A 129,141-nucleotide genomic window follows, 5' to 3' on the forward strand; every position below is an offset into this window, starting at 1 on the left:
GTTCCACATAAACCACATTGTTTGTATAAGCAGCTTAGCACAGTGAGCCACTCTTCATTTTGGGAATGGTTCCCAAATGCCAGCCAAGGGATGGTGGTTCCCTCCCTAAATCCATGTTCCCAAATGCCAGCCAAGGGCCACACTTGCGAGCAGGTCTTTCTAAAAATGGCAGTCTCAGGCCTGCTGTGTTCACTCTGCTGCACTCTCCACCCCCTGTGCTCTTGGCCAAGGCATCTTCACAGCAAAATTATTATCGGCAGGAGCCCATGCAGCAGAGTGAGACCACCCTGCAGTCCTGATCTCAGAAATGCCCTTTCCGAGTCCTGTTAAAACAAAACCCAGGAGCCATAAAGGTCTGTCTAGAAAGCTCTCCTTGTGCGTTAGCTTGAGCCTTTTTTACTGGCTGGAGGCATCCGCTGACCTGAAGGCTTTCCAGGACTGAGGTGGTGATGGGAGGGACACACCCGAGAAGCACAACCCGGAGGGCACACGCTGTACCCCTGGAAACAGAGCTGACAAGGACTGGGGCACGCCGCCAAGCAGGACGTGCGCTAGTCAGGCAGTGCGGGTTAACAGGGCCCCCAGCGTAGTCTCCCACCGTGGGAACTCCCGCCACAGGCTTCCAGTTCCATCTGATTAATTCGGTTCAGTCCTTGGATTCAGAGGGACTGCCTGAGGCTGTCAGGTACAAACGGTTTGCTTGTGCGTGACACCGGTTGATCGCCCACAAGCGTGGGCGGCATCTGGAGGTGTTCTGCGTGGGCAGTGCAGGAGCTGGGCCACCCCTGCTGTCCCGCAGTCACAGCTGTCAGTGTGATCAGAGGCTCTGCAGTCCGTCTGAGTTGAAAGCTTCCCAGCGTCTTGGACAGACAGCTAAGGGAGTTTTCCTTTGGGAAGGGTGGAAGCTTCCAGGGACAGTGCTGCAAAACAGCATCAGTGCTCCCCCGCACCTCCCTAGGTGCTGGGGGTTTTGTTTTTTCTCTGCTGTTTCAAACTCCGTGTGTCCCATTTAGCAGTCATAATTTTGCATTGTAAAAAATCCCCTACTGTCATCCAAACCTTTCACCTGGAAGGGTCGTATGCAAGAGAGACAAAAGCGTTCTCACAGAAAAACGTTTTTAGACAACTGAACCAGAAAGATAATCCTGTTCAGAAATTAGCCAGGATGAAATCCTGAATTTTCAACAGCTTTCAAAATGGGTTTCCATAACCTCCGATCCCTGTCATCCTGATCTTTTATCCAGAGAGCAGCCTTTTCTGGAGCTTGTTGTGTTTAAAAATCAAACTGCTCGCAAGGTGTGTACAGCAGCAGGAGGGGGGGAGTCAGGACATCGGGGCATTGTAGCAAGCTGCAGCTAACCCGGGAAGCTGAGCGCAAGGAGCAATAGCCGTAGGGCATCTCCGGGAGGTGGTCAAGAGTCCGATCAGTCAGGAGAGGGTGAAAGGGTCACAGGCCAGTGAGGTGCCCTGCCCCAGTTTGCAGCTTCCAGCAGTAATCTCAAGTTAGAATGCAAGTGGCCTCCCTATTGGAAATAGAGAGCCTATCAATAGCTCCATTTCAGACGGTCCCATCAGAGCCCCTCCCCGTGGACATTTGTATGTGACCTAGACAGTCCAGCTAGAATCCATGACTTCTCATAGTTCAGGCCCCCAAAGGAATGCCCTATATCTGCACTGGTCCCAGAGTTGAGGTCCTGCTCTTTGGGCCAGTGCCAGCTTTTATTTAGTTCAGCATGGCTGGAGCTGAGGCTGAAACAGCCATAGCAGATAGTATCAGGTTTCAGCTCAGGGTCAGGCCCAGGCAATTAGGATCAGTGAATTCACGACTCCAAAAAAGCCATTGGCAGCAAAAAAAGGCTGACTCTAGAGGGTCAATGAGCTGGTTTCCAAGCCCCAGGGACAAGCAAGGCTTTCCTAAGCCCTTTCTGTCTCGTCATTCTTAGAGTCTAGGTTGACACACTCAAAAAATATGCACAGCAGGCAAGAAAATCATCAGCCTGTAAGGGTTAGCTTTTACAAGATCTGATATGATTTACAAGAGGTCATTAGCTACTAAAAATTTTTAAAAACTCCAAAGTGTGTTTTCAGCTGGTGAGTGCCTCTCTTTTCGTGTCAATTTCCTTTTCCCAGAGGCTCCAATAAGCAAAAATCATAGTAAATATCATCCATATGGAGACTTACTCTGTTTTAATATCCAAAGAGTTTAAATTCTAGTTTGCTCATCACTGGCAAAAAAGGAGGGAAGTCAGATCTCACTATTACTTTTTCTTTTTTTGCAGTTTCCCTGATTGGGATGATCTTTCTAGTGTTTATGAAATTACAAGCCTATAACACTTTTCCTCAATTTTTACCATATATCTGATGCCATAGCCACAAAATACAAAGTCATTTTAAAAATTCCCCCTCTCCTTTTTTTTCTCATTGCAAATTTACTCAAATCCCAAGCAGTAAATTCAGCAGTTACAGGGTTAACATTACAGCTGCTAGGAGATCTTGGCTGGAATGCAAGGGGAATGTGGGCCTGAAGAAATGGCTGCATTGCCCCATCCGTTCGTTTTTCCCTCTGGTTTAAAGTTTTGCTCTGTCAAAACTGACAATAGTGGAGCCAATTTAAAATGGAGTCAGAGCTGCCTTTCCAGAGAAACTGCCTTGCTGTCTTGAACTTTGGACTGGGCCAAACCTTTGAGCTGGGCCAAAATGGCAACTATTTTACAAGCAATTGTTTGAGAAGTCAGCAGGAGAACGGACATCCTGATCACAAAGACTGAGGATTGTAGACTTTCTGAAGACAGAATCAGTAGTCATTCAGTGTTTAGCCACAACTAGCTCTCTGCCTCCATCTCCAATTAAAATTCTTTGTAATACAACCTCCCTTCTTTGCCTTTAAAAGCCTGGACTTTTACTCCCTAGTGGGACACTATTTGGGTTTCTACCTAACTGTGCTCTCTGAATTGCAATTCTTTGATCCCAAATAAATGCCTCTCTGCCTCTCATTTTGCCTCTTTATTTTTAGGTTAATTTTAGGTTAGTTCAGCATGGCTGAACATGGTGTCAGAAAGCAGGAGCTGAAGCGATCTCACCTTTGTGGACCCGCCTCCCCTGGAAACAGCTGGGTACCAACACCCCCGTGTGTTCAGCCGCTTCCACAGACAGCCGACTCCTCTGATTGTGGGACCTCTCAGACTTGAACCCCCTCCCTTTGGTTGAGGTCAGTGCCTTTCTTTGGGATAGGTGTGCTGGCTTTTGTCACAGCAGGAGAGAAGCAAGTGGCAGATTCCCTGGTTATTGCACGTATGTGGCTCTTGCTGAGGGAGGGGATTCCCTCTGTTGAGTGCGCCCAATTTGGAGGGGATTCCCTTAGGTAGAAATTTCTGCTTAGACAAACTTTGCTGTGGGTTAATATGCACATGAGATAAAAGCTATTGCTAAGGGACATCTTGGAAGCCAAAGCCACAAACTTGGTGGGCACGGGTCTAGCACTTAAGAGCCATTAGGACACCAGCCATCTCCAGAAGTCTCCCATGATAGGATAAGTTGGTCATGGAATGGGTTAGGTTGACACTAGGTCACTCACTAACTTCAAGAAAACTTCTGTGCAATGAGCTACGCTGTAAAAACTTCACATAATCCCCAATGGCATGACAGATCCCTCTTAGGTATTAGTTTGGCTCCAAAAGACCCAGGGCTTAGCTAACCCTTTAATGTGCGTATAAAGAAAAGCCTATTGTCATTCTAGGTCATGTGCTTTTCTTTACCATGGGATTTTCATTATCTAAGTTTCCCCAGGATTTCCTCCCTCGGGAACTCCAGCTGGTTTTATGTTTAAGAATTACGGTCCTGTAAAATCTTGACCCAGTGGACCGATACAAAAGATGATTTAAAATTATAGTGGCCACTTTGGGGCTCTTTTGAGCTTCCAAAACTTGTCTTTTTATATAATCAATTTGAAAACTGCGGATTTAAAACCAGGCTGGCAGGCTGGAATGCATTTTTCAATTGGCTTTTAGAAACATCCAGACAGCAAGAGGCATCTAAAACTGCTGCCAGCCTGAGGAAAATTACACTAACAATTAGAAAGAACATTCCAATTAGATAAGATCATCTAAGAAATGCACTTAAGAGCAAAGCTTCAAAATTCCAAAATAGCCTTCTTGAAAGTTTCGTTGCAAAAAAGCTATTAAAAAATTAAGATATAAGAGGTACCTAGAAGAAAATATAGTGAACTATACAAAAGTTCATTAAATTAGTGCCTAAACAGACACCCCTATATTTACCTTTGAAGGAGGGCCCCATATGGGCCCCTCCCAGAGTTAATAAGACTGAGAGATTTTCTGATAAACTGCTATGTTATTTAAACTGCCAAGGGGAAACTAAAATTAATAGAGTTGTTTGGTACTGCCAGAAATATTTACTGTTTGTCCCAGATGAGTCCTGACAAGATGTTAGAAAGTATTTCATAACATGATCAGAAATTTGGCCAAATTGGAAGCTGATAGTCACAGCCTGATGGGAATTTTTTTTCTAGGCTTTTCCCGCACTAAGCTAAAATAAAACTATGTACCCAAAGGGAAAGAAACAAATTAAGGAAAATGCAATGGGATGGGTATGTCAGTCCTCGATAAGCAACTAACCTCCCCTGTTTATCTCAAAAGCCTTGTAACCTCTCTGGGAACTGTTATCTAAACTATCCCGGATTCCCAAGACTAAAGGAATAAAAAAAGGGAAAAAGAAGTTTTGGAGATGCAGACTGCTGTGGAAACACCCTTGCCCAAAAATGTAAAGAAAATTTTTAAAAATGGAGGCTAAAAGATCTTTTCTGCATCTGTCTGTGTGTTTATGTGTGTCTCCATATATGTATGTTATAAATGTGAGATATTTTTCCACCTCCACGTGGTTTTGCCGAACTTAAGAGCTCTATTTAATTGCATTTAAGGTCAAGCATTTGTAAGATTTGGGCATTTTAAAGTTCTCAGAAATATAACAGAAACTAACCCAAATGGTTTTCAAGCTAAGAAGATAAAAAGCTTATTTAAAAGCTTATTTAAGTTTGTTTGTCTGATTGAAATAGGTATGTCCTCAGAGTTATCGGCACTGGGTACGATGCGACACGCAGCCTTTATTCTACCTGTATTTGTTAGTCAAATAAGCTCATGGTAGCTCTGTTACAGAATTCGCCAGCTATGGAAATAATAGCTTAGACTGACAGCTGATTTTGTCTAATGTCTCATGAAGTTTTTGTAGCCAATCTAAACATAATTATTAGGAACAAATAAATTAGGTGTTGGTAAGGTAAGAAGGCTTTGGGCGAGCGTTTTATCAATGATGACGTGTCATGGTGTGTGTGCCTAAAAATAACCTGAAAGCCTTTTTGCTAACTTGAAATCTTAGAGTTTTGCCAAATTAAGTTAAATGATAGAAATTTATTGAGTATCTAGATCTTTTCCAAATAAGATAAAATATTAGACATTGGTTACTAAACATTGGTTTATCTACTTTTGGCTTCTTATTACAGAAAAAAAAAAGAACCTTAAAAGATGTTTGGATTTATTAATAAACAAGCTTTATGCCACACAGAGAAATTTTCTATGAGAAAGCACCTGTTTCTAGAAAGTATTTATAAATCTGCCAATCCACAGAATGCTAATGTAAAAGACAGTTCACAATTGCTTACTTCTTAGTTTTCACTAAAAATTTAGGTTTCTAAGGGTTAAGAATTCTAATTAATATACGTGATAAAAATACGTGATTTTAATACGTAAATATACGTATTAAAAATTAATAAGAGAAACATCTCTGTATACAAGGAAAGTGAGATGTATGTTTTCAGTAAAGGAAGATGTGAGGAATAGAGATACGTTCTTTGTGAAAGAGAGGGTAAGTAATTTTTGTCCTACGGAGAGGCGAGGAAGGAGGGAAGGCATGGGACAAATTCTGAAGGTAAAAAAGAAAGTCATAAAAGGTTTATGGAAGAAGAACCCTGAGAAAAGAGTTTTGTGCATGGTCAAGTTGGCTAAGATTGAAGTGAATTTAAATAAATAAATGAGTTTTAATATCAAAAGTAAGCTGGTGCAAAATTAGAATTTGGTTTTCTCTCTCTTAAAAGAACAGTTTCCTTAGATTTTTAGTCTGATCTTGATAAAGAGATTATGAAAGGTTTTTCTTTGCCTTTGAGTAAGTCTACCTAAAAAGCAGGGATTCCATGTTTTGTCAAAATTATTTCCTATGTTCAAAAAAGCTTAGGCCTCTCTATGGAGAGAGCTAAGGTTTTTTCGTTTTGTTTTGTTTTCCACCTGTTTAACTCTCTCTGTTTGCCTTTAACATCTTCTGTTGTGCCTTTGTTAAATGGATAACTAAGCATTATTCTACAGTGACTTATGATCCTATTTGACCAAGTGTTTTATATAGCATGAGTGAATGTTATTAATATGTCTTCTAAAAATTATATGAAATTCCTAAAAATCTGATATGTTCTTGTATAATGTTATCAGTCATAATTCTAGTTATTATCAGAAATAAACAAATTTCCTTGTGAATTGCATTGTAATCAGATCCTTAACCATGGCACTTTAAGTCTTTTGTCATTTATAGACAGTTATTGTTTTACTCTAATGCTTTTGCAAATACGTTTCATCTTCAGAGAGATTCACGGAAGGGACTCTGACACTTACTCTAGAATACAGTTTTCTGATAGACTTTCAGATTGTAGAACTGACCTGGGTAAGAAATCACAGAACTTGAACAGAGAGACTGAGGGCTTCATAAAACTGCTAACAAAAGATCAAGGACAAATATTAATTACATGGGGCTTCATGAATTGAGGAGGATGCTCTAATTTTTTGTTTTTCCAGTTTTAAAGAAATGTTTTCTCTTAAGCTATCAACAATTTGGTAAGATATACCTTTGTGAACAAAGATGAAACATTTACTTTGCCTCCCTCCCTGATCCCTCCAGAATTCAGAAACTCCCAATGAGTATTATTATTATTTTCATCTAATCAGGCCAAGTTTATAATATAAACAAATCAGTTTTACTGTGATTATCTTTGGTAAAAAAAATTAGGGTAATTGTAGAGAGGAAAATGATCTTTGCACCTTTGTAGAGATTAGATTCTAGTCCTGTTAATTGTCTTTGAGGTTTTGTTACATACCTGTGCACTGGACTCACCAATTGTTCGCAGCACCCTCTTTGAAAAACATAAACTCACTCCTCATGAGATGGTCACCAGATCAGTGTCTGTTGGTATACAACCTTCTGCTGATCCCTTGTTGTCTCATGCTAGTATGACCAGCTACTGTAACTTTCTAATGTCTTATGCTCAAACCTATCGACAGGTTAAAGAAGTTTTCCCAGATTCCAATTTAAAGGATCCCGTTGGTCACAGTCTAGAGCCTGGTGACTTAGTATTCGGGAAGCATCATCAGAGGAAGAGACCCCTCAAGCCCCACTGGAAGGATCTTACCAAACTCTCCTAACCACCGACACTGGTGCAGAACTAGAAGGCATTGAACCTTGGAGATACATCTCACAGCTCAAGAAGGCTCCACCCAACATCTGGTCCTGTACAAATGCTGGAGGCCTCCAAATCAAATTGACTAGGAAGAGAAGCAACCAACATCTGAGGCAGCCAGCTTTCCCCAGGTGGCCAGACCAGGCCTGCAAGCCTTTTACTCGCTGTTGCTTCTTACCTTATTTTCTCCCTCTCTTTCTTGGAAAGACAATAGTCTTATTTGCATCTCCCAATCTATCACAAAAGGGAGAAATCTTTCTCACTATTGGGTTTGTCATCAGAAGCCTCGTTCTGTACACAAATCTTTAGTACATTTAATTACCAATCTGTTTGCCATTCCTTCCCTAATTCCTTGTGCTGAGTGTTTAGAACTCCTTGCCTAAACAATCAAATCTTTGGTTTAGTCGATTTCATTATAATGACTCTATGATTTGTGCTCCCTTAGTGTATGTTTTCACTTGTATAGAAAGACCTATGGGGAACACACTGTTTAAATCTCTATCAAACTAGAGGTCATTATGCAGTTGGGTTATTGGTTACACCTATTTCATTATATGATCGATCAAAAACTCAGCATTGGGCATCACTTTTGAATCTACTTCACAGACTAAAACGTGAAACTAGTTGCACGCATAGGCAAGGGTGTTCAATGCCTGGTCGTATCAACCCTAGCAAAGCTACCAGTTTTGGAAAATTACTTTTTCCTTGGGTAGGCACTGCCGTGAGTGAATATATGATCAGAAATTTATCTAAACCCTGGGGGATGTTGCTAAATCTGCCACTAAAGCAATAGCTGCCCAAGAAAAGTCTTTGGATCCCCTTTGGAGTTGTATTAGATAATGGAATTGTTCTTGATTATGTCCTAGCTGAACAAAGTGGGGTTGTCCTGTGATAAACACCTCTTGTTGTGCTTGGGTGAACACCTCTGGTGAAGTCAAAACTGAATTAGGCAAAATCTGGGCACAAGCCTAATGGTTAAATGCTGTGCGCACTGACACCCCATGGTTCTTTGATCTCTTTAGCTGGCTTCCCTTAGGAACTACCTCCTGGTTCAGACCTATTCTCCAATTTGGACTTAGCATTTTGTTTATTATTATGGGAATTCTCACTGTTGTAAAACTTTGTCTCTTCTGAATATCTTGATATTATAAAAACACCACTTGGATCGCTCAGCACTTTGAAATGATCGCTGAGGCTTATGAGCCTTCACCTGAGAAAATTTGAGGAACTACGGACAGGATTTGCCCTTAAAGGAACTTGACAGTAAGGCTTTCCTCTCCCCTGGCACTCTTGTTGCTCAAATGTGGCCTAAGGCTCCTAAGGAAACCACTTTCCCTCCTATGTGGGACATGACAAACCAGGAATGAGCCTTCCTGGTGACAAGGGACCAATGATGCTTTGATGGCTGATCAGCAAAGCTTTCCAACAATCAATCAGCAATGCTTTCAAATAGTTGATCAGTGATGCTTTCAAAGAAAGATCTCAATCAAAAGGAGGAAATGTCAAAATTGACAATAGTGGAGCCATTTTAAAATGGAGTCAGAGCTGCCTTTCCAGAGAAACTGCCATGCTGTCTTGAACCTTGGACTGGGCCAAACCTTTGGACTGGGCCAAAACAGCAATTGTTGTACAAGCAACTGTTTGAGAAGTCAGCAGGAGAACGGACATCCTGAACACAAAGACTGAGGACTGTAGACCTTCTGAAGAGAGAATCAATAGTCAATCAGTGTTTAGCCAAGACTAGCTTCTGCCTCCAACTGCAATTAAAATTCTTTGTGATACAACCTTTTCTTTGCCTTTAAAAGCCCTGGACTTTTACTCCCTAGTGAGATGCTATTTGAATCTGTGCTCCCCAAATTGCATTTCTTTGATCCCCAAATAAAGGCCTCTCTGCCTCTCCTTTTGGCTCTTTTTAAGTTTAACAGCTCCTGGGAACTAATTTTTCCCTTCCACTTGAAGGAAAGAACAATGCAAATTTTTTAACCTCTTTGGCCCACCCAAAGCTCACTTTTTGGAAGAGTTAGGCCCCTTTCCTCTTCTCTAGTGGAGAGAACAAAACCAAAGGTGTCACCCAGGCTGGACTTTTTCCTCCTCACTTTAGCCAGCACTGCAAAAAGCAGTCAGGGGAGCCTGCAAGCCAGTTCCTCTGGAGTAGGAGCTCTCATTTTCAAATTCCACAGGTGACTTTTCCCTCTCACGAGAGGCACAGCTCAGCTGCTGTTTCATTCCAGCTGTATCTCCACAGCTCCTGACACCTAACGTTCGTCATCTCCTGTCCCTCCATCCTTCCTTTCCCAAACAGTGCTTTCATTGTATTTCAGAGTCAGGATCGTTCTAGTGAAGCCCACTTCTGACACCCTGTGTCGGGAGTCCCCAAGACCACCCCAGGTTCAGTGATTCACTAGCAGGACTCACAGGTTGCAGCAGATAGTCATAGTCACAGCTGTGATTTATTACAGTGAAAGGACACAAAGCAAAATCAGTGAAGGGAAAAGCTGCAGGGAGCAAAATCCAGAGGAGACCGCATGCAAGCTTCTGAGTCCTCTCCCAGTGAAGTCATGCAGGACACGCTGAATTCCCCCAGCAATGCATAGTGACAGCAGATGTGGAATGTTGTCTACCAAGGAAGGTTGGCTGAGCCCAGGAGCCCAAGGTATTTATTGAAGGCCAGTCACATGGGCACGCTCTGCCTTGCATGTTCCAAAATTCCAGACTCCCAGGGGAAAGCATAAACCACATAGTTTGTACAGTTTAGCACAGTGAGCCACGCTTTTCATTTAGGGAACAGTGGGAACCCTGCCAAAATCTAAGTTCCCAGACTCATTGTTATATAATAATGTGAATAAAAATAAATACATTAAATCACTAAATGAATGTCCTGAATACATACTTTGAGGAGATCGTTCAAGGCGCAGATTCTGAAAGCAGGGCAATGCCACCGATTTATTTAATGAGCCCTATATTTTAACTGTTTAAAGTAGCACAACCCTTTATTCAAATGAAGCCCAATCAAGACACAAAGTAGAGGCGAGGCGCTGTGGGTACAATGGGTATGGGGGTACAATGTGGGTACAATCTGCTCCCTCTTACTCCTGAAGTTCCATGAAGCACAAGTGAAATCCACCAATTTAGGACAATCTCATTTATTTTTCAGATGATGAAACCAAGGCCCAGATAAGGCCTTGCAATCTTAGGGATAGAACCCATTCACTTGGAGTCCCAGCTCACTTGGTTATTGTTATTATTATTTTCAGTAAATTCTACTAAGTGCCTCTTGAAGAAAATAGATTCAAGCCAACATTTCCTAGTAATGTCTCCAGATAAGCTCACTCATTCTCAAGACAGATAAAAAAATAAGTAAACAAATGGTCTGGCTTTTGGAACATTCTCCAAAGTATGCCGTGCTGCTGCATCTTGTCACAGACCATTAGCCTGTCCCTTAGGGTCCAGCGTAAGCAGCCCATCCTCCTTCAAGCCTTAACTTCTCTTCTCTTCTCGTGGGAGTTTGTGCTTTCCTTCCATTACAGCATCCTGGGCTGGCCTGGGGTGGTGCATATGCATGTTTGACTTTGAAGGCAGGGCCCATAGCCCTTTCGTGTCGCATCCTGTGCAGTGCTTAGCTGAGCACCTTGCAGGCCCAGCTAATGTTCACGGGATTATACTGAACTGGGTGGGGTTCACCAAGTCCACTGTGTTAACTGGAGAGGAGGGGTTAGTGTCTTTTCAAGTGCTGAGAAGTTGCCTTGAAAAACACCTCTTTCTCCTTAATTTCACAGCCTGGAAGTTGTGCATAAAATTGATGAAGAAACGAATGCAGACTCATTGTCTTCTAAGTGTTTCACATGCTTTTGTTGCCTTCCAACAAACTTCTCTAGTCGTGAGTTAGATCCTCCCCCAGTAGCTGGAGTTCCTAGTCTTGCTGTGAAATGGATGCTTTGGCAAATGTAGTTTTTCACTTTATCCTACCTCATGTTAAAATGTTTGTGATTTGCTTTCAAGCCCTGTTAGCAGTAATGGGATATTAGATTTGGAGTAGCCATTGGAAGCCATTGAGTGCAGTTTCCTGCCCAGATCCTCTCTCTGACACCTGGATGGCTAGCCATCTTCCTTTCTCTTTGTCCCCTCTGGACGGGGAGCTGTCTTGCTTTGGTTCAGCACATTCCAGGGTTAGATAAACTCCAACTTTGGAAAAATCTTCCTTCTATTAAGCTACTGATGGCCTCCCATGCCCCTGCCCCCTGGGTCTTGGCTCCGTCCTCTGGAGCTACATGGGGTACACCTCATCTCTCACATCATCCTTCTTTGGGTTTAGAGTGTGCAGTTTTCAACCAGCCAATTTCATCTTAACATAGAACACTCATGAAGGATCCTGTGCATTTGTCAGGGTAAATAGAGAGGTATTAGGGGACAAATGCAGTGTGACACATTCAGTTCAACCTAATTGAACATTGTTATGTTTAAAGGAAATCATTTTAAAGAGGATATCCTATGACTTCATTTATATGAAATTCTAGAAGAGACAAAACTATAGTGAAGTTTTGAAAGCAGATCCGTGGTGGCCAGGGGTAGGGAGTGGGGATTGGCTGTAGAGAACATGGGAACCCTTTGGGCTAATGCAAATATTCTAAGTCATCCTTGTGGTGGGTACACTACTGTACATTTTTCAAAACTCATCAAATTCTACACTTAAAATTAAATTTTATTGTTATGTAAATTATAACTCAATAAATAAGATTTGTCTCTAAAAAAAGAGAGAGAACTAGAACATCCCCTTCTCTATCTTTTTTTTGTGTGTGTGTGAGGAAGATCAGCCCTGAGCTAACATCCATGCTAATCCTCCTCTTTTTGCTGAGGAAGACTGCCTCTGAGCTAACATCTATTGCAAATCCTCCTCCTTTTTTTCCCCAAAGCCCCAGTAGATAGTTCTGTGTCATAGTTGCATATCCTTCTAGTTGCTGTATGTGGGACGCCGCCTCAGCATGGCCGGACAAGCGGTGCGACAGTGCGCGCCCAGGATCTGAACCCGGGCCGCCAGTAGCAGAGTGCGCACACTTAACAGCTAAGCCATGGGGCCGGCTTCTCTATCCTTCTCTATCTTCTGTCATAAATTGTTTTCTATTGTCTGAAATGTAGATATAGAGCCAAAGCAGGTTCTGATCTGCTTTTTTTTAATGAAAATTTTATTGAAGTATAATACACATCCAGTAAAGTGCATAATCATTAGTGTACAGCTCAGTGAATTTTCACAAAGTGAACACATCTGTGTAACCACCACCTAGATCAAGAAAAACAATTACCAGAGGCAGGCCCCCTGGCGTAGCGGTTAAGTGCGCACACTCCGCTGCTGGTGGCCCGGGTTTGGATCCCGGGTGCGCACCGACGCACCGCTTGTCAGGCCACGCTGTGGCGGCGTCCCATATAAAGTGGAGGAGGATCGGCACAGATGTTAGCGCAGGGCCAGTCTTCCTCAGCAAAAAAAAAAAACAGGAAGATTGGCATGGATGTTAGCTCAGGGCTGATCTTCACAAAAAAAAGAAAAAGAAAAAAAATTACCAGAATCCCAAAAGCCCCTCTTGTGTACCCTTCTAGTCGTTAATCCATCTCCCCAAGAGTAACCACTATTGTGACTTCTAACACCATAATTTGTTTTGCTTGTTCTTGAACCTCATATGAATGGAATCAGATCCATGTTCTCTTTTGTATCTGGCTTCTTTTGTTCATCGTGATGTATGTGAGATTCATCCATGACTTTGTGCATAGTTTGCTCATTTTTATTGTTGTATATTATTCTAGTTGTGTAAATAAACAATTTGTTTATCCATTCTGATGTTGATGGAAATCTGGATTGTTTCCAGTCTTTGGCTATTATCATTAAAATGTTTCAGTCAACGACTGACTGCACATAGGACGGTGGTCCCACAAGCTTTGTACCATATAGCCTAGGTGTGTAGTAAGCTATACCGTGTGGTTTGTGTAAGTATTGTAGGGGAGGAAGAAATTTTCCTCTACCCTTTCAGGTTCTTCTGGCTGGTCTAACAACTAAATTGACTTGAGACAGATAACCAGGAAAAAAGCAAAAAAAGTTTAGTAACATGTATACATGAGAAAAACTCAGGAAAACTGAGTAACTCCCCAAAATAGCCAAAGCCCTCACCTTAGATACCATCCTCAGCTAAAGACAAAAGATGTTGGGGATGGGGAAAGTCAAGGACTTCAAAGAGAAGGAAGGAAATTCACAGGTAGGTGAAAATGAGCAAACATTTGGAAAACAAATGTTTGTCCACACAGAAACAGAAGAACACAGATGCGGCCCAACAAACAGGCTTTTCTAGGTTCCTTCCTGTCTACCACCTAATTCATGTTGTGCTACGGTGATAGCTCACTCCCTGAGCCAGATTTTTTTTATCTGAATTTTTTTAGGCAGTTAAGAGAGAGGTAACAAGAAAAACTTTCTGAATCTTTTGTGTCTTAAAAATAATCAGCCTAAAACAATCCTCATGTTCAAGAGACACATTTTGGGGTAGCAAATTCTGTTCCCCTTCAGTACACTCTGTCATGTTCACACAATGAAATCACCTAACGACGCATTTCTCAGAACGTATCCCCATCGTTAAGTGACGTGTTACTGTAGACATCTTTTGGTGACATAGGTATGTAATTCTGTTGGGTATACATCTGGGAGTGGAGTTGCTGAGTCATCGGGTATGCATATGTTCATTTTACTAGACGCCGCCAACCATTATTCCGAAGTAGTTGTTCTGTTTTACACACCCAGAAGCAATGTAAGAAACTTTCAGTAGCTGCACATCCTTGTTAACATTTGCTGTTGTCTGTCCTTTTCATTTTAGCCATTCTGGTGGGTGGGGTGGTATTACATTGTGGTTTTAATTTGTATTTCCTGATGACTAATGAAACTGAGCACCTTTTTCTATGCTTATTTGCTACTTGGATATTCTCTTTCATGAAGGGCTTGTTCAAGTCTTTTCCCCATTTTTCTGTTGGGTTGTCTACCTTTTTGGTCTGCTGGGTTTTTTTGGGTTTTTTTTGTTTTTTTTTTTTTTGGTGAGGAAGATCAGCCCTGAGCTAACATCTGCCAATCCTCCTCTTTTTGCTGAGGAAGATTGGCCCTGGGCTAACATCCATGCCCATCTTCCTCCACTGTATATGGGACGCCGCCACAGCATGGCTTGACAAGCGGTGTGTCAGTGCACGCCCAGAATCCAAACCCCGGGCCCCAGCAGCGGAGCGCGAGCACTTGACCGCGACGCCACTGGGCCAGCCCTTTGGTCTGCTTTTAAAATAGTAATTTTCTCCAACATGATAATGTAGTAGTGATTTTTATAACAAACTTTCTTCAGGTACAAATCCACAGCTTCTTGATTATTGCTTTTTTTTTTTTTTTTAAGAAAAATGTATTGAAGTCCTAGGAGATGATGAAATATTAATCCTAGAATGAACCTAACACCTCAATTATAAATTCTGTTGAGAAGACTTTAGTGGGGCACAGACTGTGTCTCCAGCCTTGTGTTGGGTTTCTGCCTCCAATGAGGACAAAAGGTAGGGAAAGAGGCGCTGGGCCCACAGCTTACGTCAATCTTACAAACTAAGAGGAGGCAACTGAGGCCCAGAGAGATAAGGCGACTGTCCGAAGTGACACAGCACACCAGTCCTTCTACTACAGTACCTAAAACAGCAGTAGAGATGAGGAAGACACTTTACTGGAACCCGAAGAGTATTTTCCAAGTCAAGCTAACCCAACCTTACTCAACAGAGCCAATGAGAAAGTCTTTGTTCATCAAAATTCTACTCTTCCTTCAAGGTCTAGCTCAGATGTGGTCCCTTTGTGAAACCTTTCTGATCTTTCCAGCTGGAATCAATCTTTTCCCATGATCTCTGTCCTAAGTTAGGTTGTAGCACTTACCCGGTTCTCTCTTGAACTCTTTGTATATCTGTCTTGTTCCCTGTGCTAGGTGATAAGCTCCTGGAAAGGCAGGCTTGGCTTGTTTCTTTTTGTTGGGGCTGGGGGGGAAGAGGTTTGCATAAATCAGTTGCTCAGTAAAAGTCTGAATGGAATTGTAGCGCCTCTAAGGAGAAAGGACCTCGGGGACCGTGTGTTCCATGCAGCAATTGGCAGGCATATTCATATGGAATTGACAGATATCTTTATTTTGTAGTATTGACTCTTGCACTTTTAAGAATAGGATCATGGGCACCAGAGTCATCGTAGACAGAAGAGGAGACCCCAGAATGGACTTTCCTTGGTAGGATGCCCAGGGGTGTAAGAGCTGTGCTGCAGGTCCCTGCCAGTCCAGAGTTGATGGCTACCTGTCTCCTGCTCCTGCACCAGCTTGTGGGCTCGTGTGGAATCCAGAGCTGCTGTGAGGGCAGGATTGTAGAAGAGAGCCTTGGAACTCTTAAGTTACGCAAAGGCAGGTAAGCGAAGGTTAGGTTAACTGGGAGAATAAGGACGCCGGGACTAGGGGAGGCTAAGTCCCTCTTCTATATCCTCCTTCCTTCCTGCTTCTTGCCTGAGGGCCCCAGGCCCCTGGTTGGCAGCCACAGTAGCATGACAGTAGCTGCAAGGGCGTTTGCAAGCACCTTTCTTCAGCTTCCCTTGCAGTCTGAGCTTCCCGGCCCACTCTCTACCCCCCACCCTCCCAGCACTCAGGGTGACTGCATAGTGGGGAGGCACAGGGTGTGGGGAAACTTGTCCTGTCATCACTCAGGCAGGGCTCAGCCCCGGAGTCCCCAGGACTGCCATGTGCCAATATCCTGGAGTTGTGCATCATACACCTATTAAGGGAGGAGGCCTGACCTCAGAAGGAATTTCTTTGGACTTGAGAGAATAAAACCTTTTTTTTTTTTTTGTGAGGAAGATCAGCCCTGAGGTAACATCGGTTGCCAATCCTCCTCTTTTTGCTGAGGAAGATCGGCCCTGAACTAACATCCACGCCCATCTTCCTCTACTTTTTATGGGACGCCACCACGGCATGGCTTGATAAGTGGTGCGTCAAGTGCGCGCCCAGGATCCGAACCTGTGAACCCCAGGCCACCAAAGCAGAGTGCGTGCACTTAACTGCTTGTGCCACCGGGACGGCCCCTAAAATCTTTTCTAATAGCCTGATCAGTGGTCCCTGCAACAGACATGGAAGGGCTGGGGAGACGCTATGGACTGTGCCCTTCCTGATTCCTGATTCTTAGCGGGAGAGGAGGTGGGCCAAGAAGGAGGAAGGGAAGAGGGCTCACAGACTCCTAGAATTTTGTTTTTTCATTTGTTTGTTTTTTAGCTCATTAGGGCCATATAATCAAATTAAAGGAAAGGAAACAGAGAACCAGAGAAGCCAAGTAACTGGTTAGAGGCAAAACTTGGACTAGAACCCAGAACATGACATAAAAACTGGACGGGAAACCGAGATGGGGAGAAACTGATTCTTGATCACGGCTGCGTGTCGGACACTGTGCAGGCCGTGCAAGTGTTTCCTCATTTACTCAGTGTGACAATCCTGTTCAGTCACTATCACATCATCCTACAGATCCATTCACATTTCAAAAAGACATGAAGTGCCTGCTGTGTTGCCCGGCACAGTCCTCGGCACTGGGAACGCAACGAGGCTGGAGAGAGACAGTCTCTGCCTCTGCACTTGTTGTGGAGGATGGTCAGGGAAAGGGGCAGTTAGGATGCATTTTGTGCTTATAACGGGAGGAGTTCAGAGGCTATGGGAGCGCTCAGATGGGTCCTAACTCACACCTGGGGAGTCAGGGAGGGCTTCCGGAAGGAACTGAAAGGACCTGGAATGACTGGGCATGGGATATGAGGATGGAGATGGGTGGGTCGGGAGGATGAGAAATGAGGCCAGAGAGGAAGCAGACACCAGCCTCTGGAGGGCCTGGTAAGAAGATGGGATTTATCCTAAGATCCGTGGACAGGTTTTTGTTTTTTGTGTGTGTGTGAGGGAGATCAGCCCTGAGCTAACATCCGTACTAATCCTCCTCTATTTGCTGAGGAAGACCGGCTCTGAGCTAACATCTGTTGCCAATCCTCCTCCTTTTTTTCCCCCCAAATCCCCAGTAGATAGTTGTGTGTCATAGTTGCACATCCTTCTAGTTGCTGTATGTGGGACGCGGCCTCAGCATGGCCGGAGAAGCGGTGTGTCGGTGCGCGCCCGGGATGCGAACCCAGGCCACCGGTAGTGGAATGCGTGCACTTAACTGCTAAGCCGCGGGGCTGGCCCTTGTGGAAAGGTTTAAGTGATGGGATGACAGCATCAGATGTGTCTGTCCTACAGAAGACTTGGCTTCAGTGAGGAGGGTGCACTGGAGGAGTTGAGACTAGAAGTGGGGAGATCAGCTAGGGAATCATAGTGTGACCCACAGAAACAAGAATAGTAGCCTGAACTAGGATAGTGTTGGGGGGATGGAGAGAAATGGGTGAATTAAAGAATTTGACTGAGGAATCACCAGAACTTGATGACTGGTGGGCTGTGAGGGGTGGGGAGTTAGGGGAATCCGCATAACTCTCAGGTTTTGTCCTGGCCAGCACTGTCATCACAGTGCCACCATCTACTCAGTTGCCCAGATGTGAGAACTGAAGCTCACAGAAGTAGCTTGTCCAGGATCAACCAAGTCATAAATCGCAGGGCTGGGGCTCAAACCCATCCCTGTTTCCAGTGATTCAGAATTTTCCTGTTCATGATTGTCTGGACAACAGCCACAAACAGCTTTGGCCAAAGCACACGGGAGGTGTGGGCTTCTACAGTGGTTAGTGTAGACTTATTTTGAGCCTTAGCAGTTAACTTTAAAGAAATGTTAAGGACCTCACCACTCAATCCCCTGATGCAGAGAGCTATTCACCATCCCAAAGGGCAGCCTGGCTTAATGGAAGCAGCATCAACCTGGGTTAGGAGACCTGGGCTTGAGTCCTGCTCCTGCTGCACCACATACCTTCTCTGGGCCTCGGTTTCCCAATCTGAGAATTAGGGGGCTGGGCTGGTTGACCTCTAATAGCCATTTCAGCATCAACTTCTAAGATTCTACATGTCTGGGGAGCTGGCAAGTTGCTTAAACATGTAGGATTATAGGGCCATAGGCTTCTGGGGGCCATTTGGCTCAACTTTCTAAATGATATGTTAGTCTCCTCTAAAGCAGCCCAGCTGTGGCCCATGTAAGCTGGGACCCACACAGGCCCCATGGCCCGTTGATCAAATCAGAATCTATGGAGTGGGCTGTAGAGGAGTCTTGAACGTTCTCTAATGATCCCAGTGTGTAATAAAGATTGAGACCTGCTGTCTTAGAGGACACTGGGAAATCACCAAGGTGTGTGTCACCCCCAGGAAGCCAGTGGCTTCCACAGAAGAGAAATCACCCTGCAAAGAGGCATTCCAGAGCAGGGAGGGAAGTGAACGCATGGCTGAGAGTTAATCCTGACTCAGTCCCTAAAATGTGCTCCTTGTGCCACAGGAAAAGGAGAGGTAGGAAAAATGAGTCAGGAATTCCAGCCTTTCCCCATGGTAGCTCCCCTCCCTTAATCCCTTCAAAGCACCTTCCCATCTCTCTGCTCCTTATAGCTTCAGCAGGGGTACTGTTGCTCTCATCAGGACCAGAGTGGGAGGTGACTTGCTACAAGTCCCATGAAAGAAGACAGAAAATACTCTGGGTGGTTCTGAATAAAGCCAGATTATGTCCTGTCAAGAGATGGGGGAAGACTTTGTGAAAGCAGTACTTCATGAGATAGAAGTTCTCTGCTCTTAATAATGCCTTAAATTACATCAGTTAAGAATCTGTCAACAAGCACTTCTGCATGCCCACTCTGCCAGGCACCATACTTCTCGTGAGAAGCAAACAGGAAAGATGCAGACTTGGAGCTTTAGCCTTCAGATCAGAGGAGGTGACAGACAAGCAACATGCAATTACGGCGCAGGGTGAGAGGCTCTGGGAGTCTAGAGGAGGGTCATTAAAGCTCAGGCTGGGCAGTCAGGGAAGGCTTCCTGGAGGAGTTGGTGCTTGAGCTGAGTTTTGAAGGACAGGTTTGAACTATCCAGGTAGAAAGGTGTGTGTGGATATGTAAGGGAGATGGTGATGCCGTTACAGTGTTTTATAAGATCCAAAGCCCTTATCCATCCATTATGTCATTTGGTGTCACTATGATGCTGGTTGGGAAGTTCATAGATTGATATTTCCATTTGGGCCTCAGGACCCAGGACTAGGATGGAAAGCTATTCTCCTTGTTACAGAAGGAGAATCAGAGGCTCTCATTAGACAAACACAGTGTTTACTGAAGGAATCTTCCTGTGATCTGACATCTCTATCCATTATCTCCCTCAGTCTCTCTTGTAACTTCTGAAATGGATGGAAATTTCTCCATTTTATAAAGGAGGAGGCCAAGGCTTTGAGAGATTGACTTCTCCATCAACACTCGTGTACTTCGTGGCTAAGCAAGGACTCAGCATCTTCAAGTACTTTCTGGATTACGATGAAGAATACGTTAATAAATAGTCCCCCTGAGGTTGGGTTTTCTTTTAGCACATCTGCCTGCTATATGCAGACTCAAGGGAGGGATGAAGATGACTATTATGATGATGTACCTCATCCACTCCCTGTTTAATCTCATTTGTGGCTATCACAACCCAGAAATACTCATGACAATGAGATTGTTTTAGCTTGGGTACGGATGATTATAACCATGCCATCCTAGCAAGCTTCTCTAACTTGACTCTAACCTAGAAGATGTCACAGCAGAGCCGATGATGTCCAGGTTTTAACCACAGTGTCCGCTTGATCTTTTCACCTGGATTTCAAGCAGTGACCCAGAAAGGTGGACGCTGAACTTCACTGGAGCTCCCTAAGCTTTCCAGGCAGTGCTGGGAGATTCTAACAGGCACAGTAACTAGCAGGTATATGGGTACGTCTGTTCAAGATAATTTATTCCCAGTGAATCACAATAGAATGTGGAGATTTGTGAAGGATACGTCCTCGTTCAGAATATTGTTCTGCACGTCAGCTTTGAGAAAAACTAGATGGTTCTACACATTTCCTTGTACCTAAAATAGAGGTTACTCTAGTATGAGGAGAAAAACCATGGCTGCAAATTTTAGATGAACGGGAAAACTGCCATTAGAGCTCTGGAGAGGGGTGGGAGATTTTAATTTTCTTAAATTAAGGTATAATTTACATAAAGTGCAATTCATCCTTGTTACTAGACATTTCTCCAAATTTTGACACGCACATACAGCCATGTGACCACCATTACAGTGCAGGTATAGAACATCCATCACCCCCCAATTTTCTCTTGTCCCTTTACACCCCTCCCACCACCCTCAGCCCCTGACAACCGCTGGTTGTCAAAAAAAAAAAAAAACCATGGATGCAACAAAAGTGATACTTGGAGGAAAATTCATAACCTTCAGTGCATTTATGAGAAAACAAAGTTTTTTTCTTTTTTTTTTTTCAGGTGAGGAAGATTGGCCCTGAGCTAACATCTGTTGCCAATCTTCCTCTTTTGGCTGAGGAAGATTGGCTCTGAGCTAACATCTGTGCTTATCTGCTTCTATTTTGTATGTGGGACACCACCACAGCATGGCTTGATAAGCGGTGTGTATGTCCACACTCGGAATTTGAACCTGCGGGCCCTGGGCTGCCAAAGTGGAGCATGTGAACTTAACCACTACGTCACTGGGCTGGCCCTTTTTCTTTTTTACAATTTCTTTTTAATTAATTTTTTTTTTTTTTGTGAGGAAGATCAGCCCTGAGCTAACATCCATGCTAATCCTCCTCTTTTTTTGCTAAGGAAGACTGGCTCTGAGATAACATCTATTGCCAATCCTCCTCCTTTTTTTTTCCCCCCAAAGCCCCAGTGGATAGTTGTATGTCATAGTTGCACAACCTTCTAGTTGCTGTATGTGGGACGTGGCCTCAGCATGGCCGGAGAGGCCGTGTGCCGGTGCACACCCGGGATCCAAACTCAGGCTGCCAGTAGCGGAGCACGTGCACTTAACCGCTAAGCCACGGGGCCAGCCCCCTTTTTTCTTTTTTGGTGAGGAAGAGTGACCCTGAGCTAACATCTGTTGCCAATCTCCCCCCTTCTGCTGAGGAAGATTGGCTCCGAGCTAACATCCATGTCCATCATCCTTTATTTTTGTATGTGGAACACCTGTCATAGCATGGCTTGACAAGAGGTATGTCAGTCCGTGCCCGGGATTCGAATTTTCGAACCCGGGCTGCCAAAACAGAGCATGCGAACTTAACCACTACGCCACTGGGCTGGCTTCCAAAGATTTTTTTTTTAAGAACCTAAAGAGTCCTATTTTAAAAACCAGACCAAGGAAAAAAAGTAAACCCAACGAAACTAGGATATAAATAATCAAGATAATTATTGAATAATTAATGAATAAAGACAAAAAATAAATGGCAGTAATAAAAATATGTATGATTTGTATATTGATGGACAAACCAACTTAGGGTGGTGGAATGAACATTGGACTTAATACCTTTGAGCCTCAGTTTCCTCAGACGGAGAAAATAATACTCACCTCTGCCCAGCAGTAGGTAGGACTTCTGCCAGTAAGGATTTGGCCAGGACAGCACTTCCTTTTCTGTGAGCATCAGCAGACAGGATAATTACAGTGGGGATTATGGTGCGCCATTAGGGAGGTTTCTCTTCAAGATATTATGTATGTACTCCCTTGACTGGATTTCTCTCTTCTCTCCTGCTTTTTCAGCTTTCCTTTCCTTCTGCACTGTTGATCTGTGCTAGACAGGCAGTGCAGAAAAGGAATCGGGGCCACGGAGCCCTCGGCCAGCGGGAGCTCACACGCTGGACTCTGGAGTGCCCTGAGACGGGAGCTGCAGCCCTGAATTAGGAGGCCAGGGTTCAAAACCACGTCTACCACTTCCTAGCTGTGTGATCAGGAACAAGCCTCTAAACCTCTGAGTTTTATGTCTTTATCTGTCAAACAGAAGCATAAAAATGCCCATATTACAGAGCTGCTATGAGAATCAAATGAGATGATATATTGAAAGTATTTTATAATTTGCAAAATGCTATAAGAATGTCAGTTAGTACGGCAATTAATTTTTTTAAACCTTGTCCACTGAGAGTATATTCTAAAAATACGTCCCCGGTTCACCGCATGACTTCCACACCTGTGGCAGTCAGGATTGGGTTGGTGGCTCTTCTGACAGCTGCCCAACCAGCTACCAATACCTCAGTGGATGTCCTAGCTTTTCAGGTGTGTGGTTAAGGAGAGTGCAGTTGAAACTTTAGGGAAAGGATTAAGGTAGAGCAAAGAGGGAGGAATGTTTCTTTTTTGTTGCAAAGAAAGTTAGTTTCCCTTAAGTTTGTTTCCTAGGTTCTTGGCTAGCCTGAAGAATTTTTACTGAAAGATTAACAATTCATATATAATTCTTTGTTTTTTTTGCTGAGGAAGACCTGCCCTGAGCTAACATCCATGCCCATCTTCCCCCACTTTATGTGGGACGCCGCCACAGCATGGCTCGCCAAGCGGTGCGTTGGTGTGCGCCCAGGATCCGAGCCGGCGAACCCCGGGCCGCCGCAGTGGAGCGCCCGCACTTAACTGCTTGTGCCACCGGGCCGGCCCCTATAATTCTTTTTCTAAAACGTCTATAGACTAGATTACAGTGCTGTGCAATAGAACTATAACGCAAGCCACAAATACAAGCCATAAATAGAATTTAAAATTTTCTAGTAGCCACATTAAAAAAGAAAGTGTAATTGATTTTAATATTTTATTTAACCCAGTATATCCAAACTATCATCATTTGAACATGTAGTCAATATAAAAAATTAGTAATGAGATATTTTACAATATTTTTTCACACTAATCCTTCAAAATTTGAGATTCACTTATAGCCCATCTCAATTTGGACCCGTCACATTTCAAGTGCTCAGTAGCCACTTATGTGGCTTGTGGAGTTGCGTTGGATGGTACAGAACTAGAACTTAGGCTTAGGGAAGGTCACTTCATTTCTGAAGAGTAGAAAACATGGCATGAATCTAAATAGCTTTTTGTAGAGTATAGTGGGGAGAGAAAAACGTGTACCAGATTTGGGTTCATTCAGGCATTCATTCATTAAGCATTTATGGATGACCTACTTTATGCCAAGTGCTGAGGTCTCAGCTCTGCAGCCAACTCTCTCAATGACTTTGGGCAAGTCACTTCTCTTCTCGAGGCCTCAGGCTCCCTGTCCCACCTTTGAGAAAATCAAGATGGCCATATGGGAAGGAGAGAAAGGTTTACGGCAGCTGGAGGAAAATGCTCCTGGAAATCATTAGCTTTCCGGTGGAGTTTTGAAGGGGGATCATTGCCAATCACTTTCATTGATTGCGTTGTTGGAGCTCTCACAATCCCTTTATTTAATGTCAATAGTCAATCAACCCCGCAGGATTTTACTGGAGGAACTAATCACACAAGTCTTATCCATGGAAATGGTGATTTGTCATGACAATAGTGTCACCCAGGACACTGATTTCTTTACCAGTGTCTTATTGACCATCATTTTAAGGAGGGCCTAAGGGAGAGCTAATAAAGCAAGTCATAAATTCCTTGGTGACACCAAGTACTTTATAAATGCTAAGTAATCATTGCCGTCTATGAGGAGATTTAACTGTGGGAAGATGTCCAGGAGGTGTTGCAAGGGGTGGTGCCGGAACAGTTTTGGTAATATCATTAAGGCTTGGAAACAAAGTCACATGCATTAACTTGTAAGTGTCCATGACTTAGGAATGACTACGGCTTACACAGAAAATGGAAATCGAGTTACACTTTACTGTAATGGGGTGGCATTAGCCATACAGCTGGGCCGTTAGGTGAAATCAGATTTCAACTTCTGCGTTGGGAGAATGATTGAACACAGGTATTTAGACAGAGATAGAATGACTTAGAAAATAAAGTGTTGGAAATTTATTAAGTAGATAAGGATCACTTGTGGTTGCTGCCCAAGCCGGCATTGGTAATCACGGAGCATGGGGCCAGGCAGACATCACAATTGGCAATGCAAGGTCAGAGCTTAAGCACTGAAAAATAATCCCTGACATTGGTACGTGGCCTTTTAACTTTGCAAAGCGCTTTCACAACATTGTCTCATTGGAGCATCATAGCAGCTCTGCGTGGTAAGTAGGCTGTAAATTATAATCCTTGCTTTACAGATAAGAGGACAGAGGCTATACGAATGGCAAAGATGTCTGTTAGAGTGATGGTTTTTTGTTTTGTTTAGTTTATCATCACTTCGTCTTACTGCCTTCCTAAGCTTCCCCAGAATAGAATAGTGGCCCTGATGCTTTATTTAACAATGTGTAGAGGGGCCAGTCTGGTGGCGCAGCGGTTAAGTGCGCACGCTCCACTTCGGTGGCCCAAGGTTCCAGGTTCAGATCCCAGGCACGCACCAACGCACTGCTTGTCAAGCCATGCTGTGACAGCGTCCCAGATAAAGTAGAGGAAGATGGACACGGATGTTAGCCCAGGACCAATCTTCCTCAGCAAAAAAAAAGAGGAGGATTGGCATCAGATATTAGCTCAAGGCTGATCTTCCTCACAAAAAAAGAAAAAAAAAACAATGTGTAGAGCTTCTTAGAAGAGCGTGTGTCTAGAGAGGTCCTAGCAGTCAAGCAGACTCACAGGTAACTGAAGAGAACTCAAGCATAGAAGGAAGTTGGCCTCCATTCTCTCATGAACGCATAGACTTTTCACTTTGGAGAAGATGGAAGGAAAGGAAAAGAGCTGTTCTCAGCTAGTATGTTTCCAGTGGCACCAGCCACAAAAGAGGTGGGCTCCTTGCTAAGAGACACTTCCCTAGAACTGGACTTAAGGGGCTTCATTAGAAAGGAAAAAATATTCTAGATCCCATCTTATATATAACAATCCCTTCTCTTCACAATGCACCTTATAATTTACGAAACTTTTTCAGACATATCTCAACCAATTCACACATACAGTAATTCCACAAGTAGAGAAGCTCTTGCATACAGTGCTCTGTTGAGTGAATAAATGAAAGAATGAATCTCCATTTTACAGATGAGAAAACTGAGGTCCAAAGAGGTCGAATGGTTTGTCCCAATGAGGGAACCATGACTGACACCTATATTTTCTGAGTTCAAGCCTGATCGTGTTCCTATATGAGTTCTACCTGCAGATCTGGTTTCTGAACATGCACAATGAAATATCCCTAGGGGAAATAGTCACACTGTACGTGAAGTAAGGATTTGGGAGTATCTCAGATCTCTCCAATCATTCCTAATCACTTACATTTCTATAAATTAAATCATTATTCACTCTGTCTGGAAGAGTAGTAAAAACACCAAATTGGCATTCCGCTTCCCAAATAGCCCAAGGCAGAATGAAGAAGGCAGTAAATAGTAGTCAAATTCCTAATCATCTCATCAAGAAACCAAAGCAGAAAGATTAATCCCTGAGCCATCAATCACAGGGGTAAAATAATGCCAGCTTGGCAAAGAAAGTGGGAAAAAATATATATATACACACGCACATTCTAGAAAAACCCCAAACAGCACCTGGTACCAAAATCCCAGTTTATGGCACAGATGTCTCAGCAGAGAAGAGAATGCTTGTTTATTCTCCAGAAATTTCAAGGTTGAAGAGGGAAATCTTAGAAGAATTTTAGATCCAGGTGTTTATTACTAAGCCCAAAAGGAAGAATGACAGTGTTGGTGGTGAGGGAAGTCCAGAGGTGGTTTCCATAAGTCCAGAGGTGTTTGGAGAGATGTACAAACTGTGTTCTTTCAGGAAGGATTCAGGCGCCACTGGACAACCTCTGCCAAGAAGGGCAAGCATCTTCTTATCAGGAATTTTATAGAATTGAAGTCTCCAAATCGAGAGGCACCTTAAATTGACGGTTTGGTGCAACCCCGTTGACCCTGCCCAGTCTCCCAACTGTCTCCAAAATATTTCTGTCACGGTCATCAAGCCTCCGTTTGTCCTTCAGTGGCGGACAAATCCACCATCACTTGAAGTATGATCTCTCTTTATCTGAGTTCTGGGAAGAGTTGCCCTTATGTTGAACCCAAACCTGCCACCCAGGTACTTCTACGTTGCAGCCCATTCCAAACAAAGCTAATCCCTCTTCAATGTGACAGCCCATCCCTCAACTACTGAAGCCTGTAACCCTGTTGCTTCTGTTCCATGCAGCTAAACATCTCTAAGCTAAATATCTTCAGTCAGAGGGTAGTCCCTTAAAACATTCCAGGGGGGCCGGCCCCGTGGCATAGCGGTTAAGTGTGCACGCTCCGCTGCTGGCGGCCCGGGTTCAGATCCCGGGAGCACACCGATGCACCGCTTGTCAGGCCATGCTGTGGCGGCGTCCCATATAAAATGGATGAAGATCGGCATGGATGTTAGCTCGGGGCCAGTCTTCCTCAGCAAAAAGAGGAGGATTGGCATGGGTGTTAGCTCAGTGCTGATCTTCCTCACATACACACACACACAAAAAAAAATTCCAGAAAGAATTGGGTTTCCAGACCCATTATCATCGTGGCCATTCTCCTGGCCAAATTTCAGGATTGAAAGCTGGACTCCAGAGATAGTCTGAACTACAGAGGGCACTTCCTCTAGGATGGTTACTTGACACCTACCTCTGACCTCAGAAAAATGCCCACTAAGTGGGGAGAGAGTGCAGGATGGAGGATGGTCTCTGATCTCAGGGCTGGAAACTTTAGAACTGGTTGGGTCCACAGCCTGGGACTGTTCTGGGTTGTCAAGGCAACAGGCAGCACCACGTCAATACCTCAGCACTGTAGTATCAAAGCCTGGCCCCGGCCCACGCTTGTGACTGTGGGCCCAGCAGAGGGCAAGGGACCACATTTTCCAGAGGATCCCCCAGGGGCAGGCAGCAGCCCCATCAGGCCCACTCTTGCCCCAGCAAGTTAGCTGTCATTTACCCTCTGCCAGCAGCACAGCCTGCGCATCCTGGGCCTTGAGTCTCTCGAACGCAGGTTCTGTGTACTCAAGAGAGAAGATGTGCCCAGTAAATGGCCAGGGGCATTTGGTCAGCGGTAGGGCAGGGGCATTGAGAGGCAGCCAGCCGTCAGCCGTGCTCTGACCTTTGACATGAAGCTGCCTCCCATGGAGCATCCACAGAACGTCAGAGCTAAAAGATACATCCCAAAGCCACTCCCTCCTTCAAGCAGCCAGTCCTGTTTTTTTCTAGGATCTACCATGAAGTCTCCATTGCAGGAGGGCGCTTGATATGGGCCCTTCCCATCCTTCACCCATTTCCCACAGATGGGATGAAAGCTCAAGAACTCAAATAGCTTAAGTGTCACATTGAACCTGAACTGTGAGCGAACAGAGTGGGCGCCCATGCCAGGTCTCAATGACTGTGCCATCCCAGCTTCCAGGCTTCACTTTCCCCATCTGTAGCGGGGTTTGGATTAGTCAGTCACCAAGACCTTGTCCCGCTCTGCCTTTCTGTGATCGCTCTGCCATCAGGCACCCCGGGAATTTGTTGAGCTTACACTGTACAGGGATTTCAACCATCATAGCAGAATTAGTAAGGAATCTATATCTCTGCCAATAGCTTCTTTTACTGTCATAGAGAAGAGTTTTGAGGATGCGATTGGAGGTGGAGACCTAAAATGTCCCTGCTATTTATAATGGATGTGTGGGTAAGGGGGCAGGTGCTCCAGGGTCTCAGGAGACGTGCTGGCACCTAGCAGGGGTGGAGTCCTCTGACCTGCTCAGTCTCTAAGGAAGCCTTCCCAGCCCCCCAAGCCTGGTTCAAGGGCCTCCCATGTGCTGCCACAGTTTCATCAACACCAGCACCACACTGCTTTGTGGCTGCCTTTCCACTGTGTCTCGTTTACTCCAGTGCCTGGCATGTGGTGGGTACTTACCTTGTTCCAAACGACCGATGAAAAGGGCAGAGCCTCTCTACCGAGACAGGAAGGCAGGGCAGGACAGAGGTTGTGGGGTGTTTTGAATTACCCTGATGCAGCTTGTATTACTTGGGCAAATCTCCTACCTTCCTTTTTATACTTAAAATAAAGGAGTCTGATTAGATGAATATTTTCCAGACTATTCCGTAAAACACTGGTTTCTCAGATATTTTACAGGAGAATAAATAGTCTTCCTGGGTAATTTGGATGATGTAGCACACTACAGATCCCTCTTGGCGATTCCTGTGCATGTTAAATATTAAAGGCTCTGAGAAGTGCTGCAGTCAAGACATCTACTGGATTTTATTTAAACCAACTTTCTCCAAAAGCTTCTGGCCTTCTCCTCCTCCTATCTGAGGAACTGGTGTTGTGAAGCAGAGAGCCTGGAAAATCCTGATGATTTCTCTAGCCTGGTATAGTGAAAAGACTCTGGACTTTGGAGTTAGACAGACCTGGGTTCAAATCTTGGCTCTGCCTTTTAGTAGCTGTGTGGCCTTAAGTAAGTTAACTTTCCAGACTTGGATTCCTCATCTGTAAAATGAGCATGATAACACCAATTCCTTAAGGCTGGAGGTTGTTGAGAGTATTAAATGAGACAACAGCTATCAACTACCTAGTACAGTGTTTGACACAGAGTAGGCCTGTAATAAGTATCAGTTCCTTTGGCCCATTACCCCTGACCTTCTTCTTCTACCTCTCATCCCCATGCCCCCAAAACCCAGAGCCAGCCACTGGCAGGGCAGAGAATGTAGCAGAGGGGTGTGCCAAGTCCATGTCCTCACATGACCCTGACTGTGTTCTCTCAGCTTCACGGAAGGACCACACCCCAGCAGGATGCAGGTGAAGGGCCAAGGGGGAGGCAGCAGAGAATCCTGCCCTTCTTTGCCAAGTCCATGTGTCCCCTCTGTGCTAGGCAACTAGATGCTGCTGATGAAAAGAGAAGAGGAAAGAATGCTTTCAAGTTGTTCCAGAATGAATGCCCACTGTCATAAATCCACTACCTAAAACAGCAAACGCTTCTCAAGCCCCGACTTGAGGGCAAAGCCTTAGCCTGTTTCCCCAGGCAAGAAGCTGAAACAAAGGCGGTGGTCCAAGTGATGGTGAGCAAAAAGGGCAGGGTTCAGGATGGCTTCTAGAGGGATTGCCACCAGGACAGCCGTTACAGGATCTGCCCTTGGAGCAAAGCCACCACCTGCCAAACACAAATCAAGCACCAGATTTGTGCCAGACATGGGGCTTGATTGTACAGGAGCCTTCCAGGGAGGCAAGAATGGACAGCGGGGCTTGGCTCTTTGTAGGGACTGAACAAGCTGGTTGGATCAAAGGCATTGGAATCTTTGTGGACTGATCTGGGTTTTGTACAGCTCTTTTCCTCTTCCCATCCCACTGTAGGGCAGTGTTAGGAGAAAGAGCACGGGCCTGAGAGACATAAGTGGCTTCAAGTCTTACTCCGCCTTTGCTAGTTTCATGACCAAGTGACTTAACCCCTCTGAACACTAGTTTCCTCACGTGTAGGATAAGGACAATCATCCTTGCCTCACCGAGTGGTTGCAAAGACCGAATGAGCCAATCTAGGTGTATCCCGAAGTGTGGCGCACGCAACTCTGATATGGGAACAAAGATTTTGTAATTCTAAGAGTTATATTTATTTAAAAATTCATTAGAAAAATAATTAACATATAAAACTTTTGTTATTAATTGGTACAAGGCTGAAGTAGGTATGTAAGTTGAAGGAAGAAAAGAAAAGAGAGTTGATTTAAAGACAAATATAAAGTAAATAATGCTCTAGCTGGTGTGTAGATATGCTGCGTGAATGACTGAAGTAATGGGAGGCTCTGTACAGAACCAAATGGTGGTGGTGGCTGGCATGTGGCATACACTGAAGGTTGTTTCTCCTTCCTTCTCTTCCACTCCCAAGAAAGGAGAGAGAGAAGAAAGGAAGAGAGGAATGAGGGAGGCAGCAAACCTACTTACTACGTACCCAGTTAACTTGTAAGTCTACTCTGGCCTTCCTCTTCTTGTTCCAAAGTTTCCCTTGATGTATGAACTGCCTCCTCACCTCTGCTTCCTCCCAGACATAGCTCTTAATTCTCCCATTAGGACCTGAATTTTGTCTTAAGTCTTCTGAGATAATCAGGTGTTGGAAGTTCTAAGCACCTCTATAAATCCATTGCCAAGACAGTTCAATACGTCTTCCAGAGCCTTCCAGGAGATATACATTTTAATGGACATGAGAGAGAAAGAGACAAAGAGAAACAGAGACAGAGAGTCAGAGACAGAGAGTCAGAGACAGAGAGCATGAGAGTTACTTATGGGAGGAGAGCAGAACAGAACTTGGCAGTGGAAGGTTGTGGGGACAGTAGAGTCAGGTTATGACTCTTGAGTCTGGGACAGTCTTGAGTGTCTTCCTGTTTCCTAAATGGGCTTTTTTTCCTCTCTTTCTCGAGGAAGTGGACACCTAAAGAGGGGGAGTGACTTGCCCAAGAAAACAGTAAGTCCTGTTACTTACTAAGCCAGGGACCTAAGCCTGGATAGCTCAATTCCTGGTCCTGTTTCTTTGCTTTCTGTCATAATGAGGAATCTGGGAATTTAGAAGAGCCAAAGCAGTTCCCCTTAAAAATAGGCTCTGCTGTTAAAAACAAAACAAAAACAAAAGCCATGGGACTAAATATCTCCAAAATCCAGAGTCTCAGGTCAGGGCCCAGCCCTTACAAGACACAGGTGAGTGGGCCCCAGAGGAAGAATCACCTAGAGCAGAGCTGTCCTCACACGAGCCAGGGGAGAAGGGGAGAGGGACGTGACTCAAATGTCACGGAGGCTCGCTGTTCCTACTGAATTTTAGTAGATTTTCTTAAATAAGTGTTTTTCCATTTGCTGTATGGCTTTAGAACAATTTCCAGAGACTTTAAATGGTTTTTTATAATTCTCAGCTAGTTAAATGGTTGTTTTGCTCTTGGAACTCAATGAGTCCGTTGAGTTCCCCACTCCACCGTTCACACAGTCGCGTCTCACACTGTGACTTTTTTCTCCCCTATTTCAAGGCTTTTTTGTTTTCCATATGTATATATATTTTTTTTTTCTTTTTTGAAAAGACAATACATGACCACTTCACACCTATTAGAATGACCAAAATCCAGAACACTGACAACACCAAATACTGGCGAGGATGTGGAGCAACAGGAACTCTCATCTATTGCTGGTGGGGATGCAAAATGGTGCAGCCACATTGGAAGACAGTCTAGCAGTTTCTTACAAAACTAAACATACTCTTACCACATGATCCAGCAATCAGGCTCCCTGGTATTTACCCAAAGGAGTTAAAAACTTATGTTCACACAAAAACCTGCACATGGATGTTTATAGCAGCTTTCTTAATAATTGCTAAAAACTTGCCAGCAACCAAGATGTCCTTCGGTAGGTTAATGGATAAACAAACTGTGGTACATCCAGACAATGGAATATTATTCAGCGCTAAAAAGAAATGAGTTATCAAGCTATAAAGAGACATGCAGGGACTTTAAATGCATATTAGTAAGTGAAAGAAGCCAAGCTGAAAAGGCTACATTCTGTATGATTCCAACTATATGATATTCTGGAAAAGGCAAAACTATGGAGACAGTAAGATCAGTGTTTGCCAGGTGTTAGAGGAGAAGGAGAGATGAGTGGGGAGAGGACACAGGATTTTTAGGGAAGTGCAAATACTCTGTATGATACCATAATAGTGGATACATGTCGTTATGCATTTATCCAAACCCATCGAAAGTACACCACCAAGAGTGAACCCTAAAGTAAACTATGGACTAAGGGTGATTATGATGTGTCAGTGCAGGTTCATCAACTGTAACAAATGTACCCTCTGGGGGTGTTGATAATGGAGGAGGCTATGCATATGTGGGTGCAGAGGGCATATGGGAAATCTCTGTACCTTCCCCTCCATTTTGCTGTGAACCTAAAAGTGCTCTAAAAAGATAAAGTCTTAATAAACAACAAAAAAAAGACAATACATGTATGACAGACACTACTAATGACCAAGCACATATCCATTCTTTCCATTCTTACTAACAGAACCCCAATTTTACACGGGATGGCAACACATCTAGTAAGAAAACTCTATTTCCCAGCCTCTCTTGCAGCCAGCAGTAGCAGCGCCCCACAGTTCTAGCAATGAGATGTAAGCAGAAGCTGCTGAGGTGAACTTCCAGAAAAGCTCTTTAAAAGCGTCATAATCAGCAGGCAATGCTCTTTGCCCTTCCACCTTCACACTTGAAACACAGAGGTCATGCCTGGAGGTAGAGCAGCTATCTGTGAGCTTGTGACCTGATGTGGGCCACAATATCAGGATGGCGGGACAGAGAGCTGGAAGGAGTCTGGGTCCCTAATAACGTTGTACCAGCTCTAGACAGTCTGCCCCAGACTTTTCATTTAGTAAGAAAAATAAAATCCCTGTTTGCTTAAGTCACCCTTCCTCAGATCTCTGTTACATGCCGTCAGTTGAAATTCCTAACATCCTATGTATTTAGCAAAAAAAAAAAAAAAAATCAGTGAGCATACAGTGAAAAGTCAGTCTCTTTGTTTCCTTAACCATCACGCTCATAGGTCCTTTCCCCAGAGAAAAATCACTGTTAGCTTCTTCTTTTAAATCTTTCCAGATATTATCTAAATACATACAAGTATATGCAAGCATAATTGAGAACGTATCTATTTTTTTTAAGCTCTTTTGTTGATAATTTAGAACTAGAATCCTAACATTTAAGAGTTGGGGGGTGTGAAACCTGAGAAGATCGTTTTGTTCAGAGATTCTCAGGGAGGGTCAGAGAATGGGTGCAGGCGACCACACTAGTTGACAATCACTGTGTCTCATGAGAGATGTTTTTGATGCGTGTGAGTAGAGCATGTGATGGTGTGGGGGCTGAAGAGAAGTTTGAGACCTACTGATTTAGACCAAACTCCTCATTTCCCAAAGTTTCCAAGTGAGTTAGTGACAGAGCCAAGACTAGAACCGAAGTCTCTAGGTATCTAATTTAGTGCTCCAATTTCACCCAAATGTAATCATCAAGGACAAAGGCTCAGAGCCTGAAGAAGTCCTCCTAGCCGTTTCGCTGCGGGCAGAAGGTAAAGAGAGGCCAAGTGTTTGGGGCCTGTTGGAAGCAGACGGTGGCTAGGAAATTCTTCATTTGGTCCTGTGTTGTAAGTGACTTGAAATTCCATTTCTTCTCATGTTCCCTGTGTACAAGTCCTATGAATATTGCCACATCTCTAAGAGCATTTGGACTTTCCAGACCTTTACATTCCAGAGACGTGAACAGAAGCATTATAGAACATCCTCCCTTCATATCGTCCTGACTTTTCCAGGACAGAGTGTTCTGGCATCATTTGCAAGTCACTCTTCCAGTTCAAATTTATTAACTTCCTTGCTGTGAAGGCCCATGTTATGCCAGGACAAGCCTTGGCCTTCTGCATTTTAAAGCTTTTTTTATGGATGCATGAAACTAAGAGCTAAATCTGTTGCATGGGAAATTACTACTCATCCTTGAGAATTAAAGAAACTTGAGTGTTGGATAAACTTGGTGAAGACCAAAATTGCTGGTCAAATCCAGCCAAGAGCCAACACTCAAGCTATAAAATAATTCCCTAATAAGTCGTCTAGCGCTGACTCCATTTTTATTTACATTCAATCAGTATGTAACAAGATCAAATCAGAATGGAAAGTGTATGGGGCCAGCCCGGTGGCGCAAGTGGTTAAGTGCGCGTGCTCTGCTTCTGTGGCCCAGGGTTCGCAGGTTCGGATCCTGGGTGCACACCAATGCACTGCTTGTCAAGCCATGCTGTGGCAGAGCCCCAAATAAAGTAGAGGAAGATGGGCACAGATGTTAGTCCAGGGCCAATCTTCCTCGGTAAAAAGAGGAGGATTGGCACTGGATGTTAGCTCAGAGCTGATCTTCCTCACAAAAATAAATAAATAAATAAATAAATAAATAAATAAATAAATAAATAAATAAAATAAAAAGAATGGAAAGTGTACCCTTTGTACGCATTCATAGCTGCCTCATTTGGGAAGATACTGACGTGTTTGATGACTAAGCATGATGGGTAAGCATGATGGTTGGGTGGAAATGGTGGGCAACTCATAGGGAAGAGTTGATCATGTCTGACCAAGCCTCTTCAAAGTGCTGTTCCTCTGCCTTTTCTCTGCTGAAAATGCCCTTTCCTCCAATTTTTGTTTGTTCATACATACCTTTGAAGGCATGGAACAAATGCTCTCTCTTCCATGAATCTTTTCTGGAAGACCTATCCCATTTTGATTGCTCACCTCTTACAGAAGGTGAACCCACAGAGCCCTGTTGCGTATTTTAGTTAGTGTATTCTCTCTCATCTCCTCTGAGAGATTGTCAGCTCTTTAAAGGCAGGGATTCTATTTTATTAATACTTTTTTAGAAAAACTAACAGAAAACTTATTTTTCTTTCTTGTTACATAATTTATGTATATTCATTATAGACACCTGACAGTGCAGCAAAACAAAATCAGGGAAGACAAACCATTTATATTCTGTTGTACAACATTTTAGGCTTTTAAAATTCCTACTTTCGCTAGCAGGATGTATCAAAATTGGATCATCCTATACATAAAGTTTTAAAATCTACTTTTATATTACTACATATCATTAACATCTTTATGTGACAATATGGTCATTTTTTAAAAACTGAAATATGTTGTCCGATTATAAAATATGTGCTCATTGTAAAAAATTGAGAAAATATAGAATTGCATAAAGAACTGAGACTATCTTTTAATCACACCGTGTAGACCACTGTTTACATTCTAGAATATAGCCATCTGTATACTAGATATACTAGATTTTTTTTTCTGTGAGAGCAAAAGTGTGCATATATGTATCATATTGATATATATTTATTTAATTCATTCATACATACAATTTTGGTTTTTACTTACTATGTTATGAACATCTTTCAATGTCAAATACTTAAGATATTTACATCAGCATTTTTTTTTTTAAGATTTTATTTATTTATTTTTCCCCCAAAGCCCCAGTAGATAGTTGTCTGTCATAGCTGCACATCCTTCTAGTTGCTGTATGTGGGACGCGGCCTCAGCATGGCTGGAGAAGCGGTGTGTCGGTGCGCGCCCGGGATCCCAACCCCGGGCCGCCAGCAGCAGAGTGTGCGCACTTAACTGCTAAGCCACGGGGCTGGCCCTACATCAACATTTTTAATATCTACATAGATAATATGTGGATCTGCCACAATTTAGTAAATTTCCTATTATTGAACATTGACATTTTTTCCAAAACACTGCCTTTTATTAAAAAATGTTATGGATCATCGTGTTCTATGCATTTGTATATGTACGCTTTTACAGGTTTTGGTACAAATTGCCCTCCATAAAAAGTGCTCATTTTTTAATTTCCCAAAATGTCTGAAGAAAGCCTTGCACATGGTGGACGTCATGAATGTTGGGTGGATGGACGAATGGATTCAGAAGAAATTCTTTGCCCCTCGCTCTAATCTTTCTTCTTTTCTTTAAAGAGTTCCATGGAAGAGCTATTCATTCTTCAGACACCATGGGAAGGGCCCAGATTAGAGGCAGGGCCTGTGTAAACTAACCACCGCAGTTCTGTTATCACTTAATGGCTGGGAAGTGAGTCCTGAGAGGGAGTGCCTTGTTCTGAGTCTGCCTGTGGGTGAGCCACAGGGTGGGGTGAGCCGCAGGGTGGGGGCAGAGAGCGCTCCCTGAGGATGCCAGACTCCCAGCCCAGCCCCTGCCTTCTCCCACTTACCACACTCCCGCAGAAAGCCCATCGCCCCTTCCCAAACCTTTAGGTTTCTTCATAAATCACATCTATATTCAAGTGGCTTATGCTATGTCAGGTGACAAAAATAAAGCAAAGCATTGTACTTACAGTTACCATAGAGCATCTAGCACACATGTGAATTTGGACATACTTTTTTCTGAAACTCATGTATTATTAGCACCTAACATGAGGTGGAGGAAAAGGAACATGAAATTTGGAATCTAAAGTTTTAGGTTTTTTTTTCTGTGTGTGTGAGGGAGGTCAGCCCTGAGCTAACATCCGTGCTAATCTTCCTCCTTTTGCTGAGGAAGACCAGCTCTGAGCTAACATCTATTGCCAATCTTCCTTCTATTTTTCTTCCCCAAAGCCCCAGTAGATAGTTGTATGTCATAGTTGCACATCCTTCTAGTTGCTGTATGTGGGACGCGGCCTCAGCATGGCCGGAGAAGCGGTGCCTCAGTGCGCGCCCGGGATCCGAACCCGGGCCACCAGTAGTGGAGCGCGCACACTTAACCGCTAAGCCACCGGCCCGGCCCTAAAGTTTTAGTTTTGAGTCTGGCTTCTGCTAAGACACATAGCCTACCCGGGCATCCATTTTCTCCTTGGTAAGGTGGCAGTGATACCAAGCAATGGGCTCACTCTGCTGGCCGCAATCTGAGCCAATTAATCACAACGAGTTAGAGATGGAAAAACGAAATTTAATCAGATTAGCCAGCAAATTGGAAGACAGGTGACTAACGTGTCAAAGACCCATCTTCAAAGATTACAGAATCTTGAGGCAGTTATATAGGGGAAATGAGCAGTGAGGAGGGGGTCCAGGGATGTTGGTATCCAGGCATGATGCGCTCCAGGCATCACATTGTTCCATTCTTCTGTCAGCTGTGATGGATACCTTGTAGGTGTGTTTCCCACCTGTGGTCAGCTTGTTCCTGGAGAGAAACTCATAGAAAAAAGTTATTAATTTATCAAGCTATTGGGGAGTACATATGTAAGTGGAGGCCATAAATCAGGAGAGCATGTGAACTTTTTGGAGTACGTGCAGCGTAGCGAGTAGTCACGCAGAGGAGGGGCTGGGGCCATTTAGCGTAACAAGATGGCCTCACTTATGCTCACTTATAGCAGTTGTACTAAAATCTGCTTCCTGGGAACTGGATAAGGATCAGGGCAGATGGTGAATATAAAAGCACATTTAGTGATAATTGTACAAATGTTTAATGATGTTAATAATATTTGCTGCTATTGTTAACACTGAACAATATTTCCCTAATCTTGCATGCCTGACCACTTAGGCTTTGCTAGGATGGGTTTCTCAACTGAAAGACAGGAAAGGACTAAAATGGAGTAGCAAGAAGAGAGGAGTGCAGAGCAAGAGAGCCTGCAATCTAGTTGCAGATGATCTGGGCCTCAGTGTTCTCAAGGGTAAAAGGACATAGGTCAGTTACTCTGTGACCTTACGCAAGTCATTTCTCTGAAAACCTCAGTTTCCTCATCTATAAAACAAAACAGTTTGGGCTGATAGCCTCTCTGGTCGTTTCCTTTCTGGGAATTTACACAACCCTGGTGACCTGCCCTGGCTTCCCTGTTCTTGAGCGTGCTCTTAGTGCCAGTGCTCTGGTGCAAACCGCCACTCGGCCTCCAGGTTGTGGCATTGTAGCCCACATTGTAGCCCACAGGTGGTGGGCTGTGGCTTCTTCTCTTCTCCCTGGATTTTCTACTGCATGCTCACAAATGGTTGAGTGACAGCTTGGCAGAATAAGCCAACCCTTCCCTCAAAATGCCCCAGACATGTGATGAGCCAGGGCTGCCCCTCAGTTACCTTCCCCATGCCCCAGGATTAAGCGTCCTCATTCTGTTTCAGGGTGGAACCGGCCTCTCTGGTCCTTTCCCACTGTCCTCGGGCGCTGTGCGCTCCAGATGAACTCATCTGCAGTCTTGTCCTGGGATGGGCTGCACGCTCTGCCCCACTCTTCCTCTACCTGCCTGGAAGGCTCTATGATCTTTTCCTTCTGGGTATAGCTGAAACACCTCCTCCTCAATAAATAACTCTTCTTTATCTCCGTAATCAGTATCAACACTCCTTCTGAACTCTTCCCACAGTGGTATGCACCTCTTTTTAGGTCTTATCAGTTTCTGTCTTTTAAGAAAAGTGCCATTGCTCCCTATCTTCTCAAAGGCTGGGTGTCTCCCAATGTTGACCACCCGCCCATACAACCAGGCATTCGATGAAATGAGCACTGACATGAACTGTGAGGGACTTTTACATGTCTCCTCTTTCTTCAAGGTTTTGCTTTGTTTTATTTGTTTGGGTGGGAGTGCAAACTTTGGGCATAAACACATTAAAGTCAAGGCTTTTCTGTTAGTCCTGGAGGGGCTCTGCCTTCCTGTTCCGCTCTGAGTTACTAACACCATCATCACCAGCATCAGTAACAAGTCTCCTGATCGACAGACCCGGAAAGACCCAGGTTCACTGACCTGGAGGATTTGTCAGAGACAGGGTGACATAGATGGGGCCTCCACAGTCAGGTCGACCTGGGCTCAGATCCTGATGTTGCTACTTGTTAGTTATGTGACATTGTCATATTACCTAGCTTCTCTAAGCCTCTGGTTTCTTACCTATGAAATGGATTAGTAATATCTCCCTTGTAGGGTTGTCATGAGGCTTAAAAGTCAACCGATGTGAAACTCTTAACACAGAGCCTGGCATCAGGAAATGGTGGCCAGCCATGTAGATTTGCATACTCCCCTCCTGAAGAAACGTCCCTAAGAGATTTAGATCATGTATTGTTAGGTGCCTGTTGAATGACAAGGTGTGTTCGAGAGGCTCAGAGGTGGGGAAGTCATTACATCTTGTCACTAACAAAGGGCTTTCACAGATGTCATCTCATGATTCCTCAGAATGCTCTAGAGAGTGAGTGGTGCAGGTATCATTATACCCATTTTTCAGAGGAGAAACCTTAGGCTCAGAGAGGTTGAGTGATTTGCCCAAGGTCTGATTATAAAAATATGTGCTCATGGTAAGTTAGAATGTGTCTCTGGACTTAAACCTGGGTTTGCTTGTTTCATTGCAAACCCTCTTTCCACAGCACACTGGAGGAGCACAGGAGAGGAGAGACTTGCTTTGGCCCTTGGTCATGATGAGACCTGGATACAAAAGGAATAGGAAGGTATTCCAGGGAGGGGCGTTTTATAAAAAGGTGTAGAGACAGGGACAATCAGGTTGGGTTCCAGGAAAAATGACTAGATATGTTTTGCTGAATAGAAGAGTTCATGTAGGAGTGGTAGAAAATAATGGAATTAAGGTTAAACATACACTGGAGGGCGTTGAATGCCAGACTGAGAACTCTGGGCTGTAATAGGCCATGGGGAGCCATTGAAGGCCTCAGAGGAGGGGAATAACATGATCTCACCAAGATGGTGAGAGGTCTCTGAATCGTGACTCATCAGGAATAGTCGAAGAAACTGCTGTTTAACCTAGAAAAGAAGACTTGTCGGGAAGGAGGGGACGTTTGCCAGACTTGGGAAGAACATGATCATTGTTGGGTGATGGAAGACAGACTCGTTTCACGTGGGCTCAACGAGGGGTCGGGTGAGAAGCAGAGACGGTCAGTGGACAGAAGATCTAGGGAGACCAATTCTCAGTTAAAATGAGGAAGAACTTTCTGGTTCTTTCAATGCACTTTAACCCCAGTTTACTGAGAGCCCACCACACAGGCACAGTGATGCACTGGGGATGAGGCAGTGACAGATATGGACAAACTTCCTGCCCTCGAGGACCTCCTATGAAACGGGTGAAGATACGCCTTAAACAGAGTTTTCAAGAGAAACATGTCAAGAAAGAGATTCTTGTGCTAGGAGAAAGGCTGGGTCCATGACTTCTATGAGATTCTGCGCCTCTCCACATGTTGAGAAATCTTCAGTCACCCTAAATCCCTTAATTATAGGAAGGAAAAGGCTAATGATCAACTAGAGTCTCCTTTTTTAAAAAGCGCATGTTTGCATGTTACATCTTAACTGGAGTCGGCGGTGCAGAGAGTGTGGCCAAGCAGGAATTTCATCCTGCCTGCAGCTGGGTGACTCCACCTATGAAGTGAAAATCATTTAGCTGAAATTGTGGCATAGCATGCAAATTATGGCCCGCCTGCAGGTCGGGGCTCCGGCTGCGGCTGCGGAGGCCATGGAGCAATCCTCCAGCAGCTAACATTAAGTTGACTCAGGGCAAACTCCTGTCGGGGTGGTGGAGGCAGGCCCTGCTGCTAGGCAGTTAGCAGGCAACAGGGGAGCCAGCTGGAGCAGCAGAGGGGGACAGAGGGAAGCTGGCCCCCGACGTTTGTGCAACACCACCCTCTGCAGAAGAGTGTCATAGCCACAGTTCTGTGGTTCTGAGCCTCACTACAGGAGGTGTGTGGGTAGGCTGATGAGGAAACTGAGGCTCAGAGAAGTGAAAGGATTCCCCCATGGTCACACAGTGGGCAAGCCATGGAGGCCAGCTGTCAGTCGGGGTCTTCTGCATCCAACTAGGGCGTCCTTCTCTCACACCACTCTGGGGCCAAGATTGATCAGCTACAGACCCTTCCAAGGGAAGACCAGTGGTCAGCGGTCAGGCACCACTGTCCGCATTTGTGGGTCCCATTGCAAAATCTGCAACACTCGGGACTGTGGGGTTCTTGAAGGATAATAATACCAGATATCAGGGCCAATTTATTACCCTGGGTTGTGCCAGATGCTGTGCTCAGCACTTTATATTCATTAATCCTCACAGCAATTCTACCTCAATTTTACTGATGGGAAAATGGGGGCTCTGAGAGGCGGGGTGACTTGATGGAGCCAGAATTTGGACCTATGTCTGTGTGACCTCAGAATTCTTCTCCAAGGGCAGCACTGCCTCCCTGTCGCCTCTGCAGTTTGCCTTGTTAGGTCAGTGAAAGGAATGCCCAGGGTCCAATTCTCCTCGGATCCCAGGCCAACAACAACAACAGTAGTAAGAAGTAAAACCACTCCATTTCTTTAAGCACACTTTTTAAAGCTAATGCAGTGCAGAGCCCTTTCACATCCATTCATCCCGTTCAATTCACACAGTTCTCAGGTTTTCTGGTAGGACTGACCGAGCATAAGGAGGGCCTTGCCCAGGGTCGTAACTAATGCCATGGCAGGGGCAGGACCCACACTCGAACCCCCTACTTGGGGTCCAGCACCCCTTGCCATACCTCTCTCTACCCTCTGCTCTCTTCTTGGTCACCTGCCAGAGCCAACAGTGGTCGCATTCTCCTGGCACGGGTACTGAGCCGCCAGAGGCCTGGGAAAGGCTGAGGTCCCACCTCATTTAGGCAGCTGACCTCCAGGTTAAGTGAACAGGCTCAGGAGTCGCTCACATAAGGGTGTGAATCTCCTGGTTGCATAGACCTGGGTTAACTCGTTTCTCCTCCTGTAAGATAACAAAAATAACAGTACCTATGTCATAGGATTGATCTGAAGATGAAAAAGGGTAATATATGTGAACTGTTTAGCCAGTGCCTGCCCATGAGAACATTAAATTGATGGTAGTTATTATTTCCATCTTTACGTTGATTGATTCATTTATTCAAAAATCTATGTGCTCCTGCCGTGTGGCAAGCCCATGCTAGGATCTGAGAAGATGTGAATAACGTGCAGCCTGTACCTTCAAAGAGCTCAGCCTGGGGATGGGGCAGACATAAACAGATCATTCTAGGGCAATGAGATACATATGTTAATGGAGGTCCTAAAATGTGCAAAATGCTGTGGGAGCCCAGAGGACAGAGAGAGGACATGGATCCTCTTTTCCAATCCATGTGTCTATTCAGTCTCACCTTTCTCAAGATCTAGCATTCCCATCTTCTCCTTAAAGACCTAATCTTGTCATCACGGTGCTAGGTCTTCATTCCCACACCAATTCTGGGGGAAGCCTTGAGAAATTTCTGCTCTGTCATGAATGCTTGAAGCATTATCATTTTTTTTAACTCCCTTGTCTATCACAGGAAACCTTGGTTCTTATAAATATCCACAATAGGATCTTTTGAAAACTATATCCCCTTAAAAACAACAAAAAATCAAACAAAAATTGTAGAATGTCAGAGTCCCCTCAACTCCTTTTTCCTCCTGATATAGAACCTGGGTGCAGAGAGGGTCCATGACTTACCCTCCAGTCTTAAAGAGCACGTGGCAGAACTGGATGGAACTCTGTCATGACTGCAGGTTCAGTGGCTGTCCCTGCTGCCTCATTAAAAAGAAGAGCTCCCCCACATCTGGAATCAATTGAATATCATCAATTCCAGATGATATCTGGAATCAATTGAATATCATCAATTCCAGATGATATCTGGAATCAATTGAATATCATCAATTCCAGATGATATCTGGATTTAATCCATAGTGGTACACATCCATGCACTTCCCACCTGCGTCACCTCATTTGATTATTCCCACTACTCAGTGAGTTGAGAATGAGCTGTGATGAGCATCTCAGACCCCTTGTGCAAGTGGAAAACACCAATATGGTGTATAGTGAGAAAGGACAAAGCAATTTTCTGCTTCTGGGTTCTGTGGAGACATTTCTTTGATGCCCAGAGGATTTCTCAGAACCAGCTCTGCACCAGATACTTCAAAAAAAGCATGACATCATTTCCTAAACCCTACAATCCAGGAAGTTGTTCGTCTTTGAAAAAAAGATCGTAAAAGTGAACTGTTTGCATGTCTTTCTTATCTCCCCTCTTCTGCCCAAGCTGGTCTTGCACAAGCAGGATGACCTTCCATTGGGTGACAAGTATGTCGTAAGTGAAACGTTTACAGGCACTACAGGAATGACCTGGTGCCTCACCCACCTCATTAGAATCGTAATTGGGGTGTGTAGGAGAGGCTTCTATAAATGGTACGGCGATCCCCAGCAGCCTATCTCCCCACGCTGACCGTGCCATTCCCAGACGAGCCAGCGAAGAGGCAGAGGAAGGCAAAACATGAGTGGTGAGTGTATGGCATCTTCTCTGCAGGTCCGGGCTGGAAGCCTGTGCTGCTCCTGGGCCCTCCTGAGAGGCAGAGAGCGTCCAGCTCGAGACAGCTGCCTTGGGGGCTCTGAAGGCTGGATCTTAGTTTTAGGATTCTATTCTTTCTCAGTGGCTGCCTAGTCCCTCTAGTGCATTTCCAGAGGTAGACATGTTTGGAATGTAATCCTGAATAATGGGCAGGGTATTCAACACAGCTGGAGGTCATATTGGCTTAGAGAGATGGATAAGATTTGCCGTGTCAAGCCGGCTGGTACCTGCTTCCCACGTTTCTCAGTGTGGTTTTACCCAGCTGTCAGTAACATAGGCAAAGAAGAGCACATCTCAGAGCTTTAAGGGAGTGAGAGAGTGACAGCATGTAAGTTGATTTAAAAGAAACCATCAGCAGCGCTGGAATGCTCCTAAGTAAACTCACATCCGGAGGCACCGGCAGGCTCTTTGAAAGTGACCTGATGAGCTGAAACCGTCCAGTAGCAGGAGCAGGTGTGCCAAAGACTGTCTCTCTGAGCAGCCCCAGGAAAGGGAGTGAATGAGAAGAAGTGCAGGTTCTTTAGCTCTGCGGTCACCCTCGAGGATCTGGTCTCCTGTTAGACAGCACCCCTGCTAAGCAGCATGGTAATTATTGCCTGTCGTGGTGCTCAGCCTAGTGGGCTGACAGCGACGCCAAACCCAAACAAGGAATGAGTCGAACCTGTAAAGTATTGTGGCTGGCGGTTAGGACCACCAGAAGGTTTGCCAAAGAAATCCCTGAGCCCAATGCAAAAGGCAAATGCCGGTTTCTCCAGAAATCACAAAGATCAGGACAGGGTGGCTGCAAAAATGGGTCTCCTTCCCTGTCCCTCGTTTCCTCCTGGGAACGGACACTATTGCTGGGTTGCCAAAAGAGGATCTCTGGATCCCGTAGACTTTAGCAAGAGGGGATGTCAGCTGTCACCTAGGCCGTCTCCCTCCCTCAGGAGGAGGAAGCACGGGCCCAGGAAGGGGTAGAGACTTACCAGGGTCACACAGAAAGTTGGTAGCAGAGGCCAGGCTAGGTTCCAACAGCAACATGTCCACTGTGTCCTGCTACCAGAGCAGAGTTCATACACGAGTGTGTGTGACCTCTGGGACACAGGAAAGCAATGCTGAGCCTGGTTTCTCATTTGAATGCTGTTACCAACCGCTTATGTGTTCCCTGCAGCCACCAAGCCTCAGGTTCCCAACTGCAAGATGAAAGGCTTGAAACCAGTGGACCATAGGCACCTTCCAGTACAGCCTGCTCTCTCGCCGTGAGAGGGAACCAGGGACAGAGAGCAGCGGGCCGCACGTGCTCACCCCTGGGAAGACACGCATTCATGTGGCTCTGCGGCCCGAAGCAGGCCCATGAATAGCCCGCCCGCTGTGCGCCCCGCTTGACATCCTAAGGGGCCCCATATGTCACTGCTTGTGACTCATGGAGCCGCTGAGCTCTGAGAACTCAACATCTAAGTCAACCAGATGTTCTCAGGTCACAACAGAATGCGGACAATGGCTGGTAGGGAGAAAATCAATTTTTAAAAGAGATGAGGGAGAGACAGGGGAATACCTTCATTCCTTTAAATTTGTCACACACGCAGTTCCTAGCTCGGCTCCCAGTCAGCCAGACAGTGCTCAATCAGTGTTTCTTGAATGAATGAATGTACTTATTGAACACGTAGGGAAAGGAGTCGTGGTAGGTGCAAGGGGAATGGATAACCGAGAGATAGTCTCTGCCCTTAGTGAGCTCGCAGTCTGATAGTGCTTGGTGACACTAGTTCATTGGCAAGTGGCCTGCAAGGTGGACTGTCACTCAGCTGCATTACAAACACAAACCAAGTGCTCTGGGTGCCAAGAAGAGGAGGGGATTCATCTTGGCCAGGGTTTGGGATAAAGAAGACCCTGGGAAGCAGACAGTATTAGTCATGGATGATGAGTCAGACTTGGCCAGGAGTAGTTTTGTGGGGTGAGGAGTGTTCTGGGCAGAGGGAACAGGAAAATAAATGGGGATGGGTCGGCAGGTGTGACCCAGGGGACAATCAGAGTCCTCACATTGAGAGGACTCTGTGTCCAGCCCCTAATTTAAGGTTCTTGTTGGAATCAGTGAGGGTTCAGTTATTCTGTCTCCTGGTGGAGAGGGCAGCTGGGCTGTGGGTGGGGATGATGGTGGTGGAGGAAGGCCTGGCAGTGTTCTGTACAAAGTAGTGTGAGATCTCTGCCTATTGCCCACTGATGATGGAGCCCCAGAGTGGACAGGAATGCGGGCTGTGAACACAGACGTCAGGCCCAATGTGGACAAGAAGCATTGCTCCCCATCCCCGAAGCCACTCGGAGGCCCTGGGTCAGAGTCATAGTCCTCAGGGTACAAGCCTGAACTGCAGACCTCTGCCTGCAGGAACCTCTCTTCTGAGGACCAACACTCTGTCCCGCTGGGGTGGTGAGATTTCTTGCCACTACTTTACTGGGCAGAGCACTGGCCTCAGCTTCAGAGACTTACCTCCTCTGGCCTCATTCTCCAGTCTGCAGAGGACCTGGGCCATTCTGGGCTGTAGGTCTGCCACAAAACATTTTTTCTTGGAGCTGGGACACCGGTGGCTCTTTCTCTTGTGGAAGCAGTTAGGAATTCCTCCCAAGTTCCTGCCTCCTTCTCATCTGTAAATCTTCTAGGAGCATCTGGGCTCTCCTCTCTCTGGGCAATGGCTTCATGTTTCAGCCAGCTGGACCGGAGCAATATCTACACTCTCTCTGAAAGCAGATCGCCCCTCTGGGCTCAGAGGCTCATGGCTCCAGCTGCTCAACATTTGAAATAAGGATGAGCTGCCTCTCCTCTGCTCCAGCCCCACCCGCTTTCGCTTACCTGCGGCAGCAGCCGCTCCCTGATTATCAGACAGACCTGCCAGCAGCAGCCTCCCACTTGGAATGAGGGCTGCTCGAGTTTCAACCTTTGTTGCCTAGGCTTATACACAGAGGTAGATTAGCTGAAGGGTTATGAGTCCACATCCAGAGATGCTCTGAATTGAATCTTAGCTCTGTCCCTACCAGCCAAGTGAGCTGGGGCAAGTTACTCAACCTGTGTGACTCAGTTTCCCCATCTCTAAAATGGGGTTATTGTGGAATCTACCTCATAGGTGCTCAGTCCACATAGCTTATTATTCCTTGGAAACTTCTATGAGGCTGTTTTCTCCTTGCCTTGGGGGTCTGAAGAAAAACTCTATGAGATGAAGTCCACTTTCTAATCAAGGATGATGTCCAGGAGAACCTCTCCCATTAGAAGCCTCCCCCGCCCCCTTGCCAGCCCCCCTCACACATTTCCAAGTCCCCCAGTGTGCTGTGCTTATTCACCTCCAATTACTTCTCTTCTGCCTCCACCCTGCTGGGCTGTGCTCCTCAGATGGGCAATCATTCTCCTCCCCAGGGCCCACATGCCAGCCTGGGGTGTGAACTGAAGGAGGAAATTCTTTTCCCTATCGCTTGGGAGTGGAGGGAACGAGGCCCCAGGGTCTTTGGTAGGGGTGGGGAGATGAGTTCGGCAGTGGTCTGCACTCCCCTCTCCTGCCCTCATTTTCCTCCTTTGTAAGGAGGAGGCAGCGACTCCACCCCCTCACCTCACCCCTCTAACCCCCAGTCCCCACCTCACCCCCCCGGCCTCCCTCCCAGAGCTGCCATGTGGCTCAGGTGAGATAATTAACGTGAAAGAGCTTTGATAAGTGTAAAATGATATATAGGCCTAAGGAAATGATTCTCAATCCTGGCTGCATATTAGAATCACTAGGAGAATTTGAAAAAAAAAAAGAAAATACCAATGCTGTCCCTAATCCAAAGATTCTAATTTAATTGGTCTAGGATGGGGCTCAGGCCAATATAACACTCTCCAGGCGATTCTCATGTGCAGCAAGGGTGGAGAACTGGTCTGAGAGATTCCAAACTCTCTTTGGAAGTGAAGGGGGCCCAGGCGCTTCTTCCCTCCTCTCCCCCAGACCATGTAACGTTAAGGCAGGGAGTAGGTTATGGGTGGCCCGTTACAGGGCTTCCTGAAACCCCAGAAGCCTGGAACTGTCCAGGAACTTCTTGGGGCTTCCTGGAACTGTGCCCAGTCATTGCCACCACAACCACCTTGGCTGGCTGCAGGTGGCAGCTCGGAGTCATGTGGTCAGGCAGAACTGGCTTCCAGTCTGGGCTTGGGTCCAGGCTCTGCCTGAGTGTGTGATATTTGGCACGTGACTGGACTTCCGAATCCTTCACCTGTGAAATGGGAATAAGAGCATCATAGGGTTTTTACAACTAGTAAGGTGCATACGCAGGTAAAATGCTTAGCACGATTCCTGGCACGTCTGAGGTCCTCAATGGCAGCCCATAAAAAAGCTCACACCCTCCTTTCTCCTGTGTGCTGTTGCCATTATGTGTGGGATCCCAAGGCATTTGTCCCCACCCCACCGCCAGCTCCGGGGGCCCAGGTGCTAGTGATGGGTACGTGTTAGATCCCAGTAATAAGCCCAAGAGGGAGGATGTTCAGGCCTCACTATCCCGTTCTGCAGGTGGGGAAAGTACAATCCAGAAACACTGAGGCCTTGCCCAAGACCTCTCAGCTTTCCAGGCCATCAGTCCAGGGCTTATTCACTTCATCGCAGAGAGCCTCACCAGCCCCTCACTCAGCCACCAGTGGGACCCCTGACTTCCCGTGTGCCTGGGTGCCAGGAAATTGTACCACCCGTGCTGCACAGGGATTGCAATATCTGAATGTGGGGGAAAGAGAAAGGGAAAGGCACAGGTTAGAGAGAGAGAGAGAGGTGAGAGCACAGAGGAAAGCACCTGTGTTCCTGGAGCCAGCGGTGGGGATGTTCCCCATGCCCAGAGCGGAGGCGAGGGGACACTGGGAATGACTCACGGCCCCTCAGCGACCAGGATGGAAGACCAGTTTCTGGGCCAAGCTCTGCTTCTAAACTACTCTGTAACTTCAGCAGACGGCTCCCCCTTTCAGGGCCTCAGTTTTCTTACCTATAATATGGGAATATGGATTATATCACTGTTTTTCAAGCTGCCAGCTGTTACCCATTAGCAGGTTGTAAAATCGGTTTTGTGTCTTATGACCAGCTATTTTTTAAAAAATGAAGTAGAAGACAAAATATCAGTCTACTGTACATAGCAATGGTTAGTATTGTTTTGTGAAACTTTGTGTCAGTCAGAGATCCAAGTATGTAAACACTGTGTAAAATGCATTTCTTAGTGTGGTCTCTATCGAAAAGCTTGCAGACACTTGGTGAGATGATTTTTAATGTATCTATCAGCCCTAATTATAATATATCTCTCAGCCTGTCTTTGTCTAGAGAAGAGACATAGGGAATAGAGTCTGGGCAGGTGGGGGAGGTACAGCCACTAGAGTATCAGTTACATCTGGTTGGGCCACCTGCCAGCAAGTCTATGCTGTGGTCCTCGCAGGAACAGGAGGTGAAAACCCCAGTCACACACCCACAGCCAAGTCATACTCACCGGCCTGCTGCGGGTGACTCGATTATAGAGCCAGGCTGATTGAGACAGCAGACAAGTAACTCCCTCACAGTCAGGAATCTGTTCCGTACTTCTCGTGTTACCCCTCCAAAGGTGGACCACAGAATAAGTGGGGGAGGAGGTTATATTATCAGGTATTTATAAGTGGGTTTGGCTGTGAATGACAGCCCAAATAACAATGGCTCAGAGAAATAAACAAGACAGATGTTTACTTCTTCCTTACACAGTGGTCTGAATGTAGGCAGTTCTGGGCAGGTAAGGCAGCAACGCAATCCCCAGGGGCCCAGAGTCCATGCAGCCCCCGCTCTGCTGTCCCTAGTGCATGCTTGGTCCAAGGTGGCCACTAGAGCTCTGTCCACATCACCCCCACACTGCAGGCGGCAGCATGGAAGAAGAGGGAGGTAAACAGGCTAAGGGCATCTGCCAACTGTTTTCAAAAAGAGGCTTCCTCAAGAGAATTGAAAACAGGTGTTCAAACAAATACCTACATATGAGTGTTCAAAGCAGCACTATTCACAACAGCCAAAAGATAGAAACAACCTGAATGTCCCTCAAGTGATGAATGGATAAACAAAATATGGTGTATCCATATAACAGAATATTACTCAGCCATAACAAGGAATGAACTACTGATACATGCTACCACATGGATGAACCCTGAAAACATTATTCTAAGTGAAAGAAACCAGACCCCAAGGCCAAATATTTGTGTGATTCCATTTATATGAATTTGCCAGATTTCAAATTTCAGAAAGTAGATTTGTGGCTGCCAGAGGTTGGAGTTAGCAGGGAATGGGGAGTGACTGCTAATGGGTAGGGGGGTTCTTTGGGGAATGATGAAAAGGTTCTGAAAGTAGATGGTGGTGATGGTTGCACAACATTGTGAATGTACTAAATGCCACTGAATTGTACACTTTAAAATGGTTAAAATGGTGAATTTTATGTTCTGTGAATTTTACCTCAATCAAAAAACAGAAAAAAAAAGAGGCTTCCTGGAAGTTAATACATATAACTTCCTCCTGCAAGTCACTGGCCAGAATTCATTCACATGACCCCCCAGCTGCAGGGGAGCCTGGGAAATGTAGTGCCCATTAATATGGGGGATTTTACTGCCAAGAAAGAAGGAGGAAGTGAATATTGGGATGGACATTTAGCACATCTGCCACATTAGAGTTGCTAGTGGCACTGATATTCTCAGTGAAGAAAAAATCGGAGAAATTGCCCCAGGCCTGACACTGGAGTTCAGCAGTAACTCAGGGAGGTAGCATGGAATTGTGACAAGGGCACTGGAAAGAGAGTCCAGAGACGTGCTCCGGTGGGCAGATCACCTCTCAGGGCCTCCATGTCCTCACATCCAGTATAAGGGTGGGAAGTACATGATCTGTTTCCAAGGTTTCTTTTCCTTCTGATGTTATTTATTTATTTATTTATTTTTGTGAGGAAGATCCACCCTGTGCTAACGTCTGCCAATCTTCTTTTTTTTTTTTTTTTTTTTGCCGAGGACCACTGGCCCTGGGCTAGCATCCATGCCCATCTTCCTCCACTTTATATGGGACGCCGCCACAGCATGGCTTAGACAAGTGGTGTGTCGGTGCGCGCCCAGGATCCGAACCAGCGAACCCCAGGCTGCGGCAGTGGAGCACGCGCACTTAACCGCTTGCGCCACCGGGCCAGCCCCCTTTCTGATGTTTTTTAAGTGTCTAAGTTGATGAGTCAATTGTAGGGACCATGCAACGCTCCTTTCATCCCTTCCTCCATCCAGGCTGGTGCAGAAAACGGCCCTGAGTCTCATAAATAACCATGAAGCTGTAAACTCGAGAAGAACCTTGGATGGCGGTGTACCTCCCCCATCCCTGCCCTTTCCCTTCCAGAACACACTTCGGCAGAGGGGCTGTGATTAGTGCTGCTTCAAGGGGTGGTGGGTGCGGGGAACAAAGGAATCGAAATAATCCACAGACAAGATCATGGGATCCTTGATTTGAGGGCTGGCAGAAGCAATCCCAAGTGCAGGGAGAATAACTAAGGGCAGCAGCCAGCAGAAGGAGAAAGGCTTCAGAAACCACCCTGGAGGCTCGATGAGCATGCTCTCAATCTGCCCATCCCACTCAGGGATGCAGAGGCAGGCTGCTCCCCTTTCATCCGCCTCCCACATAGAATACCCTTTTGGAACATATTTTTCCCTTCCAGGTGCTCACTCTCTCCTCTGTGTCAGGATACAAATGCCAGCGGGGAGGACAATGCATAGGGAGGGCCCCTCACCACCTGAGTACCTTCTGGACTGAAGGTCCCACGTGGATCCCCCTTCTGGGCAGAGAACTGGAGACCACAGCAACAGGGGAAGGCCGGAAAGACCTGGGCTCAGAGTCCTGGCTCTGCCAATTACTGAAATAAGACGTTTATCTCTCAGAGCATCAGTTTCCGGTTTCTGTGAGGATTCCATCTATGATATATAAAGTGCTCTGTATACTGTCAATAGCAGTTGACATACAGTAGACTGATGACAAACGTGAGTCCTGTTTTTCCTCCCCCTCCAGCTCTGAGGAGCCTTGCATATCCTACAAGCACCTTAGAGGGGAGAAGACTCCCTTGTGCCAGGGCTCACGGTTGGTGTCAGGAGAGGCAGAGATGACCATCATGGTCGCTGTGCTTGTCTCACCCACTGCTGAAGCTCTTTGAGGGTTGAAACTTCTTTTCATACATTTTATACCCCCACCATTGTTCCTAACATAGTGTCCTGCAAATAATAGGTACTTTCTATACACTTATTGAGTGGACGTCCATATTCACCTTTCCTGATGGACTAAATTTTGAGCTGCTGTCATGATGGTCATTTCATGACATTTGTCTGTTCATTCAGTTCCTTCATTCGTTTGTTTATCTCATTGTCCTAATACAGTCAAGCAATGTGCTAGTCTTCAGAATATAAAGATCAAGAAGGCATGTTCTGATGGAGAGAGACAGACACATAAACAAGAGTTGTTCCTGGCCCTGGGATGTGCCACCACCCTCCCATCATAGCTGTGACCTTGTTGCAAAAGCAGAGACTAGTTTGGTTTGCAGAGGAATGCGTGATGGAACATCTCAAACATAACTTACAGGAATCAAATTTCTCAAAAGGTTTATCTAGGCTAACCTCAGCCATCACGGTATCTCTCATAAACCTTTCTCAGTTCAGCTCCGTTACCTCCACGATCACGCGAGGAGAAGTGTGGGGGGTGGATTTCGAGGTGTGCGTCCTCAGGGTCTTAGCCAGAGATCTCATGGACCTTTGGCCTGCTCCTATATGCTGCTCTTGCCAGTGAGCATTTGAAAGTCTCTTCCAGGTGAGTGATTTCTCAATCTCTAGACCTAGTAATGCTGCTCAGAGTCATGTAATCCTCCCCAGTGTCAGAGGCCCAGGCCAATACCCAGGCATTGCACATATACAGAAAGCAAAGAATACACAAGGAAATGTTGGCTGGATGTAGGAGTGGTCAGACACACTGATGTTCAAGGAGACACAAAGGGAAAGACAGGCTAAACCAGGGTGGTGGCTTTGAGAGAAGTACCTCCTCTCAGTTCAATTTGAGCCCCCAGCCACAAAGTGATGATGCTAAGAATGGACAGGATGTGGGTGCTCTGGTTACACAGTTCTCCTGGCTGGTTGGGTGACGCTACGCTGAGCATGTGGCCGTTCCTTGAGGGCTGAGTGACAGTTGGCCAGGCAGAGGAGGAAGATATTCTCAGCAGTGTGAATAGTGTGTGCAGAGGTTCAGCTACCTGAAAGGGAGGAATGGGAACAGGTTGTGAAGTGCTTGCTATGTTGCTCAAGGTCTTTGGATTTTAATGTGATTCTTCCTAGAAGTTTGGATCTGCCCCAACTGGCCCCGCCCAAAAGCTGTCCCTTTGGTAACTTCCACCTTTTCCCCATGCCACCATTCCTTGCCTCCCAGGACCTCAGGCCCTCCTTTCTGTCTCACAGCTTTAGAACCCCAGAGTATCAACTGGCAGACGACCTCCAACCGGCGGGAACATAACACAAACAAATTCTACAGCCAGGAGCTCATCCTGCGGAGAGGCCAACCCTTCCAATTCTCATTGATCTTGAACCGAAGTCTTGGCTCTGGAGAAAGTCTGGGGTTCATAGCCTCCACAGGTACCTGCTTCCCGCCTCTACACACACCCGAGAAGCCCTTGGAGCTGTGCATCCAGGGGGGGGTGGTGGTGACCCTCGGGGCACCGGGCTCTGGGCTCTAGCCCAGCTCTGCCATTGACTCAGTCTGACTTTGGGTAAGTTTCTGCCTGTCTCTGAGCTCAAGAGTCCAAGTCCTCAAATCAAGAGAGATTTGGCCTGCATAGTCTCTCCAGTTGCTTCTAGCGTTAGAATGGTGCTTCATTGGATGATAGCCCCCAAAGGGCCCGTGTGGTTATATTAGAATCTGATCTCTCCCCACAGTCTGGCCAGCACTACTTGGTTCCCATCATCCTCTGTCTTCTTTTACAGGGTCTTATGCCTCAGAGTCAGCCGGGACAAAGGCTGTGTTTCCACTCTCCAACAAGACAAGTGGTGGTGGCTGGGGTGCACAGCTCGTGTCCAACAAGGACAAAGTTCTGAACATCTCCATCATCACTCCTGCCAATGCACCCATTGGACGGTACACACTGAACCTTCAGATCTTCTCCCAGGGCAAAGAGTTCGTTCTGAAACTTGGGACATTCATACTGCTCTTTAACCCCTGGTTGCAAGGTAGGCACCTAACCACCCCTATGTCCGGCCATCAGCTAAGCAATGCTCGTGGAAAGGAGATGAGGGGGATGATTTTCATGAGCTCAGGTTTGATTAGAGAAAGCTTGTGGGTTGTGGAAAGAGCATAGAAGCTAGAAGTCAGAAGCCATGAGTTTGAGTCTCAACTCTGCCACTTAACCAGCTGTGTGAGTCTGGACAGTCACTCTACCTTTCTGGGCCTCAAATTCCTCACCATTAAATGGGCATCCTGCTATTTCCTCTGGGGCTATTGCAGGGACCTCATGAGCTTTTACAAATGGCCTAGTATGGTGTAATTATAAGGGACAATGACCACAGTACAATTCTGCAGCATGGAGGTAGCTTCCTGCTTGAAGGAGCAAGTGGCTCATTCCTGGGGTCTCATTTTCACACCCTCAGGTTATCCCAGCTTCTCTTTCAAGCTCATAGTTCCCACAATATGAGTTGCAAGCATTACAGCCCAAGGCTTCATTCCTCAGTGGAGGCTGAGGGAAGGGCTGCAGGTGTGGCTTACTCCAGCCCCCAGGCCAGTACTCAGGAGTGGGAGAAGGACTGGTCTCTACAGTCCTCTGTAGGATTCTAGTCCCTGATATCTGATTTCTATGTCAAATAGCGGATGGTGTCTTTATGAGGAACGAAGCCGAGAGAGAGGAGTACGTTCAGGAAGATGCTGGCATCATCTATGTGGGAAGCACAAATCGAATTAGCATGATTGGCTGGAACTTTGGACAGGTAAAAGGGTCATAAGGAGGCTGGGGTAATGTCCCTGTTACCCAAGAAGCTCAGCTGCTGGCTCCACAAATAGGTGGAATTTCCCAAATCTGTCCATTTGCCTGCCCTTCTATTCATTCATTCATTCAGAAGACATTTATTGACCACCTACTGTGTGCTAGGCCACAGACTGCACGCTAAAGATGCAGGAGATGGATAAGATGGATTTCCTGTCTTTCAGGGGGTCACAATCTAATGGGCAAAACAGACAAATAACTAAATCGATGCAATGAAGTGCTCTTGGTGCTCTAATACACAAACGAGGATAGGGCCCAGCACAGACACTTGGGACAATAATATAGTTTGTTGTTCATTCCGTGTAAGACTGTAATGAAACTTTCTTGGTATGTGCATGTGGCCTTTCAAGACCATAGCCTCTTGGTCCTTCTTTACTGTGACCCCCGATCCAAATCCACAGAGTTCCCCGGTTTGCTCAGCCTAGAAAACCTTCAGAGATTCCCTCCACTTTTTCTTTTTTCCAGCAGATAGATGAAAGCATGAGAATGAGGTACTTTTGGTGGGGTCCCTTGGATGTCCAGGAGGGGCTGGGTAGGTGCAGGCTCTGCCCATCTCCAGTCCCCATTCTGCAGTCAACCAGAGCAAGTCTGCCTTATAGTTTATACATTGGGTTTCTGTGTCAAATTTCATTGGAAGGAATTAAAAAGAAAAAAAAGGGTAAGGATATGGAGTGCGTCCAGGGGTGGAAGGGAGGCTATTTTTGATGGCATGGACTGAGCAAGCCTCTCTTAGGAAGGAACTTTTGATCAGAAACCTGAAGAAGGCAAGGGAGCCAGATGGATATCTTGGGGAAAAGCATTGGAGGCAGAAGGAACAGCACATGCAAAGACCCTCAGGCAAGAGAGCACTTGGCCTTCTTCCTTGGAGAAACAATGGCTGAACATAAGTCTCATTTTGTGAAAATACCTTCAAAGACCTCTTTTAGCGTGATATTTTATCTTTATGATCACCTCCCCAGGAATCTAAGTAATATGCTCAAGATCACAGTCAGAGCTGGATGGAGACTTAGAGATGAGCCTGGCCCGATCCTTGGTTATACAGACGGAGAAACTGAGGCCCAGATGAGTAAGGGACTTGCTCCCAAGTTCATGACAGTGAGGGAGTCCCACGCACATCAGAGGCCTCAGCACAGCCCTCGGGGATAGCAAGAGCTCGGGATGAGTTTTCAGGGGCAAAGGTGCTGAGGTGGTCGTTCCTCGGCAGCTCTCAGTTCTGGAACTCCCAGAGTGAAGGCACCCAGGCTGTTCCCGTGGTTCTCACCGTGTAGCTCCCTTAATCAGCCGACACCACCTGTCATTTCTTTCATTCTAACATATGATCCCATTTTGAGCAGTTTGAAGAAGACATTCTGAACATTTCCCTCTCGGTCCTGGATCACAGTCTGAATTTCCGCCGTGACCCTGCTACTGACGTGGCCCGCAGAAGCGACCCCAAATATGTTGGCCGGGTGCTGAGCGCAATGGTGAGTGATAGAATAGCCGTAATAACTAGCTGTTACCGTGTATCAAATCCAACCATAGGTTAGGCACCTGAGCTCTTTCCACACGTCATCTCATTGAAGCCTGACAAAATAGGGTTGGTGGCTCTTACCATTCCCATTTTGCACACGGGGAGCCTGAGGCTCCTCTAACTTAAAGGGCTTGCCTGAGGCACACAGTGAGTGAGTGGCAGGGTAGAACTGGACCCAGGTCCGCCTGGCTCCAAGCCCTTCCACTGTAGCCTGAGGCCTTTCTCAGATGACAAGGGGACTTTCCCCTTAGGTGGCGGCCAGGGCCAGGTGGATGCAAAGCTGAAACTTTGCTCCACCACGGGGCCTCCTGGGAAAGGGGGTAAGTTCCCAAGTGAGCCCAAAGTGTTAACCTCCTTGGCTTTGATCCATGTCCTCCACAGCATGGAGTGAGAACGCTAGGCTGGGAGGGCAGCGGGCCAGCCCTCTTGTTATCTAGATGGGAAACTGAAGCCCAGGGAGCCAGAGTGACCTGCTCACAGCACACAGCCTGTGAGTCAAACCAGAACAAGGCCTTGAACTGGCCGCCTAGGGCCCCTTTCACTCACCCAGTCCCTCCACGTGAGACCTGCCCCCCACCCGACACACACACACACACACACACACACACACACACACACACACAGAGTTACACACATAAGCCAGATCCTGAGGAATCTATCACTCTGCACTCAGTGTATAGAGAACATCTCCATCACAAAGTGTCCAAGCATGCGATCTACCTGCTCAAAAGTTACAAGTTAAAAAGCTAAATGTCAGAGGGTTTAACAACTCAAACTAAATAATTACCCAGAAGTGTCTTTAACTTTTTTTTTTCTGTTAATGGATTAGTCATTTCTCAGTCTCTTTCCTTTTGAGTTGGAGAATATCCAAGCTAATGAGCTAGTTATGTGGTTAGAAATTTGAACAGTCTTTTGACTGCATGATAAATATCTGGGGGTAATCAGAGAGGGCTTCCTGGAAGAGTAGAGACTTGAACGGAGCCTTGCAGGAAAGGGGTGGAGAGGCCCAGGGAATGAGGAGGCCCTGAGGAGACGGATGAGAGCCAGGGCAGCTGGGGAAGAGTGAAGAGAGAAAGCGGGGCCTGGGCCGAACCGTGAAAACCAAGAGGCCCAGGAAGGGTGGGATGAAAGCCGAGGCCACGGTTAAGGGAAGCAGGCATTCAGGGTGGCTTATGAAGCTGAGCCTCCGGGCCCGGGAAAGGGGTGGGTGAGGCCAGCCGGCACCAGCAGCAGCTGACTCACCCTCCCCCTTCCGACAAACCACTCTATCCCAATGCCAATTTCCTCTGGGGCACCTCCCTGCTGCATTCTCCAGACCTCCTGGTTGGGCTGGGCAGTGAGCTAATTACGGCCTGTGCGGGGCTTTGAAATGTCAGCTTTCAGCCAGAGATGACCCTGCTGATTACCACTTTGGTGGCTGGAGCGCCTGTGACTCAGAAGCTGGGGATGGGCTGCATAATCTTCCATCTTGGAGGAGGCCCCGCCTTGCCTGATCCTGCAATTACAGCCCAGGCCCTCCTGCAAGGGGAAGCGGAGCTCACCTACCACACAGAGGCGCTGTGGAAGGCCCAGTCGGCCTGTCCTGGGCAAGGATCCTTCTGTTTCCAGACTGTCCATTCCCGTAGGCCTTTGTGGACTTCCCCAAAGAGATGCAGTAGGGACTCACAGGCTCCGAGAGCCCTGGGAGATCCTGGTCCAGCCTCTCACTTACGGTTGGGGTAAATACTGGGGTCAGAGTTTCATAAACTCTGAACACTTAGCTGCCGGAAGACACTTGAGTGCTCGTTTGTTTCCTACCTTCCTTGTATTGGAAGGTGAAGAACTAAGGCCCAGAGAGGTGAATTCACTTGCCCACAATCACTGAGCTGACACATGGCAAGGCTGGGCTTATAATCAATCAAGTTTCTCCTTCCTTCTTTCTCTTTTAACTTTTTATTATGGAAAAGTTCAGACCTTCACAAAAGTAGAAGGAAAAGTAAAATGAACTCCTCTGTACCCGTCACCAGCTTCAGCACTTCCCCACTCAAGGCCAGCCTTGTTTCGTCTCTGATCCCCTCCTCCACAGATTATTTAATAAATCCCAGACATGACGTCATTTCATCCACAAATATTTCAATATGTGTCTCTAAAAGACAGTGCAACCCAGGTCTCTTGATTCCTAGTCCAGTGTTATTTTCATGCTGCATTGTGGTTGTGTTACTTATACAAGAATCAACTTATACAAGAACAGTTGAATGAATGAATGAATGAAAAGCAATATTCCATCTTTATTCTTTCCAAGAAGAAATTAGTTGCTAAAGTTCTGAAGTGATCTTTTTTTTTTTTGCTTGAGGAAGTTTAGCCCTGAGCTAACATCTGTGCCCATCTTCCTCTATCTTTTTGGTTTTTGTTTGTTTGTTTGTTTTTGTTTTTGTTTTTTTGCAAGGAGATTAGCCCTGAGCTAACATCTGCCAAAGCTCCTCTTTTTTTTTTTTTTTTTTTTGCTGAGGAAGACTGGCCCTGGGCTAACATCCGTGCCCATCTTCCTCCACTTTATATGGGACACCGCCACAGCATGGCTTGCCAAGCGGTGCGTTGGTGCGGTCCTGGGATCCGAACCGGTGAACGGCTGCTGCAGCAGAGTGCACGCACTTAACCGTTTGTGCCACTGGGCCGGCCCCTCCTCTATCTTTTTGTACGTGGGACACCACCACAGCATGGCTGGTGAGTGGAGTAGGTCCGTGCCCGGGATCCAAACCCCAAAACCCGGGCTGCTGAAGCAGACTGCACGGAACTTTAACCACTTGGCCATGGGTCCGGGCCCTTAGTGATCTTTTTAGAAGACCAGTTCGCCAAAAGACAGTTTCAAACCGTGGACCCCCAAGTCAGACACCAGCGACAGCCAGGGAGTTCTGGCAAGAAATGGTCTGCAGGCTGGTTTTCTGACCCTGCCTTGCCGCTGACAAACCGTGAAGCCTAAGTTATCCATGTGAGCCTGCTACGCAGGATTGATATATGGGTTAGGGGCAATCACACATGGCCTGTTAAGCAAAGCACTTTCAAATTCATAAACTGCTTGATACTCCTGGGGATCATCATTACAATTATCAACCTCAAATCACCCAGAAAGACGCAGAAAATGCATTCAACAGCTCCCTGGCTTCCTTTCTCATCTCCTGACCTTGTCCCCTGAATGCTGCATGTCACTCTCTGTGCTGATTCATTTGGGGTTTTTTCCTGCCCAGATCAATAGCAATGATGACAATGGTGTGATTTCTGGGAACTGGAGCGGCGACTACACCGGTGGCCAGGACCCAAGGAGCTGGAACGGCAGTGTGGAGATCCTCAAGGGGTGGAAAAAATCTGGCTTCAGACCAGTGCAATTTGGCCAGTGCTGGGTCTTTGCTGGGACCCTCAACACAGGTACTCTGGGTGTGCCGTGGCTGTGCTGGGTCGGTGGGCAGCAGCGGGGCGCTGCAAGGTCCCGCCTCCACTGCAGCTCCTCAGGCTGCCCCCTGACTTGCAGTGCTGCGGTCTCTGGGGATTCCCGCCCGCGTGGTCACCAACTTCAACTCAGCTCATGACACTGACCGAAACCTCAGTGTGGATGTGTACTACGACCCCATGGGCAATCCACTGGACAAAGGCCGCGACAGCGTATGGTGAGTCTCAGACCCTTTCTGAGCAGCTTCTTGCTCTCCTCAGCCCCTGGGACTCAGTGCCAAACAGGATTTGGGAGGCAAGTGACATGTCAACACATAGCTTAGAATGGAAATTCTGACAACGCTGATTACACATCTAGCAAGACCCAAAACCATGCTTCTCATGCTTCTGCAAAGTCTGATGATCCGCTCTGTGCTGCCGCCAGATGAAGGGTCTGACAGCAGTGAAGGATATGGCCCCTGGGCTCTGAGAAACCACCCTGAATTTATAGGATCCATTAGATGCTATGCTACTTTAGAAGATAAACGTTGAAACTATTGATTTTACAGTAAGAAATATAGATTTATCTTATTTCAGGCAACCCATATGACTTATGTGCTTTCTCGAAGAAAAGCAACACATTTCCTCTTACACGTATATACTTTTTATGTATCTTGGTTGGTAGAATAAAATGTTAGTTTATTCTGGATTCCAAACAAAAATAAGAAGCTTTATACGTAATTGGGCATATATATTTCTAACCACAAATATGTCACGTGCACATGTATTTACACACACAAATATTTGTAATGTGTAATAGATGTCGACTGGAAATGGGTTATATGAAACTTATAGATGTTTATCTATAACTTCATATAGCAGTGTATATACATAAAATAGATATTGTTACAGCTGTTTAAGCTTATACCATATGCCAAATTATTACCAGATGGCAACCAAAAATAATTATGTCTCTATCTCTATATACACACAGATATCTGTGTGTCTGTATGTATGCAGTAGTACACACATATGTCAATAACCCATTGTTTTAATCCATTTCAAAGGATACGTACGCACACACAATCACTCACATGCATATGTATGGCTAGATAACCTGATGGCAGGTGCCATCTTATTTCCAGATGTTCAACTTTGAGACAGTCTGTGTAAAATATTCTTTATTACTTATTATTCCCAGAATAAGTAGGTCCAACTTTTCTGAAATGTGCTTAGTGTAACTAATGGAATAAAGTCAAAGGAAAATAAAAATTACCGGAAAAAGCTGCTAAAACAAATACACAACAACCCTGTGCCAGCAACTGGGTAATATAAGCATCCGCTCCCCTCTGAAGGAGAGTGAGGCTTGTGTAATTCACCCAAACTCTCATGGGTGCTGGGGTTTAATGGGGGAGAGAAAGCGTATTTCAGGATGTTCTTTCTTGATCTGCACATATGCAACTTTCTCTCTAACGACACTGCTACTTACAGCAAGGTTTTGTTTTCCAGCTTCTCATAAATGAGTGTCTTGGATTCTTCTCCCAGGTTTTTCTTTCGCTGTTGCTGGGTCCAAAATCCCATTGCAACCTGTTCTGATTGTTGGGATAGTGCCATTCCTGGCCTTGGTTTCCTTCATGAAAGGAGATGGTTGGTCTGACAAAATGACTGATTTGGGGGAGGGGTACCCTTCTGGCATAACCCTTCTGTGATTACCCTGCACCTTAGCAACTGCGGAGAGATCAGAAGACTTGAGCCTAGCTCCCTCTGCTGAGAGCATTTCCAGTGCTGGTAGGGAAGTGGGAAAGCCATTAGTTGAGGCTAATGAATGACACAGGGTGACATGTGGAGCGCCAGGTGAGTGATTCAGACAGTAAGCACTGTGGGAACTCAGGGAAGGAGTCGTCAGGGAAGGCTTCCTGGGAGCAGGAAGGTGGGGCTTTCAAGCTGAATTTGGAATTTAACCCAGACCTCTTGGTTACTACTCTACGCTACCACCTTATATTAGCTTCATAATTCATTCCCAACATAATCACCGTGGGGCAAGTCTGGGTCCACGGACATATTCCAGGGGGTCTCCACTGTCATTTCTTTTGGTCTCATTGGAGGGTGTCAGGCCCAAAAGCTTTGATTTTTGCTGAGAGTCTCGTCACTCCTCACCTTCCCATCCCTACCAGCCTTTTCTGAACCCGTCTGAGAAAGCAGTGGGAGCCGCTGGTCCCTCCCCGCCCCACTCCCTACCGGCTGTGGGCGGGGAACCAGCCCTGGGTGGTATGAGGACAGAGAACCCAGTTCCAGCCTCAGTTCCGTCTCACTCCAGGTCTTGTGTAAGCCGCCTCATCATTCTGGCCCCAGGTTTCCCCATCAGTGAAATCTAAGGACTGGCCTAGGACTAGATGTTTACTTAAGTCTCTTACTAGCTTTAATTTTTTGATTCTCTGGAGCTTCAGCTCACCCCACTTTTTGTATGAGAACTACCCCTCCCAAGGGAGCTATCCCGTCCCTTCTACATAGATCCCACCTGGGGGGCAGCTAAACCACCAGTCATTTTCTGCCTGGGGTGAAATTACAAGCCTCTTATTATAAGGGCAGTTTGGGTTTGGAGAGAAAACCTTCAATCTGAATCTTTACATGTTGCAAATGTTGAAAGCTTTTAGAACTTTGTTCAGATGTGCCTAAAGTAATAGAAGGTAAAGATCAAGTGAGGTTAAGCATCTGATAGTGCTTAACAATAACAGCAGCAACTACTAATTTTGGGGACAACTGTTGTGTGCCAGGTACTATTCTAAGTGCTGACGTGTCCTCTTCAGAAATGATGAGGTGGGCACTGTTATGATCACCCCCATTTTACAGTTGAGGAAACTGAGACGCAGAGGCATTACCCAAGGGCATGTAACTAGAAAATGGTGGAGATGGGATTTGAACCCAGGTGGCTTTGTAAACTGTAAAGCACCAGAGAATGTTATTATTATTCCTGACTGACCTTGACCTGGAGAAATCTGACAGCTCTTACCTTGAGATTTTCCTGGTTGGCTGGACACCAGTCAGGGCTCTGGTTGCATTGGGTGCTGTTCAACTCAGTCAGATGGAGAGGCTGGCCTCTTGGGTTCCCACTTAGGCAGCAAATGTCACTCCTCTGTAAGAGTAAACGTTGTCTCAGGGGCTCAGTGAAGACAAATGACTTGCCCAAAACCAAACTGAGTTAGTGTCCAAGCTAGTGGGGAACACAGGTCTCTGTCAATAGGACTCTCCCAAATCAAAGAACAGTAGGACTGGGAGGCATCTTAGAGAGGGAACTGCTCGTTTCATAAATGAGAAAATAAAGGCCTAGAGAGAAGTAAAGGCAAACAGCTGGAGACATTTAGATGCTCTAAAAAAGTGTATTACTTTCCATAAGTTCCTTAACTTTTCTGTGCCTCAGTTTCCCATCTGTAAAATGAAGGGCTAGATCAGGAGACCTCAGCAATTTCTTCCAGATCTTTCTGGAAACATGTACAGCATCCAGTGGGGTACATTTTCTCCTAAGCCATTCAGCGCACCCAAGTGGTTTGGCTTAAGAGGCGCAAGGCTCTGGAGTAGTCGCTGCTTGACAGTCAGGACATTTGGGGTGAGCTTAGTTTGGGATGCTTCTTTTATACGGTTGCCTTCTGGGCCACTATAAAGGAAGTCTCTGGGGCCTACTCAGTCACTGAGAAGCAGCCAGGTGATTTAGAACGGTTTGGCCGTGGTTAACTCTATCTTGACATTTCTGGCTTGCTTTCCTAATTCATTTGACTTGACTCCCCAATTTCTAGAGTCACAGACCTGACTCTACTTGTAGACTTTATAGAGCTCCAAGGCAGAGGCACATGGGGATTACCCAACCCTGTGGTCAGGGAGGTGGAGTCAGCCAGTTCTGGATAAGAGTTGGTGGCAACCATACCTTGGCTCGGGTGCATGGCTCCTAACACAATCTCTCCATGGCCACCAGCCTCCACTAATAATTAGCCAGTCCCCAACATGCCTAGAGCAGCTCAGCTAGACCCACAGCCAAGAAAACCAAGGCTGCAAGTGTGGCCCAGGCCCCAGAATGATTCAATCAGCCAACAGGATTAAGTATGTGCTGTATGCCAGACCCTGCACTGGGCACTGGGCACCAAGAGAAGTGAGATGCAGGAACCACGCTAAAGGAGTTCATAGGTGCATGAGAAGATTGGCAATTATGGAGTAGAAGAAGTCATGTAACTGAATTATGGGAAAGATTCAGAGATAGCACAAAGGTGTGGTTGGCACCCTCTTGGCACATCAGGAAAGGATTTCTTGGAGGAGGCAGTATCTGAACTGCATTTGGAAGGACAAAGAGGCTTTTTCACCACCTAAAGGGGTAGGGATTTGGGGTGACTTTCTAGACAGGGTCTCCTGACCCGTTGAATTTTAAAGGTAAGCATAACTCAGTTGCTGTCTCTAGGGCAAGTGGTTTATAAACTTCAAAGTTTGCATTAGCATTGATTTGGGTGAAAGGAGATAGGAGGGGCAGGAATCTGCACCTTTTTTTCTTTTTCTTTTTTTTCCCAAAAGCCCCAGTAGATAGTTGTATGTCATAGTTGCACATCCTTCTAGTTGCTGTATGCGGGATACGGCCTCAGCATGGCCGGAGAAGCGGTGCGGCGGTGAGCGCCCGGGATCTGAACCCGGGCCGCCAGCAGCAGAGCGTGCGCACTTAACCGCCAAGCCACGGGGCCGGCCCAGGAATCTGCATCTTTAGTAGACGACTCAGGTAGTTCTGAAACGTACAGCCTGCCCTTGAAACCCCCAAGACGGGAACAGAGCCCAAGGTTGGGCAGTAGGAGAAAGTGTGGCACACAACCAGAAACCAACCAGAATTTCCTTGTTGGTGCCCTTGGGCATTTGAGAGGCCCATGGATTCCAAATAAGTATGAGTGAAGTGCTGGCTTCTGAATGAGGGAGGAACCAGGATGTAGTTGTTATCTGTGCTGTCTTAAATTCCTGCCTTGCAAATAAGTATTAAAACACAGCTACTTACCATTTTTTTTTACCAACCCACCCTTGCCCTAGGGTTCTCTGCTAGGAGCCAAATAACTGTGAAACTTGGTATTCTTATGCTTTCTCATCCCTCTCTTGTCCCTTTCAATTTCTAGAATCATCTTCCCACACTCTTCCTGCTTTTTTGTTGGTGAATCCTAACCGAGCCTACAGGCCCATTCAAAAAGGCATTTTGTGGGTCTTCCTGGAGATAATTTTTATAACTTCTTTTTCACAACTATAGGAAATTTCAGAACATATAAAGAAGTAAAAGTCATCTGTAATCCTATTGTTCACCTACTTTTAATATTTGATCTTTTTGTATCCAATCTTGTCTCTGTGAGCTGCTGTTGTTTGTAGAATTGGGATTATACATTCTACAAGGCAGGAGGACAAGACAGAGTATATGTTAATATATCCCACTTTTTCCCACACCTGGAAACCAACCACTTCATAAACAGTTTTAAATCATGTGATTCTGACTGAACAATCTATCATGAGGATTTTCCCTACGTCGTGAAATAATCTTCAAAAATAAGATTTTAGATGTATCATATTCCATTGAATAGTTAAACCATTATCTCTTTCCCTGTTGTTAACTATTTCCTATTCGCTCTGTTATCTATTTCTCTTTTTTCCTCCTATAAATAACACAGTAATGAGCGTTCTTACATGGAAATCTTGAGCACATCTGTGATCAGTCTCATGAGAAAGATTCCCAGAAATGGTATATCCAGGGTTAAAGGGAATGATCATTTTAAAGGCTCATGACGTCTATTGCTGTTGCCTTCCAGAAAGATTGTGATGACCTAGGTTTCATTACAGGAGTGAAGTGTATTCTTTCTTCCCACTCGTATCATTGGTTGGTATTATTTTTAATTATCTGTATGTTCACCTCCTCTGGCCTTCTCCCTTTCTGCCGTGTTTTGGAGCTGACTTTCCATATCTCCCTCGCTCCCTGGAGGATGTCGCAGGGTCACGTTGCAACCTGATAAGTACTTAAGGGGCACCTTATCCTCCTTTGACACCTGTATAGTGTAGAACTCCCCCATCCACACTTATCCTATCGGATCCCCACAGGAAGCCTCTTCCAACACGCAAAATGGAAACAATCTCTTCCTGATTATAAAATAATAAAAAAGAAATAAGAAGAGTCATTAGTAACACAACCAACCAAAGAAAAACATTTTGAGATAGAGCCTTCCAGACATTTTATTTTGTTTATATTCATACACGTTAGATGTATGTGCTTTGAGTTTTAATTACCCAAATGGGATCAAGTTAAACAATCTATTTTATCATTTTTTATATCTTTCTATGTCAATAAATAAAAATTTAGAGAGACAGTATAGTTCGATAGTTAAAAGCAAGACCCTGCAGCCCTTCTGCCTGGGTTCAGATCCCACTCTGACTATTCACTTGTTGTGAGACCTTGAACAAGTCACCTTTCTATGTCTCAGTTTCCAGAATTGTTGAATGGGGATAATAATTATTCCTGTCTTAGGAGAGTGTTGTGATGATTAAATGAGTTAATATATGTAAGACAGTTAGAACACTTAACTTTCTATGAAGACATTTACTGTACTAGCTGTTATTGTTTAAAATATATTTTTATTTATTTATTTTTTATAATTTTATTTATTTATTTTTATTTTTTCCCCCAAAGCCCCAGTAGATAGTTGTATGGCATAGCTGCACATCCTTCTAGTTGTTGTATGTGGGACGCGGCCTCAGCATGGCCGGAGAAGTGGTGCGTCGGTGCGCGCCTGGGATCCGATCCTGGGCCGCCAGCAGCGGAGCGCATGCACTTAACCACTAAGCCACGGGGCCGGCCCTAAAATATATTTTTAAATATTCATTTATGTTATAATTACAGAATTATAGAAATGATGAGTAATTCTCATTATAGAAAATGTAAACATTATAGAAATTTAATATGCACCCAAATTTATCCATATATACTATAGACTCCAAACTGTTATCTAAACTATGGTTATCTAAGATGCTGTTACTGATTTTTTTATGTATAATTTTCTAAATCCGAATAGGTTCATCATATTTGTATACATTTTTATAAGCTTATACCTATACATATATATCAACATACTATTTTGTAACTTGCTTTTCTTACTTGATGATATATTTTAGACATCTTCCCATGTAAATGCTAGATTGATTTTGCACATTCTTTTAGACAGGTGTGTGATATTCTGTTGCATGGCTCTGCCACAATTTATCTGACTGTTCTCTTATCGATGAACTTTTCCTCCATTATTTTTGCTATTACAAACAATGCTACAGTGAACATCTTTCCATGTCCATCTATGGCACTCCTGTGAGTTTTTTATAGGAGAAATTCCTAGAAGTGGAATCACCGGCTCAGTGGGTATGTAGATTTTTAAAGGTTTTTCATGCTCATTGCCAAATTTCCCTCCACAAATGTCAGACCAATTTATACTCCCACCAGTGCTGTATGACAGTGCTGTTTTCCCACACCTGGCAATGAGTGTCACACAACAATGCGTATCACTCTATGCTTTCACCTTTGTCAGCCTAATAGGTGTAATGGTATCTTTTTGTCATTTTAATTTTATTTTAATGGTAATAAGTTTAAAACTATTTTCATATGGTCAGTGATCATTTGTATTTCACATAAAAATTGCCTGCTGATTGTCCTTAATTGGCATGTTTGACTTTTCCTTTAGTCTTTTTTTCTAATAAGTAAGTACTTCATAAGTACTTTGTAAGTACTTTATAATATTAATTACAGTAAATCTCTCTCTAGTGTATATATTGCATATATTTTCTCCACTTTATTGATTTTTTTTCAATCTCTTTTCTCTCTCTTCTTTAGACTGGACAATTTCTACTGATCTATCTTGAAATTTACCAACTCTTTCCTCTGTCATTTCTATTCTGCTAGTAAGCCCATCCATTGAACTATTTAACTTCACATATTGGTCTTTTTTCCAGTTAAAAATTACCATTTGGTTCTTTTTTGATATTTTCTATTTCTCTGCTAAGAGTCCCTCTCTTCTCATTTGTTATGAGCATATTTTCCTTTATTTCATTGGGAATAGTTATAATAGCTGCTTTAAAGACCTTATCCAATAATTCCAACATCTGGATTATCTTAGTGTTAGTCCCGGTTGATTGTCTTTTCCCTTGAGGATAACTCACATTTTTCTGGTTCTTTGTATGTTGAGTAATTTGGGATTGTACCCTGGACGTCGAGTATGTCTGGATTCTGTTATTTTGCCTTAGCAGTCCACCTGAGATAGACTAAAGCTGCAAACTCTGCCTCACCTGTGGTGGGCAGCAGCTCACATCTCAGTTCAGTTCTTTTATCTTTAGCTGAACTGCTTATAGTCTGCCTCCATACATGCCTGGCTCAGAGGTTGCCCAGAGGCTTCAGCAAAGTTTATATACAAATTTGGGGTCCCCTTTCTCTGACTCTATCCTTTCCAGGACTTCCCCCTCACTCTCTAGCAGGCCTGGTTGACCAAGACTCTGTTTCTTGGCTCCTCAGGTCAGAAAGATGTGGGCTGTCTGTTGAAGTTTTTGCTGCCCTAAACTTTATTCCAACTGTTGCTGATCCTTAGGGCAAAGTCACCAAAAGTGCAACTCGCCCCATGCCATTCCTTCCCTCCAAGTTTTGACTCTCTTCCAAAATCCTCCCACTTTGTTCACTCTTAGAAAGTTTTCTTTTGTATTTTTTTTTCAGTTTATTGTTATCCACAGAAGGGACCATCTGTTGTGTGCTTACTCCTTCATATTGGAAACATAACTAGCGTTTGCTTATTTGTTTGGTATATGCAAGTTTAATATTTTTACCTAGTCAAATTTATCAGTCTTTTCCCTTACAGATTCTGAAGTTGGCATTCTGTCTAAAGCTGTCCTCTCCGTATCATGAGTATAAAAAAATTTTTTCCAGGTTGGACACAACTTGGATTTATGTTGGACTTACATTTTCTTCTAGTTGGACCAAAAATTGCCAAAGCCATTGTTAGTATAGTTGCAGTGGGAGTGGCAAGGAGGAGAGAAGAGGGCAGAATCAAGGGATGGAATGAATAAGACTTTGGCTAATTGGCTATACCTGGTAAGGGAGGGGAGCCATGACTTGGACATACAGATTGGGAGACAAGAGAATGCCATTGATGAAGAACATTCTAGGACTGGTATATGTCATTCTTCAATCCAGACCTCAGCCCAGAGGCTTTGTGGCTCTTAGACCTGTTGCTCTTGCTGTAGCCACATTCATTTTCAGCCCACATGAAGTACAGAACTGTACCCCAACAGGATGCACAAGAGAAAGCTGTGTGGGTTTGCCTGCTGGGTCTCTGACTCGAACCTAGCTCTGTTCTGTTCCTCAGAAAGGCAGTAGAACATGGTGGTCAAGGACCTAGGCTTTGGAGCCAGGCATACCTGGGTCCAAACTTTGATTCTGCCATTGTTAGCTGCCTAAACTCTCTGAGCCTCAGTTTCCCCTTTTATGAGATGGGCATAAAAATAGTACCCGTTTCATAGTGCTGTGAGGATTTAAGTGAGACGATGCTCGCCAAGGTTTAGCACAGTAGCTGGCACAGAGTAAACCCACTTGATGAGTATTAGGGCATTGCACCATCAGATCAGAGATGTAGTATTTTGCCCCTCGCCTGCTGTGTGGCCTCTGCAGTCTGTGGTTCTGTCTGCAGGAATTTCCATGTCTGGAATGAAGCCTGGTTTGTGCGGACCGACCTGGGCCCCTCGTACAATGGATGGCAGGTTCTGGATGCCACCCCCCAGGAGAGGAGCCAAGGTAACCCTCTGCCAGCCTGCTGGTGTCCTCCTTCTCTGTGTCTGGCTCTAGGTCACGGCCTCTCAATTCTTTGCAGTAGTCGACAACAGCACAGGAAGGTCACCCGAGTCATCTCCATCTCTGGAAGGCACAATGGGATTTAAAAAAAATATTTTCAAAGTAGATTTCCCCCCCTAATTTTGCTTGGCTCAGGCTACTATTAAATGGGTGCCTTCCCTGCACCCACACGGCTGTCGTCGCTGTTGCAGAGGCCCTGGCACATGCCAGGCAACAAGGGAAAGAAGTTGTCCTCTGCCAACAGTGATTTCCGTGCACCACCCTAGTAGGCTGTCCCTCCCAGCACAGAAACCTCCCCATCTCCCATTACCTTGGGGTTTAGCCCAAATTCCCTGGCTCAGCCCAGACCTCAGCACCTCTCTCATCTGCATGCATGTACCCTGCCCAGCTGAGCGCTCCTTCGCATAGGCTGGCCTCATCCCTGTCGCCGTGCTCCCAGGCTCTGCTCCCACCTCTGGCCTCTCCTCCCTCCTCCCCTGTCAGAGCTTGGGTCCCAGGCTCTACAGGACCCTCCTCTCTTCCCTCCTCTGACATCTGAAGCAGGTCTTGTCTGTTCCCTTCATTTTCAGTTGTTTCTTTCAAACTTCAAAAAAGTTGATTCTATAAAGTCATATGTGCACATGGTTAAAAAAATTTTCAAACCATTCTAAAAGGACTTACAGTGAAAAGTCAATCTCACCCCCTCCCGCAACCGCAGCCTCTCTACCAAAAGCAACAAGCGTCACTAGATGGGGGGGTATTGGGGGGGAGCCTTCTAGACTGTTTCTAGGCCACTGTTTTTCAGACTTTCCGCTGCAATCCATTAGTGGTTATAAAATCAATTTAGTGGATTGTGACCATTGTTTTAAGAAATGTAATAGCATGCCATGGAAAGGGATTGTGGAAGGAAAGGAAAAGAAAAGAAAATATCAGAAAAAGTGGTAAGAATAAGTATTGTCCTGTGAAACTTGTGTTTCAGGATCATACATGTGCCATGATGTAAAATCTATTTATTTCTAGAGGTCATGGTAAAAAAAAGTTGAAAGTCACTGTTCCAGGCATATAAAAGTGTGTGTATGTCTGTGTGTGTGTATCTTTTTTGTTTATTTGTTTTGTAAACACAAACAGAATAATACTCTTCTTTCTATTTTGCTGCACCTTGCTTTTTCTCAGCTGGACACTTCAGAAATGAAACTGTAATTATATATCTATATCTACATCTACATTATATCCATCCATCCATCCCATCCATTTATCTGTCTATCTGTCTAACTATCTATCTATCTATCTATCCATCTATCTGTCATCTATCTATCTAATCTGTCTATCTGTCTATCTATCCATCTATATCTATTCTATTCTATCTATCTATCTATCTATCTATCTATCTATCTATCTATCAGAGCTCTATATGCTGAGAGCTACAGGAGGGAGGTGATGTTCAGGGTTTTGGAGCTCAGAGGAGCAAGAAACACCTGTGGGCTGGGTTTTTGGGAAAGTTGTCCAGGAATAGGGGGTGATGATCTGGGAAGAATGATTTGCAGAGGTAGAAAAGAAGCAGCCCTGAGCACAAGAGAGCAGGCTTTCCTTTTTAGGAACTGGACCGAAGGCAGTGGGTCAGCAGGAAGTCCACACTCACAGAATGCAGGATTGGGCCAGTCTTCCGTAGAGGTGGAGTCTGACCAGGGTGCCATTGCAGAGATTGACAGTAACCTGGGAGGGTCTGTGCTGAGTGCCAAATGATGGGGGCAGACTGTCAGGGCTGAAGAAGTTTGGCGGGGTAGAGGCAGGGGAGTTGGGTGGTCGTGGATGGCCCCTAGAGGAGCGAGCCCTGGAGTGGGCTGTTGCAGATGGGCCTGGTTTTGGCATGCATCCAACCTGTGCATCCTGGCCGCCAGGGGTGTTCCAGTGTGGCCCAGCTTCGGTTATCGCTGTCCGAGAGGGCGATGTGGACAAGGACTTCGACATGCCCTTCATCTTTGCGGAGGTTAATGCTGACCGCATCACCTGGATCTATGATGTCTACAACGGCACCCAGAAGCGGAGTTCCTCGGACTCTCGCAGCGTTGGCCAGTATATCAGCACCAAGGCAGTGGGCAGCAACTCTCGCCTGGACGTCACCGATAAGTACAAGTACCCAGAAGGTAGGAGGGGCACTGATGGGGCGGTACCATCCAGGGCTTGATGGTGGAAGGACAGCTTTGAGGGTGGAGAAGGGAAAATTCCTCATATTCTTCCTGCGTTCCCAGCCAGAATGGTAGGACTGCTCCCCAGCACCTAACACCCAACTCCCCAGACTATTTCCGGTGGGGACAGGACTGTCACAGGCAGGCACAGTGCCAGCGGAAGTTTGCTGCAGGGCACAGGCAGCTGTCAGTCCAGCTCATCTCCAGCTGTGTCCCTTTGCCAATTGCATGACTGGGGTGACAGCACTGTGACTGAACATTACAGGGAGAAACATGGCCCCATGGGAGGCCCCAGGGGCTTTAGGAGAACTTTCTCAGACAGCCCACTCTCCTAGCCTCCAAGAAACACAGGCAGGAAACACTATTTGAACAAGGAAATAGACAAAGACCCCAAAGACATGGGTCTGTGCTGTGTAAGCACAGAGGCTTCCCAAGAAGCCAGATGAGGTGGGTCTACTTCGTGAGGAGAACACCTGAGTCCCTGAAATCCTGAGCGTGCATGTGAATGCTGGGCCTCCTAAATTCACCTGGAGGGCTGGTTGCTATGAGGCCGCCTTTAACTCAAATTACATTTGTTGTTCTTCGAGTCAACAACCTATCTCTTTGAGGATTCTCAATGGTGATGAAAGTTCTACATTGGAAGGTGATGTTCATTTTCAGAAATAGCCGAAAGTGAATTAATGCTTGCTCTGGCAGGCCACAGTCACTCCTTCTTGGGGTCAATATTTCACTCTTTAGAAAATGCTTTGAAAGAGTTGCTTCGGTTGATCCTCACCGTTGGTTCTGAGAGGTCAGGAAAGTGCTCTCATAAAGGTGCCCACAGTCCACCCTGAAGTAAACCCTAAAACTTTGTGCAACTGCTGGCTGTTGGTGTTGGCTGCATTTTACAAAAGAGGAAGGCTGAGCACGGGAGACAGGGTCTGACTCCAAATCCAGCTGGGTGACCCCTCTGAGTAGTGGTATTTGTGGACATTTTGAGGCACGACTCTAGGGTGATGAGATTGGTGGCCTCAATTTGGCCCCAATCCACCTATGCAGGGCATTCCCACGGTTGGGGTCAGATGGCCCTTCTCTCAGTCAGTAAACACGTGGTGAGACCCTGCTCCAGGTGCCTGCTCCATGCCGGGCTCTGGGAGGCAACGAAGAACACAGCAAATGGGGCCCTGCCCTCACAGAGCTCACAGGCCAGGGGGGACGGCAGATGTAGGACAAGCATTTTCAACACCATCATCATGTGGAAACAAGTGTCTGGGCCAGGGAACAAATAGCCCGGGGCAGGAGGCGAGCTCCAGTCCTTCCACTTATAAGTGGGCAACCTCAGGCAGGATTCTTAGGATCTCTGATCCCTCATCTCCTCACCTGTAAAATGAGAATAGCCATACTGTCTTCAGCAGGATTTAAATGAGCTCGTGTACATAAAGCACCAAGGGCAGTGCCTGGTACATGGTGAGGACTTCATAAATAGTGGTGATTTTTATCAACTTGAACATCTGTAGCCTCATTGGAATAATGACCTCCTAAGGTGACTTTTGAAGTGCCCTGCTTACATGGATCTATGATTCTGTGGGGTTCCCTACCTTACTGTAACACCTCAATTCTGCTTCTTGGGGCTCTAGCTGTCCCAGCCAACCTCCTAAGCAATGGAGAGGGGCCATGCTGTGGCCAGGCTAGGGCATCCCTGCAGGATTCCTGACAATGCCCCAGCCCCTGCGTGACAGCAGGGTGATCACCCTGCCTGTTCTTCGCCAGTTCTCCTTATCTAATGATGCCAGCTTGTCCTTGGTGGCCCGGAGAAAAAGCTCATAAAATGGGCTACTAAGTGTTTGCGTAATAGCAACACCGAGGAAGAAAACAGTAGCAGGAAGCTTGGTCGAGTGAGTAAACCCAGGCAGGTGACCTATATAGGTATCTAGGCTCTGAGCCTCGTCTGAGCAAACACACCTGCTTCAAGGTCCTGGGCACAGAAGGCTCAGCTGGCTGCACAGACATCAGCTGTGGGTGTGGACTGACAATTTGGCAAGAGGATGGGAAGGCACCAAAAGGAACCCAGCCTGCCGAGAGCTGTCAGTGTGGGTAATCTGGCTCCTGCCTCCTTTTCAGTAGGGAGTGGTAGGAGGCTTGGATTAAGGGTCTAGACACCTGGGGACTGGCTACCTCTTTGCCTTTAATCCCCAGATTAGACCACTCACTTGGACCAGTTGCTTCTCCTCTTAGGTCCTTAATTCTAACATGATGGGCTTGGATGAGTTGGACTCTGAGGTCTCAGCCAGTTGTTATATGTAACTTATGGGAAAGGCCTGGTTAGGTGGTAAAGTTTGTAGGCTTTATAGGCTGTAAAGTATTAAAGACTTATAATAAGTCATCTGTTGTCTTAAAAATCTCATAGGTTGTTTAAGGAAGGTGGGGGCCATAAACGTGCTCTGAGATATAAACATGGTAATTCTTCTTTGTGCGCCTCTGTCTGTGTTCCTGGAAGGCCAATACCTTCTTCTTGGTAGTGGGTCTACCTACAGGTCGAGGCAGGGAGCCTTACATGACCTGTGCGGTCAACGCGGCTCAGAGACTGAGAGTTGGTTACTGCGCTCCTAGTGCCCAGGAGCCGTGATCTTTAGGGCACATCACGGCCATTCCCCGGGGGCTGTTCATACCATCCCATTCAGCAGCACTCATAATCTCCGTTAGAGTCAGAAAACCCGTCCTTTATGTTTTTGAAACCTGGGCTCTCTCAACAATTTAAACTAGTCACAACTTGGAACCATACCAACTGGTTGGTTTTTGTCAGCTGACACAGACAACAGTGCCACTCTTCAGCCCTCAAAGCGCCTTTAGAAACAAGGCAGAATAACATAGTAAAGTGGTTTGAAAAAAATTTTTACTGAAGTCAATTCTACATCATAACCTTGTTTTGGTTTTTTTTTGCTTATGAACTCTTTCTAACCTTTTTCAGTTCAGTTTTTTTATTTATTTTAAAATTATCTGTTTGTTCTTTAAGTCTCACAAGAGACCTTTTATCCAAAAAAAAAAAAAAAGAAAGAAATCTAACCTAATTAGTCTAAGCAAAACATCAAGCCATATGGTATAATTTTATGCAGGTACTGGTAAGGTTTTCTCTGCAGCTCCTTGGAAATATATAGCCGATTGGAAAAGCACCATAGACCACCTGGTCTGTGAGCCTCATGTTAAGGAGGGTGAGATGGAGACCTGGAGAGGTTGGACACCTGCTCAGATCAGAATCGTTGTGCAAGCAGAAGAACCAGTGTTAGTCCCAGGCCGCCCTTCCAGGTAGGGCGCCGTCCTTTGTCCAGGTTGCCACTGCATCCCTGAGATGCTTCTCTCTTTTCCCATCACGCAGGTTCCAGCCAGGAAAGACAAGTGTTTCAAAAGGCCTTGGAGAAACTTAAACCCAATGTCGCATTTGGTGCAACATCTGCGAGATACTTGGAAAGGGATCTACAGCAGCCCAGCATCTCTGGGACCTTCAAGGTCACTGGCATCCTGGAAGTGGGCAAAGAAGTCAACCTGACCCTGATGCTCAAAAACCTGACGAATGATATGAAGACAGTGACAGTGAACATGACGGCCTGGACTATCGTCTACAACGGCACACTTGTACACGAGGTGTGGAAGGACTCCGTCACAATATCCCTGGATCCCAAAGAAGGTAACTCTTCCCATAGGCTGTTGGGGCGCTGCACATCCAAGATAGCTGACATTCTGGGGTGGAGAGTTCCTATTGGAACTGACTCAACCGACTAAGGAGCACATGGCCTCTGTGGTTAAGCTGTGGGTTTTGAAGTTTTGGAAATTGCTGTAATGATGAACAGCACAAGTCAGGGTGGTGCCAACCAAAATCCTTTTACACCCTGGGGGAGGAAGGAGGGAAGATTTGGCAGTTAACAGACACACCTCAATCTCCCTTACAGGTATATTCCACTTTGCGCAGTGCGCAGAGCACTTCCTTGTATACTATCTCATTTGACCTGCTTAAAAAACAGATTTCAGTATCTGCATCTTACAGACGCAGAAACTGAGGCTTAGAGAGATTGTGACTTGCTTAAGAAATTAAGTGTCATAGCTAGTACGTGGCAATGCGACGGTCTTGGTCCTAGGTGTCCTGATACTAAATCCAGTGCAGCCCCCCATTTTCAAGGTTGTATGGTTGCCACCCCTCCCATGTGCCACCCCCCACGCTACACTGAATCACTTCTCAGGCCTGACACTAGACGGGCTGCAATATACTTCAGGGTCTTGAACCTTCGCCCAGTGTTCCCCCATAGCTGCCAGTGGGTGGGTGGAGTCTCCTGATTCCTGACGACAGTGATGGATTTTCTTGGAGGTGTGAGAATTTGGGAGGAACAGTGACTCCTTGCTCATGGGTAGCACAGACGGGAAGGGAGAAAGGTGGAGCATGGAAAGGCTGGCGCTGTGGAAGGACTAGAATGCAGGTGTGCCCACAGTGGCAAAATCCTTCAAGCTGTTATGAAAAGTTTGGACTTACAAAGCAGATTAACCAGGGTGGGGTGGCTACTTGCTTCACATAAGGAACTAATATAAAGTGTTTAATTATACAGCCCATCTTGAAAGAATTCTGTCAGCAGAGAAACAGGTGTGTTACACCTATGAGAAGGCAGCACCCCCTAGCAACTTGTCTTCTGGCGGAATTTTAGCAGAAATCTTCCCCAGAAGCAACTGCCTGGCTGTTATTTACCTTCAAAACTCGAGGAAAGAGCTACTTTTTTAGGCCAAAAATAATTCACATGAGGGAAATCATTTAAAAAATAACATATTTCTGTAGCAGAGTGAGATGGGAAGGGGGAAAGACGCAGGTGATGTGGTCCTAGAGGCCCGACACTGTCACCTACTTTCTGGGTGACCCCGTTGAGTCCCCTTCCCTTTCTGAGCCCTAGTGTTCACTGTCCGAGAGGGTTGGACCAGCTGTAAGGGCCTGTCATCTCCACATTTGGGGCCCCCTGGGCAAACCCCTCCAGGGCTGAAAGGAGACGCAGCTTCCTCCCCAGAGTCTTCCCTCAAAGAACATATGACCCCATGGGTGCCGGGGCACCCCCAGGCCACCCACGTGACCACGTGATAGAGAGGAGGTTGTGCCCCGACCACAGAGGAGAGAGAGGGCCCCATGGCCTGCGGTGTCCGAGAGGAGCCTTGAGGCTTGGGGAGGAGCCGGACAGGTGGAGAGAAGCCGAGGAAGGCATTTCCATCTGAGGGAACCGTGTGAGTCAAAGCACGGAGATGACAATACGCCTCCTGTTTTGTCAGAAGAACAATGAGAACCGCGGAGGGTTTTTTTAAGGAAGAGGTGAGTTGGGCTCAAAGGCAGGTCCAGGTTGAGGGGTCTGAACTTTATTCAGCGAGGAGCCGTGGGAGATTTCCGAAGTGACGTGGAAGAAGAATGACATGATTGGGAAAACAAACGGTGCTTCTAAAGCCTTGTCTGACTGGTGCGTGTGGATGGCTTAGAAGCAGGCGAGACCAGAGGTGGGGAGATGGTTGGGATGCTGTTGCAATGGAACCCCAGGCTGCTAGATGACCTGGGAGGGTCCTAAGCACTCATTCAGCCAATCCCTGGCTTCCCTTCCTGGTTACGATTGTGCTGTCACTGTTGTTGTCATCATCATTAGGCGATCAGGAAACATTCACATACTTCCCCTGCTCCTTAGAGGCAAACTTGCCCTCCGACACTTTCCAGATGGGGAGGAAGCCTCAGCCCCTACGAGCCCATCCTCCCAGAGTCTGACCAGCCAGCCTGAGTCCTGGTCTCTCTCTCCCTGGCCCTGCTCTGCGGCCTGCCCAGAACAGGGTCGTGCTTCCCACAGGGCCCAGCCCAGGGAGGGCTCAGGCAAGCCTTGGGCTACAGATATTCCTGGCCAGCTCACCCTGACTTGGCTTGGCATCAGCTCTCAAGGTTTCAGAAGCCAACCCCACTCCCTCTCACTAAGCTCCCCTGGCTTCTCCTTCAAGAAATACAGCATCCCGTGAAGATCCCGTATGCCCAGTATGAGACATACCTGAAGGCGGACAACATGATCCGGACCACAGCCGTGTGCCAGGTCACCAACGAGGCCGAGGTGGTGGTGGCGAGGGACGTCATCCTGGACAACCCCACCCTGACCCTGGAGGTAAAGGGGTGGTGAAGGGGTCCCTCCCCAGCCAGTGCATCCCCCACAGGCCCTGCCAGCCCCCTGAGCCACAGCCCTCCCAGACCACAAGGAAGGTCCTTCCCTGCTGAGAGGGGCAGAGAACTGGGCCCAGCTCGTGTCCACCCTCTGCCAAAGGGATTGGCCACGAGTTCCTGCTCAGAACAGTGTCCTTCCTTCCTGTCTGGCGAGATAAACAGGCACATTGCCCTGAGGCTTCTTTGGTTCCAGTTCTAGACCCCCTGGGGACATCAGCTGAGGAGCAGCTGGAGGAACTCTTCAGCTCACTTGCCCCCTCACTCAGCTCTGAGCATCTGCTGTGTTCTGGGCTGCGCCAGGCTCAGGATTCACAGGGGGCACATGGAGTGGGTCGTGCCTGCAGGGAGCCCATGGCCCAATCCCCAGACGTGTTTGTGGAGTGAATGGGAAATGGGTGCATCTCTCCACTCTCTAGACCCCAGGGTTACAGAATCGTGGACTCTTAGGAACCTAGTCTCACGCTCCCATACCCTCCCATTTCACACGTGAGTAAGTAAACTGAGGCCCAGAAGGGAACAGCCAGTTACTGCCAGAGCCAGGGCTAGACCTCAGGCCCTGGGACTCCCAGCCCAGGGCCCTTTCCAGGGCATCCAGACAGGTCTGTAGCCAATCATAGCATCTTTGCAATGGTTGAGAATGAAGATGCCTCTGTCTCTGCCTTTTGGGCTTGCTTTTGGCTGCAGGCTCTCTCCCTGGAGCCCAGGCATGTGGGGGCTTGCAGGTCTGCGAGGGGCACCTGAGGCCACTCTGTCCCTTCCTCAGCATGGGGACCAGGAGAACTTGTGCTGACTCCAAGCCTGTCCCTACCCCGCAGCCCAGGGCAGAAGCCGCTACAGCCAGACAGTACAGCTCTGAGGGGTGAGGCTGGCAGGCCAGGACCAGCAGGTGGATGGGCAGAGGAAATGGGGTCTTCCCGTGGGGTCCTGCAGAGAGCCTCCTGGGTCAGGCTTTCCTGCGTCTGCTGTATCTACCATCTGCCCCAGCTGTCTAGACAGCGATTGCCTTTTCCTGCCCAATCACAATGCTGCCAGCCTCCCAAGCCCCAGATTTCTAGAGGAGCTAGATAATTGTGGCTGCCCTGGTCCCACCCCTCCCTAAGCTGCACCCTAGCTGCAGGGGCTCCTGACCTCAGACACAGGGCAGGGGGACCCAGGGCGCCCACTCCCATGCGGCCAGCCTGTGATCAAGCCTTTTCACTGCCTTGGTTAATCTGGGCTGTGCTTCAGGATGGGAGGTGTCCCCCCTCAGGGGCTAGGGAGTCAGTGACAGGATGGCCAGCTTGGGGGAAAGCAGAGGGGCAGTAGCTCAGACCTTGGGCCTGTAACCTTGTATCTAGGCCCCAACGTTTATCAGCAGTGACACTGAATAAGTCCCTGAATCTCTGAGTCTCAGTTGCCCCACCTCTGTTCTGGGGATAATAAAATATTTCCCTTGCAGGGTGTCATTTCCTCAGGGAAGCCTTTCCTGATCGCCCCCCCAGTTAGGCCTGGTCCCCAGTTACACACCCTCAGAGGCTGTGTCCTCTTACTTCACAGCATTTGTTCTAGATCAGGTTATACCTTTGTGTGTGCAATTGTTTGGCTGCCATCTCCTACTAGACCGTAAACTCCACAAGGGGAGGTGCGCCCCCTCTTCTGGGCCCATCACTGTCTCCTGTGGTGCAATATCTTAGAAGCCAATCAGAGCTGGTAAGATAGAAACAGGCCCGGAACAGAGCGACTTGGATCCAGACTCGTGTTCTTCCCCACTCACAAGGGTTTTCTTTGTCCTTCCTGCTTGTCCCCGGCATGTTAAAGCCTCTCGTCCTTCCCAGGGCATTTCCGAGAAACGTAGCCTGTCCCTGTGGACGTGATGGACAGCCGAGTGCTGATTCCCACTTCTGAGGCTGGGAAAGGGTGCTGTGTAGCAGCCAGTTCAGTTATGAAAACATTCTGTGTTAAGACGATCAGTGTTTAAATGAAGGTAGTTTTTCCCCATAAAACTCCCTTATCCGATGGCCTCAAACCTTATAGCTTTATCTTTTATTCAACACTTGGCATCTTTTGGATTTCCATATCAAGTTGGCTTTGTATTTAAAGAGACCATAATATCTTTAGAAAGGAAATCAGCATACGCACAGGCTAGAAATGTGCCATGAAGAGTGTTCTTATTTAGTCTTTTTATAAGGCATCCGATCTTTCTTCTTGGGCATCTCTGTGTGAATTTCCTCCTAACACATTCTCTCCTCTACTTCAGCCTCCGGAGAATCAAGACATTCTCATCTTAATTGAATGAATCAGTGCAGAGCTCGTTCAGAACAGGGCACAGACTTTTTTTTTTTGTGAGGAAGATCAGCCCTGAGCTAACATCCGTGCCAATCCTCCTCTTTTTGCTGAGGAAGACTGGCCCTGGGCTAACATCTGTGCCTATCTTCCTCCACTTTATGTGGGACGCCGCCACAGCGTGGCCTGACAAGCAGTGCGTCGGTGCGCGCCCAGGATCCAAACCCGGGCCCCCAACAGCGGAGCGCACGCACTTAACCACTATGCCACGGGGCTGGCCCCAGGGCACATATTTTTAAACTCCTGAGGGTAATCTGTATGAAAAGATAATAATTTGGGTAAAATCCCATTATCTTACCTGGCACTGACTGGCAGTTAGCACTGAGGACCTCAGACTGTAGAATCAGACCATGAAATGTGAACTTTGTTCCAAAGGGTGTTGTCCTTCACATTGGCCCATGAACACTGACAAGCAGACAAAGTGTCTTGTGGCCTTTACCCCCTCCCTTGGGTGCAGGTACAGATTTGGGTCAATAGGACAGGGTGGTAAGCAGCAATAAAGAAAGAAAAACAAATACATGGAAATCTCAAATCAAATATCAATGTGAAAAATATGGCACTGTTTATGTAGCCTTGCTGTATCCCGAGGGCATAGACTCATGCTTTGCCCTTCCAATTATGTCATACTCTTAAATGAGCTCCCTGGGAGAAGTTGTGTAGAGATCACGGCCTCTAAAATGTTTCAGTCATGCACAAATTATTGGTAGGCACTGCAGGCCTAGCAAGAAGAGCAAAGGCTCTGGAACCAGGGAGGCCCTGGCTCTTCAATCTGTCTGAACTGCAGCTTTATTACTGTCAGGTGGTTGCTGTGAGGATCGGGGCAAGAAAAGGAAAAACCAAACTAACAAAAAGTAGCACCTCTAGTCATCCTCAAAAGAAGAAGAAAAGAAATCCACCAGCCATACAATTTCAGTCTGCATCTCCAAAACGCTTTCTCTCCGTCCCATCTGTGATCTCGTCGGGTCCCTCCTAGCCCAGGGAGGCAGGCGCAGAGGGAGGGCTAATCTGCTTAACAGATGAGGAAGTTGAGGCCCAGAGAGACGACGTGTCTGCCCACTCATGGCTGCTTCTTGGCCGAACCACTAGCTTTTGTCTTAGGGAGCAAATACAGCCCAGGTTGCTTTTCTGACTGGAAACTGAGGCTTCTCCGTCCCCCGACCAGGGACAGCGTGGTGCTGGAGCCCCGTCCAGACCACAGCGTGGCATGTAGGGAAGCTGTGGGCTCCAGGAGTTTAGAAGGACATCACTAGGCTGGGGTGTCATCAGAGGAGAGTGGCCTGAATTGAGCTGGGGGCCCAACGCCGTGTCCCCTGCAGAGGAGTGGGTCTGAGCAGGCTCAGGCCTCCCAGGGAGGGGGCTTCCAGGCCCAGCGAGAAACAGGACCAGCGAGTGGGAGGTTCAGGGAAAGTACTATGAGTAAGTTCAGAATGAAACATTTCCCAACCCTCAGAGGGCTCCCCAGTGGAGCCAGGCTGTCCTGGGCAACGGGGGAGCTGCCCTTCCCTGATGAGCTGGAGAAGGGCCGTGACCGGCGTGGGAGTTAAAGCCCCTCAGCCGCTGTGCCGTGCCGCCTCTCCCTCTGAGCTTGGCCGTCCCGTCTGGAGCGTGGGGATGACAGCAATTTCCTAGGAACCCCACGCATGGATGTCTCTGGCACTTAGAAGGACTGAATAAATGGTCTTCCCTTCCTTCGTCCTCAGTGACATCTTCCCCATCACCAAGTCGCCCACCCAGCCCGGTTGCTCTCACCGAGTGGCAGGTGAGACAGCAGCCCGTGCCCTGACTCATCAGCCCGTCTCCTCATAGGTGCTGGACCAGGCCCAGGTGCAGAAGCCTGTGAACGTGCAGATGCACTTCTCCAACCCGCTGGATGAGCCGGTGAAGAACTGCCTGCTGATGGTGGAGGGGAGCGGCCTGCTGATGGGCAGCCTCAAGATCGAGTGAGTCCCAGGCCTGAGGGCCAGTGGGGATGACGAGAGGGGGGTGGGGGGTCTCCCCAGGGCCCCCCAGGCAGGGCAGACAGAGCTCCTCTAGCCTTGGAACTCCAGAATCTGCACGTAGGGGTACACATTGGCATTTGGTTTGGAACTCTCGGGAAGTTCAGGACACCAAAGCTTGGAGCTGGTCCTCAGGGCTTAGCATAGTTGGGAGATCATGGGACCCCAACCTTTCCCTGCTGAGGGGTCCCAGGGCTGGAGGGGCCCCGTGACCCAGGAGGCAGCTAGAGAGAGCTAAAGGAGCAGTGACCTTGTCCAGCCCCCACGAGAGCCAGACTGGGTGGCAGAAGACCCGTGCAGCCTGAGCTCCATGAATCTCACCGTCAACTGTGTCCTTCCCCATCAGCGTGCCAGCTCTGCGCCCCAAGGAGCAGTCCCGGGTGCGTTTTGAGATCCTGCCCACTCGCAGTGGCACCAAGCAGCTGCTTGCTGACTTCTCCTGTGACAAGTTCCCTGCAATCAAGGCCATGCTGTCCATTGACGTGGCCGAGTGAAGGGCTCGGGGGGCTGCCATACAAACTTGGGTAACACGGAGCAGGCAGGGCTCGCCTGTGGAGTGAGGCCCCTGCCCATGCCGTCCAGCCTGAGAAACCCACTCGGTCCCCCAAGACGGCCTGGACGCGGACCTCCAGCCTCCCCCTGGCCCGTGACTTGATCACTTGTGCACATTCCCCGGCTGCTTCTCCCCGTGGCTGCCTGCTCTGTGAGCCCCATGGCCCCGCCCAGCCCTCACACCCATCAACGCTGCGAGACAGAGTGGCACCTGACCCAGCAACTCTCCAAGTGGATACGAGGGAGAAGACGGTCTGGACTGTTTGCTGATCCCCATCCTGCAGCTAGGACATTCCTGCTACTCCCTCAGGCCACTGTGGAGGGGAGGGGATGGGCAGCCATCTGTCGTGGCACTCACGTCCTTACACTGAAAATAAAGGTTAAAAAGAGTGCAATCACCGAGCACCGACTCTCCCAGACTGCTGCTTTGTCTGCGGTGGTGGAGGAAAGAGAGGGGCTGGGGACATGTCCTTCCGGAAAGGGATGACCTTGGAGAGGCCTTGTTCTTAGTGTTTCAATGTCAAAAGGAGGTGGGCTTGTTCTGTGTGGCTCCAGTTGCAAAACAAGGGAGACATTTCAAGTTAATTTAGGAAAACTTTCTAATACGATGTCCAACAATAGATTAGGCTGCCTTGGAGGGAGCTCCTTGTCACAGGCAGGCTTTGAGCACTTTCTGTGTGGCCAAGCACCCTTTTTGGGCTCTTCTACAGGTATCAGAGTGAGAAGGGACTTCAAAGTCTTCATGGAACCATTTTGCAGAGCATGTGTCGGGGGTGGCCTGGCTTCTGCTCATGCTGGGCTCTTCCCTCCTTGTGCCACACTTGCAGCCAGGAGACAATGCGCAGCTTCCAGCGGCCACAGCACCACTAATTAACGAGAACCTTCTCTGCCCTCACACATGCTCTGATGTTTCCTCCGTCTTTGCCCCTTGAAATGACCCCAAGCAGATCCCATAGCTCTCCTGTCACTTGTGTTGATGAGTCCCGTTTAGGCAATCATGGCTCACTTTCTGAATGTAAGGGAACAGTCCAGTCGAAACAGAAGTTTCAACCCCACATCCAGCTCAAAGCTTCTCCACTGTGCTCAGCTTGGGCCTCACCATTCCCTTCCCTTCCTTCCTCTCCTCCCACCTGTGGCTTGATCCTTCAGTGTTGGAGCGGGGAGAGAGGGCATTAGGAGAAAAATGACAAAGTTCTATTTCCCTGGTGCTGATGGAGCACGGCCACTGAAGCCCTCTGCGTGGCTGGTGTGGACACGCAGGCTTTCTGCACTGCGTGTTCCCTGGCGTGGGCGACGACATCAACGTGCCCCTCAGTTTCGGCCCCAGGAGGTTCACCCTACTGCCTCTAATTGTGCTGGAAGTAGTGGTCCTCTCATGATGGCTTGAGCCCACTTCCCTTTCATGGGGTCCCCCGGCCCATGGGGAGCTCACACCTCCTTGCCCCATCAAACAATGGGAAAGCAGGCTGCCCCCAGCTGGCCCCTCTCCTCCTCCTGCATATCAAGCTGTTCCAGCCTCAGCTTCCCACCTCCAGAATTCCCCTGGGGGCAGCCAGCTCCCGATCTGTGTCCACCCTTGCTCCCCATGTCAAGGAACTCTCCCCAGGCCCCAGCTCTGGTGTCTGAACGAGCAGGGCCGTCCAGTCTCTGCAGGACAGCAGGCCTGCAGCTGTGGAGTGAGAAGCTTGTCTCGCCTCTTGCAAGCTTCGCCATTCTCTCCAAGTGTTCTTGGGGCCTTGCCCTTGACCCGGCCTGGAGACAGGGTATTCCATTCCTCCTCAGAGACTCTGCACCAGTCCCCAGTGAGGAGGGTTAGGGTGAAATAGACTTCTGTTCTGGTTTCTGATAGAAAGGAAGAAATCCAGGGATTTCTATTTCCTCCAGCCCACTGCAGGCCTGCCCTGGACGGACCTTAATTCCCTCCAACATCAGCCTCGTCAGCGAGCATTTCTTGCTTGCCCACTTTGTGCCAGGCTTTGTGCTGTGCTGAGCACGGGGTCCAGAGAGATTAAAAACCAACAACAGCATGATCCCTGCCTTTGGGTTTCCACCTTGAGGGAGACCCCTAAGTTGTGACATTAAAAATCCATGTGGAGGGGGCCGGCCCCGTGGCTTGTGCGCGCTCCGCTGCTGGCGGCCCAGATTCAGATCCCGGGCGCGCACCCACACACCACTTGTCTGGCCATGCTGAGGCGGCGTCCCACATACAACAACTAGCAGGATGTGCAACTACAACATGCAACTGTCTACTGGGGCTTTGGGGAGAAAAAGGGAAAGAAAAGGAGGAAGATTGGCAATGGATGTTAGCTCAGGGCTGGTCTTCCTCAGCAAAAAGAGGAGAATTGGCATGGATGTTAGCTCAGGGCTCATCTTCCTCACACACACACACAAAAAAATCCATGTGGAATTTCTAACCACCCCCAGGCACACATGTCTTGTGAGAGCTGTATCTAAAAACACCCCTGCACCCCACTTGGGTTCTAGAGAATTTTAGCAATAAAACAAAAGAAGAGCAGGCAGAGGCCACACCACTACATTTATTTCTGGTGAACGGAAGCTGGAGGTCGTAGCCTAGTGTGAGATGCAAGTGGGCCTGCTGGTTAAACCCCAGCATTAGGCGGCTTTGCTGTATTGGTTAGCTGCCATAGCAGGGAAATCTTAAATCCAGGGTCCTAAACAAAATGGGCGTTTATGTCTCTCTTGTGTAAGAGCCAAAGGAGGCAGTTCAGGGACCCACGCTCCTTTGATTTGTGACTCCGTCATTCTCCATGTGTAGCTTCCGCCCAGTGGTTCCAGGTGGCTGTTCCAGCTCAAGGCAGAATGCCCACAGTCCATCCAGCAGGGAGGATAGACAGGCACCCTCTTTCCCACTAAGGGAAGAATCTGAAAGTTGAAAGTTGAAATTATAGTGTTCGCTTCTGCTCACATCCCATTGGCCAGAACTTAGTGACGAGGCCACTAAGGGCCACAGTAGCAAAGGAGGTTGGGAAGTGTGGTCATTAGCTGGGTGAGCTTTCACCAGCTATTGAGGTGACCAGCACTCCCCATTACCCTGATCCACCAAGACATGAGACACACTGGACTAGGGTGGTGCTCTCTTCCTTGGGGTGGAAAACCCAGAGGAGGTGGAAGACCCTTGAGCCAAGAGGAGCAAAGGAGCTGAGTCACACATACCTAGTTATTCTTCCCAAATTAACCCATCAAGTCAGCCCCACCACCTGCCCAGAGGCAGAGAGAAGCTGGGGATGTGCCCAGGGGGGAAATTGCTCATTGTAGAAACCCAACATGGGAAAGGCCTTTTCCCAGAACAGATCTCTGCAGCCTTAATTCGCTCTTTGCTCCTTCTAGATCTAGACCTGCCTCCAGGATGGCCTCTGGAGCCTCAAGCCTGCTCCTCTGAAAATATCCCCACTGGGTGTAACTCTGCCCTTTGAAACTAGATTTAGTGTTTGGAACCTGGCAGAAGTTCCCTGGATCCCAGCCTGGCAGGGGCTCAAAATGAGAATCATTTGAGGCAAAAAATAGAATGCATCAGTTAAGTCCTTGGGAATGTCAAGCTGGAGTTAGTAGCACAAGCGATTCATTGGGGGTGATGGCTATGAAAACAAAAGAAGTGAGACAGGAGTAGAGGGTAAGCCTGCAGACCGTGACGCGGGTCTGCCGTCCGTGAAAGAAGAGGCAGAAGGAAGGAGGGTTGGGTAGGAAAAGCCGTGGTGCAGCTCTGAGAAGACGGGGAGCTGCAGTGCAAAGATTTCCCACACGGAAGTCGCCATGGGGCAGAAATGGCCATGCTCATTCGTGGCTAAGGCTTCCCTGGAAGATCATGGCCTTGGCTTGAAAGCCAAGGCAGGCCCTGGAGGTGCTGCACACTCTGTGCAGCTGATCAGCAAGTTCTTTACTGAAGGGAGCGCTGGGCAGCACACATCCATGGCTGACACATTGACTCTGAAGGCAGTTCTGAATGGTTTGCGAGCTCCTCGAGGACAGAGACCAGACCTGCTTCTCTTCTGCATTCTTTGCCCAGTCAGAGGGTCCTTACCCAGTGCACAGGGAAAGTCTGATAGATGAATGAATGTGGGTGTTCAAGAGTGCCCATGACCCCTTTGAAAGGAACAATGTCATTCGTGGGAACCCTTTCTCTTGCTTAATTGTCAGTCTTACTGAGTCCCACCCTTACACTTTTGAAGAGATAATGCAATTCAGTATAGAGTCAATACCTGCCTCTTGAGAATGCTTACTACATGCCAGGCCCTGAGCCAAACACTTTATGTGCAGTATCTGATTTAATCCTCCCAACAAGCCTATGGCATAGACACTAATATCCCCCACGTTACCACCGAGGGGGCTAAGGCTTACAGATGTTGAGTCTGTGGGAGATCAAGATTTGGCCATCCTAAAATATATCTCTTTACCTTGATTGTTTTCTCTGAGGGACATTTGACCTCCCCCACTAACTGCCTAAAGAATTTGACATGGTGGCTCCTTCCTGGAACAGATCTAGCATGATGGCTGTAAAGATAATGTAGGATAGAGGTTACAATAGGAAAGGCACCAACAAGCCCATCTTATCAAAAGTTCTGTCTCTCTGGCCACATTCTCTAGATGGCCCTTAGAGGAGTTCCCAGACAATCATTTACATTTATAAGGAAAATCTCCATTTGTAAAGGTATCTCCTTCTCTGTTTTGGGAAGAGGGGGGGATGGCCTCATTTCTAGAAGCTTATCAATGTAGAAGGTGAGGCCTTAAATCTGCATAATAACCTTACTCTTGTTTATTGTGCTTTAGTGGTAATCTCCTGTAACTGACTCCCCTCACCCCCAACATCCTCCTTTGTTGTTGGCTGAACATGGTATTTAAGACCAGAATTTCTGCTATTGTGTTGAGAAACGCAGCATCCCTGCTTTCTCCCATGTATACATGTTATTAAACTTGGTATGGTATTATTTTCTCCTGCTAACCTGTCTTGTTAATTATTTGGCCAGCCATAAGAACCTTAAGGGAAAGGGCAGAGGGAGATTCTCCCTCTTCCCCCGACAAGTCATTTGTGCAAGATCACAGAGCCATGAAATAGAGAAATTGGAGTTCAAAACCTCTGTCTACCTTCTCTGCTGCCTATCCACGCTGCTAATTAGCCAGACACTTTCAGTGGCCTGCAGTCGTTTCTCCTTCTTCCTTGCTAATTGAATCCTGGTTTCATCTGGGGCTCAGAACCAAATGGTCTAAGTCCATCATGACAATCTTCTTCTCTTTTGCCAATGATTACTTTAGAGGTGGACAGGTAACCCCGTCCTAATCAATGAGATGGAAAGGAAGTCTTCTGACAGACTTTTGGGAAAGATTTTCCTTCCTGATTTAAAAAAGAAAAAAAGAAACTTGGAGAAGAGAAGCCCTACCCCTTTGAACTACTTTTAACACTTCTTGCAAGGCAAATGTACTGGCAACACACTCCCTCAATTTTTGTTTGCCTGAGAAAGTCTCTATTTCTCCTTCATTTTTGAAGGATAATTTCACAGGGCACAGAATTCTAGGTTGATGGGTTTTTTTCTCTCAACACTTTAAATATTTCACTCCAGTCTCTTCTGTTTTATTTTCTTTTGTTTTGTTTTTTTGTGAGGTAGACTAGCCCAGAGCTAACATCTATTGCCAATCTTCCCCTTTTTGCTGAGGAAGACTGGCACTTAGCTAACATCTGTGCCCATCTTCCTCCACTTTATATGGGACGCTGCCACACCATGGCCTGACAGTGGTGCATTGGTGCACGCCCGGGATCCGAACTTGTGCCGCTCGCAGCGGCGCACATGCACTTAACTGCTACGTCATGGGGCCGGCCCCCTCCAGTATCTTCTTGTTTGCATGATTTCTGAGGAGAAATTAGATGTAATTCTTATCCTTGCTCCTGTATAAAGGATATATTTTTTCCTTTTTCCAAAGGATTTTTTTCCTCTTTCCTCTTTAAGGACTTTTTCTCTATCTTTGATGTTCTGTAGTTTGAAAATGATATGCATAGGTATAGTTTTTGGGTTTTTTGTGGGTTTTTGGCATTTATCCTGCCTGATGTTCTCTGAGATTCCTGGATCTGTGGTTTGGGCTCTGACATTAATTTGGAGAAATTCTCAATTATTATTACTTCACATATTTCTTCTATTCCTTTCTCTTTTTCTTCTCCTTCTGGTATTCCCATAATATGTATATGTTACACCTTTTGTATTTGCCCCACAGTTCTTGCACATTCTGTTCTGCTTTTTTTTCAGTCTTTTTTTCTCTTTGCTTTTCAGTTTTGGAGGTTTCTATTGAGATATCTCAAGCTCGGAGATTCTCACCTCATGTCCGATGGAGATTCTCTCCTCCACCATGTCCAATCTACTAGTAAGCTCATCAAAGGCATTCTTAATTTCTGTTACAGTGTTTTTGATCTCTTGCATTTCTTTTTGTTTTTTCTTAGGATTTCCATCTCTCTGCTTACATTGCCCATCTGTTCTTGCATGCTGTCTGCTTTACCCATTACAGCCCTTAGCATGATAATCATGGTTGTTTTAAGTTTCTGATCTGGTAATTTCAACACTCCTGCCACATCTGAGATTGGTTTTGATGCTTGCTCTGTCTCTTTAAACTGGTTTTTTTTGTTTGTTTGTTTGTTTTTGTCGTTTAGTATGTCTTATAACTTTTTCTTGATATCCAGACATGATGTACTGGGTAAAATGAACTGCTCTAAACACCTTTAGTGATGTGGTGGTGAGGTGTGAGGAAGGGGAAGCATGCTATAGTCCTATGATGAGGTCTGGTTTTTGGTGAGCCTGTGCAGGAGGGAATTACTCTTTGATCTTCACTATGAGAATCAGGTAGGGCTTCTGGAGGTAAAACTCATAAAATTATTGGGGCCTCTCTATGATTGGGTCCCCCTGGAGCTTCGGGTTTCCTTACCCCGATGCTGGTGCCCACAGAGGTTTCTGCTCCCATAAGTTGTGATTCTCTGTACTTGCCTGTCAGTCTCCAATTTTGGGGGCAGCGATTTGCACACTTCTCTTACGGAGCTAAGAAGAGTTGTTGGTTTTTCAGTTTGTTCAGCTTTTTACTTGTTGTCGGGATGGAGTGGTGACTTCCCAGCTTCTTACATGCCAGACCGGAAGCCGGAAGTCTGTTCTAAGCATTTTATAGGTATTTATTTAATTCTTCCAACAATCATTCGAGGAAAAGACTAATATTATCTTCATTTTACAGATGAAGGAACTGAGACTGAGAGAGTTAGTGAGGTCACAGGAGAGTTAGTAAATGGCAGTGCTGGTGCCCAGGTAGATGGGATCTAGTGCCCAGCCTCTATGTTATGCAGTGCGGCCTACACAAATTCTAAAAATGTATCCAGTGATAAAAATGCCATCACAGGTTGACAAAGAGACAGGGAGGTAAAGGATGCAGAAGCTCAAGGAAGAGTGTCTCTGCCGTGGCACCCAGCCCTGGAGAGGCATTCTTGGACGCCTCCTCCCAGCCTGCTTTCCTGCAACTGCTCAGTTTTTGGCTGTCTCATTCCCACACTGAGGAAGTACCATCAGCAGGGGACCTGAGAGCCCCTCTGCCCAGAAGCAGCCTCCTCACTGGCCCTGCTTCTGGCTCCAGGCCACTCCTCCTCCAAACCTTGATCACACCTTCCTCAGAAGCCAGCCTCAAACGGCTGGACTCAACCAGCATCTTCCAGGGCTGGCCCAGTAGTAGGGGCTGCTCCTACTACCTTTACGCCATTACGTCACTTCTCCTCCCAGCCACCTTCAAGCAGACATTATTTACCCGCCTCGTACCAATGGGGAAACAAAGGCCTAGAGCAAATTTTCTCTGTTCTTTGCTTTTATTCGAGCCTTCACACACCTTTATGATCACCTACAATACTTTATTGCAGTCAATTACATGTCTGTCGATGGTTGCCAATCTATACAGTGGAAACATGGGCAAATGTGCATAAAAATGATTTATTGATATCACACTATAATACATGATACGTTCAGGGACATTACATGATAAGTTCAACGTGTTTGAATTGTTGCACGGCATAATTTATTGTGCTGTGCAAAACTGCAATGAGATTGGAGTGTTAATGCAGCAATCCCGTTAATCCTGCACACGGCCTCGAATAATCTGTGTCTTTGATTTTCACTGAATAAACCTGTACCTTTAGCATGCCTCAGAAGATATAATCAAGGGTGTTCAATCTGGAACAAAATAAAGTAATATTACTTATGTATTCCAACTTTATGGCCCACCTTGTAGTAAATTAGCTTTCTCTCCTGTAAAATAAAAAAATTTAAATGTATACAAACACATTTATTAAAATATTTTATGCAAATATATGCACGGTATAAAAATTCCTTAAACACATAAGCATATAAGAGAATGAAAAAATACTTCTTCTGCACTCTTCTTCCCCTCCTTTCCCCAGAGGACCCGTGAGTTGTCAGTTTCTAGTGTGCTCCTCCCAATACTTCTAAGCCCTTGAGGGATGAGAGTAGGTGCCTCCTACTGTTTATGGTGGGAATTACAGGCTTTTGTAAAATCATCTGATGGCCAGTGCTTCAGACTGAAGGTCCAACCTTCTGTTTAAACTTGAAATGCCTGGGTGGAATGGGAGCATAACTCTACAGAAAGATTTTTGTTTTTTTGTGTATGATATTGGCAATCCAACTCACTTGATCCTGGAAGATGTGACCTCCCAGGGTCACCAAGCCGTTAAATTGCATGTCAAATTGCATGATTCAATGCAATGATTTCATTGAATCATGGATGATTAATGAGCCCCTATTAGGAACAGGTTATAGGGATTCAGCACAGGTGATCTGTGCTTTCTGGAAGTTCGTTGTCGTCGTGAGCAAGCAGAGGTAGGGGGGTAGACGTGGGAAGATAGATAATAAAATGAGTAATCAAATAAATACAAAATATAAATTTAAGTAATGATTAGCACACTGAAGAATAAAAGTCAGGATGAGGGTGTGTGTTGGGGAGGGACTGGGTAGGGTAGGCCCTCTGGCAGCGGGTATTTGGGTAGAATCCTAACACGAATGACGAGGGAGAGCCACGTGAAGACCTAAAGGAGTGAGGTCCAGGAACAGTGCGGCAAAGCCATGAGGGGGGAGTATCCCAGGTGTGTACCCAGAACATAAAGGTAGTGATGCTCCTAGGGTGGAGCAGGGAAAGTGAGAGTAATCGAATTAAGATTCGATTGGGGCACAGACCCCAAAGGGCCTTGTAGTTCACTCTAAAGACTTTGGCTTCTATCCTGAATGAGATGGGGAGCCCAGGAGGGCTTTGATCAGAGAGGTGACAGGATCTGACTTGTGTTTTATTTTATTTTATTATTATTATTTTTTTTGTGAGGAAGATCAGCCCTGAGCTGACATCCATGCTAATCCTCCTTTTTTTGCTGAGGAAGACTGGCTCTGAGCTAACATCTATTGCCAATCCTCCTCCTTTGTTTTTTCCCCAAAGCCCCAGTAGATAGTTGTATGTCATAGTTGCACATCCTTCTAGTTGCTGTATGTGGGACGCGGCCTCAGCATGGCCGGAGAAGTGGTGCGTCTGTGTGCGCCCAGGGTTCTGAACCCAGGCTGCCAGTAGCGGAGCGTGCGCACTTAACCGCTAAGCCACGGGGCCGGCCCCTGACTTGTGTTTTAAAAGAAACCCTCTGGCTGTTGCAGGGAGTCCAGTGAGGAGGCTACTGAACCCACCCAGGTAAGAGGTGATGGTGGCTCGGACCTGGGTGGTAGCAATGGGTGGGGTGAGAATGATGGAGAAGGCAGAACCCACCAGACGTCTGGAGGGGTTGTATGTGGGATATGAACAAAGGAAGCAGGCAACTGACACCAACATCTGCCAGCTTGGGCAATCGATGATTCCAGGCCTCACAGAGCACGGCTCTTTTGTTCTTCCTCCGCCAGTGAGCCCTGGGGGGCTGTAACTGGGAAGCTCTTTACCTCCCTCTCCAGGCTCACTCTGACCTCCCTCGGCCGCCTCTCTGTGTCTGACCCCCTAACCACTGTGCTGGGACCCTGACCTAAGCCCTGGGAGCATCTTCTTTGGTTGAGGTCCCAGATGCTCCAAGCTCCACCCCAGTCCTGCAAGGAGGAGCAGGTTTCAGAGGGAAAGGGAGACTTGTGGTCCAGCTGGGTGGCTGGGGCAATCAGGGAGGAATTCTCAGATGAGTTAGCCTTGAAGGATGTTAGGACTTCCTGTGTTCAGGTAGGGGGCCTTGGACCCTAGCAGAGAGAGACACAAGAGGGACGATGTGTTGCTAAACCAGAGGAATTTGAGGCTGGAGAAGCAGGTGGATGAGGACTGGGGAAAGCCAGACACTGACTGGCCAGAGTTAATTTCAATTTGCTGGGGCGGAGCAGGGGGAGGCAGATAATATTTTCCAAAAATGGCCATAGTAATAGTTCTGATTCCATGTGCTCTTCCAGACTCAATTAAAAGGTGGAGTCTAATTTCCCCTTCTCAAAGAGTTGTCCTTTGAGTCTGCCTTGAGGAACAGAATGCAGGAGAAGGGATGCTACGTGACTTCTGATAAATCATAAAAGACAACATGGCTTCTGTCTGGCCCTGTCTCTCAGGACACTCACCTCTGGAACCCAGCCTCCATGTTGTGAGGAAGCCCAGGCCACATGGAGAGGCCTCGCGCAGGTGTGCCAGCCAAAAGCCCAGCTAAGATTCCTGCCGCCAGCCAGAATCAAGCACCAACCATGGGAGTAAATGAACCTTCAGGTAGCTTCTGCCCCAGACATTGAGCTACCCTTGGCCCTGGAGTCTTTGAGCTGAGGCCTGGGGCATCATGGAACAGAGGCAAGCCATCCTCAGCATGCCCTGTCTGAAATCCTTGCTCATAAGAACAATAAACGCATGTTATACACCACTAAGTTTAGGGATAGTTTTTTATGCATCAATAGTAAGTGGAATAAAGTCCAATACGTGTCAGCCTGGGGAATAATTTCCCAGTGTCATTAATGTCTCTCTATGATTTACAGGGTATCAATGTCTGAGCAGGCATTATGCACAGGCATTAAAGCCAATTACGTAGCCTTTTATCTAAATATTATTTTATTATTGTTCCCTGTTGTGCTTAGCTGGTGCCTATTTGTTGGGGAGGCAGGCACCCTCCCCACCCAGGGCAGGGACCACCCTTGTGATTCTGTTTAAGAGTAGAGTTTTCTCTTCATGATGCTCCCTTGTAGTCAACAATGCACCTGTTCATCATGAATAAAGAGAACTGGGGGACTCCAGGTGACTCTGGAGGAAGGAATATGACCTGAGGTAAGGGGTTTCTCTGCCAATCTGGTGACTCCCAGGTCAGCCTCGTCCCAAAACAAGACTCTTTAACCATCCGTGCATCCATCAGTCATCTCTCCATCCATCAGTCAACCATAACCATCTTGAACACCTGCTATGTGTCAGGCATTGCAGTGCACGCAGGAGAACACCATGGTCCATGGCCTTGTGGAGTTTACATTTTAGTAGGGAGCCAGACAGAAGCAGGTAAACAAATAAAATACTGGCAGGTTGTGATAGGTGTGATTAAGGAAAGACAAGTGTTGTCCTGGAGAATAATAGGCTACCTTCCCCTGTGGCCAGAGAAGGTCTCCCTGAGGAGTTGTCTTTCAGCTGAGACCTGAAGGAGCCAAGCATGGTAGACTTGTCTGCAAACAATGGAAACTGACTCTGGCTGAATCAAGGAGAGCGAAATATTGAAAGGACACCAGGGAACTCACAGACTAAGTGCAGAATTTGGAGAACCAGGCTTAGAAACTGGGCAGGAGCAAAGGATGGCCATGCATCCAGCATCACAGTCAAAATTGCATCACAAAACCCATCAAGTGAGAAGATCATTGCTTGACCTAAGAATAATATGGCACTAGAATCCATTTTGGCCACCAGGACCATTACCATTGTCCTCCAGATTGGAGTTCCCATTGTCCCCGCTTCTTCTTGCCATCAGCTCCCAATTAAAAATTCCAGGTAAGAACATGTGTTTGGCTAAACCTAAGTCATGTGATTATGCTCTTGCTGCCAACAAAACCTGGAAACTTAAGACAGGATGTCTGGATCCACAGCAGCCACCTTGCAACTATGAAGAAACAAGCATGAAGAAGAAAAGCCAACAGCCAAGAATAGTGGAACAGAAAGGTTGAAAGAACTAGTTCCTTGATGGCACTGCTGAGCTGCTATACCAGTCTTGAGACTGTCTAATTTTAGGCATTTTACTAAATAAGCAATAAAGGTCTTTAGAATTTAAGCCACTATTGTCAGAGATTCTGTTACTTGAAGAAAAAGCATTTTTAATCATTATAAATGGAAAGAGACTCATGCTCAAGTAACTTCTATCTAAAGTGACTGCTCTAGTTGGTGGAGGGGGCAGGGCAGTAAGGTTTCTCAAACTTTTGTGTAAATCAGGATCAATGGGGGGTGCTTGTTAAAATGCAGATTCTCACAACCCATCCCCCAAACTTGCTGGCTCAAATCACAAGGCATATGCATTTTTATAGCATCCAGATGCATCTGATGGAGGCAGCCCACTGAACACACTTGATGAATTCTGCCAACACAGGCACCAGGCACCATGGTTTAGAGGAGCATCAAGACAGGTAAACCCAAGTCTGCTCAATTATCTTACTCCTCTCTGAGTTCCAACTTCTCCTTTGCAAAACTAACTGTGATAATGAACATCAAGTAGCTAAAAGTGCCTGGACACAGAAACACTTATAAATAATATTATTTAGTGCACCAGATTGCCTGGGTATCCTGGCTCTGCCTCTCAACTGACTGTAAGACTTTCGACAAATTACTTAAACTCTCTGTGCCTCAGTTTCCTCATTTGTACAATGCAGATAATAATGGTACCCACCACATAGAGTTGTGATGATCAGTGAGTTAATCATGTTGAGCTCTTAGAACAGTGCCTGGCAGAGGCTAAATGTTCAGTAAAGGTCAGCTTTAATTATTATTGCCAGGGTCAAGCATTGGTCATAGCATCACCTTAGTCTAAGATGTTCCCCACCCCCACCCCGCAGCACCAGGGTTTGAGAGTACTAGGGAGCACACAATCATTCTGCATGGAGGTAACTGGGAGGACTTTTGAAGGAGGCAAGATTTGATTTCCCCTTTGGTCAGAAGTGGTCTAGTCAGGGCTGAGTGCGTGGCACTGGGGAGAGACCTAGGCTGAGGCTCAGCTCAGAGTTCTGAGAGTTTGCCTAGAGTGGAGCAGAGCCCCCCTTCTCTGGGGAATCACAGGGATAGACACTGAGAGCTGTGGCCTGGATATTAAGGAAAGGCCCAAGGATGATGAGGGCTGGGACCAGCCTGCTGCAATCTTAAAGACAACCAACAGAGGGAGACCTAGACCAGAACCAGCCTCCAGAATTTAGTGACTAGCTAACGCTGCTCAGGAAACCAGGTGATTTCAAAGAGCAGTCAAGACTGAGAACCAGCACCCTGGAGAGTACATTAAAAGCACCTGAGGAGCTTGTCACAGCTGCATGTCTTAATCCAGCATGGGAGGGGGCAGGTGGTGGGGTGGAACATAAATGTGTATCTAACACTGCAAATTCTCTTGGCCTCATCTGTCACTTGTCCCAGTCCCTACTGCAGGAACTGACTCTGGCATCTGACAGTACTTTCCCCTGTACTCCACTTTAACTCTCATCTCCTGTCCAGGACTTTCCTTCTGATGGTAAGGACCCAGCTCAGCATCCACTGAGCTGTATGCTTAAAAATAGTTAAAATGGTAAATTTTATGTTATGTATATTTTACCACAATTTTTAACAATAGATAAATTTTTAAGAGAAGAGCATAAAACAATAATTATAAAACTACGTTATGTGTTCATAATGTATAAAGATGTAATTTGTATGACAATAATTACACAAAGGATTGGGGAAGAAATGGAGCTATATTAAAGTTTCTATATGCAATTCACATTAAGTTAGTATTAATCCAAACTAGATTGTCTTAAGATAAAATGCTAATAACCCCACAGCAATCACTAAGAAAATAACTTAAAAGTTATTGTGAAAAAAACAAGGAAATTAAAATGGTACAGTAGAAAATATCTATTTAACAAAAAAGAAGTCAGTAATAGAGGAACAAAGACATAAGACAGAAAACAAATAGCAAAATGCCAGATGTAAATCCTATCTTAATGTTAATTACATTAAATGTAAATGGGTTAAACTCTCTAATCAAACAGCAGAGGTTGGTAGAATGGATTTTTTAAAAAAACATGTCAAACTATATGCTATCTACAAGAGGCACACTTTAGATTCAAAGACACAAATATGTTGAAAGTAAAAGGATGGAAAAATACACACCACACAGACAGTAACCAAAAGAGAACTGGAGTGGCTATACTAATATTAGACAAAATAGACTTTAAGACAAAAATTCTAGAGGCAAAATAATGCACGTTCCTGGGCAGGATCTCTGTAGGCAAAGCCCAAAAAATATACATACTCACCTTCGCTCCAGAAGGTTCTCCTGAACACTAATGTTTAAGAACCATTGGCAAATGTAGTAGGCCCATGGAGAATTTAATCTGACCTATACTTTGCTTTAAAACTGTTTGAGGGGCAGCTCCAGTGGCCCAGTGGTTAAGTTTGGCACATTCCACTTAGGTAGCCTGGGTTTGCTTCCTGGGTGCAGACCTACACCACTTGTTTATCAGTGGCCATGCTGTGATGCCAGCTCACATACAAAGTAGAAGATTGGCAACAGAAGTTAGCTCATGGCGAACCTTCCTCAGCAAAAAAAATAAATAAATAGAAGTGTTTTGAATTTCACTGCTGACATTTAAAAATCAGGAAATTGACATAACATTCAAACTTCCTGCTTCTCCTGTAAAGTCTGGCTGCACTGGGTCTGCATTTCTGCTTGATAATCATTGGCTCCAGCTCATACCAGCTTCCTTTTAGTTGGGTCTGTTGTCGAGTTCTCCATAGTTCCCACCCAGAAGGATCTTGGGAGCTTGGCCAGGCCAACACTTCCTCCCACCTTTCGTAGATGGGGAAACAGACCCAGCAAAGCAAGAGACTTGCCAAGATCCACACAGGGAGGCTCAGGCAGGAGCAGTTCTACTGCTCCTCGTCACTACCCCCCTCCACAGCACTAGCCTGTCTTACCATAAAGAAGCAGAAATGCTGCCTTTGAATTCTTACTCCCCAAGTTGGGCTGATGTGTGCTCCTCCTTCACCTTTCCCTGTTGCTTGGGGCCTGCAGGTTCTTTCTCCCCTATCAAAACCATTTCAGGAGACCCCAACAATCACAGTAACACTGAGAGTTGTATGGATGACAGTGACCCAGGGAAGGTACTCTCAGGGGCACCTGCATCTTAACAGAGATCCAGTGTGAGTCGAATGAGTGACTGAGGTTCTGAGGCTGGAATTTCAGGCACCTGCCAGGGAATTGGGGATATACATTCCTACATATATTGGGGAGGGGGGCACACGGTGAATCTTCCCATTAGTGCTGAAATTGAAATCAGGCTGTAAAGAGAAGTGTCTCTCAGATGATTCCAACTGCAAAACTCCTTTCTTCAAATCAAACAACTAATGGGACTTTAATGGATATAAAGTAATCAAGGAAGTTCCATGATTTGGTGGGGACGGAGGCCAGGAGCTGAGTTCGCTCCACTTGCCCTGTAGTAGTCACTCGTGATGGACTGTGCCTTCCTCTCAGCATAGCTAGGGTGGAAAGTGCCAGGCACCACTGCCAGGGTCCCATAGCCAGTGCAGGCCATGGCATGTCTCTGCTCTGCTTGTAGACAAGCTTCAGAAGGCTGCTCAGCCATGTGCAGGCACGTTCCAGAAGTGGGGGAGTTAACACCTCTGGAGGTGACTCACTACAGTGGAGGCGGGAATAGACCCTACCATCCTCTGGAGGGACAGTTCCAAGGTATGTTCCACACAGTTCTTCCAAGAGCACCCAGCAGGGTTAAGCCCAAGATGCCCATAGTAATTGTTAGTCCGTTCAGGCTGCTATAACAAAGTACCGTAGACTGGATGATTTATAAACGACAGAAATCTATCTCTCACAGCTCTGGAGGCTGGAAGTCTGAGATCAGAGTGCCAGTACAGTCTGGTTCTGGTGAAGGCCCTCTTCTGGGTTGCAGACCACTGACTTCTTGTTGCGTCCTCACATGGCAGAAAGAGTGAGGGAGCTCTCAAGGCTCTCTTTTATAAGGGCACTAATCCCATTCACGAGAGCTCCACTCTCATGACCCAGTCACCTCCCAGAGGCCCCACCTCCTAACACCACCACACTGGGGGTGCGGATTTCAACACGTGAATTTTTGGTGGGACACAAACATTCAGTCTGTAATAGTAATCTACTTATTAACATGCATTTTATTAACATTTTTCCCTTCAGTGTCCCTCCTTCACTTCTGCCTCCTTAGATCACCTCCCAAATCTATAGACACCCAAGCCCTTGCCTTAGTTTCCGTTTTCAGGGGAATCCAATCTAAGACGGCCCTCATCATTGCCCCCAACATGCCTCCCCACACACTTGCTAGGGCTCCTCTGCGTGGTGACAAGCACTGCCCTAAACATCTCCGGACCCCGGGCTTCTTGGCTACTGTGGTCTTGCCCCTTGCCTTCCAAGAATCCTTCTGGACTCAGGGGAAAGCAGCCAAAAGGAAAAGATCAATGCAATTGACATCATACAGCATTTACAATTCTTTATGCAGAATAAGAGCGCAATAAACAAGCCGTGGTGACCGGAAGTGGGAATTGAGGGACAGGAGAAGCAGAGGAGAGAGAGCCCCAGGCTTCTGGCTGGGGTTAGAGGACGGGGATGATGCCATTGGAGCAGATTGGGGGGAGATAAAAAGACTGGTTTGGGATGTGTGTTTCGGTCCCGAGGGATATTCTGGAGGAGTTTCCAGTAGACATTTGTTATTGGTCTCTGGAATTCAGGAGATAGAGATTTGAAAGACATCAAACTCTAAGTGATATTCAAAGTCGTGGGCATAGATGAGATCACTCAAGGTGAATATCTAGAGCAGAAAAAAGCTTAAGAATCACTGTTTTAAAACTGGACCATGGTGATTTCTGGAGGGTGGGGTTTTAGTGGTAGAGGAATGAAGGAACTTCTATTTTAACTTTATACACTTTTTTCAGCTTTATTATTACAAATATTATTTGAATTTATTTTTTATATTTTGTATTTGTATTTCTTTGTACTTTATTATTACAAGTAATTCAGCTTTTTATTACAAATAAAATTGTAAGATATTTAAAGTGTACATCATGGTGATTTGATATACATACACATCATGAAAGGATTCCCCCATCTGCTAAATTAACACATTCATCACCACATATTTATCTCTCTCTTTTTTTTGTGGTGAGATCATCTAAGTTCTACTATCTTAGCAAATTTCCATTATGTAATACAGTGTCATCAGCTGTAGTCACCATGTTTTACATTAGATCCTCAGACCTTATTCATCTTATAGCTGAAAGTTTGCACTCTTTACCAGCCTCTCCCTGTTTCCCCCACCTCCCAGCCTCTGGCAATGACCATTCTACTCTCCGTTTCTGTAAGTTTGACTTTTTTTAATACACTTTTGATTTGTTGTTTTACACATATTTATCTGTAGTAGTTGAGGGTGAGAGAAGAGAACCAAAGATGGTCGTGGAGACCCCCATGTTGTACCTGCTGGGTGCTCCTGCTGACACCCTCTCAGCACCTGTAGGAGGGGGGCCAACTCCCAACACGTGCCCCAGCTCGGTGCGCAGGCTTGTTCCATCCTCTTGACGTTAATTATTCCCGGCCTGCCCAGCACCCCAGACATTGCATGCCATGGGGTTTGCTCAAGGGAGGCAAAGAGGGTTTATTCGTTCTTTATAGTCACCACCTGACAGTCGCCAAGTCCCCCGGGGCTGTTTCAGAGGGCAGTTCCCCAAGATAGGCATCAGCCTGCTCTCCTGCTGAAGAGAGCCACCCATAAAACTCAGGATGAGATGCCAACCCCACCAAAGGCTCCGTCCACTGGAACTCCCGAAGTCTGGGAAGAGAGGCCTCACCTGTGGTCCTGGTGGGGAGCTAGGGCCAGCACACAGGGATGGAGGAGATCGAGGGCAAAGCAGGAGTGAAGTAGACACAGCTCCCCACCTTGCCACAACCAACACCGGCATGGTCCTTGGCCAAAATACCCCTCTCAGAGCCTCAGTTTCCTCATTTGTAAAATGGAAATAATTACACATACATTTCAGTCTCTTTCAGCAAAATCACATGAAATGGTATATTTGAATTTTTTTGTAAATTGTTATGTGCTGAACACACTGATAAAGGATGGTTATTTTTACTCTGAGTGTCGTCACCAGAAATGGCCTGCTCCCAAGCACAAGGTTTCATGAAGTCTCAGAAAGGATGGCCCTGAAGGTCACCTATCCATGAATCCCAACTTCTGTCAACTGTGAACCATCTTCACGATTTTCACCTTTTCTTGAGAAGTAGTGCTTCTACCATTTACTTAATTTTTTTCTTTAAACCAATTGCGCCCTTCCTCTTAGCATCATCCTAAGCAAGTGAAGAGTTTGATGGAAGACCTGCTGCAGGGGAAGCTACTCCAGCCCTGGACTGAGACCAGCCCTCGTTCTCCAGTGAATACCCTGCCATTCTCCTCATGTCTTTCTTAAAAACATGCAAAGAAGAAATAAAATCAAAATAAAGTCTGTTTTTCCTAATCTACTTACCAAATGCTGAGACCAGAAAAAAATACTAGAAAGTATTTTTATTTTTTATCAATGTTTTGTTTACATGCCCATCAGGCATGCTTCTAGCATTTGTCAGCTGGGGCAATAATAGAAGTGGAGGCCCACGAATTATGTGTGTAAATATTTAAAAGTCAAAAGTGAAAATAATAGACTGCTAAAAATATGCATTCTATCCTCCAGCCTTGACAAATACATCTTCAAAATGACCTAGAAATATTATTTAGCCTTAAAAAGGAAGGAAACTCTGACACATGCTACAACATGGATGAACCTTGAGGACATTATGCTAAGTGAAATAAGCCAGACACAAAAAGACAAACACTGTATGATTTCACTTATATGAGGTACCTAGAGCAGCCAAAATTATAGAAACGGAAAGTAAAATTGTGATTGCCATGGGCTGGGGGTGAGTTAATGGGTACAGAGTTTCAGTTTTACAAGATGAGAAGAGCTGTGGAGATGGATGGTGGTGACGGTCACACAACATTCTGAATGTATTTAATACCACTGACCTTACACTTAAAAACAGTTAAGATGGTAAATTTTATGTTATGTGTATTTTACCACACACACACAAAATTTATAAACAACAACAAAAAACAATGACCTGGAAAACCAGGAGGAGTGAATTTTAGGTTCCTCGGATTTTGTGCCACAAATGATGGTGTAGAAAAAGCAAGCCCCCAGCCCCTGGCCCTAGATCAGCTCCATCTTCCTTCCCACCATGGCTCTGTGCCACCCTTCGGAGTGCAAAGGACACCACACGACTCCCAGTCCAAACAAAATGACATAGACTTGATCTCCCTGCTTGTCCCCACTCACTACAACATAGACGCTAGAAGTAACACAAGAGGCAACTGAAAGAGAACCTTCCAGAGGAAAGGTGGTAAGATGAAGGTGAACCAGCTAGAGACCCCAGGACTAGAGGAACAACACAATAGCAAGGCGTCCTATGCCCTCCACCCAACTGAAGAAGGCGATCCAGACCCAACCCCAACATAGCAACCCATGGTGACCCAGGTAGGCTCCTTCTTCCCCTGTATCCAATGGCGAGTCACTCCATTACCACCAGGCAGACCCCCACACTGGTAAGGGGACCAATCCAGACCACCACTGAAAATAGCCAGCCAGGGAAGCGCTCTCTCTCCCCCTGGGCCTGAGACTCCTCTCCCCACCCAGAAACACCAGGGGCTGAGTGGCGCTGGCAAGGAGGATCCTGCCGCAATGAACATGAAGATGTCTCCAAGCCCAGATGATTTCACTGGAGAATTCTACCAAACATTAAAGAAGAATTAACACGATTTTTGTGCATTCTCTTGCAGAAAATAGAAAAAAGAGCACTTATCAATTTTTTTTTTGTCCTGCCTTTATTCTAGTTTTGGTATCAGAGTACTATTGGCTCCACATTGTTGTGTGTCTCAATAGTTCATTCCTCTCTTTTGTTGAGTAGAATTCCCGTGCAGATGCACCACAGTTTGTTAAACAACTCACTCATTGAAGGACTGGTTGCTTTCAGCTTTTGGGGTATCACAAATAAAGCTGTTATGGATGTTTGTGTACAGGTTTTTGTGTGAACATAAGTTTTCATTTCTCTGGGATAAATGCCGAAGAGTGTAGTTGCTGGGGCATATGGGAATTGCATGTTTCATTTGATAAGAAACTGTCAAACTGTTTCCAGAGTGGCTGTCCCATTTACATTCCCACCAGGAATGGGGGAGTTATTCAGGTTCTCCACATCCTCACCAGCCTCTGGAAAGAACTATTGATACACACGACAACTTGGATGAACTTTGTGGAATTATGATGTATGGAAGAGAAAAAAAAAGCCAATCCCAAGAGATTACATACTGTATGATCCCATTTATTTAACATTCTTGAAATGACAAAATTATGGAAATGGAAAACAGATTGGCACTTGCCACTGGTTAGAGATGGGGAGGAAGGTGCAGGAGGGATGTTGATGTGGTTATAAAAGAGCAACATGAAGGGTCCATTATAGTGATGGAACGTTCTGTATCTTGGCTGTGGCGGTGGATACACAAACCTACATAGGTGATACAAATTTGCATAAAACTAAATACACACAGACACACACACACATCAACATGAGTAAAATAGGAAATCTGAATAAGGTCCATGGATTGTATCAATATCAGTATCTTGATTGCAACACTGTGCTGCAGTTTTGTAAGATGTTACCATTGAGGGAAACTGGGTAAAGTGTACCTGGGATCTCTCTGTGTTATGCCTTACAACTACGTGTGATTCTACAATTATCTCAAAATTAAAAGTTTAATTTAAAAAAGACATCTCAGCCAACATGTTCCAGTGCCATCTGCACCCATCTGCCAATAGCCAGCCCTGGTCCATTTCTCACATCTAGGGGTGCACACAACAGTGTCCAGGCCACCAACAAGAGAACTAGCCTGGGAAAGAGACCTGCTCAGGATTTAGATGCAGGCTTGGAGCTGTTTGATCAGGGCATTCAGTGGCCCCAGAGCACGGTCAAGATTAAAGAGGAGGTCACAGGCTTCATGTGGTCATGGCCTCTTGGCTCCACAGAATTCTCTCCCTGTGGGGAGGAACATGATGCGTGGCCCAGGTCTAAGGACAAATCAAATATCTCTACAAGATTTCTATGAAAAACTCCATTCACACACTCCCTTTCCCCTAAATGCCCCCTCTCCAGTGGCAACTTCCTTCTCTTTTTGTGGCAGGTAGAATTCTAAGATGACCACTGTGATGGTTAATTTTATGTGTCAACTTGACTGGGCCAAAGGGTACCCAGATATTTGGTCAAACACTATTCTGAGTGTTTCTGTGAGGGTCTTTTTGGATGAGATTAACATGTAAATTGATAGACTGAGTAAAGCAGATGGCTCTCCCTAACGTGGGTGGGCCTCATCCAATCAGTTGAAGGCCTGAATAGAAAAAAAGGCTGATCTTGCTGTCAGAGAGAACTCCTCCTGCCTGACTGCCTTCAAGCTGGGACATCGATTCTTTTCTGCCTTCGGGCTCAAACTGAAACATTAGCTCTTCTTGGGTCTCAAGCCTGCTGGCTTTCAGACTGGAATCAACCATTGGCTCTCCTAGGTTTCAGGCCTTCAGACTTGGACTGGAATTACATCCTTGGCTCTCCTGTGTCTCCAGCTTGCCAATGCACCCTGCTGATCTTGGGAGTTGTCAGCATCCATACGTGCATGAGCCAATTCCTTATAACAAATCTCTTTCTATAGATCGATCGATCGATCGATCGATCTATCTATCATCTATGTACCTCTTATTGGTTCTGTTTTTCTGGAGAACCCTGACTAATACAACCACCAATGACCCTTGCCCTTATAAAATCCCCTTCTCTTGGAGTGTGGATAGAAACTGTGAATGTGATACCACTCGCATGATTCTGTTACATTATATGGCAAAAGGGAGATTATTCTGGGTGGGTCTGACCTAATCAGGTGAGCCCTTTGACAGCAAAGACATTTCTCTGCCTGGTCACAGTAGACGAAATCAGAAAGACCTGCTCTCTGGCTGGCCTGGAAGAAAGCAAACAATCATGTTGTAAATTGTGTGTAGGGCCACTTGTCAAAAAACTGTGGATGGCTTCTAGGAGCTGAGAGCAGTCCCCAGCTGACAGCTAGCAAGAAAACAGGGACCACAGCTCCACAACTGCAGAATTCTGCCAATAAACTGAATGAGTTTGGAAGAAAATTCCAATCCTCAGATGAGAGAGCAGCCCTGGCTGACATCTTCATTTCAGCCCTGCAAGGCCCTCGGCCGAGTCCAGTTAAGCTAAGCCTGGATCTGCAGAAACTGTGAAATAATAGATGGGTGGGTCTTTCCATTTTGTTTTGGTTTGATTTTTTCAGAAACAGAGTTTCATTTCACATACACAAGGTCATAATCTCAGGATATTCCTCCCATGCTGGAAAATATAGACTTGTTGTATTTGGTTACTACTCAAGTTAAAGGGGCCCAGCACATTTTCAAACACACCCCTTCCTCCATTCTTTAAAGGAAAGTGTACCCCTCCAATTTTTGGAATACAATTAAATGGAAAAAGAGAATGGAACAGCCAAAAAAGAAAAAGAAAAAGAATAAAGAAAATAAGGTTATTTTTTTAATTAATTAATTTTTTATTGAGGTAATGTTGGTTATAACTATATAAATTTCAAGTTGTACATCATTATATTTTGACTTTTGAATAGATTATATCGTGTTCATCACCAAAAGTCTAGTTACCATCCAAAAATAAGGTTATAACTCTATCTTGCGGTAGGTTCTCTTCATCAGGTTAGTGGGCTGCTGCACACGCTAACCTAGAATTATACTATACAATTAGATTGTATAGGTTTTTTTTAATTGAGGTGAAATTCACATAACGTAAAATTAAGCACTTTAAGTGAACTATTCAGTGGCATTTAGCGTGTTCACAATATTGTGCAACCATCACCTCTATACAGTGCTAAAACATTTTCATCACCCAAAACAGGAAGCCCATACCCATTAAGCGGTCCCCCTCCCCTCAGCCCTTGACATCTGTCAATCTACTTTCTGTCTCTCTGGTTTTACCCATTCTGGATATTTCATATGAAAGTAATCATGCAGTATGGGACCTTTTATGTCTGGCTTCTCCCCCTTAGCATAATGTTTTCAAGGCTCATCCATGTTGACCATGTATCAGTACTTCATTCCTTTTGACGGCTGAATAATATTCCACTGTATGCACATCCCACAATTTGTTTATCTATTCATCCGTTGCTGCACAGTTGGGTTGTTTCCCCCTTTCCACCACTGTGAATCATGCTGTCATGAATGTGGGTGCACACGTACTTGTTTGAGGATCTGTTTTCAATCTTTAGAATACACACCTAGGAGTAGAATTGCAGGGTCATATGGCAATTTTATGCTTAACTTTTTGAGGAGCCGCCCAACTGTTTCCCATGGATGTTGTTTTAAACTGCTGTTATGCAGAATTACAAAACAAATATAACTTTCTTTTACCTGATTTTTTAAAAATTTACATTCATGTCTCCAGATAACATGCTCACAATAATTCAATTATTGCTTTTTTATTTTTCAGAAATACTGTGACAATAGTCCAAGGACTTCCCACCATGGAAAAATGAGGATTAAGTCCTCTTAATTCCCAACAGCATCACCCGAGTACAGCCTTCCCATCCTCATCCTCCCCCAGATTATGCTGTAATTCGGGTTAGATTATTATGTGGTGCTTACAGTACAACGTCCATGTAGTTAAAGCATGCTTACTTTTTTTTCCTGCACAGATTTTATTTTCTCTGGAGTTTATGATTTAAAGTTTAAGCTTTACTATTTACTGTTTCAAAAACCAAACAGTTTGCCAGTTGTTGAAGCAGCCTCTCAAGATTTTGAGACGCCCCAGGTAGTCTGTCCATCTTAACATGCTGGAGAAGTTTCTCTCAGTGCCTCTGACCTGCTGTCTCTGACTGGTTGCTCCTTATGCCCATTGCCCAGCTGGAGTCCTGGGGTTTCCCTTCTGGATCATGCTGGAATCTGCCTCTCATCTATGTTGGAACTCTGGTTTCCTGTATCACATATTTTCTTCTTACCTGGCTTCCTCCTTCTTTTATGTTGCAAGATATTCTCCAGTAATTTCCCAAGAAAGCATCCCCAGAGGTAAATCTTTTGAGATCTTGCCTATCTACAAATTTTGTTATTTTACCCTCACATTTGGTTTATAGTTTGGCTGGGTAGAGAAAACGGGAAATTATTCTCCCTCAGAATTTTCCGCAATCGAGCATTATTTATTCATTTTTAGTACATAATGACTATATTTAAAGACTTTGGTTCAAGCAAAAACTTGTACAAGAATGTTCAGATCAATATTTACAATAGCCAAAAAGTGGAAACAACACCCAATGTCCGTCAAATAATGAATGGATAAACAAATACGGTATATCCATACAATGGAATGTTATTCGGCCATAAAAAGGAACGAAGTATTGATACATGCTACGACATAACAAAAACGTTCTGGAACTAGATAGTGGTGATGGTTGCACAACATTGTGAGTGTACTAAATGCCACTGAATTGTACCCTTTAAAATGGTTAAAATGATGAATTTTATGTTATGTGAATTTTACCTCAATTTAAAAAAAAAAAGACTTTGAGATGTTTTCCCAAGTTTGGGATGTTGCAGTCTAGTGTTACTGTTGAGAAAAGTGAAGCCACTTCCCTTCTCAGTTCTTTGTATGTGATCTACTGCTTTCCTCTGGAAGCACGTAAGACCTTCTCTTCGTCTCTAGTATTTTGTAATTTTACAGGGCTTGGCGAGTGTCTGTATTCATCTGTTATCCAGTCTACTCGGCATTCAGTGAGTCCTTTTCGTCTGGAAAGTCATGTCCTTTGGTTCTGAGAAATTTTATTAAAATATTTGACTAATAATTTATCTCTCTCTCTCTCTCTCTTTATCTTTTTCTGAAGCTCCTATTGCTCAGATATTGGACTTTATGGACTGGCCTTCGAATTTTCTTTTCTTTTCTTTCTCACACATACTTGCTTATTTTTCTTTTTACACTATGTGCTTGCTAAGTAATATCTTCAGCTTTATTTTTCAAGACTCATATTCAAATTTTTCATTTTTACTCTCGTATTTGTAGTTTCCTACAGCCTTTTGTTTGTTTTGAACATTTCTTTCTTTTTTTTGTCGTACTTTTTTATTTCATGGTTGCAATGCCTTTTCACAGTGTTAAAGATATCACGAATAGTGTATTTTCCTGATATTTTTCCCCTCAAATAGGCTGTTTCCTCCAAGGTTCTTGTTTTAGTATGTTTATTTTTTCCCCTCTCTCTTTCATGTTAGAAATTTTCTTAGATGCCTGTCAATTCCTGTCTGTTCATTGTTAAGGGTGAAATAAAGCACTGGTTGGACTCAAGCACTGATCGGAAGCCCTGAGAGCCTAGGGGAGGCTTGTGGACTGAGAGCATCATGGTGGGGTGACTGCTCGGGGCTGTTTAGTTGGGGAAACTCCAACTCAGCATCTTTAGGTCTTTGGTTCTGAGCTGGTCAGACAGCTGAGAGGTGTCTCCTCCCGCTGCCAGCATCACGGGTAGGAAGTGTGAGAAGAAGGTGGAGGTGGGTGGGCCAGCATCTTGGCATTCAGTATGTAAATAATCCCTCAGTATTTCTATTTTAAGTGCCCCAGCCCTCAACTGTGTGTGCTGTGTGTCAGTCTCTGCTGTATTTTCCCCAAAGAATAAAGCTTCAGAATTTACTGGGCAGGGGAAGGAGAAGTCTTTCAGCTCACAGAGTTGGGGAGGGGCCTGGGACTGACTCCTTCATAAACAGACTTTCAACCAAGTCTTATTTTATCACCACAAGCCCTTCCACCCCAACCTCCATTTACAGAGGTGTCTGGTCCTGTCAGTTCCAGGCCCTTTAGGGGACTCTGAAAGGACCGTTGGGTTGGTTTTCACCATTGCCTGGCTTTCTCCATTGCCAGGTTAGGAATAATGTTTTTCAAATCTGCTAGTTACTTGCCATTCTTCCCTCTGCTTTCCAGATTGCAAAGTTTTGCTGCCATTAGAACCTTCTCCCTGGTTCTCCCATTCTTGTGCCTTTATGCTTTTTTTGCATGGAAACTCCTTTCTGCCATTCTGGTGAGGTTTCAGGAAATGACTGTTTGTATTCACTCCGACGTCTTTTCCTGAATGTCCTCTGCCGCCCCCCTCTCTGTTCCGTGAAGCTCTCAGTGAGGTTTGGGGGAACATTCATGTCTGGCTTTCTGGAGGGACCAGCCTGAGGACCATCCAGAGTGTGCTGGCCTGGACACGGTCAGAGCCAGAAGACTCTCCCTCCTAGTTGTTCTTCGTCTTCTTCCTTTTCTGTCTCCCTTGAGAGTGGGAAGAATGCTTTGGGGCGGGAAAGACTGGGAATTAGGTTGTGAGAGTAGTTTTTCCAATGGGTTCTGTTTGAAATTTAATAAAAAAGCACTCAAGATTCACAAAGGAACATCATTCTCCCAACAGAATTAAATTACTTTGGAAATGGCCTCTCCCAGTTCTGAGCTAACCCATTCTCTATTTGTGCATTTCTTAGGAATCATCCGTTTCTACCATGCATTACAATTATTTTGTCTATTTGTGTTATCTTTCTTATAAACATTGAGTTGCTATAAGGCTAGAGACTCTGTCTTGTTCATTTTTATCTCTCCGCTGCCCCTTCTCCCCATTATCACTTTGTCAGGAGCAGGTGTTAAACATTTTATAAATGATTGAGTGAATGAATGAATGAATTGAGGGATTCTGAACAAGGTAACATTTGGTAGCAGGAGTGCATCTGACTCCTTAATCTTCCACAGAGCCTTGCCCAACGTAGGCACTAATATGTCTTCTGCAGCTGGCAAGATGAAGTGGGGAATCTTGAACAGTGATAACTAGACCAGAGAGGCAAGAGCATGGCAATCTACTTGCACTCCTCCTGTACCTATCCTTGCCCAGTAAATAGCACTAGCTATCTACTGAAGAAATGTAGTAACAAAAGAATTGTCGTGAGGCTGGAAGTTAATTCACTGCAGAACACCATGGTTAAAGATAGAGGCTCTAAACTCAGGCTGCACAGGTTCAAATTTTGACTCCATCAGTATTTAACTCTGTGACCTTGAGAAGTATATGTACCCTTTCTAAGCCTCAGTTTCCTCCTCTGAAAAGTGGGGACAACATTGGTGCCTAACGATACATGAGAAGCAGATTAGATGAGTGGAACATAAGCACACAGTAAATGGTAGCTATTATAATTGCTCAAAAGGGTAAAGAAAATACGGCTTTTAAATTTTCTATCACTGATCTAATCTTCATGACCCCTGGTCTTGCTGAGTCATGGGAACAACGCATTTTAAACTTGGGCCAATCATACCTTAGACTCTTCCAGTCTAAGTGGTGATGACCACTGATGACCTAGCCTCTGCTGGATGAATGCCCAGCCTCTCAGATCTCCTTCCCCTCTTCCTGTTCCTTTCCAGGACTGCATCTGGGGGTCCTGGGCTGGGGGCTTATTTGAGGGAGTCCTGTGTTTATAGAGAGGCTTATCTGGTCTGCTCCTTGACTGGTGATGGCTGACGTCTACCTGATCCTATCTGGCCTTTGGGGAATTGGACTGGCTCCAGGACTGGAGGCTGTGGTCCCAGCCATGTGCCTCCAGTTGAGAAGTCCTTGCTCTCCATAGCTTCTGGTCAATCCTAGGCCACTGCGGGTCAATCAGCTCTTTCGTTATCCTCCTTGGTGCTCTCTGAGCGACTGAGATCTGTGGTTTGGTGTCTGACACTAATTTGGGGAAATTCTCATTCATTGTTGCTTCAAATATTTCTTCTGTTCCTTTCTCTCCTTCTTGTATTCTGATATTCCCATTGTACGTATGTTACACCTTTTGTAGTTGTCCCACAATTCTTGGATATTCTGTTCTGCTCTTTTTTCTCTTTGCTTTTCCGTTTTGGAAGTGTCCATAGACATAACATCAAGCTCACTGATTCTTTCCTCAGCCACGCCCAGTCTACTAATGAGACCATCAAAGGCATTCTTCATCTCTCTTACAGTGTTTCCAGCATTTCTTTTTGATTCTTTCCTAGGATTTACATCCTTCTGTTTATATTACCCATCTGTTCTTGCATACTGTCTACTTTTTCCATTAGAGATTTTAGCATATTAATCATAGTTATTTTAAATTCCCAATCTGATAATTTCAACATCTCCAACATATTTTAGTCTGGGTACAACGTTTTTCTGCCTCTTCAAACTGTGTTTTTGCCTTTTAGTATGGCTTGTAATTTTTTGTTGAAAGCTGGACTGGGTAAAATGAACTCCAATAAATAGGCCTTTAGCGATGCAATGGTAAGGTGTAGGGGGATGGGAAGCCTTTTATAGTCTTGTGATTGGGTCTCAGTCTTTTAGTGAGCCTGTGTCTCTGGGCTGTGACCTTCACAAGTGCTTCTTAGTACCCCCCCCAACCCCCACCACCTTTGGTGGATCAGGATGGCTAGAGTGGATATTTCCCTTGCTACAGATGAGTTAGGCTCTGATAAAATCCCAGTAGGTTAGGGTCTGGTAAAATAGTTTCTCTTAAGGACAGCCCTCATTAAGAACAGAATGCTCTAGTGTATTTCAAAATGGTTCCTTTTCCCGTCTTCCTGCCTGATGCAGGAGGGAATTTTCCTCCAATATTGACTGTGAGAATCTGGTAGGGCTCTTGGAGGTAAAACTCACACAAGTGTATGGGTCTCTCTACGACTGGGCCACCTGCAGTATTTAACCTCAGTCTTATCCACACTGAGCCTCCAGAAATTCGTCAGTCACAGTTTAGCTTTTCCTATCCCAGACTGGTTCCCATGGAGATTTCTACTCGTGGGTTTCTGCTCCTGTAAATTGTCATTCTCTGTATCTGTTTGTCTCTCCAACTAGGGGGGAAGTGGTTTGCCCTGTGACCTCACTTCTCTGACATATCTAAGAAGAGTTGTTGATTTTCAGTTGTTTACTTCTTGTTGGGACAGCATGAAGACTTCCAAGCTCCTTACATGCCAAACCTGGAACCTGAAGTCCTCCTCCACTAACCTTTCAGCTTCTCCACTTCCCTGGGGCATGTGGGGACATCTGGGTCCCTTCATTACATAAAAGAGAGTTGTTTCAGGCCCACCTCTCAGGCCTCCTCTTTCTGCAACTGCTGTTTTCAACAGAAAATGAGCTTATTAAAAAATAAGGAGGACCCACAGAATCATCAGGAGCACTCAGCTTCCAGGAGTAATACCCAGAACCTCACAACTGGCCGGAAGAGGAAACAGCAGCTGCTACTGATGCTCCTGGCCCTGCCTTGCCAAAACCACCTCTGAGGCAGGAACTCATCCTTGCAATGTCTGGAAAAGCATAAGCACCATAGAAGCTGGTCTCTGCCACCACCCGTGCCAGCAAACACAGTTGTGCAAGGAGTGAGTGTCATCACATTGCACACTTCTGTGCTAGAGTCTGGGTGGGATTTGCTGAGTGCAGGTCACAAGCCTGTATCCCAGCTGCAAAGGAGGCTGGGCTTTGAGTTTTCTGTGTTCTATCTTTGGATACTGGGACTCTTAAGGCTGGAAATTAACAAAACATAGCAAGGGCATTCAAAAGAGGCTTGGCAGTTAGACAAAATGACACCACATGGAGCAAAAACTCTTCTTCATTTTTTTATGAAAATTTTCAAACGTACAGTAAAGTTAACAGAATTTTATAGAGAACACCATATACCCACTGCGTAGACTCTACCAATAACATTTTACTATACTGGTCTTATCATACATCTGTCCATCTGTCCAACTTACCTTCTGGTGCATTTCAAAGTAAATTACAGATATTGGTACACTTCCTCCCAAATACTTGAGCATGCCTATCATTAACTAGAGTTTGAAATTTGCTTCCAGCTTTTTTTCTCTTGGATATTAAATTCACATACAATGAAATATAAAATCTTAAGTGTACATTTGTTGAAGTTTAACAAATGCCTGTGGAACCATCACCTCAATCAAATTGTCACGTCGGAAAGTTCTTTCATGCCCCTTCCCAGTCAATCCCTGTCCCCCACTCACCCCTAAAGGCAATGACTGTTCTGATCTTTTCCCACCACAGGTTAGTTGGCAAAAAAACCCTTTGATTTTGGCTTTTCCCTCAAACTATGTAGCTACCAACACCTCACCACGTGCCCTTTTGCCTCTCCAGAAATTTGGTCCAGAGGGATGAGGTCAGGTGGAGAAATCTGCCTGCTTCTCCTCCTTCCATCTCCCTTCTCCTTCCCACCATCAGCAGAGGTGGACTTCCTTCACTTTCCCGGATGGAAAGGATTTCTCTTAAATGGTATGTCCAGAGATCTCTGGCCCTGGCTTATAGTAACCTTGAGGGTCAAATCCATTAGGCCCGGTTCCTGATTGTTATTGAAAGTTTAGAGCTTACTAAGCTCTTTCTCCACAAAGCCTAGCTTTAAAGGTCCTGGTCTTGTGAGGGACAAAACAAAACAAACAGAAACCAGAACACCCAATTAGCAGCGAACGCTGGACAATAGCCCATTGTTCTTGCCTCCTCCATCCTTTCCCCAAAGCCCTAAATCTTTTGGATTCAGTGGGTGAAGCGTTCCAGGGCAACATAATTTACAGGAAATACAACTGAAAATACTTCGAAAACTCTATCCCTATTACAGAATCAGTGAACCAATATGAATACTGGGGAGGATTTAGAATCAGATGACATCTGGACATTGACAGGAAAAGTGTCGCAACCCCTGATGAGTCTGTAGGCTCCACAGTGATTTGCCCTTTAGTGGACACGAAGTAGTGTTTGTTGAATGAATTTTAGAAGGAGCGACTGGATGAAGAATGAGTGTAAAGTTATATGAAAGGATCATGAGCAGCCAAAACAAGAACACAGTAAGCTCTGAATGCTTTGTAGCTTCACAGCAGCTTCCAGGTCCTGATGTTTGATAGATGGGCAGGTGGATGAAGAGGGTGACATCTGGACACTAGGGGTGAGGATGAGGCTGCCTCTAGCCTCCTAGCTTGCCCCACGGCTTCTGGCCCACACACAGTGGACAATAACAAGGTCTGCTGACAACAGTAGAAGAGCGACTTGCCTTCTGGCTGGGCAAGCGCCTCCCTCCCAGAGTTTGAATGCTGTCTATGTCACCGTGTTGTTACTCTCAAAACGAGGTGATGTAGAGATGAGTTAGAGCTTCACAGTCTTTTATTAGTTGCCTAATAATTTCGCCCAGTGCGGGAAAGGGAGCAGTATCATCTTCCATTTTACAGCCCAGGTTAACAGAGGCCCAGAGAGGGGAAGGGACAGCCTGCCACCAGACCAGTTCAGTCAGGTCTAGCTTTGGTGGGTCCTTCTGACTCGTTGTCCTGTGAGGTTGAATCCCCAAGACAATGTAGGTGACTCCCAGCCCAAGGACATGGGAATCATATGTCCAGCTGGCTGCTCAGACTTTGGAATTTGCCACGGGCAGCACGAGGCCTGGGGATGCTGGAGCCACAGGGCTCTGGAAATGAGGGTTCCCAGCCCCGGAGGGCTCTATGGGCTGCCCTCTGCAGAGCACAGCTGCCCCTGGATTTTTCTGGCACATGGCCTCATCTTTACTTGAGGCCACAGCCTTGGGCCCCCACCCCTGTGATCTGGATCAGCCTGTGGTTTTCTCTTGTGTAGACAGAACTGGAATTCTAGAGATGAAGCACATTCTAGGCCAGTTCTCAAACACTTCAGTCTCAAGACCTCTTTACACTCTTAAAAACTATTGAGAATCCCAAAGAGCACGTGGTCATATGGATTATAACTATGGATATTGATCAATTTGGAAATTAATACTGAGAAACTTACAAAATATTTATTCACTAACTCATTTAAAAACTAATAAACCCATTGCATCTTAACACAAATAACATATATTTATGAAAAATAATGACCTTTTCCAAAGCAAAAAATAATATTAGTAAGCGTGGCATTGTTTTACCTTGTTTTTGCAAATCTCTTTAATTAAATAGAAGGCTTAATAGAAAAACAGCCGTATTCTTGTATCTGCCTTTGCATTCAAGTATTTGCAATATCACATATCACGTGGCCTCTGGAAAATGCCACTATACACTCATGAGAGAATGAAAGGCCGAAAAAAAAAGCATTGATAGTATTAGGAAAATAGTTTTGACCTCACAGTTTCCTTAAAAGAGTCTTGGGGACCCTGGACCTCCCGTTGAGAACTGCTGCCCTTCTCAAACTTTAACGTGCATGCGAATCACCTGAGAAACCATTCAAATGCAGATCCTGGCTCAGGGGGGTCTGGGGCCCAGGACTCTGCACTTCTAACCAGCTCCCAGGGGGTGCCGATGCTCCTGGTCCGAGGACCACAAACTCATGGGTTCATAGCTCTGCCCCTGACACTCTCCAAGGGCCAGAGAGATGCCCTGAGTCCTGAAAATGTCATGGTGCCCTCCCAATCCCTATAATTCAAACAAGAGTACATTTGAAATTACGAAAAACCAACAAAATTCTTATTTTTTCCCCAAGGTGATCACTTTGATTTTTTTCATTTTAAATTATTTTTTAAAATCATTTTTGGTGCCCACATTTTGCTGGTCTCAAGCATGTGAATAATCCATGACTGCCTAAAGTAATGAAACAACCTAAAATCCCATCGATTTGGGAAGGGTTAGCTAAATTATGTAAATTCACACAAGAGATGCTGCTACTGATGACAGTGCGTATCTATACTCTGTGATTTGAAAAGGGAACACAATATGTCACGATATGTGGTTAAGCACAAAGGGCAGGTTACAAACCCGCTTCTCCAGACAATGGGATTTACGTAAATTTATTTACATATATTTGCAGCGATACACACGTGTACTTTCTTCTTTCTCTATGTTGTCTGGATTTTCTACATGAGTGGGCATTATCTTTACAGTCAGAAAAACCATTAAACTATTTTTAAAGCATCTGTTTATTCCACAGGCTCGGATTCTAATTTGCGAGGCACCCACTGCACGCCGGGCATTGGCCCAGGTGCTGACATCGGAATGTCCCGAGTTTCTCCGGTCTTCAGCTCCCATCCACCATCTCTAGCCAGACCATTTAGAGTCAGACAATGCTGGGACCAGCAAGACCTAGCCCGCAACCTTATTAGGCACTGAGGCCCAGAGAAGGTAGGTGACTTGCCAAGGGTCACATAGCCAGTTTGGCCCAGAAGTAACAGACTCCAGTCTCTTGGCTCTCATCCCAGGGTTCTACTGCCAGGCTACACTGCTCTCCCCTAAATCTGAGTATGAATTGTTGTTTGGAATTGTTGGAGTGGGTACTTTTGAATGCCCCATCTTCTGGGAGCACCAGTCCAGGCAAACCCAAGATGAAAGATAAAAGGGCCCAGAATGAGACTGTCATTAGTGGGGAGGAGCCTGACCCTGTGCAGGCAGAAAAGCAGCTTCAGTAGGGCCCGGGTCTGCCCGGCCACCAGGGCAGCCGGCTGCAGGGCAAGAGGGAAGGGGCGCCCTGGGCCGGTGCCAGGTGCCAGTAATTAAAGGCAATGCAGGCCTGCAGATGGCCCATTAAAGATGTTTGCCCTGCACCAAACCGGCAAGCAGAACTCAACCCTATGCTACTTTCTATAAGAAATTCGACCACATCAAACATTTTCCTGAATGCTTGTGGGGTGGGGTCCCAGGGAACAGGGGTACACAGCACACACAACCGCCTGCCCCTCCTTGCCCCCGTCTGGGGAAGTCTAGCCCCTCCCACTCCCCTTTCCTCGCTGGCCCAGCCCCACCCAGCCTCGGATGGCCCCACGTCACCCCCTCAAGGAATTCCCCAACAGAGAGAAACTTCCCTCCCAGGTTCCGTGAAAATAAAATTCCCTCTATCTAGAAGCTTTGCAGTCCAGAGTCTTTGAGCTCTGGAATCTTAGACTTTGGGCTAGAATGGCCCTTAAGAATACTTCAGCCTGATGCTTTTAGTTCACAGGTGGAGAAGCAGGATTCTGAGAGGGGAGAGGTCTTGCCCAAGGTCACGGGGCACCAGGGGGCTTAGAGACCAGGGGGCTGCCAGGTCTCTAAGCTTCAGGCTGGAGCCAGCTCACAAAGTCGAGGACTCACAAAGTCTTTGAACCAGAGAGCCATGCCTCCCTTTTTCTTATTCACCTCCTCCCAAGAGCCTAGATTAACATCACTCCTGGCAGTTAGGTTGTCACAGGGAGGCCCTGCAGGAAGTTCAAAGGACAGAAGACCCCACAAGGAATCAGGCTGAGGGTCTCCTCCCAAATTCCAAGGTCTGAGTGATGGCAAAAGAGGAAGGACAGGTGAGTCAGCCTCCGTGAGCAGCCAGGCTCTGTCCATGAGCCATCCCAACCACCCCCTTAGTGGCCCTGTAAAGAGAGGTCACTATCTTCATTTTACTAAGGCTCAGGGAGGACCACAGACCTAGCCAGGGTCACAGGGTGACCAGGGGCAGGAGCTGGCCTTCAAACACAGGCCTGTGCAAGTCTAAGGTTTGTTCCTCTGAAACTCAGGGCTCCTCGTCCAAGGCCGAGCCCGCTGGTGGATGTGTGCAGGTGCTCAGGGGAGGGTGGGGCGCAGTGGGGGCATGGCCCCAGAGAGGACCGTGGGCCTTTGCCCCTGTAGATGCCTCTGGATCCCACAAAGAGGAGAGAACTGTGGTTCTCAGAACCTTCTCATCTCATCTAGGAGGGGAGAAGACAGTCCCATACATATCTGGATGCTGTGAGACCTGGGTCCTAATCCTCACCCCGCAGCTTATAATCATGTACCTTCAAGGTCTCTTCTCTGAGCCTCCATCTTATCATCTGAGGGTGGCTGTGAGGGCTGAGAATGCCTGACCCTAAACCTGGTTCCCTCCTACTTTCCTCTCCTTCCTCCACTGCTTCTTACCAGGCTTGTCATCTTTCTGGGCCTCAGTTACTCCCACAGCTCTCATGCCGGGCACCTTCTTCTGCCAACCAGGGCAATTACTGGGTGATTAGACGTCTTATAGGTGTCGCTGCTGGGGTGAGAAGGACCACGCCTCCCCTTGCTTCTGACTGCCCTGCCTAGGAGTGTCCAAGATTTGCCTTGTTGGCGCTGGTCTGGCTGGCTGCTCCCACACGCCGTCCTGAAAGTCCACACACCACTGTGCAGAGAAGCAAGGAGCCGGCCGGCCCAGACATGGCAGGTGAGTGGGCAGGGCCTGGAGACGTCGGGCACAAGGGACCCTGAGAGGAGCTTCAGGAAAGGGGATGTCTGTGGAATGAAACTTGGATCATTGATTCTTAGGATTTTAGGGCTGCATGGTCCATGAGGTGTTCCCTCATGTTCATGAGAACATGGAGGCCCAGAGAGGGAACGAGCTGGCCCCAGACCACCCAGCAAGTCCGCTGCAGAGCCTTCCTGGGCGGGGCCGGGCCTTCCCCACATGCCTGGATGGACTGGAGGAGGGGGAGCAGAAAGGGAGGAAGAGAAGAATGGAAATTTTCTTGTACCCTGTGTATGTTATTACGTGGATCCAGAAGCCCTTCTGGGCAGAGTTGGGGATTGGGGGCGGGACAGGGGAATGGCGAGGAAGAAGCTCCATGGGCTGCATCCTCTTCTAATTCCCATCCCAAAGACTCGAGGGCAAGAACAGTTCTGTGTGACGTGAAAAGAGCTGTGTGAACTTGAGCAAGAGAATGTGCCCTTGGTGCCTCCATTTTCCCATCCTAAAATGGGGACTATAATGCAAATCATCTCACAGACCTGCTATGAGGAATTGATGAGACCAAGTGTGCTGAACCACCCACAGTATCTCATGTGGGGCCTTGTAACCAGTAGACTCAGAAAATGTGCCTCCCCCCGTGGCCCCAATACAGTGAGGGGCAATTCCCCTCCCACCCTGAGAAACTGTCCGTTAGTAGACAATTACGTATTTCACACCCACTCTGTGCCAGGAGCCGGGGTCCAGTGATGAGCAAGTCAGCAGAAGCAGGGGTCCTGCTCTCACAAGTCTTTAAAGGATGTTTCTGATTCTGTACCTCCTATTGTCAATTGTCTGGCATCACGTGACAATTATATTAGTCAACTCTTGTTTATTTTTTGACTTTCAAAGGCAGGTATTTTAATTTCCGTGTCATGTTTGAACTCCCTTCTCTTACTCCCCCTGACAGTTCCTATCATTACTGAGTATCCTGGGCCCTGCTGGTGGGTCTGCTCCCTGAGGCCCAGGCCTTGCTGCCCCAGCTTACTCCCCGACTGCTGTTTCGAGACCTGGGGTTGGTTCTCCCTGCTAGCCCGGGGTTAGAGACGGCTGGCTTTGCTTCCTTCAGATCTGCTCTTTAGGGCTCACCTAGAGGCCCCCTTCCCTAAGTATTTGATATACTATCAGTCTTAAACTTGACCAAGTTTGATTGCCAAGAAAGGACGCTTCTAGGAGCAAAGTCAGTGATGGAGGAGTTCCAATGTCAGGTCTGTTACTAATTTGCTGGGTGACCATTCCTCTCTCTGGACCCTCGATTTCTACATCTATAAAATGTCAGAGTTGGATCCAGCATGCTTAGCATATAAACTGACTATTAGTTAGGTTGAATTCAGTTCCCCAGTCTTCTGGGTCTTCCTGGCTTCTTGCGGACCTACTCCTCAGAGGAGGAGACTACTATGCAATCTGTGCGTGAATGACTGAGACGTCAGCTCCAGGATGGAAAGTGTGTGGCCTGTGTGCTGTTCCCCTGCTCCTCTTCCCTCACAAGGTCCATGGCAGACATTGCTAATTGACCCCAGAGCTCTTCCCTACAGAGCCTAGATGTAGCCCCAGAATTCTCCCCAATATAGTTCTTCAAGTAGTCCCTACCAGTTGGTCACTGTTAGCAAATGCAATGAGACCCTTTCGCCATTGTTGAATTATAATAATCTTTAAGATCAGAAATTCTGAGAATCAAGAATACTCTGTGCAGGGTTGGCTCTGGCTGGAACATTGTGTTAGAGTTGATGGACCACTGCCTGCTGGTGAGACGGAGGCCAGCAGCTTCCAACAGGACCAGGCAGGAAAGAGAGATTGGGCAGTGGCTCCAGGCAGGCCCCAGAGGCAACTCCCGAATTAATCATTTAGCTGCGGAGGTCAGGCGCCCATGATACACGCTAAGGATAGAGTCATAATGGGATCCATTCAAAACCAATTACACCGAGTCCAGAGTCTGGGAGATGTTGCTGGCTTCAGCAGAGGCTCCTCCTGGGCTCGGCCCCACTGGGTGCCAACCCTGGGGCTGGGACAGAGAACTGGGGAGGAGAGCACCGTCAGCTCTTTGGTGTCATCCAACGGCAGCAGGAGGAACAGCTGGGGTGAGCTAGGCTGGGGTGGGGAGGGTGGTGAAGAGTTGGGTGGGTGGGAGGCAATCTTCTGCACGGAGACCCTTCCCTCCAAGGACTCTTTCTTAGGCTGATCTCCAGGGCCAGCTAATGAGCAAGTGAGCCAAAAGGAGAAGAGGAGATTGGCAGGGAGGGGAGTGGTAGGCGGGGCCCGATTGTGAGGGACTTTGAATGGCAGCATAGTGGTTGTGGATCTGTCGGTTCTTGGGCAGGGGAAATGACATGCTGACCCTCGTGCAGTCGGGAAAGTCTCTTCCCCCGGCTGAACCTGTTTCTCCGTAGTAATAGGATGGATTGAACAGGATGAGCTGAAAAATGTCCTGAGGCTCTTGGGGCCACGCAGTAATTTAAGGAAGAGATGAAAAGGGGAGAGTGAAAAGAAAAACCATGTGTGTAAGAATTGGGTGGAGAGGACAGGAGAGGGGAGGTAGATTTGGGGAGAGGTGAGAGTGACGGTATAAACCCCCATCTATGGAGCTTGTGGCTGAGGACCTTATAAGTGGGGGGACCACTCGTGCTGGCTGAAGCTTGTTGTCCTGGAGTGTTCATTAATGGCTTGTCCTTTCACTCTCGGAATTTCCAGACTGAGAAATTTTCACATTTTCTCATCGCCCTATTTATAACCATTGCCTCTTCCTCCCCAAAACTCTATGAGGAAAGTATCGTTATTATTGCCACTTTTCCAGAAGGAAATCTGAACCTCAGAGGGCGCCACTAACTTCTCCAGGGCCACACAGCCAATAAGTGGAAGATTCAGGATGGCATTAATTGGCAGAACACTGGAATGGCAGCCAGGAGTTCTTGTGCAAATACTGACGATAATAATATGATTAATAACATGCACATTTACTGAATACGTAATATGTGCCAGGTACTGTTCTAAGTACCCTATATGAATTGTTTCCTTTAATCCTCACAACTCGAGGAGGTGGCTACTATCATCACTCCCGTTTTCACCAGGAAAGTGAGGTTCAGAGAGATTCAGCCACTTGCCTCAGGTCACTCAGCCAACAAGCGACAAAGTCTGCATTTGAACTCAAGTGTGTGCCTCTGAAATCAGGCTCCCAGTCGCTGTGCAGGGTGGAAAGGAAGGCCAAGAGAGGAAAGTGGGAGGAGACAGGAAGGAGGGCAGCAAAGCTGAAGGGGCTGTGGGGCTTGGGGTGATAGAGTAGGTGGAGAGAATGCTCCTGCCACATCATCCCTCTTTCCCTGTGTCTGGTGGGCACAGCTTGAGGCCTCGGGTCCATGGGCCTTGAGCTCAGGGCTGGGAGCTCACCCCACATATCCCCAGGGTGGAGGGCAGGGGGCTGACACTGTCCTCAGGGCCCCAGGTGTGCTATCAACCAAAGGGGTCCCAGATGGGACACTGCCTCTCCCATCTCTTCCCTGGTGCCCACCACGTGCTGTGTGATAACCTTCATGTCAGTGCACTCTGGGGGTGGAGGGCAGGTGTTGTGAGGAGGGACCAAGAGGAGTCCTCGGAGTATCAGAGGTGCTTGATTCAGCAAACCACAGACTATCCAAACCCCAAGAGTCCTTCTGGGTCATTTCACAGATAAGAAAACTGAGGCCTAGAGAGAAGAAGTGACTTAGCCTGAGTCCCACAGGGAGCCAGTGGCAGGTTGGCCTGCCTGGATCAGAGGCCACACACTCCGCCCATCTCCTGGGCATCTGAGTGTGGAAGGAAGGAAGTCAGGAAGGAAGGGCAGGTTTTGAAACGTGACAGCTTGAGAGAGAGGGATTATGGGTGGCTAGGGAGGCTGGGGCGTGGGCGCTGATCCTCCAGGGCGCTCTGGGAAGCTGATGAGCATCAGCTCGCCTTTTCACACCTTCGTCCCAGCCAAGGGACAGGGAGGGACATTCAGTCAATCCATCCAACCAACATTCACGGAGCATCTACTATGCCCAGGGCCCTGAGCCAGGCTCTAACAACCCAGAGACTCATAGTCTAGTGGAGGAGGGAGACAGGGAAACAAACAACTAGAACCCGGCTTCCTTGATGACTGATTAGGGAAAGAGCCTTAGTCTCAGGGAGCAGAATTCAAGCTGAGCACATGGAGGAAGTGATATTGGGTTTATTTTGATAGGGGGTCCAGAACACATCCCACATGCACATCTATCTCCTGGCCTTGGGCTGCCCTAGCCATAGGCTACCCTCCCCTGTGCCATCAGTCCCCATCAGGGCAGGGGAGGATGCTAGCTGGGACAGAATTGGGCTGTAATCACCAGAATAGTTGCTTTCCCCCTGCAGGATCCTAGCCTCCAGCCCTGACCATCACCCTACAAATGCCAGGTCATGGGCGTGTGATGCTGACGAGTATAGTGACAGATCCCCAAAGGAACAGCTCCGGGGAAGCTCCCACAGGGACCAGAGCAGTGACCTCCTGGGTTAGGGCGGGTGTAGAGATGGTGGCGGTGACAGGCTGGGATGTGCAGCTCTGCAAAACCATCAAGGGGCAAAAGGAACACGTGTTCTGTGAGGGTCACAGAGAGGCAGAGTGGGGACAAATGGGGAGAAGCTGCAAGAGAAAAAACCTTGGTTCAGTAAAAGGATGGACTTTTTAACATCTGGAAGGAGAAAGAGCTGCGTGTCCGCAGGTAAGCAGGCTGCGACTATGATCGAGTACCACTGAGAACGCGGCTGGAGGATTCGGCCCCGGGCAGGAAGTCGTGAGAGAGATGGTCTCCGAGATTTGGGGATAATGATGATAATGACAGTTTTGACTCATCGCACCCTCTCTTGACCCGCTGTGACAAGGCTACAGATGCCCAGAAGGTGGTGGGAGCTGGTTTGGGCTGTGACAGGGAAAGGGGAAGCCAAGGTAGAATCCTCAGGGTTGAACCCATGACCCAGGGTCCAAGAAGCCTCATGACCTCCTAAACCCCCCTTCTAAGCAGCCCTGGGGCATGCCGAGGCTGAGATAATTACCACCCAATAACCTCATCCCCTCTCCTGACTCATCCCTAAAAGAAAACAGTTACATCCTGTCTGGCCTGCCCCCACATAGGTTGTGGCTTGACTTCGTGAGCTACAGACCCCGTGTGCCCGCAGGCAAGAAGTCCCTGTCTTCCCATTTCTGGATCTCAGTGTCTGTCAACAAAATGGAGACTTGGGCTTCTAATGGCCCTTTCAGCTCTGTGGCTCTTAGATTAGACAATCCTACGTACAAGTGGGGTTCCAGCCTGTGTTTTCAGACTACACAGAGGTCGACTGAGCTCAAAGTTCTGGGACTTGAGAGGTCTGTTCCTGCCAAAGACCTACTGGGGCTAACTCAGTGTGAAGACTTTGGTTCTACTTTCAAATATGAGAATTAGCAAGCCAATGGGGACACACCCCGGGCACTGTTGTTCTGGCTCCTGCCACACAGGGTTGCTGTTGAACACTCGTCCTGCACAGTCTTTGTTTACCCACCACAGCAGTGGCTGTAGGGGCTCCCAAGCTTGGGACACATGCGTCAGCTGTGTAAGTTCCCATTCACATGTTCAGTCATTATCCCCAAATCATGATGCCAGGCTAGGGCTTCCAGCCTAGGCCAAACTAGAACTAGCCTTTTCCATGAATCTCAGGCCTGGGTATTGAGACCATGGTGCCAGCCATCTCCTCACGGGTGGAGACCAGCTAGAAGGCTGTTGCAGTCCAGACAAGAGAGATGTCAGTAGCTTGGCCTAGGGCAGCAGTGGAGATGGAGACGTGTAATGGATTGGGGGCAGATTTTGGAGGTGGTGCCATTTGGACCTGATGATGGATTGGAAAAGGTATGTGAGAGCAAAGGGGAATCAAAGAACATTGCTTGGTTTGGGCCTGAGCACCAGGGTAGATGGGGCACCATCTACCAAGATGGGGGAGAGCAGGGATTTGGAGCTGGGGTGGGGAAGAAATCGAGAGTTCTGCTTTGGGCATGTTAGGTTAGATTTGCCTAGAAGACCATCAAATGGAGATTTCAAGTAGAGGGTTCAACATATTACTTGGGTTTCAAAGGAGAAGTCAGAGGGGAGTTGTAAACCTGGTGACAGCAGCAGCAGACCTCAGTCAAGGCCACTCCATCTTATCAAAAAACTTCCAGTAATTTTGGACGTTGAAAGACAAGAGTTTAGGGGCCCCATTCTTTTCCTTCTGAGATGCTCCTTATAGAAAAGTACCCACCTCTTTCCCAGTTCATATACCCAGCAGGACTTGAAGGAGACGCCTTTGCCAGGCCACAAATGTCCTGTTATTCCTCAGCCCAGAGAGTGGGCACCTAGTGTCCATGGACGTATGTAAGTAAAGGAGGCTACTCAAGGGATTTTTTCCCCAAATAAAATCTCTTCTAAGCTGACCTGCACTCTCTACCTCTTGAAGTAGAAGCTGGTATAATTTCTGAAATTCCACCTCACTGTGGCTGCATAAAAAAACCACCCCACGATACTGGCTTAAAGCAATAAGTCACTTATTATCATTATCACGGACAGTTCTGACACTGGAGTGGGCTCAGCCAGGCAGCTCCTGCCCGGGGTCTCCCCACCATTGCAGTCCAACTATGGCTGGGGCAGAATCATCGCACAGGCTTCTTCTTGCCCATGTCTGGTGCCCGGTCTCCTCAGACATCTCTATCTTGGTCTTTCCTCACAGCCTCTCCAGCACGGTGGTTTCCATGTTGCCGCGCTTTATCAGAAAGATAGACAGATAAAGCTCAGGGCTCCAAAGTGCTTTTCCTGAGAGAGAAATAGCCAGGCAGAAGCTGTATCCTGTTTCTATCTTAGTGTCAGAAGGCACGTGGCAGTCACATTCTGCTGTATGTATTGATCAGAAGAGTCCCAAGCTCCCGCCCGGAATCAAGGAGACATTACATAGACCCCACCCCTCAGTGGGAGGGGTTTCAATCATACTATAAGAAAAGCATGTAGGATGGAATCCATCCATCTATCATCTATATAAATTAGTGAAGCCATCTTTGAAAACTACAATGTTCCACATTCACCTTGTGTATTAGTCAGGGTTTTCCAGAGAAACAGAACCAACAGGATGTGTGTGTATATAAATATATAAATATACAGTGGTCCCCCCTTATCTGCTGGGGATAGGGCCCAAGACCCCCAGGGGATGCCTGAAACCACAGATAGCATCAAGCCCTGTGTTTTTTCCTGTACATACGTACCTATTATAAAATTCAGTTGATAAATCAGGCACAGTAAGAGATTAACGACAATAACTAATAATAAAATAGAGTAATTATAATAATATATACTATAATAAAAGGTAGATCTTAGCAACCTCGGCATATGATTTTTTTTTTCCTTATTAAGTCGAGAACTTTCATCTTTTCACTTAAAGGAAGCACTTTACAGGTTCTCTTTGGTATATCCGAATTGCCAGTATTGTGCTTTGCAGCCATTATTAAGTGAAATAAGGGTTACTTGAACACAAGCACTGCAATACCTCAACAGTCGGTCTGATAACCCAGACGGCTACTAAGTGACTAACAGGCGGGTAGCATATTCAGCGTGGATATGCTAGACAAAGGCATGATTCACGTCCCAGGTGGGACAGAGTGGGATGATGCGAGATTTCATCATGCTGCTCACAACGGCGTGCAATTTAAAACTTATGAATTGTTTATTTCCAGAATTTTCCATTTAATATTTTTGGATGGGGGTTGACCGCAGGTAACTGAAACTGCAGAAAGCAAAACCATGAATAAAGGGGGACTACTGTGTGTGTATGTATATACTGTGTGTGTACATATATATAGAGAGAGAGAGATTTGTTTTAAGTAATTGGCTCACGTAATTATGGAGGCTAGCAAGTACAAAAGCTGCAGGGTAGACTGGCAGGTTGGAGACTCAGCGAAGAGTTGTGATTCAAATCCAAAGGAAATCTGCTGGCAGAATTCCTTCTTGCTCAGGGGAGGTCAGTCCTTGTTCTCTCAAGGCCTTCAACTGATTGCATGAGGCCCACCCACGCTGTGGAGGGTAATCTGCTTTATTTAAAGTCCACCTGTTTAAACGTTAATCTCATGCAAAAAACGCCTTCACAGAAACATCCAGAATAATATTTGACCAAAAATCTGAGCACCATGGCCCAGCCAAGTTGACACATAAAATTAACCATCACACCATGTAACAGGAGAAAAAACAAAATGGACATTTAAGGAGCACCTGCTGTGTGCCAAGTGCTTTTCACACGTCATCTTATTCAGTCTCACTACCAACGCTGAGAGAAACCATTCTCATACCCGTTTTATGGACAAGAGAGGTTAAGTCATGCTGAAGGACACAGGAAGCGATGGCGTATCTGGGATTCTGACCCAGGTCCAAGTGACTCCCAGATTTGCTCCTCTAGGATCCAGGGATGGGAAAATGAGGGGGAAGGTGGGTGAGTAACTGATTGGAAAGTGGGGCAAGCCTCTGAGTGGAGGCCTCAAGAACCAGGCTGAGGAGCTGAGACTTTTCCTTGGGGGAGAGAAACACCCCAAGGGGTCACGGAAGCCAACCCTATTTCCCAGGGTGGAGTGACTACATCTCCACTGTTAACGACCAACTGTGGCTGGTCCGTAATCGTCAGACACTGGTGAAGAATAGTCCTGGGGCCAATTCTAGCTATGGTGGAAGGCTGGGAAGAGTGAGTTACAGGGCCTTCCTCAGGGCTCCACCTGCACAGAGGACTTGGCCTTGGCCGTGGGAGGAGGCAGAGGTAAGCAGGAAAAGGGGCAGAAGCATATGGTGTCAGAGTGTGTGTCCCACCTCCCCAGAGAGATGAAAGAAAGGAACATTTGCTGAGTGCCTGCTATCTGCCAAATGCCACACCTCTGGATTTCATATAGGGGCAGACTTTTTAGTCGAATCCTCCCAAGAATCCTGTGAGATAGGTGCTATCATTATCTCTATATTTTAGATTTTAGACCTCTATATTTAGAGGACACTGAGACCTGGGGAGGTGAGAGGACTTGTCCAAGGGCACACAAGAGATGACACAACTGGGGTTAGGGTCCAGGAGTGTCTGGCTCCAGAGCCTGTGTTTTCTCCATTCCACACCCCGACAACTCAAGATTTGTAGTCTTAGCCCATGATCATCAGAGAGGCAGGATAGCATAGAATCTTGGTACAGCCTTTACTAGCTGTGTGACCTTCGTCAAGTTACTTAACCTCTCTGTGCCTCAGTTTCCTCATCTGTAAAATAAGGAGCAGAGAGGACAGTGTGAGACTCATGGTAAGTATTATACATTAGCTATTCATCATATTATTCTTATTATCATAGTTGGTGGCAGGGCGGCTTTCACATCATCTGGGACAGCCTTACCCAGTCTCTGAGTTAGGGTTTGCATGTTGGAAGGAAGAGCGGAATGTTATTACTGAAGAAGGATCCTAAAGAATTATCCAGACATCAGAGTTTCATGTTGAAAAGTTTAGCAGGTATGAATTGACAACCCAAATTGGATGCAAAAGACGTGTCACATTTACTGATATTATTTAAATTAAATCTAACTTTGAGTCCTGAGCCCACTGGGCTTGTCAGAAAATTCCATCCCAGTTATTACTGGGGCTCCCTCCATGGTTCAGTCATCTATCGCTGTGTAACAAACCTCCCCAACACTTAGTGGCTTAAAACAACAGCAACACTCTCTCACTCGTGAACCTGCAATTTGGGCACAGCTCGGCAGGGACAGCTTGTTTCTGCTTCATTTGGTGTCAGCTGAGGCAGCTTGACTGGGGGCTGGAGGATTCGCTTGCCAAATGGCTCATTCCCGTGGCTGCCAAGTTGGTGCTGGCTGTCAGCTGGGAGCTCGGTGGGCTGTGGCTTGGGGGTCTTGGTTCCTCTGCACATGGGCCATTTAGGCTTCTTCATGGCATGGCAGCTGGATTCCAAGATCAAGCAACTCAAGGGAACCAGGCAGAAGCTGTATCAACTTTTATAATCTAGCCTTGGAAGTCACAAAATGTCACTGTTTTAGCTACAAGTCCTCCCAAATTCAGAAGGAGGGAATATATATCCCACTTCTCAATGAGAGGAGTATCAACGTCATGTTGTAAGAAGGGTATGTGGGATAGGAGATATTATTGCAACGTCTTTGGAAAATACCGTCTGCCACTCCCTTAACTAAAAGGTCCTACCTACGAAAATTCTAGAGTCTTTAAAAAGCCAAATATTTTGGACAGCTGTCTCTAGACCTCGGCCCAGACAAGCCACTGCTCTGATGTGCATGGTCCAAGCCCGTGTTGTGTTTTGGAGTCTGGGGGGTCTGGGTTTCTGACTCCTGTGGGGTCAAAGGTAAGGCAGCATAGCCTAAAGGTTCCATACAAGCACAGGCTCGGGAGCCAGACTCCCCACTCCGTCACTTACAAGCTGTGTGACTCTGGGCCTCAGTTTCCTCATCTGTGAAGTTGGGATAATAGTACCTTCCTCATATGGTTTATGAAGATTCAATGAGATAATATTTAGAAAATATTTAGAAAAGCGCTTGGTTCATAGGAAGTTTCATTAAATAAAACCTATCCAATAGGCCAGCCAACAATTACTGAGCACTTCCTGTATGCTGGGCACCAAATAAAATAGAGCCAAGATACAGGATCACGTTAGTAACAAACTGCAGGATCACAGGATTGTTAGGAAGCATCAACATTTGAATACATGCACAGCTTTTATTATTGTTATTTTTATTATTCCAAACCTAACAGTTGCTTAAAGAAAGGAGAGAGGAACTCTGGTGCAAGAGCACAGATGCCTTCTCAGAGGTCGAGCTGAGGCACCCTGCCAGAAGGGGCCTCAGGAGAGACACAAGGCAGGAAAGTGATGCTCAGGGTGGGCGTGCTCAGGGGTGAGCAGGTTGGGGGCACATCTCTAGGGAGACAGCTCGAGCAAAAGGTAACAGAGCTGTGAGGGGGCAGTGAGCTGGAGGGGCGGGGCGGACAGCAGTGGGACACTGCGGAGCCCTTTGTCCAAGACAAAAGAGTTTATATGGGTTTGGCAGCAGGTGTGTGACAAGATCAGAAAGCAGTGTGAGGAAGAGCATCCCTTCGCATCCTGGAGCATCTTATCAGGTATCGATAATCATCCTCCACTCCGCACCAGGGCCATCTTCCCAAGGTGCCGATCTGACCGTCACGCCCCTGCTGACAACACTCTGTTGACTTCCCCCCGCCCTTGGGATAAACGTCAGACTCCTCATCCCCCTCCAAGCTTGGTGGTCTGGCCCTGCGGATCCTCCAACTTCATTGCCTTCTCCATGCATCGGCTTACTCTTAAACTTTTTTAGAAGTCACCAGGCTCCCTCCTGCCTCT

At 46.3% G+C, this 129,141-nt stretch overlaps 1 protein-coding gene across 1 annotated transcript; it reads left to right on the plus strand.

The window, feature by feature from the left end:
- The first annotated feature begins 43,065 nt into the window (after window positions 1-43,065).
- TGM3 (transglutaminase 3) lies at window positions 43,066-82,678 on the plus strand. The gene is made up of 13 exons (XM_058563063.1): window positions 43,066-43,195; window positions 52,694-52,867; window positions 53,216-53,458; window positions 54,090-54,208; window positions 55,599-55,727; window positions 58,999-59,176; window positions 59,280-59,415; window positions 68,890-68,993; window positions 70,928-71,173; window positions 74,568-74,876; window positions 77,192-77,349; window positions 81,534-81,667; window positions 82,071-82,678. The coding sequence occupies exons 1-13, from the start codon at window positions 43,189-43,191 to the stop codon at window positions 82,216-82,218; spliced, it is 2,085 nt and encodes a 694-aa protein (XP_058419046.1). The 5' UTR covers window positions 43,066-43,188; the 3' UTR covers window positions 82,219-82,678.
- The last annotated feature ends 46,463 nt before the right edge of the window (window positions 82,679-129,141 follow it).

Source organism: Diceros bicornis, chromosome 19 (assembly GCF_020826845.1).
Source record: "Diceros bicornis minor isolate mBicDic1 chromosome 19, mDicBic1.mat.cur, whole genome shotgun sequence".
Lineage (NCBI taxonomy): Eukaryota > Metazoa > Chordata > Mammalia > Perissodactyla > Rhinocerotidae > Diceros > Diceros bicornis.

What these genes read in the sequence shown, in the direction of transcription:
- TGM3 (XM_058563063.1), top strand. An exon ending in GGGGTTCATAGCCTCCACAG is followed by an intron (nt 52,868 to 53,215) that starts GTACCTGCTTCC and finishes CTTCTTTTACAG; the next exon opens with GGTCTTATGCCTCAGAGTCA. An exon ending in ACCCCACCCTGACCCTGGAG is followed by an intron (nt 77,350 to 81,533) that starts GTAAAGGGGTGG and finishes GTCTCCTCATAG; the next exon opens with GTGCTGGACCAGGCCCAGGT.